The sequence below is a fragment of the Drosophila navojoa genome, chromosome 4 (assembly GCF_054131105.1).
Source record: "Drosophila navojoa isolate 15081-1374.11 chromosome 4, UAZ_NAV_1.0, whole genome shotgun sequence".
NCBI lineage: Eukaryota > Metazoa > Arthropoda > Insecta > Diptera > Drosophilidae > Drosophila > Drosophila navojoa.
The window spans coordinates 17,725,249-17,869,427 of NC_142892.1; the positions used below are offsets into that span (position 1 = coordinate 17,725,249).

At 37.1% G+C, this 144,179-nt stretch overlaps 1 protein-coding gene and 1 long non-coding RNA gene across 6 annotated transcripts; both read left to right on the plus strand.

The window, feature by feature from the left end:
• The first annotated feature begins 1,075 nt into the window (after positions 1-1,075).
• On the plus strand, positions 1,076-120,143 carry Eip75B (Ecdysone-induced protein 75B). 5 transcript variants are annotated; one of them, XM_089260338.1, is made up of 6 exons: positions 1,076-1,258; positions 2,217-4,275; positions 71,557-71,645; positions 101,025-101,169; positions 112,160-112,398; positions 116,478-120,143. In XM_089260338.1, exons 2-6 carry the CDS (start codon positions 2,763-2,765, stop codon positions 118,995-118,997), a joined length of 4,506 nt encoding a protein of 1,501 aa, XP_089116464.1. In that variant the 5' UTR covers positions 1,076-1,258; positions 2,217-2,762; the 3' UTR covers positions 118,998-120,143. The 5 variants fall into 5 exon arrangements, with proteins under 5 accessions (XP_089116464.1, XP_017956925.1, XP_017956924.1 ...); XM_018101436.3 differs by lacking the exons at positions 1,076-1,258; positions 2,217-4,275 and adding an exon at positions 27,303-27,434; XM_018101435.3 differs by lacking the exons at positions 1,076-1,258; positions 2,217-4,275 and adding an exon at positions 61,810-63,146.
• Positions 120,144-127,751: 7,608 nt separating this feature from the next.
• LOC149091460 (uncharacterized) lies at positions 127,752-129,154 on the plus strand. Its single transcript, XR_016196773.1, has 2 exons — positions 127,752-128,195; positions 128,899-129,154. It is a non-coding gene; the product is annotated as an uncharacterized LOC149091460 (long non-coding RNA).
• Positions 129,155-144,179: the final 15,025 nt, after the last annotated feature.

Below are 144,179 nucleotides of genomic sequence, written 5' to 3' on the forward strand. Positions count from 1 at the left end.
CGCAGCGGTTGCCACTTCTCACCTTGCTCTTGAACGCGTTGCCTGGACCCTCAATGTCAGTGTCAGTGCCACAGGCAGAGCCCAGTGTCATCCTATTGAATTTTCACAAATATTCACTTTTCACATATTGAACCCATATACAGACACGCCCCCAATACACAAAGCTTCAGCTGCGCCCAGCTGTTGCTGCAAACTAAAAAAAAAAAAATAGAAATATATAAATATATATAAAACATAATAATATGCTGGGCTGGGAAACAGCTGTAGTAAAATTTCTGTAAAATTCATCTAATATATCTGGCCAATAGCAATGTGTTTTAATAAGCTTTACCTGTTAAATAAATGCGTGAATTCTTCGCCAGGTGCGCAGTGCAAATGTTTAATATAAGTGCTAAGTGCAACAAGGATACGCCAAAAGGAGAAATACAATAAAAAAGAAGAAAATCAATTTTAAAATACAGCAAAATATTTTTTAATAACAAGTGACATAATCATCTCACTCTAACTTCGCCGCTCTCGCTCGCTCTCATTAAAGTGTTTGGCCTTCGGCTAGAAAGCAAAGAAAGCTCAGATAAAACTCTTTCAGAGTTCATAAAACATATATGCATATAAATATATTTTTATAAAGGTGTTTATAGGCCCATAACGAAACTACAATAAAATACAAAAAAATAAAGAAGTTCGACAACAGAAATATTTAAAAATTTAATGCTCAGGTGAAATATTACTAAACAAAAAATATATAAATTTATAAAAATAAATAATACTTATTAACAGGCAACTAACGCGTTGTGTTTCATGTGCAAAACAGCTACATATATATAAATAATAAATATATTATTAATATACACCTGTACAACATATATACATACATATATAAATATAAATATTATATTTTTGGAGAAAAATCAAGCAAAAAGTGAATGAATTTAATTAAAAAATGTTATTAAGCGCTGACTAATTGTCATAATTATAAAACACAATACTCGTATATAAATATACATATTATATAAATAACTAATAATAACAGTTTATATATACATATATACCTATATATATATATGAATATATATAGAAAACTCAACTCAAGTATTCATCAACAACAAATATCAGGACATAAATCTTTATGTTTCAATAAATGCATTCAAATATATACATATAAATAAATATATATTTAATTTTGCATTATTATTCAACAATCAACTCATCAATCAATCAAGCAAACAATCAATCAGGTCTATAAATTATTTATAAAAAAGTAAGTGTCTATGCTTAATTGGCAATTAAATGATCAAATTAATTTGTTTTTTTTTTTTTTTTTTTTTTTTATTAATTACTTAAGAGTTGTTGAGGAAGTTAACAGCATGAAATAAAAAGGAAATTAAATTAAGATTGAGCATGAATTGAATAAGGAAATATATGTACCATAAATACATATATCAATTATAGGTATATTTATACTCATTCACGGAATGAGTAGGGTATATAGGTTTTGTACCTTAATTCGCCAATATTGCAGCTAGAGTCTTAATATTATCAAGCGCTTAGGTTTTCCAGATATTTCCTGGTATAACACAAATACTCTTTTATAGTGCTTATTTTTATTAATTCCTGGAAAATAATTCTTGAATTTTTGTCATAAATTCTAGACTAGAAACTGCAAACTCAAAATAAAAAAAAAATCAATAATCAATATTTGACAGTTTAATTAGCTATTTACTTATATTTAAGTATGAATTGAATGGGCTTTAAGCAATGAGCGAGTATTATGCAGTGGGTAATGACCAACTTGATTTAAAAATTTAAATATGCTTTAATATTACTTTAAAATTAAATTATTATAAATTAATTATTTAGGTATAAAAATATGGAATAAATTAATAAAAATAACAGCTCTAATTAAATAAGTAAATATAAGTATAAATAAAAAAAATAATAATTTATACTAAAATTAACAATTAACAAAATTAATAATTAAATTAAATAATCACTTAATAAAATTAAATAAATTAAAAATATATTACATATACATATTTTTTAACTTATTTTAATATAAATATATATTTTAATATAAATATATATATATATATATATATATATATTATATTAAATATAAATTTTATTTAATTTATTTATAGATAATAATTATAAATTAAATATATTAAATATGTTTTTTCTCATATTTATTTTCCCCTTCTTCCGCCTTTTCATTGCAGCTACTTAGAATACCTACAACATACTCACATATAAACCAAGTAAATACAGCTGCTGTGGAGACATCGCGTAAACCAGAACAAGTATTATTAGTTATAAACATTGAGCATACATAACCGTACTCAATCACAACAAGGCCTCATGATATTTCAATAAAACAACCATATACATTATAAATATATATATATAGATATATATTTATATATATATATATACATCTCGATCTGGGCAGGTTTAAGGACAACGCTAGAGAAGTAAGCAACAATATTCTAGGAACTACGAAAAACAACTTTGCAACTTGAAGGCTGAAAAAAACATTTTGATAATCCCCAAAAAAATAAAAACAAACACACACAAAAATATATATGCAACAAGTGTAAAGAAGAAGAGACTGATTTTTACAAGAAGCACACGATAAGGAAGCTGAAGAGCAGCGAGTTTATTAACTAGAGGCAGATTTAGAGGCAACAACGCAAAGTGATTCAGGATCAAATCCAATAAGCAGACAGAAATACATATACAAATATATATAACTTAGATTTGCCAACATGCTGAAGAAACTAAAGTGCATGGAGGCCGCAGCAGCAGCTGCTGCCGCTGCCGCCGCTGCCAGCAGCAATGGCAAGCACATCAAGACGGAGCCCATCGATTTCGAGCTGCTGCAGCTGGAGGAGCAGGAGCGACGCCAAACGGAGCCAAGCAGCAGCAGCAGCAGTAGTCACAGCAGTAACAACAGCAACAGTAGCAGCAGCAACAGCAACGGCAGCAGCAGCAACAATGTTACGCCCCAACGCTATACGCACGTGCAGGTGCAGACGGTGCCGCCCCGCCAGCCCACCGGCCTGACCACGCCCGGCGGCACACAGAAGGTGATACTGACGCCGCGCGTCGAGTACGTGCAACAGCAGCGCGCCACCAGCAGCAACAGCAACAGCAGCAAGCACATCTATGCAGAGACAGCAACGGCAACGGCAACGGCAACTGGTGCACCGCAGATCATAATAACGCGCACGCTGCCTGCCACACAGTCGCACGGGCATCTGTCGAGGCGCCACTCCGCCAGCCCCTCCGCCGCGCACTATCAACAGCCGCAGCAGCAGCAGCAGCAGCAGCAACGTTTACCTGCCTCACCTCCTCCGCTGCATCATCAGCTAGAGGAGCAACAGCAGCAGCAGCAGCAGCAACAGTTGCAGCACCACCAGCAGCAGCAACAGTTGCAGCTGCATCAGCGCTCCTCTGCCGTGCGCGTCATACGCGACGGTCGCCTCTATGATGAATCTCTGTCGCCCGGCAGCGCTTGCAACGTTGTGGCACGCCGCCTCTCCGTGTCGCCGCCGCCGTTGCATCATCATTCGCGTTCCGCGCCCGTCTCGCCCGTCATCAATCGGCGTGCGGCCTATGCTGAGCCGCCGACGCACGTGCAATACCAGCAGCAGCAGCGCCAGCAGACGCCGCCAGCCACGCCTCCGCCACCACCGCCGCTGCCGCCTCCTGCGCCGCAGCAGCTCTTCGTTAATGCTGCGCCGCCCACAGCGGCCGCTCGCAAATTCGTGGTCAGCACAAGCTCACGGCATGTCAATGTTATTGCTGCCAACCACTATCAGCAGCAACAACAACAACAGCAACATCAGCAGCACCAGCAGCAGCAGCAACATCATGTCATTGCCAATGTCAGCTCCAGCAGCGCCTCGCCCGGTTCCGCCTCCGCCTCCTCCTCCACCTGCCCAGCAACGTCCTCGTCCGCGCACATATTTCGCACGCCCATCGTCTCCAGCAGCAGCAGCAGCAACAGCAACAGCAGCAACAATCTCTGTCAACAACAGTTGCCGACGCACCATCTGCACAGCAACAGCAACAACAACAACAACAGCAATAACAACAACAACAACAACAGCTCGGCTATGCGACCACCTCCGCCACCGCCGCCGCCCAAGCTAAAGCATGCCTCAAGCCTGGGCAGCAGCAGCAACAGCCACAATCACAACAACAACAACAACGGCAGCAGCAACAACAACAACAACAGCAATGGCGAAGAGCCGTCCAGCTCGATTCCTGATCTAGGTAAGTGAAGCGATTTGCCCATATAGGATATACCCTTAGAAAACTATAACAAATATATATAGATATATGTATATATAATATATATACATATGTATATCTAATGTAACTGTAACCCGTTGACCCTGGACACAGCTTGTCACACAATCTAGACATGTATGTACATGCACGCAATTTAGTCAATAGCGCGACACTGAAAACTTTGCTACAAAGTTTGACAAAATATTTTGCAGTTTTTAAAAAATTGTATAAATATTTTATAAAAATTCCAACCAAATATTACAAATTTTTTTAAAAATATTTATAAACCTTTTACAAATTTTTAAAAATATTTAGAGACAAAATATTTTAAATAAAGGTTAGACCATACTTCAAATTTTTCTGTGAATATATTAAATTATTATACTATTATTACATCATTAATATTAATATTTTATTATAATATCATTATTGAAATTTTTTATAAAAATGTTTATGAATCACTATTTATCATTATTCAAACATTTTTTTTAAATATTTGTCCAGAAAATTCTCAAAATGAAGTCTAGAAAATTTTCAACTTGTTCTTTGGCCATAAATGTAAATTAATTGGACCTATATAAATATAGCATAAATATTCAAATATATAATATAAAAACTTAAATATTATAAAATGTTATAATAAAGTTTGTATATACATATATCATTTATATAATATAAATATTCTATAATATATTACAACAAATATAAATATTTATATTAAATATATTAAATATATATTTATATTAAATATATTAAATATATAAATATAAATATTTATATTTATATAAATATTATAAACTTATATATTATAGTAAACTATAATAGAATATGATCTAATGGTATTTTTTTTTAATATATATATATATTTTAACTTAAATCTTTTTAGTTATATATAAACAACTTTTTTCCTACACTATTTTATTTATTATTATTATTATTAATTTAATTTATTTTTTATTTTTATTTATTTATTTATTTATTTTTTTTTATGTCTAGATCTTATTGAATAGCATTTTATATATCATATATAACAGTCCTTAAGTTTCTTCTATAACTTAAGAATACACTGTTCTTCTCTATTGACCATTTACTATTTCTTGTCAACAAATTTAGCTGAAAAGATTTATTAATTACGCAACCAAAATATCAAAGAAAATTATTATAAAAAAATGTATGCAATTAATTGTATGTTTCACGCAAAGATAACTAAATAGGAATTACCCTGGATATTTTAAAAATTCATATCAGAATGAAGCAAACAATTGTATGGATCTATCTATTCACACGTCTAAAAATAGATCCCATTTCAAGTATAAACTGAAATCTCATATCAAATTTAAATAATAATCTTAACTTGACATTAAGCAAACACACCTTATAAAGGCACAGTCACGTTTCGGTATATCATGTAGCACAGTGTAAAGCCATGTGTAAACCTATAATTGTGTATTATGTTCGATGGCCGAGTGAATCGACAGTTTATGAAGCTGTTTAACAGTTAACTTAGTCAAGTCAAGTAGCTTTCACAGACACATGAACATATATAGATACAAATATAGATATATAGATATATCAGTTTACAGGCTTACAGCTCTAACAGCTACATTTACAGTTATAAAAGGTCAGCGCACATATGACAAAATCGAATATAGTGGTATATATAAATCTATAGAGAACAAAGCGGAAATGTGCTTATATAACCATTGATTGATGCCTTAGCAATTGAAACAGATTCTCTGAAGTTCCGGAACAAACAAAAATATTTATTTATTTATGCATTGCACAATTCGTTCAGAGTATTAAAAAAAGGCGTCAAATTAATGCTTGATACGCATTACATCACGCTTTATAGGCATATGTATGTATATACATATTTATTTATGTATTTATATATATATGTATATTCTCATATTTATAATTTTTTACTAGATATTTTTAATTTTTTTTTTATTTATTTATTTTATTTATTTTATTTTATTTTATTTTATTTTTTTTTTGCTGAACTACGCCTCGCATTTGATTTGCAATTTAATTATCAATTTAAAATTGAAATTGTTTGCGAGCCACGCCTAACTCACCCATACGCCCGCCCTCTGTTCCAACTCGCTTTTCGTTCCAATTTTGACATGTGTTTGTGTATTTGTATGCGTGTGTGCTTTTTTTTTTGTCAAGGCTGCGAAATTTTGTCTCTGCTGTGTTTGTTAATTTTGTATATATACGATAATTCTTTTGCGTGTCTGTTTTTTTTTTCTTATTTTTGTTTTGTTCTCTTTTCGTTTTTATATACATATACTTTGTATTTGGTTATTGTTGTTGTTGTTGTTTTGACGACGGCTTTTACCTTGAACTTCAACTGGAATAAACTTGACGCGCTCAGCTCAGCTCTCTGAATTCAGAATTCCTACAGCACCTATAAATAGCTGAAAAGTGGTTGACTGGGTAATACCCTAAATATTGAAACGAATGGGAATGGGAGTGGGAATATCCCACATACATTCCCTTTCTCTCGCTTTCTTTCTCTCTAGTTACAAGATATGTAAAAGATATATATGAAAGCAAAAATATATAAGTGAATAAATAAAATTTTCATTTATTTGTATATTGTTGCTCCATAAAATTCTGCTCTTCGTTCTATTTTTTTGACGTTCAAGCTAAACCGAATTAGGTCTTTCAATTCCGCATATGAATTTAATGCAAGCATTATCGAATTAAAGATTTATTTTAAGTTTATTATAGTAGCAATTTTACTAAAACTTTCTAATATATTTCATGAAAATATAACTCTTTTGCTTTTAGTATAAAATATATTAATACATTTATATAATAAATTAGCTTATCTCAGAAAACTAAACAAAATATTACGTATACACACTTAAAGATATGGGTATACTCTATAAAAATAATAAACAATACATTCTCTTATGATTTCTCAAATATGTATGCTTGTATTTTAGAGTAAATTAAATACATTTAATATATAAGAGATCATTTCCGTCCAATTAAAATGTGTTTTTATGTAGTATATTATAAATGAAATAATAAATTAAAATATTTGCCAAAATAATATGAATTATTAAGCATATTAATTTTAATTTGTTTAAATTAATTTTTAAAATTTTATTAAAATGCTTTTGAAATTATTAATTAATTGTGAACTATTAATTTTAATTTTTAAGAATAATAATAGAAAATTTATTAAAATTGAATATATAAACCAATATGTAAATTAAATATTACAATTTTATGAAATATTAAAATATTAAATATTAAAATTTTATGTAAATTATCTAATTTAAATTTTTAAATAAGGAAATGCAATTTATTCAATTAATTTTTTATATATATATAAAAGTATGCTTAGAAATATTATTTATTAAATTTGACTTTATTTAGATTTTGTTTTCTATTTTTTTTTTTAATATACCTTTTAATATTTTTTAATATTTAATATTGATATATAAAATATGTAAAACTCAAACTAAAATCAATTTCCCAATTTATTAAGCTGTCAAAAGAATTTAATTGGAGTTTTAGCAACTGAATTGCATTTCCCATTCATTTGGCTGTGATTAATTTGTATGGCGAGGGCTATACTATTTGCTGTATTTCCTTTATCTTCTTCTTTTTGTGCGTTTGATGATTCGGCAGTTACCCTGGAAACCTGTTTCACGGCAAAGGTGCCGGAGACCCAGTTAAAAGTGACAGTTGTGGACGACGGCTCGAACGGCAATCTAATGCTATACATGCATAAATTTATATACACATACATACATACATAAAAACATACATATGTATATGTATATATATGGGTACCTATGGCCGGCCAGTCGTGCAACTGATTTGATATTTATTTATTTTATTTAATTTCATTTCTCGCTTTCTTATTTATTTATTTTATTTTTTTATATACTGTCGCCTGGCTAATAAATAAACAAGTCTGGCATTTGTTGCCGCTTATTAAAAGTTAAGTAAATAAAAGTCAAGGCCAACTGGGGTGCTGCTGGCTGCCGTTCGAGTCAAGATAGAGATTTATGTATGTGGCTCTTAAATGGGTCGATGGCTGTGAAGGTGTTGGTCAAAAAGACCAGGCTGCCTCTATGTGTGCGTGTGTGTGTGTGTCTGTTACCTGCTGCCTGCCATAGCTGAAATCCCTCAATTCCATCGAAACGCAGCACAATTTCAATGTCAATGTCACGCACACGCTGCGCCTCGCACTGAGAGATAGATCTCAAGCGTTGCTCGCCTATCAGCTGTCCCACTCTCACTCTCACACTCGGCGCGCGCTTGTGTGTGTGTGAGTGTGAGTGTGTTAATTCGATTGAAAGCCTCTCTCTCCCTCCCGCTCTCACTCTCACGCTTTCTTTCGCTCTGCTGGTGTGTGTGTGCGTGTGCCAATCAGAAGCATTTTGTTTTCACTATTGTTATGCGAACGACGCCTCTGTCCACGCAGACGCATTCGTGGAAAAGCTTTAATGCACTCAATCAAAACAATGAAATATGAATGAATTAATAATATTGATATCTCAACACCTTTTACGGCACAGTTGCTTATACTGGAAACGTATGCGTAATAGCCAATGTTCTAATAAATATTTATCAATTTCATATGAGATATACATATGTATGTACATATATATTTATTATTATGTACATACATATATACTTCTGATAAAAATCAAGTGCGTGAAAGCTTTTATTTATAATGTTAATCTAATAATTATCAAGTTTAAATATTTGTAAGTAATATTGCTTGGGCTCTAATATGTTGAGCTCTAAAAATATAGGAAAAATCATTTTGAAAAGGAGCCTGATCGATAACATTAAATTAACTCGATCTACAGATATCTACACAAAATGGAGGCTTTTATAGGCTCTGAGATAGACTCGTTCATATGAGGTCTGCCTAGGCTTCTTCCAATCTTCCCAATATCTCATTTTCAGTTAATCAGTTTAATTTAAAAATTGGCAGGCATATACTTATCTTTTCCACTTATATTTATATCACTAAAAGTATACTTCACTCAATGTAAATCACAATAACTCTTAAGAAACTAATTAATCAAAAATATTATTTAAATTTGATAATTAGCAAATATCTTATATAATAATCTATAATTATATTCATATATGATATGCATAATCTTTTTAAATAACAATTATTCATGAATATTATATGACATGCAGCATATATAATGTAGTTAATATAAATACATATATACTTGATAAGCACACCTACATATACCTTTTACCTTGTTGAACCGCAAATGATTGGAATTTGATTAGGCATTTGCAAATAATTAAATGAGACCGCATCTTTATACAGGTGTTTGCTAATTGTTTGCTCATGCTCTGCACAGTGGCAAAATAATAAAAAATATACTTTAACTGAAAATCTGTTGCTTAGAGAGAGAAAGAGAGTGGAGGAGAGATTCAGCCTATTGCGTTCTAATCAACTTTCATTCGAGCCGTTAGCAACAATTTAACTGAATTTTCCGGCTTTGACGACCTTGTTAATGTACAAACCAATATATTAGCAATTGTATAACAGTAACAGTATAACACTTATAGATCGAGGCGTAATTTGCATTTATCAAGTAGTAATTGATTATGACCTATAATATTATGAAACTTAGCTGGTAATCACAAGACCTTGGCGTTATGCAAGTCCTCCTATATATAATCATACAAATATACATATGTATTTATATATGTGTATACAATTCGTCATTCGAATAAAACGTTTAACGTTTAAACGTTGCTTGGGATCGTATGACAATTGAAGTTTAATTTGCACAAAAAACATTCTCATTTCACTTTTGTCTTAAGTAAGATACTTAATCTAATTACAAATTAAAAAAAAAAAATAAATAAATAAAAAAAAAAAAAAAACAATTATAGCACATACCTCGAGTTATTGTCAAGAAACAGTTAGCTAAACGCTAAAAAGGTGTGCAAGGTGTATCTAGCGGATAAACAGACCAGATTAAAAATCAACAATAACAACAACAACAAAATATAATAAGAAGCAAACCTGTTTAGAATTATATAATGTGCTTTGTATAAATATGCGAATTACAAGTGGGAGCGCAATACAAAACGCAACAACAATAACAAACACAACAGTAATAAAAGAACAGCAATAGCAATAGCAACAAAAACAAAGCGAAGCACAAGGTCACTTCGACGTCGTCTGACGCGGCAAAGCGGCATTAGAAGCGGAAGAGAAATAGCAACAAATAATAATACGAGTAATAATAAAAGCAAAAGGCGGGCAACAACACAACACAGCACAAAAATGTGACACACTGAAAGCGAATGGAAAGAGGATAGCGGAGAGCGGTGAGCGGTGAGAGCAGAGAGTATCGGCGAACAGAGCTAAGCGACAGACAACAGGCAGAGCAGGCAGCAAGCAGCAAGCAGCAGCGGCATCGGCAGAGAGCTTGGCGGGAGAGCGAGAGGGACATAAGATAGATTTATCTTTGCTGTTGTGCACCGTTTGGCAGCGGTGTGAGCGAGAGCGGGCAATGCCCACACACATTAGACAACAAGTGCAAGGCGTAACGTAACGTAACGTAAAAATCTAGCACACTTCCTGCAAGGTTGCGTATGCGAGTGCGGGTGCGGGGCGGGGCTGGTCGGTTGCAGCTGAGAAACTGTGACAATTAGCGAAAATCGAATTTGATGACAATTACAGTTACATGATACAGTTACAATGTGACGTGTTGAACTTGAGAGTCAGTTTAACTGGTCCCCCTCTGCCTACCCCTCTATCTCTCTCTCTCTCTATCCCTCTCTGTGCGTTAGCTGCCGCACATTTTGTAAGTTTGCAATTACCGAGGCTGAGTAACGGGACCTAGCGACTAGGCCATTCGAGCGCTGATTACGTGGCGAGGTCTTTTGTAATCCCAGGCGCTGTCTACACAATATGTATTTATATTTGATTTTATGATTTGAATAACGGCCATTATATTACAACCAGACACTAGGAATAAAACCCACATAAGGTTTTTTATATTTTTATTTTTTTTAGATTCATTTATGTATATTTTTTATACTTTTGGTTCGGTTTGGTTCGACAGCTTCGTTTGAAGGTCGACTCTGAGTCATTGGGTAAAAGTCTAAAATTTCTCAACCTCATCTGAGTCATCTGAGTTTTGAGCGATAGCCCCCAAATGGTCACGCAGTGCTCTATGTAAGACACATTTGTTATAAATCTGAGCAGAGTGAGACAGACACATAGATTTTTGTCGATAACCAAGAAGGCCAAAGTATGACAGTATTGAGGAAATATCATTTGAGTACTTGAGTATACGTATTTAATTACGTACAGCAGATGATCTTGAGTGTGCACTTCATCTATTATTTATAATATAATAGTATATTGAAATAACCACAATATTGGTTCTGCCTTGAGGTGTCTAATTCTAGCTGTTATATATTATTATTGTTATATTGTCTATGACACGCCACCCAAGTCGATTTTGTATAACACATTTAGGTCATGAACCGGAAATGTGTTAATTACGCAGAGAGTAAGCGAGGCTCGAAAGTCAAATTGCATGCTGAGTGAGAGTGAGAGCGTAAGCAAAGAGCAGAGGCAGGACAGAGGCAGAAGCAGCGGCAAAGACAGAGGTAGAGGCTCGACAGAGGCTGAAGCAGCAGTAGAGCAATGGCAAAAGCAGAGGCAGAGGCAGAAGCAGACACAGGAGCAGTGACTGCGACAGCGGCAGAGAGTGCATAAATAAAGCTGGAATCAAGTCAAATAATTAAACCAGCCAGCAGAGCAGAACAAGCGAGCAGAAAGGGCGAATAATTTTTTTTTTTTGTGTAAATTGTATATGAAGTGTAAGACCAGCAAAAAAGAAGAGTAAAAGAAAACGAAATCAACGCGCAGAGAATGACCAGACAAAGGTCTGAAATCGAAAGAAATAAAAAAGAAAAATGATAAAAACAAAAACAAATCAAGTAAAATCTGTGCAGACGATGACGAAGACGTCGACGGCGGCGTTGAACTGCGCAGCGAAGACCTTGAACTTTGGAAAAACAGCATGCAGAGCAGTCAAAGCAAGCTGAAGAAGAAGAAGAAGAAGAAGAAGAGCAAAAGAGGGAGCACAGACGAAGCTGTAGATAACATGCACAAGCAGTGAGCATAAAATCAAATTGAAGAAGCGCTGAATCAAGCCGCGACGGCACATGCACAATGTAGGGCAAGCAAGCAGGCAAAAAGGCAGAGCAGCGAAGAAGAGGCAAAAGAGGAAGAAGAGCATGCAGTGCAAAAGAGCGGGCATGTCTATGTCTGCTTATTAGCTGGATCAGCGCAAAACAGAACTGGTTAAACGAGCGTGCGCGCGTGAGTGAGCAGGATGGAGAGAGAGAGAGAGAGAGAGAGACTATGAAAAGGGCAGTCGAGTGCAGTGGCCAGAGCGAGAGGGAACGACAGCGTGCTGGGCTGCAAGTGCCATTGACCCACAAGCAAAAGTTGTTGGCTTCTGCTGCTGCTGCTGCAGAGGGATCCGACTGGAACGGCAGCACGAAATGGAAGGAAGGACTAGGGCGTTGGGCTGGGCCATTTTACAAATGCAAACAATAAAGCAACGCAAAGACCTTGATATTGTCAACGACTTGGCGGCTGAAGTTTATAAATACAAATCAGCGCGCAGTCTGGCTCTGCCCGCCGGCAAGTACAGGTATAGGGAGTGAGAGAGAGAGAGAGAGGCTAGGGCGCTATTTATATCACGCTATTTTTGTGCAGCTCCACGAGGATTTTTCGCGCCTAAAAAACCGACTCGACGCAGCTTACGCTTGCGTCCTTGACTTAGGTCAATAACATGGCCGTAACTAACATTTGAGATCTGTTTGAAGCCAACAGGAATAGATGTACATATATGTATACCTGTATATGTTCATATATATACATATATTGGGGCAGCACATTAACCTACTGTATCCCTACGCTTAAGCCCCAACTAGCTGTGCTCGTATTTATGTGCAGCCATTGGAAAAATGTCAAGTGCCATGGCCCTGACCTGACCTCCAATTCACACTGGCCAAATGCAACAATAACAACGATTGGGTGTCGCCCCTCCTCGGATTTTCATTGCCAGCACATTCACGTTCAATGTCAGGTTCATGCACGTCAACTGAAATGCAAATGTTGTTCGGTTGCGATGGGTGAGAGGGCGGGGGGCCGTGAGCAGGAAACGGGGGCCAAATATGTACTTTAGTTTAAGGTCATAGGTACTATAAACCCATAAACTAGGAAGTAATGGCAATGTGGGTAATCCCCAGAGAAAGAGAGAGAGAGAGAGAGAGAGAGAGAGAATGAGAGTCCAGTTCAGATCTAACCGACACTTTATAGACTCTGTTTCCTGTTTTCATTTTAAATTTATACATAAAATATATATTTTTATTTACTTGGTGTGGGAAAATAGGGAAAGCAAGAGTTGCTTTTCCCTTGGTGCTTAGTTTAGTAAATTTGGATGTAATACACTCTAACTTCTCTTAACCCACTTAGCTCTCACTTTGATGTAACTGAGATGCTCCACTTATCAATTAAAATCTATTCAACATGTATATTACGAGTTGAAAACTTTTCCAAGGGATCCTAGTGGGAGCTGAAAATTTTACAGTTTGCTTAATCAAATTACGCAGCAATAGAGCAAGTTTTTCGCAAGCCAGAACCGCAAAGGAGAGAGAGAGAGAGAGAGAGGGGGATAGACTGGGAGACAGAGAGTTCAATGGAGCAACGAGGGAACGTAACTCTGATGATGCGATATGAGCAAAAGACCTTCTGCACTTGACAAGTTCTTGTTCAGGGCCAATGGTTGGGAATGCGGATGCGGCAACAGTCGTTCAAGTGACATTGGATAACAAGGACAACAACAATGTGAATTCCGAGTAAATTGTGCAATCAGGAATAACCAAGTCCAAGTGCGAGGACAATGACTGAAAGGAGTTGAGAGCGTCGCCTGCGTCAACAATGTGCAACTAAAATGGCAAACCGGGCGTATACGTAATATTGCAAGATATACATACATACATACATACATATATAGATACATATCAATATATAATAGATACTTATATAATGAACAGACGTTGGCCGTCAATAGCGCCTGCAGGAAAATCGATTTCGGTTTTGGCTTTTCTCTAGTTTCTTCTCTAGTTCGACTAACCCAATTCAAAGCGCTGTTCGCTACATTTCACTTTCTCTCCCACAAATCGTGAGCTATTTTTAACAAAATAGAAACAAAACAAAAAGAAAATATATGTATGTATGTATGTATGTATGTGTATATTGCCCCGGCAGCAGGGTCATCATCGCTGCTCTGCCTGAATGATGAAATTTCTTTGACAATTATAATTGGTTTGGCTTGGTTTGGCTTGGGCCGGCCAACAACGGGCCAGTTTGGCTCACTTCCGCGCAATGGGCACACTTGGCTGGCTGCCCACTGTGCTGCCGGCTGACGTCGTTGCAGCGGCCCCCCGTCCCCCCGTTCCCAGCGCCCCGTCAATGTCTGCCCCCAGAAAATTTACGTTCGCATTGGCCGCATTGACCTCACCCGCATTACTTTTGCACAGTTGGGCGACATTGAAAATGTATTTTTATACAAATACATACATACATATGTACATACATACATACGTGTGTATGGGGCAGGAGGCGCGATGATCGCTCGACTCGATTCGCATATTTATTGCTTGACCACGAGACCGCCTCGACTGCTTCCGCATTATAAGTTTTGTATACGGAGAGATTGATGAGCAGGTGCTCAGGAGGTGTGGGTGAATGAGTGCCAAGGGTAGCTGTTAATAGAGCAACAGATGATTATCTCCAAGTATAATTAGAAATATGACAAGGGTATTTGATATGTGTGGCATAGATTAGGCTAATCTTTATATAGGGCATCTTTAGATTGTTCATTTTCTACTACGAATTCTTTCACTTATTTCCGTTTGACTTTTATTATTGTTACTGAACATCGAAATACAATAATATTTGGCTGTTCTTTGTGGCCAATGCCAAAATTTTTGTTTAATCTATTTTTAAATTATTGGAAAAGAGATTAAGTATAACCAAAATTGGAGATCATATATTGGGGTTGACCAATACAAAATATAAAAGCGTATCATTTGTAGTAAACTATTAATAGAAAATTTATTTAAGATTTTAAAAAAATATCAAATTTTGCCTTTATAAAAAAAAAAAATAATAATAATAAAAGAAATAAATAAATATATTTGTATATGTATATTATAAAAAAAAATGTTCTTAAGCATTTCTATTTAAAAAAAAATACAACATTTATTTCTATGAAATTATTATTATAAAAATATAAAATAAAATAAAATAAATAATGTATGTATTTTAATATCATTTTATATTTATATTTTAATTTTATAACAATAAAGAAGTGAAATAAACTATTTTCTTATTTATTTTTTAATATTATATACATATTCTTTTTTTATTTTTAAATATAAAAATTAAATTAATAATGTATGTATGTAAATTAATAATGTATGTATTTCAATATTATTTTATATTTATATTTTAATTTTAAAACAGTAAATGTAGTATATTATTTTAAACAGATATGACAAAGAAGTGAAATAAACTATCTTATTTATTTTTTAATATTATATAAATATTCATTTTTTATTTTTAAATATAAAAATTAAATTAAATTCATTAATCATTTAACGGATTTATGTAGTTTAAGATGTTAAATTAGAATATATAAAAAACAAAATATTTAAGAACAAGTTTAATATATTAAATATTAAAATTTAAGAAATTTAATAAAACTTAATAAGATTGTTCCAAATATGTTATGTAGCTATATATATATTTTATTAAATGACAATCTCTATGAAATTGTTTATTGGACTTCATCCAATCCGAATTGTAGATTTAATTTAACAATTTATTCATATTTAATACACTTAACTAAGCCTACGACCTAATAGTAGATCCATTAACGTAAGCAATAGGCTTCTAAGACATTTCCGCTCAGTACATAATTCCTCAAGTAATGTTAATCGATGCTATTTATAGATCCACTCTATTTTAAGTTTTTAGCCGAAAGATAAACATGGAAATCTAAATTTGTTCATAATATATTGTGTTCATCAACATTTAGTGGTCTTTAGTCGCACTATTAGTTATATATCTACTATATTTCTATATATGCTATAAGATTAAAATTGCCAATGTCAAGGCCTTCTAAACAATCTTGCAATGAAATTATAATACTTTTCGACCAGGGTATAATAAAGGCAGTTTATGGAAGGCATTGGGCATGGGTCTTGTGTAAGCCAAATGGAAATAGCACCTATATGCACACACACAAACGCACCTATATAAACATATGTATATATGTATGTATATTAGTCTGTTCTCAGTACAAAAATGTGTGTCACTCACTGCTTGGCAAACAACTACATGTAGAGCAAACGACCGATAGAAAGAGATGCAAGTAGAGAGGCTTTCTCGCACACACACACACACTCTCTCTCTCTCTCGCTCTCACTCTTTCATTTATTCGCTTGCGCGTTCGAGCAAGCGAAAAGTAAAATGAAAATAAATTGTGATGGTCAAGGTCGTTGGCGTGCGCTTTGCGTAATAAAAAAAAAATACAACACTACGACGACAACAACAACAACAACAACTGTAAAATGTACAAACAAAATAGATAAATAGACTTAAGAAGATGAAGGCAAAGGCTAAGGCAAATGGCATAGTCATAGCAAGAGAACAGAACAGACTTAACTATTTGAAAATACTTTCTCGTCTCAGCTGGATGGTTAGACTCCTATTTAGTATTTAGCGCTCTCTCTCGCTCTCTTTCTCTCTCTCTCTCTCTCTATTTATATATAGCTGTAAATAAGAAATTAAACGGCAGTTAAGAAAATTTACTGCTAGATTCGAAGATTGTTGTTAGCTTTGTATGGAGGCAACTTCTTTTATATGTCAGGCTTTTGCCTTTGGGTGAGATAGATTTTTGTATTAACTGGAACTTTTTCATTTCTTTTGAGACAGTTCATAAAAAAATATTTTATGTTTATTCGCAAATATTTATAGTTATGTATGTACATTTTTTTTATTCGTAAACAAAATGATAAAATATGTAAAAACTTTACATTTAGCTCAACAAAATTAAAATAAGTAAGCTAAGATATAAAGCTGAATTCTGTAGGAGCTCCTTAAATTTGCAATACTTTTTATTTGTTGAGAATATTCCAAATACATTTGGGTTTGATAATGCTTATCAATAGAATCAAATGAATATTGAAGAAGAATGAATATTGAAGAAGTTTTTTTTAAGTTTTGTTAAAAAGACTATTTTATTATTATTATAATTTGGTTTTTTTTTTTTTTGCTTTATTTTTATTTTTGATTATTTTATTGACTTAATTCTTGTTTAATATTTCAATTTATTGTGAATAGTTTTACTAAAAAAAGTTACTTTAATTTTAACCTTTCGGCTTAAATAAAAATAATTAAAATAATTCTAATAAATAAAAAATAAATAAATTCGACTTAAATAAAAATAATTAAAATAATTCTAATAATATCTGGTAGATTTTTAAAATTTATGTTCGGAATCTTTTGTATCCCTTAACTTTGAGAACCTTTTGATGTCATCAAATTATGATTATTATTATATATTTTTAACTATAACCTTAAAAAAAATCAATGGAAAATTTAAGAAAGTATATTTTCCCTAAATTTATAAACAGTCAACTTCTCATATCTAACTGCTGGTACTTTGAGATACTCCTTGATTTATCGTGAGATACTTTTAGCTACTTTACCATGCAACATGTTTCTGCGTAGATTTCTTTCCATTTTATCCCATGCTCCAGCTGCAGTTAACTAATCACATTTTCAATCAAATTAGAGTAGAAACCTATCCAGCTCTAATTAAGTTGCAATTAGTTGGCCTAAGAGGCAGCACATGTGCTTGCAACATGCGGCCAGGGACAGTGGCAGTTGCTCGTTTTTCACAGCCGCCCCAAAGCTCTGTATTAACGACATTTTTCGTCCAACTAAGCTGAAAACTTGTGCTAAATGTCGCTCAAACCTAATTACGTTGCAATTAGGTTCAATTGGTGGCAACTGTGTCTGCGTGGCAGCAATTAGTTAGCAGCTTGCAGCGTGCCACACGAGAGCGCGAAGGGCGACCTTACAGCACAGGACACGCGTGCAACGGCTTCACGAAGGTTACCAACGATCAAGGGCAGCTCAATGCCACAGTCGAGAGTCGGATCCTTGTGGGGCACCATTCGGTATGTTGCATGCTGTTGTGGCTGGGTGGCTTGGGTGGTTACTGTGATTGTCAAGGCCTCTCAGCAAAGCTTTTGTTTTTTTACTGCTTTTTTTTTTGCGTTGTTCCAACAGCTGTTTGGCTGCTCTCAGCTGACTTTTGGCTGCAACTGTTGCGCTATTGCAACAACTTGTGGCGTGTCTAATATTTGTTCACTCTCTCTCTCTCTCTCTCTCTCTCTCTCTCTGATTCTCTCTTTAAGCTGCCTAGAGTTGCCTACAGTTCAGAATGCAGCAAAGCTCATCAGTTGCAGTTGCATCGCAAAGCTTTGGCCTGTTCTCTAACGACTTAAGCTTTGCCTTGATAGTTTGTGATGCAACCCAGTTAGGTGCGCCGAAGAAAGCTTTCGCACCTCCACAAAGCTTTTCGACTGCAGCTTTATTCTAGCGAATTTCAAATGCATTTTTTACTTAAATGGCTGCAATTACCGCAGTTGGCTGCAGTTGGGGCTGAGCTTTTTGAAAGCTTTTATTTGAGTGACGTTGGCTGGGAAATTAAGTATGGATTTCTATAACAATATTTTAAAATGTAAAGTCGGTTGAAAAATAATAGACATTTCATTTTAGTGAACTATATTTCGAATTATAATTAATAAATATTTATTGTTATTATTTTTGCCATTTATTATTTTTCCTATTTATCTATTTTTGTATTTTTATAAATTTTATATTATTTTTATTACATAAATTTATTATTATTAATTCGATTTTTTCACCTAATTAAAACTATTATTATTATTATTTTTCGCTTTACCAATTTTTTCACTTAATTTAAACTATTTTTTTATTTCATTAATTTATTATTACTATTGTTATTTCTTTTTTTCTTAATTAATATTTTTTTATTTGATTAATTTATTATTATTATTGTATTTCTTTTAACAAATTCTTCACTTAATTTCAATTATTATGAATTTTTTATTTTATTAATTTATTATTATTATTTTTTAAAAACAATTTTTGAACTTAATTTAAACTAAAAAATATTATTTATTTTATTAATTTATTATTATTATTGTTATTTTATTTTTTTTTACCAATTTTTCCACTTAATTTATACCATTATTATTTTGTATTTTATTATATTAATATTATTATTAATACTTATTTTTTAAACAATTTAAAAAAAGTTATTATTTTATTTTATTTTATTTTTTTTAATTTTTACCAATTTTTTCACTTAACTTAAACTATTTATTACTATTTTTCCACTTCTTTTGGCATTGTTTTTATTCACTTTCACGCTTTTACATAGACATTGGACATTTTACGTAGACATTATTGGAATTTTACGAGTTTAACCCAACCATAATTTAATTCTGCGGTTAGCTGGAATGCGAAATATTAGCAAAGTTTTTCACTAATGTTTCTTTAGTGTTATTATTGTTTTTTTTTAGATATTTTATGCTGTCATATTTCACTTGTATTACCTTTAGTAAATGTTGACCAAGAGATAGTCTAAGCAGCTTAGACAAAGCCGAAATTAAATTGCCAGGGTTTGGGAATTTAGGGGTTGTTAATGGAGTGAGTCCTATAATACCCATACGCCCACACAGTCAGCACACAGAAATATGTATAGAACTGTATATACATATATACATATATACATTTCGCTCTCACACGTATTAGCACTTTGTCAAGTCTTTTTTTCTGTCGACTTTAGCTCTCCTCTTTCAGTTTGCCAGCCACTGCATGCCCTGTAATGGAAGAGCATCAAGAAGGGGTAGTCTAAGTGAGAATTGAAGCCGCTTTTGTTTTTCCTTTTGTTTCTCTCTCTCTCTCTCTCTCTCTCTCTGCATCTGCGGTGGCTTAGCCTTACAGGGTATCTCTGATGCCATCAGCAGCGTTTTCTAACCTTGTGGCGTGTGTCGAATTTCGCTCGTTGGCATTTCGTTATTGGCTTATATACATTTTGATTGCTTGGCCTTGACTTTCAGTAACCTCTCGGTTAATTCTAGTGTTATTAATGAAAAGCGCTCAGAATTCGCGGAATTCGTGCTCTCAGCGCTCTCAGCGCTCGGCCGGCGAGCTACGACGCGTCTCTTTCTTTGGCTTTTATCAAGTAATTGAATTTGTCAGTTATATTGATAAAAACAGAGAAAAGAAATGAAATGGAAAGGAAAAAGAATGATGGCAGAGGCAAAGGCAAAAGCATTCTCAGCATACTTCGGCTATTTACGGTCTCCTTCAGCAATCAGCGCCAACTTTTAAGATGCTTAATTATGATAAATGAATGTAACTGAACCGTACGGAAGCCTACCTCAAAAGTACATAAACAAACACACACACACACACACGCACAGCTGTGTGTTTGTCACTTTGCATATTTCGTTGGAAACTTGCCACGCATAAAAGTTTGACAAAAATCCGCCACCGAGCTGTTACATTTCTCTGCGACGCAGAACTCAAATTCATGGTCAATGTGTCAAACACCCCCCAAACACAGCCCCAACAGGGGCCCCAACCACCCAGGCAGCCTCCCAGCCCAGGCTCGAGCTCAATGCACGCACTGTTGTGCTAGGCCTAAACGACAGCCTACCTTGCTCTCCTCGCTCTCGCTCTCACTCTCACTCTCCCTCACTCCCGCTCTTTGCATTTTCCTGCCTGTTTTTCCGAGCTAAAAATAACGTTACATACAGACATACCAGGTCTCCTGTTTCTGCCTACCCAAATTTGTCTTGCGTTGACTCTGTCGCCCCTAATATTCTCACTTGTTTGCCCTCTCTGTCGCTCCCGCTCTGGCTCTCACTTCCCCTTCCTTTGTAGCTCGGCCCCTTTCGGCCCATCGATTTGTTGGCATTTTGTTGGCGTTGTTTATTCTTTTTCTCTTTTTGTATATTTTTATTACAGCCAAAGCCCATTTTTTATTATGGGTTTGAACTTGGCCTAGAGAAGCAATTAATAGAGAGACATTAAGCTGAAACACAACACCTTTTCTTCTTCGTTTTTTGTGGCCAACTATTCACACTTGTTGGTTTTTGTGTTGAGCTAGAAATTCACTGAAGTATATGTATATTGATACATATATGTATATGAATATGTAATGGAAACAAATACATGTACATACATTTACAGCTATGTATACATTTATATTTATATATAATTATATGTATAATATATATAAATATATGTATAATTATATATAAATATACATATATGTATAGCTGTGTTTATTAAAAAAGAATCCGAATATTTTGCAAACAATTTGAAGACTAAAACATTTTTTTTTATGAATTTTTTCGTATTTTTTGTAGAAAAAATATAAAAAATTTTAGTTTTTATATATATAAAATATAAAAATTTTTAATTTTTGTATTTTTGTAAGCAATTTTTTATTTGTTATTGAATTTTAGTCACGTATAAGCAAAGAAGGTGGATATCCCATCTCTATAATAATAATATATAATTTATACCTTTGTATGCTTTATTATATTAATTATCAATTTTTTTTTATATTAATTATTCTTATTTATTTATTATTATTATTATTTTTTTATTATTTTTATCAATTATTGTAATTATTAATATAATTATTATGTAATTATTAATATATAATATTAATATTTATTTTATAAATAAGTTTAATACAAAAATAAATATAAAAGAATCATAATTAGTTTTATTAAAATTAAGTTTAATCAAAGCTTTTAGAAATAGGTATTATTATGTTAACTGTTTTCTGCAGTTTATGTATAGCTAACACATTATTCCTTTTATGCCTAAATATACATACATATATATGTATATACGTACATACATACATTATTAAAATAACACATACACGTGCACACATTATTGGTATTTATAAATGTTTTGTTTATGCCTCTCGCATCGTCAATAATGCGTCGTATTAGCAAACAAAACACATACAACCAAAAACACATTCAATTCATAGCGAAATTCATAATAAATACGGCAATAAATAAGTGGAAGCGTGAAAGAGAGTGAGAGTGTTAAAGAGAGTGAAAGAGTGGGAGAGGAAGGGAGCGCGAGAGGTCAGGCAGGCATACGGTATGTATGGGTTATAGAGGACTTCCTTCAAAGCTTTTCCGCATAATTTTGTTATTTCCTCTACCCAGCACACACACGCACATAATAAAGAGCCAACTGTCGCACAATGTGCACGCGCCTCAATAGCAGCAACAACAATAAAGAAAAACTGCTGATTAAATATACACCTAATGCCACCACGGCTGTTTCTCTATATACAACACTTACATACATATGTATGTATATACACGCATATATATGCATGAGCCTAACAGCAGCCGAAAACTCTGCCGAGCCGAACGGAAACGAAGGCGCGCACTCGGGCGGCGGCAAATAAATAGGTGAACGACCGTCGATAATGTGCGACCTTCAAAATAATCTGGGCCAAGTGGAATATCATCATCATTGTTGTTGTTGTTGTTGTCGCTCTCTCTCTCGCTTTCTGCGTGTGCGTGTGTGAGTGTGTGTGCGTAGCACTTTTTTGTTATGTTTGCCTGCCTGCCTGCCTGCCTGCTCTCTGTTCATCCTATGAGGCGCTCGCTCTGGCACCAAACTCTCCTCACACAGTGCCTCTCGCTCGCTCGCAAGCGCCTGGAGCGAAGCTTTTGCGTTTCCTTTTGGCTGTGCGACTGGCATACATTTGATATAGCTTCATTTTGTTGTTTTTATTTTTATTAAGCGAAGATTGTTATAGGAGATGCCACATATTTGCTATACATTATTGATTTCGAAGAGTTGAGCTGAGTTTTATTACTATTTGTTTATTTAGCAAATTTTATTTGAAGTTGAAAAAAGAATTATGTATATTCATTTAACATATTTTTGACAACAGCTTAATTTTAGTTAAATAACAATATAATAAAAAAGGCTAAATTAAATTATTATTTATTTATTTATCAAATATGATTTTAATTAAGAATAAAATATATGTATGTATATATAATGTTTATAAATTCTGTAAATTTGTGTAGTTGATTTATCTTGAATGTATGATATGGTTTTGCATTAAGTTAATAAATAAATCAAAATGACATCAAATTAATAAATAGATCAAAATGTCATCAAATTTTATTTGTTTATTCTTTACATTCAATTATATTTTCCAAAAATTAAATAAGCATATGCATTTATAAATATATGTATGTGTATAAAATTTTTTATAATTTAAAAATTAAATACGCATTTACACTTAAATATACTAATTATGTATATAGCTCTTACAAAAATGTATGCTATATTATTTATACAATTTATATAATTTTAATAAACTTAAAACATAAAAAAAATATATATAATATTTTATAATATTATATATATAATATACATATATTTGTATATATAAAAAGCCCAATCAAATTTAATAAACAATTAGTAATCAACTAGAAAGTACCATAAAGGTCACTGGAATTACGCACTAATTGTATATCAAGATCTATCAATTTCATAGTCCGCAATCACAGCTAAAGCTTAAAGCTCTCTATATCTCTATCTCTCTCTCTCTGTGCAGCTTTTAGGCTGCCTTTTCGTAGCTTTTTCGAATGCCATTTAGATTGGCCTTAGACAGAGTCATTGCACTTCATTCAGGACAATGACAGCGGCAGCTCGCGATTGCACAGGCAGTTGGGCACGCCCACACACACCCACAAATACTTGCACACCCACACAATCTGAACAATATAACTATATTATGGAGAGCAAGCGCCAAAGTACTTGACGGGAATTTGAATTTTATTGCCGTATTTAATTAAAGATCCACACTTTATTTTATTTTTTTTTTTTTTTTATGTGCTCCTAATGCTGTCAGCCATTAATGGACGCCTTCTATGCCATTTGCATGGCTGACAGCGCAGCTGTTGTTGTTGTATAGGCCACAAGCCTGACAAACTCTTGTGGCTGGTGTCCTTGCCCGATTTTCCGAGTTCAACAGACAGCAGAAGGTCACAAAATGTGGCGCTTGGCTTGACGACGTCAAAGGCAAAGCATGTTGTGACCTGTACAAATAAATAGATACGAAATGTGAAATTAGGTAGCTTAGAGAGCAGATTGATGGAGATATGAAATAAGTAATATAAAATAAGATGGCAATTCTAATAAATGTCAATCAGTTAAATTTAATATTGGACTTATTTTTAATTTGGGTTTCTTTCTCTTTTTTAAATATTGAACTTTTTTTGCCTATTCTATGAACAGTTTAGTTAGAATTCTTCTGTATGAATTCGTTGAATATAAATTAGTGCTTACTGAAATAATAGGAGTTTTCCTTATCTTCCCTCCCTTGCATTCAGCTCTAAAAAAAAAACAAATATCATAGTATCAGAATATTATAAGGACTCAAGAGAATTAGGCCTAAACGATTATAATATAAATATTATAAATACTATATAATTCCGAAAAAATATTTATAATAGTTTACATGTTTTTTTCAAATACAGTATAAGATCTATATATACATATGTATCTATATCTATAATATTTAGAACTTTAACTATACTATTTGCATCTTCGCTTACAATAATACTTCAATCAAGTTAGATCTACTGAGCTTAGAACCTAGAGTTAGGTCTGTTCAGCTATTTAAGTCTGGACAGGTCAGCCCAAAGTCTCTCTCAACCACTAGACTCATAAGCCAGCCAACATTCCATTCCATAAGTGACCTTTCAATCGCACAGGGTATTCAGCACATTCTCTTGACTATTTGCTCCAGTGCTCGAAATGTGTTCTAGAGTGCTCTGCGCATTGAGTGGAGCAGAGTTTGGGGCTTGACGCCAATGCAGCTGCCGTTTAACACGCTTAATGGACCAGCAAAGCGAACAATCGAACAACATAAACAACGACGACCCACTCCAACCCACAAGCAAAGCACAACACAATCACAATCACAATCATAAGCCAACGACAGCGAACAAAGCGCCAGCCCATGGTATAAATGCAACTCGACTGACCCTGAACTCGGACGACGACACAGAAACTGAGAGGGAAAAAAAAACAAACTTGCCACCGTTGCAGGCGCTGGCAATTTGTATAAAGAGCGAGCTGCAGAGCGAGGCAGCAAGTGGGGCAGGCAGTGGGTGGGTGGCACTTGGGTCTGGTTATGTCTGTGTAAGAGTTGCAGGAGCATATAAAAAGTTCAAATACGTTCGCTGACATTTTTGCTGCAGCTCTCAATGTCGCGCTGTTAGTCGCGTTAGTTGAAAACTGAGGATTGGGCCGCTTGAATATGTAGCTCAAGGATTATTTTGTGATCACACACACACACACATACACATTTTCAAAATCTAACATGGATACAAACACAGACATTGGCTTCAATAACTTTCTCACGTCCGAATATAAGCTGGCTCTGCTATGTGTGGTTCGTTGCTCGTCACGCGGCCTTGAATGCTTCTGCTGTCATTGACATTTTTACAGTTCATTTAACTTTCGGCAGGATAATATGTTGCCTGTCGCATCGAAACAAATTCTTTGAATAGTGGTTAAACATGGAATACTGACATATATACATAAAACCAAAAACTTAATATATCGATCAAATTAATTAATTAACTCTTCTAATTTAAAATTACATTGTCAATACTGATATGCATAAATATGTCTTTTAAATTTACGCGCCTAGATACAGCTAAAGCTCATTAACAGCTCTCAAGTGAAGCTTTTATAGCACACGCTCTCAAACATTTCCATTTGAGTATAACATTGCGAGTAAACGGAATTGTTTGTCTTAACAGTGCTAAAGCATCTGCCAACATGCCCAATTGAGTATAACAGCTCCAGCGATCAAACATGCCTTAGCCAGCTGTTCTGCTATGCAGCAGCCGTTGCAACGGCAGATAACAGCAGAAGATTCAATTACAAGCGTAAAATTCCATTTATTCCGTTAAAAATAAAACTATATAAATTGCATGTATCTTCTCAAATAATTTCTATTTATATTTTACAATAAATTGTCCAGAAACAAATTATTCCCCTCATATTGCTTTATCAAAACAAAGTATCAATACAGTCTCGCTGTTAATAACATAACAGCAACTGTAAAAGCTTTTGGGTGCCGCCAGCTGTGTGTTGGGCTGTTAGTGTTGGGTAAAAGATTCATTGACAGTGTGTTTGTGTTGTTGTTCCGGTGCTTGGCGCTCAAAAACCTTTTCGGCAATATTTTTGCGAAAAATCTTATGAATGTTGTATGCAATAACAATAGCTTAAATCAATCCAAGTGTCATAAATAAATCATAAACAAATTTGTGAGAGAGAATTAAAGTCCTAAATGTATAATTTATTTTCCAGTTAGAAGTGCTTAAAATAATCATGTGTAAACTAATTGTTGCATTTACTAGATGAAAATGCATAAAGACTTGTCCAAAAATAAAACCCGTAAAAAATTGTCATTTCCAAGCGAATGTGCCAGTGCAATTGTTGCTAATTTGTGATATTTCTAAAGAAAATTAAAACATATTTTAATAGATTAAATCATTTGCCAATCTGACGGGTATCTAGAGACTAAACATAGTTAGCTAGCGTATACAATTTTACAAATAATCTGAAAACAAGAAACTGAAAAGGTGCCATAAGAAATTGCTAAACAAATCAAGTGATAATAGGACTTTGCTTAATAGTTGTAATTAATTAAGAAAACATTTAAAGTTTAAAGCACACAAATACACAAATTATAATTAAGACTACTCGCCGCTCAAAGAATATCAAATTCAACACAAATCAACTATAAACTTTTACCTAAAACCAAAAATGACTGTGGGAAGTCGCGAAGATCTGTTCGCTCAGGCCAAACATATCGATGATACGGAACGTTTAATTGGTCGAGTCTTGGCTGGTGAGTGAGTTGGCTAGAATTAACAAATTAGATCAACTAATTATGCATATATATGTATATTCTATATATTTGCTTTGCTCAATTTGCTCAATTTGCTTGCTCAAAAATGGGAAATACTTTCGCTTTCTATGGCGTATTTTGTGCGCTGCCTCTGCGGTCATTGAACTCATTAACCTAAATTTTCATCGTGCAAATCAACAGCATTGAAACGCGTCATATAGCGATAGCAGGCAAAAATGGTTTCGCTCTTTAAATACCCTTTAAATGTGCGCGAAAGGGTTGTTTAGCTGTAGGCTAAGATCTTTGAAATGAGATAACTATCACTCCCTCTCTCATCTCTTCCTTTTGTTCTATGAATTTAAACTAAATCCTTTTAAACATATCAGCCTCTTTCTCTACTTTCTACTTCCCTTTCCTCTCCTCTCATTCACTCTTAGCTCTCAACGTGTGCCACGCTGACGTATACTTAATATTAATTAAGCAAATGTTAATCATACGCCGCATATGCCAATTATAATATACATATACATATATTTATATAAGCTAAGCAAATATCTGAAAAGAACGGCAAATGAGCAGGAGAATGCGTAACAAACAAGTGAGGGTGAACACGGAGGGGCGAGGGGCGCGAGTGACAAGTCGGCAAATCTAAACGACGAAACAGCCGAGGCGCACAACATGCCGAAGCTAATGCACGAAAGTAAAAGCAACAAGAGCAACAACAACAACAACAACAACGACGACGAGAACTACAACGATATGAGCTTTGTTATTGTAAAATCTAGGCCATGGACTTGTGCGGTCGTTGAACTTGGCAAACGCCGTTGACTGCCGTCTCTCTATAGAAATATAGATAGAAATAGAAATGGGTGCTGGGCCAAGGAGAGGGGACGAGGGGGGTTGCATGGGAGCAGTGATAGGGGCATGCGTAAAGCCGGTCGACGTAATAATTTCGCTTTCAATTTGATGGTCAACAATTCAATTCAAGCTGCGAGCTGCCCAATTAACAGGCCCTCTCTTGGTTGGCCATCACAAAAAATATTGCTCATACGCCCCCTCGCTCTGTGTCTGTGGCAGCAGCGGCAGTTCTGGCCACGCTCCATGCTCGGTTCAGCATATTTCATGCATCTGTGGCACAGACACAAAAACAAAAAAAAAAACACGTGGCACAAATGCGCTCAGCATCAAGTATTTAGGGCATTTGGTGTCATTCTTGTGGCATTCATATAGATTTTATTTACGATTTTTCCAAGTCGTTTTTCATGATATTTTTATTCGTTTTTTTTCTGTCGAAATTGTGGTCGTTGTGTGCCTTATTTTTATTTTTTTAGCGCTGTGATAAAGTACTTCACGACTGTGTGTGCGAATTTCTATACATACATATATTAGATAATGGCTAGGGCATGCAAACATACAGAGCGTGGCATTTGATAAACTTTAATTGCACTACAACTGTTATTCGAAGAAGAAGCAGAGGGAAATGTTTTTTAAAAAACAGAAATACCTAAAAATTGACTGAAAGGGTGCTTTGAGCTATATGAGTTGAGAAACACAAATTCGAATTCAAATTCGAAATAATTTATTTTTTCTTTTAATTTTTCGCACATTCTACATTGTATCCAATTTTTATATTTTTTTGTTTATATTTTTGTTTATATTTTTTATTCTGTTATTTGTGCAAAAGTGTATATTTAATTATTATAGTATTTTAGATATTATTGTAAACTCTATATTATTATATTTAAATAATTTATTATTATTATTATTATTATTAATATATTTTCTTTTAAATATATAAAAAAAATATTTTAAAAAAATTGTACTACTCAAAATATATTAATATATATTATATATTAATATATATTTTATTTTTATATATATATTTTATATATATATATATATATTATATATTCATATTTATTTCTGTCGTTTATTTCTATATTATTTTAATTAAATATTAGGTTTATATTATTTATTGCCGTAAATGTATATCTTTAAAATTAAATAAATCGGATAGTAAATGTTAAATATTTAGCACATTATATATACTATAATAAAACATGTTTTTACATCTTTTGTATTTTTAATATTAAATCCTTTTTTAGTTAAAATCGGAATTCATCTTATGAAAATTTTCGTTAAACTAATTCCTATATGAACCAAACAAAAGTTGTACTCAAGCGAATTACGTTTCTAACAATATTTCAGAAGAAGTTATTTATTCTTGAGAATATTTTAGAAGAAACTATTTACTTTGAGCCTAGATAAGATAACCGAGCAAAATAGCTGCAAAAGCTTAGATCATTTGATGTCCACTTGAAAATGTGGCCAAATGGTTTCTGTCTAATCAGCTAATATGAGCGGTTCAGAGTCAAGTCACCTCATGTTTTCCCAATGCTTTTCCTTTACTCAGAAACTTTTGCACATTTGTTTTCACCTTCGACGCAACAAAACAGTTGAGCTCTCTATACTCACACTCCCACTGCCAATCCTACTCTCTCTCTCTCTCACTCTCTTTCTCTCTCTCTCTCTCTCTTATCATTCGCTATGGCGACTATCTAAAGCTCTCTCGTTTTGGGGTTCTATGCGCCGTGGCTTTGGCCTTGGAATTCGCTTGTGCCTTTGCCTCGTTCATTGACCCGAAGGCTGGTTCTGTGTTATTTTGCGCTGATATCTGTGTCCAAGTATGCGTGTGCCTCTCTCTGTGTGTGTGCGTGTGATTGTGTGTATTTCTATTATCACCATAGTCGATGTACGTCGCGATATGAAATCCCCCATGCTATAACAGGCAGGCAGGCAAGTAGGCAAACAGTCCGGCCGTCCGTCCGCCCGTCTCATGACCTAATAAGATTTGCCTGCTGTGCGACTGTCTAAGGCGGAAGGGGGGCAGGGCTCGCGCTATCAATTGTGGCAGCCGCAATAGATTTCCATACATATGTACGTGTACCTAGAGTACCTATGTATGTGTGTGCGTGTGTGTGTGTCTATGCACAAACAACTAATTGCTTTTATTTGTCGTTAATAAATCGACAACAAATTAATGCAGACGTATTACACATACGCAGCGTGCGCCATAAAGTGGGCAATCGAAGCGCATATTAGGCATACGCAACGCTGGGCAGAGAATGTGGGAAGGGGAAGAAAATGAGCTAAATATGAGAGTCAAATAAACGAGCTAAACTTTTCGGGTTGGATTAGGTCTTTAAACGGCCTCTAAATATGAGTGGGAGATAATAGGTTGCTTAGCTGAGCAACTGTGGGTTAAGTTGTTTAAGGGAGCCATTAATATTAATTATTATTGGGTTGAGAGCTTTAAAAGAGACATCAATATTAATTTTAAAAAAAAAGAAAACATAGACTAAAAACTGGAAATTAGAAAAAGTAAAATGTGTATGAATAAATAGAAAGTTTAATTTATATACAAAAATATGTATATACATTCTACAACTTTCAGCTAAAAAATATTCCTTTATATAAAGACAGCATAGAATATAGATGATTCATAAAAATCTCTTTAGATCGAAGCATATTTATCAGATTTCATATTAACTATTATTTAAAAATTATTAAAAATATTTATTGTATGCCAATGCATATTAATTACTTATATTATTTTTAAAAAAATTTAATATTAATATTATACAATAATACATGATTTATTTTTACATTAAATATGTATATAATTCAGTAAAGTATTTCCTATAAGCAAAATCATCAAAAGTCATCATCATTTATAAATCCATTGCCTACCAAATATATTTCCCATACAAAAACAAACTTATTGTTAAACAATTTCCCAATTTTTCCAATAAAAATCCCACATAATTATATAAATAAATGCATAACAATTATCAACTTAGACTAACTCTTCATTCACTTCTATTTCCTTTCAGGTGAGTTATTCAAATCTGTTTGCTACACACGCATATATACACACACAGACACGTTAGCGTCCAGCACTGTGCTAACCATTCGAACGTAAGTAAAGACAATTTGAATTGAAATGCATTTTGAGATGAGAGTCGAATGTCATTAGAGGTTTTTCACCTGTGCTCGGCTGGCAACCTTGTCAAGCAGCAAAAACTAAGTCAAATAACTCATAAGAATAAATGTCGACTGATTAATGCACTCGTCTATTTGTGTGCATGTCCATGTTGCAGCGTTGCAGCGGCCTACACATAATTTTTTGCGACAAAAACTAAACCGAGAGTTGAATGCTCGCGCAGCATTGTAAAGCAATAGCCTCGATCTAAATTTACACACAGATACGCAGCCACACACACACACACACATGCACACACTAGTGGCAGCTGCGTCTGTGTGCTTGTGTCTGTGTTGAACTTGCACTTAATTTGTATTCTCGACTGTGACACACGCACACACACACACACACTTTAGTTGCAGCCATTGAGAGCCAGCACTCGGCATTTGAGTTAAGCTTTTTGAAAGCTCTTTTTCTCGTTTTTGCCTTGCACGTTTTTTATGCTCGCCAACGGCGAACGGAAATGCTTGCGAGCAGCCACAGCAGCTGCTATTCAGCCAAAAGACTATCTGAATGATTAATAGTTAAGAAAGGCAACATAGATCATGCGTTTACATGGCATACTCTGGTTCAATTTGCTGTGAGCTTTAGCTTGTCTTATACATATGTAGAATTTCTCGATCGAGTAGAAAAATATGTTAGCTCTCAAATGACAAAAGCGTGAATTCTTATAGAAAATTCTTCAATTACTACAGAATTTGCAATTTTTTTTCAATAATAAATAAATATTTTAACAGATTGTTTAATAATTAAAAAAAACAAATTATTTATAATATGAAATATAAAATATATAAATTATTGAACCAAAAAAAAAAAAAAAAAAAAAATAATAATAATAATAATAATAACAATAATAAATATTACAAAAATAGAACGCAATTATAAATTTATAATATATTATTAGATTTTAAATTTTTACAAAATAATTTAAATAAAATAAATAAATAAATAATAAAAAAAATTACAATTAGAACATATATACATATTTATTTTTAATATCATATATGTATAATATTAATTTAATGTTATTGTCAATATTTTAAATATTTTATTTTTTATGTTTTATTTCTCTTTTTAGTCTCCTAAATTTTTATAAAATATTTTAATATATAAAAACACCTTTAAGAAAGGCTTAACCGGTTAAAAATTTTTGTATTTAATTATTTATACATTATTTATATTGCTCTCAGCTAAATCTAGAAAAATAATATGGATTATAAGATTTTACTTAGTTAATATTTGCAGTAGCTCAAAACAAACACTTAAGAAATAATACAGCTATTCATAGCTAAACCTTAAACAACTCTTGATTATTATGCTCACGGGTTGATACAAGCAATTACACTTTGCCAATATACATATACTATATATTTGTATATGCATATGTATACATACCTATATGTATAATCGCTGTTCAGGCCAATATCGCATAAGTGAATCAAAAGTTTTTAGAGGTTACTGCAAAGCGGGTCAATTCAGTTCATTCGCCCGCCTGCGCTGAGCGCCATATTGTAAACTGCACGTGACCTCGTTGCATGCAACATACAGGCCTGTTTCTAGTTGCTGTTGCTGTTGCTGTCGCCGCTGTCAAATGTATTTGCCTTCTCTCTGTGCATGTGCTTGTATGTGTGTGTGTGAGTGCGCTTTATGCACATTTTGTAGCCAGAGAGCAAATTGAAGTCGACAAACGTTCATGAACTCAATTCGGGTTTTCCTTCAAACGTATGCAATGACGTCAAAGTGCAACTGTAAATTTTTGCTCTCGCAAAGCTTGCCAACTATTATGGTTTAGCATAAGGCATTCAAAAAGCTGCCAACACAATTATCCACAGTTCCTTATTTTCAATAAAAAATAGAGCAAAAATGCATAAGAAGGCAATTAACTAGAATTTAATTATTTATTAATTTTTTACTTATTGTATTTTTGTTTCTATTCTATTATTATTTTACAAATAAATTTCAGTCAAATTCTAATCATTTAAATGTAGTAAAAATTCATTGCATACTTTTAAGCTGCATAGAAATGTTGTGTGCAAAGGGCGCCAAGTTAATGTAAGCTAAAGCGCCATCTATGGTGAGCAGATGCAAATATGCTGCTGCTGCCTACAGATTTTCAGCTACGCTTCCATTGAAAGAAAAAATAATTAGTTTTGTAGAGTGTTGTTAGTAATTTCACAAATTATCAATCCTACTAGTAAAATTTATTATACATATTTATATTTAGACATACTTGCATATTTGTGGAAGTACATGTCATCCATTCTGCTGTGCGCTTGGCAGTTAACAGCGCCCTCTTGCGGCAGTAAGCAGCAAACAGTATGCCAGTTGCGAAATTTGTTATTAGCTTCACATTTCGGCCGCTTGAAGCGCCACATTATATGCATGCTATGTTAAGCAAGACAATATTGTAACAATTTTTTAAATGCGAATTGAATTTAAATATTTATAATAACATGTGCGTGTATGTGAAGTACAAAGTATGATATATATTCATATTTTTTTAACAGCTGAATTACATATTAAAAGAATTAAATAAAATATATTTAAATGTATTATATCTCTTATATATGTATGTATCTTGAAATTATGTACATACATATATTAAATAATGTAAAATATACATACATATGTGCATATATATAAAATATTTTTGCGTATAATATTTAATATATTAAATAAAATATATAACATATAATATTTTGTGATTTCCTATAGAGAATTTTCATTACCTAAGGTCGAGTTAACACTAATTCTATTGAAAACCTTTTTTGTCTATTCAAATATGCTACACGAGCTGAGTCAACAATAAGGCTAATGCGCAGTACTCACAGAATCCGGCCCTTTCGCCCCGCCCACATCGTGCATGCCGCCCTCAACAAGCTCAACTGCTGCTGGCATCTGCAAGTCAAAATTGTGCCCTAAGTTTCTGATCGAAATAATTAAAGCGAACAAGTTTATGCGCATTACAAATTTAGTTAGCCCTTCTTCTTCAATCCACTCTCTCCAGTTCGCCCTGCATTCGCTCTCTCAGAGACTTCCTCCCTCCGTCTCTCGCTCTTTCTCTCTCTCTCTCTCTCCCTTGTTGTCTCTTCCTGCGCTCTGTTCTTTGACTTTGGTAGCTTTTCTCCTCTGACTGCTTTCAAGGTTGTTCGGACATTGACATTTTCATTATTTTTTTGGGCAAAAAAAAAGGCGAAAAAAAAAACAGTTTGCTTTTTGTTGGGTTCTTTTTTTTTGTGCGTATGTGTGCGTTTCTCCATCTTTACTCTTTGATTTTGTATGGTTTTGTGTTTTGTTTTGTTTTGCTTTTTTTCTCTCTCTGTCGTTTGCTGTTTCTGTTTCCTTTATAATGCCCGCATAAAATTTAACTAAAAGATGTTAAGCGACAGGGCGCTGAAGAGTTGTTTTATTGCCTCGACTCAGCTCGATTCGGTTTGAATCGAATCGAATGGACTCGCCTCGGCTGGCCTTTCATTTCTCTTTCTTTGGCCGCACGACACCCAAAAATGGCGGCAAACGTGCCGCGTGCCACGTAATCAACACACCCCCCTCCCCCACTAGCTCCTCATCAACCTCACCCATCCACCCACCACAGCAATCAAACTAGACGCAAAATTAGAAATCAAAATGTGGCTCACGTATCCGCGCCCTTGGCTTTGAAAGAGCTTCAGCTTAAGCTTTGGCTTTGTTTTACTGTATTCTTCCCTGCCGAAGTTCAAGTTCATTTAAAAGTATTTTAAATTCCAACTCTGCTCTGCATATCATTTGAAATGGGGCCTGTTTGCCGCCTTGAGGCGCTTGTAATCGAGACGTGCGTATGCCCGGCACGGCAAATACATATGTATACAGACACACACATACACATGTATGTATGTATATACAGATATGCCTAGTTATGAGACGTTGTTGAGCCTAGTATATTCCGCCTGGCAACTGAGCCGTGACTTGGCCAAAAGTTACTTGAACTCTAGTCTAATAACTGCGAGCAATTGCTTTCTGACTTGCCAAATATTAGTGAATAGCGCAAAAAGACCTAGACCAAAAGAGGGCGAAAGAGATGAAGCTACGACTGCAAAATACCCTGTGAAAATATCTCAATACTAAATACCTAGATAGAATTACAGGAATTTAAGGACTCCATAATAAATATTTCATATGAAAGTCAAGTTATGATAACCTTTGAAATTATTAAAATAAATAAATTAACAAAAAAAGCAACAGAATATTCATGTAAAGAGCTGTGAAATACATTAGAAAACAGGAAATTAATTTGTATTTTATTAATTATATAAAAATATATATACATATTTATATATTAAAATTAGAAGTGAGAGAACTAAGAAAATCTATCTAAACAAAGTGTGAGAGAGAGAGAGAGAGATGAAAGAGTTTATGTATTTAAGTAAGCCTCAATATTAATTGTTTCTAATAAATTTAAGCCCTTATATGAAGCAGCAGATGATGCTGAATATCCTGTAAGAAAGTCTTGATAGGGTTAATAAATAATATTTCATTTATAATATATTTTAAAATATTTAATGCATAATATCATATATACTCCTCCCCATTTAAACTCCTCTTTCAAACTACCCAACATATTCATTCATCACAGGTCATTTAAGCACATCAACAAAATAAAACCCGAGCTCCAAAGTTCTCAGTAACGTTGTTAATAGGCTTTTTTTAAGCATTAGAACTTCAGATCTGCAATTTCAACTGAACTCAAGTCAAGCTGTTCATATGACATCACCTGGCATTAGCATTAGAATTAGCTCGGCCTACAACAATTTAATTGTTAATAACATTAATCATGTGCCCCTTTGAGAGCCAACAATTGCCTTCACTGCCATTAGCATAATAGCAACTATTAAACAATCAGTACTTAACGAACCCATGAGCCTCTATTTATAATCATGAGTTATAAGTTCTCTATATGAATAGTAGATATACATATAACAGATATCCTGAAATAATATTGTAAAATATATTAATTTATTCTATATCTATCTATATATAATTGTATATATGTATGTATTTTAGTAATTTGCCTATTTTTGGCTATAAAATATCTCTTTGTAAGATTTCCGTATTCCTTCTTCTAACTAAATAAATAATTTTAATAAAATAAATAATTTTATAATACTATATAAGTTTGATATCTACATATGTCCTACTATATTTCCTTAAATAAAATCAATATAATATTTCAAGCCTCAGTCAAAGTACAATCAACCTGATCATATCGTATACCTCAAGACAGAACTTGAATTCGAAATTAAAAAGAATATTGCCTCTACCTTTTAGCCCATTCCATTGCCGAAACCCTTCCTCATTATCTCACGCCCTTTCCAGCTTGTTTCCCCTTGCCGCTCAAGAAACGAATCACATGTTAAATACAGAAAGAGACCCAAATCTTGGTGCCCATTAACCCATTTTTATTGACCAAAATGAGCAGAGACGCGAAGAGCTGGTCAAAAGCAGGCCATGGCCACAAGAGCAACAGCACATGATGTTACATAAGCGTCTAGTCGAAGCAGAAAGAAAGCCAGCACAAAAGAAAGCAATGCACAAAAGAAAGTAGCCAAGTGAGTGCGAGAAAGAGAGAGATGGATGGAGAGAAAGACAGTGAGTGAGCGATGGCGAGTGCGAGGCACTCAAACAGAACTGACTTTTGATTTCAGAATCAACAAGAGAGAAGAAGAAATTAAATAAACTGAAAATTCAGTTCTTATTGTAAGGTGGAAAATATTTATAGGGGAATATAGAAGAAATTAAACGGAGAATTCAGTGGCAAATATGGGAAATATATACTACATATAAAAAGATATACACATAAAAAGAGTTTCCCATTTCCAGATTTTCTATATTTATATGAAATTGCTCATTTAAATATATTTTCGATTTTATAGATTAAAATATCTATACTTAAATATGTCTTAGACTTCATAGATATATTTATAATATATTAATATATCTATACTTAAATATGTCTTAGACTTTATGGATTTATATATATAAAGAATTTCTTATTTCGTCATGTTTCCGATTTTCTAGATAAATATATCTATATGAAAATTCCCATTCAAATTATAATATAATGTGTATAAATAATCTGTTTTGGCTTTATAGATTAATATATTTATAAATATATTCCCATTTCGACATGTTTCAGATTGTATAGATTAACTTTTGTTTCCTATTATATATTAAAGAGTTTTTTTTTTATAGTGCGTAATCTGAGAATCTTTGACCATATGTACTTTGGCACTATCTAATGAAATATATAAATTGTGAGCAACGCAGTTAATTAATATGGCCGACCTTCATTGCGTGCTTTGAACCATGTTTTTTTTTTTTTATTTTGGCCATTGTTTTGATGGCTCACCAAAAACAGAAAAAAATACAGATTGTATGCTGAACAAGTTCTACAACAGTTTCGCTTAGAATGGTTAACAAAAATTTTGGTTTTTATTATTATTAGTTTTATTTTTGATTAATGAAAGTCAAATAATGAACCGGTTTTCCCTTAAGCATAAGATCATCAAATATAAACAGGAAAACCGGGCAGCAGACAGCAGCTCAGCTCTCAAATGCCACAAAGGAAAACTCCCCCAATAAGACGCACACACGCACACACACACATACGCACATACACACACATTTGGTTTATTATTTCACACCCGCAACAGCAAACATATCCAACAAATTCTAACCTAAACTCATTTAAATGTATTTCTGTTCAAGTTTATTTTGTTTTGCTATTATTGTCTCTGTTATGTTTTTTTTTTTTTTTTTTTGTTACTTTTGCGTTTCGGTTTGGCCCCCCGACCGAGCGACCGAGAGACCAAGCGACTCATAGACTCATAAAAGCAGCTCAGCTCATTTTGAATTCGTTCTAGTTTCATTAAAATGTAGCCGCAGCGCGAGAGCGAGTGAGAGAGCTAGAGAGCGGGAGAGCCAAAGCGAGAGCGAAAGGCAGAGCCAGAATATGGGAGAGTGTGTGTGAAGGAGAGCGCGAGCAGTTCTTGTAGCTCGCTGATGTGCCTTAAGCTGTGTGTGTGTGTTCGTGTATTTCTGTATGTGTGTGTGCGTGTGTGTTTGTATTGCCCGGCTGTTTTGGTTCGCTGCGTGTGCGTCGACGCCGTCGTCTGTCGTCGTTTCCATTGTGCGTGTGCGTAGCAAGTTTACTGACCTTGAACTTCGAAATAATTGTTGTTGTTGTTGTTGTTGTTGTTATTGTTGCTGTTATTGTTGTCGCTGTTGTTGTTGTGTGTACCCGAAAATGCGAGCAGCGCACATAAATTTTGAAATAGACGAAACAGCCAAACAGACGAAATTGTGTATATAGAATAAACATTTGTACATGGTTTATTTTTATACCCTGTACAAAGTAAAGTTATGCAAATGTATGTAGCTGCCAGAGGAAGACCATAAATATGTGTATACATATATTTGAGCTGTAAATTATCCTTCAAAGAGACTGTAGATGATATCGAAAACTAGTTGAACTATAGTTTAAAGATATATAGAAAATATACGGTACTGGTGTTTATTTGAGTTTAAACTCTGCTCTTCATAGTATCTAATTCTTCATATTAGTAGTGATATTTCTCTGTGTTTACAGGGCAACTGTTAGTCACGTTTACATCATCCATATAAAATTGTATTTTCAGCTAGCTTATTATCCATATAAAATTGTATATTAAACAGTTTCTATCATAATAAACTTTTATTATACATTTAATTTCCAAAATGTCTGAACTTTGCCTTATAGAATATGATTTTATATTAGTATTATTGTTGCATATAGGTCAGCATGTAAAATAGTTTATACTATAATAATTTTATGCTAAAAATATTTGCTACAGGGTATCTATTTACCGATAACTTCTGCAAAAGGGATATCTATTTACCGATAACTTCTGCAAAATATATTCATCCCTTGGTACATACATATTAAAAAATATAATATACTATATTTATTTATATATATTTAAGATTTTTTAAACTTTGTATAATAATAAAATATCATAGCTGCCTGTACTTATATTATGCATACATAAATATGATGTTATAAATACATTCATATGTTTGTAATATTACATTATTTTGTATATTCAAGTATATAACATGAGTTTCTTAATATTATATATATAGTATATATTATATTATATATATTATATATATATCACTATATTAAAAATTAAAGTATATTAAAAGAGTTTCATAATATACTTTGCACTCAAGTACAGGGTATCCATTCGTCACTTTATCATCATAATTTCTGTCATTACCAAATACCAATTGTACGCACATATTTATCTAAATTTGTTTTGGATTCAGTTTGGTTCGGCTCAACCGCAAACAGCGCTCATTATGAGGTGATCTAAGTGAAGAGTTGAAGTATCTCTGATGGATTTACTCATAGAGCCTATGTAGCTCCCGCTGCGCCGTCCGTCGCCTGTCGCCTGTCAGCGGAGTTCAACGTAGTTTGCTATGCGAAACGGCAACCTTCGAGTAGATAAAGATATTTGACTATTATAGAGTGTCATACTTGGGTTAAAACTTGTTTGACGTTCAGTTCACGTGCGCCTCAATGATAAGATAAACCGAAGCGTAGTTGAGTCGAATTCACCTGGTGCTACCTGGCTATGAACTCTGCGAAGGGCTTTTTGCGCGTTTGACAAACATGAAGCGAGGTCGCCAACGACAATTTATTGAGATTATTATTATATACTTATATATTATATATAAGCATGTATGTGTGTGTGCATATATGGCTATGTGATCGATCTATGTAAGCCAATAAAAAAGTAATAATGTGAGGCACACCTTTGCCTTACCTGACTTCCTCTGAGTGTGTCCCTTGGCTCACTCCGTAGAACAGGTACCACAATAGAAGAGCAGGGCTATAAACGCAACTTGACGGCTGACAGTTCATTCATCAAGCGACCCTTTCTCCAGGCCAACCGACACACATGAGAATCTAACCATAACCTAACACACAATCCAATCGGAATCCAAATGGAACGGTATACGCTCTAGGCCCCGAAGGCACACAAAACGGTGTACCTGTTCAGCAAGAACAACAAGAAGAAGAAGACTAAAGAATGTATCTTCCATAAAATATTGAGCGAGCAGTCCAAATGGGTTTTCTCTTACATAATGAGCATTGGCTTATATCATAATGATCTAAGTTATGTATACATATATATGATTATGATATCACATATATATTTATGATATCAGCAACTGAATGTTTACATAGTACCTAATGCTACCTATTTGTAAGACGCATTAGATGTAATAAAATTAAATTTAAGCATTGCTAATTTATTTCTGTTTATTTCTTTAGCATAACAATTTTTCCAGTTACAAACACTTCCGTATAGCAGGGTTGAGTAATCATCCCATGCATACCAAGGTATATGTTATGTTCTCAACCATAAATACTATGGAAAACTTACAGGGTTACGTTAATGAAAATTTACTGCTTAATGTTTCGTTACACGTTCGGAATCAGTTCGTAGTTCTCAGTTCTCAGTTCTCAATTTATTGAGTTACCATTTTATTGCTTTGTATTGATTCTATATGACACAGAGGAACTATATGGGATAGTAAAAAACGTTCTATTGGTTTCCTTATATAGTAAATATTTATTTATTAAGCCAAACTTGGATGAGTTTTACTATATATTGATTTATTTGATATTATCTTATATGTTATATTAGCTGAAATATTTATAGATTTGGTCAAAACTAAATTAATTACTTGAGTTTAACTCGATAACCATGGGAACTCTTTAATAATCGGACCGGAACAAGCTGAAAATTGTGTCTAGAATAATTCAAACTTTCATATTCATACCATACCATCATATCATTTATAACAATATATTCGTATATGTATTTTTTGACTATTATGAACTTGATCAGTTATTCGGAAGTTCATTAACAATGTATATCATTTACGCACTCATGAGCGGTACGTATTATTCAATTATTGTTCAGTCGTTCATGCAAGCTAGCCAAATAGCTGAATAGAACATATTGTACGTGAACAGCTCAATAGTTCTATAAATCAAATCGAACAATTGAACTAACCATGACCGACTGAACTGTATTATAGCTCACTGAATCACTAATCAAGTTCAAGAGTTCATTGAAGGGAACCAGTCAGAAGAACTTGTCGTGGAAGCATATGAGAAGTGTTGAACGTACATTTATCATATGTATTTATAAGAGTCTGAGTCAAGCACTCCTCCCTAAACTACCCCAACTATTCGCAATCTATATTATTTATTTTAATCATCTATATTATTAAGTATAATAGCATTCTAATATATTTCAAGTTTAGCACTTGAAATAAACAACTACTGAGGAACAGTTTTTTTTCTTTTTTGGTTTTTGGCTCTGTTGTTTTTTTGCCAAAGTGCCAAAGAGCTCGTGCTGACAGAGAGTCGGACAGACCGACTGAGGGCAGCCAAACGACAAAGTGTCATTCACATTGCGCCATGAAAAACAACCGTTTAAAAAGTGCCAAAAAGAAAATGGCGATCGCCGTCGAATGTGAAACAACAAAATGAGAAAAATAAATGAAAAGAAAAGAAAAAGTCTTGCCAAAAAAACGAAAAAAAATAGCAAACCGAAAGCCCAGTCAAAAGGGAATCCATGATGAAATAGCAAAATACAAATACAAAGAACAGAGTAAATGGAATCAACAACATGAGCAGAATAATGAGGAGGACAGCCAGCAGGCAGTTGGTGCGGAGGGGGGTAGGTGGGGAAGGTCGGTTCAGCTCCATTCGCAGAGTCGACGCCACGAATCTAGGTTATTACGCCGAAAATAATTAAATATACAATGCCCGAAGGTGGGACAATGCAAGAACTGGCAAATATACTTAGCCATAAGTGTGGCCGCCTCTTGTTGCCACGCCTCTTTGCCGTTCTCTCTGCTCTCTTCTATGGCCAAAATGTGGCAAAGAGTTGCGCATACGACTCACGCGTGTCTCAAGTTCATTGCCAAAAGCACACACACACACACACACGCACACACACATGGAAACACACACAATATGTTTATAAGCCATTAACAGCAGAGAGCTGAGTTTGTTAAGTCAGTGTTCGACAAGGAAATACCCTAGGATTTGCTAATTGTTAATTATGTACCTAGTATTTTGGTATTTTTTTGATAGACCTATAAATTAAAGTAAGGAGTACCTACTACATGTTTTAACTAAGGTAGCAATATATATATATTAGTATAGGGTATGTACTACTTGCTTCACTCAATAAACTTAATCAATTTTTGTCTTGAATAATGAAATATTCTTCATTCACTCTCTCCCTTTAATATTCCTCATTTTCCATTTAGCTCTAATCTCTTACCTATAGGGTATCTCTTAGTTCACCTTCCTTGCTTCTGTTTTATGAATACCCATTGTCTGGTTTTTGGTTTTCGCTTTTTTGGCAGTTTATTTGTTCTTGTTCTTGGCTTGGCTTGGCTTGGTTCGGCTTGACTTCTTTTGCTTCATGGCATGTAATTTGGCTCTGGTTGCTTTTGGCCAAGAAGAACTTTTTTAACTGGAATGTTCTGAACCTGTTTTTGACGCAAATATTGTGGTCCGCATTTGACTGACTGACCGAGAGTTAAGCAGATTGTTGATTATGCAAAAAGACAGAAAAAAGGAAAAGAAGAAATTATGTAAAAGACTTAAAAGACTTTTGCTTTAATGTAATATGTATACATAAATATAATAAATTTGAATTGATCTTGAAAACTTCAAAAAACAAGAGAGTAGAGTAAATTTTGCAAATTCTATAAAAAATGTTTCATAAGATAGAACATAAAAAAAATAAAATAAATAAATATATTAATATATTATAGTATGATATAATGTAATACGTATAATATAATAAAATATCATATAATAATTAGACAAACAAATTTAAATTATTATCAGTAAATTAAAAAAAAAAATCACAGATAAATTATTTATGAATTCAAATATAAACGCAATAAAATATAACAAAAATGCAGAATAAAAAAAAAAAATAATATAATAATATGATAATAATTAAAAAAATAAAATAATTTTAAACAAAACTTAAGCTATGCAAAATATGCATTGCATTAATATATAAATAATATATAAATTTATACAAATGAAATAGAAATTTAATGCATATTTTGGTTAATATAAAAACAAACAAAATAAGAATAACTTAGTTAAGAGGAAGAAGAAGTACTTAAGATCAATATCAAAGGCCAAGAAGAAGCCACAGCCCCAGCAAATAAATTCACATGCAATCCACTCTGCTCCCCTTCTCCGTCTCCATCTCAGCATATCACGCTTGCGAGCCTTCTCTCTCACACACACACACACACACCATGCTCAACTGTATTTGCAGCCTCGTCGCGATCATTGCACTTTACATCGCACTCGCCGTCTCTGCTGCATGTTGCAAATTGTTTGCAATATGAAACAAAAAAGTGGAGAAAAAAGAAATGAAAGAAAAACAAACTGAAAAACAAGTTTCCGATTGTGCAGCATGTACCGAAGCGAACTCGAGTCGTGTCGAGCCGAAGTCGCAGCGAGCCGTGGATCGTGCAGCGTCTGTTGCAAGTTGCATGGCTGCGCTCTGGTCGGTCAATGGTTCTCTGGTTCATTGCCATCGCGCTGGGGGTAACTAACCCAGCAACGAGCGACTCAGCCAACCAGCCAGCCAGCCAGCCTCTGAGTCAAGATCGGAGGAAATACCAAAACCGACTTTTGCAGCGGCATTCGTTGCTGGTTTGGCTCGTTTTTAACTGAAGCAAGGACGTCGGCAAAGGTGTGCATGTGTGTGTGTGTGTGTGCCATTCACTAGCCAATTGTGTGCCCATGTGCGTGTGTGTGCAAAAGCCCGCAAATAGATGGAGATAAATACTTCATAGTTGGCTTTGTACGTTTGGTTCATTGACTTACAAATGGCTGAAATGTGCTGTGGGCTTATCGCATGGACGATTGATGAGCAATAAATGGAGCACTAGGAACATCGAACTATAAAACGATCAAGGCTTAGATATATTAATGAGAGAGTTACGTTTATATATATAATACTATTTATGTATTTACATCTGTAGATATACAGACTAATGTAAATCTGGCTTATAAGCCTTAACACGTATTCCTCAAATATTTATATGTACATATATTGGAAAACATAACCACAATGAGTCAATACATATATGTATAAACCCCATAAGCATCATTACACTTCTTTAATTAAACAATTTGATCAGTGCTAATCAGTTTTTTGCTCTTATTAAAAACTGATGACGCTTTAAGCACTTAAATCCCTTTTATATCTCTTAATGCAGCCCGTGCACATGACTCAATGAGCATATTCGTAAAACATTTCGAAATAAATTCGACAATCGACGAATTTCATCAGCAACCTCAACAACAACAAGAACAACGACGACAACAACTGTCAGGGAATCAGAGCAGATTTCAATTTTCGACTGCAATTCGAGGGCATTTCAATACACGAAGTGTTCTGGTTCGCATCGCGTCACGATTGTATAATCGTGTCATTATACAAAAGCATATATGTATATATTTATCTGCAGCAGTATGCGACTAAAGTAGCTCATTTAATGCATTCGTCAGCGTTTCACACACTCGAAAGGAAAAAGAAAAAAAAAACAAAACAAGAACAGCAAAAAGAAGCAAAAACAAATGCAAAAACAATTACAACAAACAATCACTGACAAATGCAATTTCACAAACACAAACAAGAAGAGTCAGAGGCAATTGACCGCTTGGCAAATACAAATCCTGATGACATTCACCCCGTTACGAGCATCGAGCAAACAAAAAGCAACGACAACGATGACCAACAACAACAACAGTAATAATAATAATAATAACAGCGGCAGCTTGAGAAACATGTGCAAAAGCGCAAAAGAGAGCTTTGCCGTTGAAAAAAAAAGCAAACAAATCAGCAACAACAACGACAGCACGCAGTGCAATGAGCACAAAACAAAAATGCAATTAACAGTGGCGTAACAGAAGGGGGCAGCTTCACATGCCTACAGCAGAAGTCCTGCTCAGTTGGGCCACTGCGCTGAGCTTAAGCAACGGCTTGTTTTGCTCTCTTTCTTGCACTCTCTCACTCTCTGGACTCAGCTCGGCTCATGCTTGCTGTTTCAACACTTTTTCTGTTGTTGTTGTTGTTATTGTTGAGTTGACTTCAAGTAATCGTCGTCGTTTCTGTTGTTGTTGTTGTTAATAAACTTGAAACTGCGCTGCTTAAATGCTTTCCGCAATGTTTTGCCACCAAAAATAAAGAGGCAGCGCAAAGAAAAAAGAAAACAAAATTAACTGAAGATTCTGTTGAACTTGTTGCGTCGCTCGTCGGTTCTTGTTGTTGTTGCTGAAAGGAAGCGATATTTTTGGCAGTTATCAATTCAAACTTGAGCTCTTTGTGTTTGTGCAAAGTACACACACACACACACATGTATGTATGTTAGGCATACTTATTTGGTATGTGTGCCGTCGTCGTCTGGCCTGATTGCTGTTTCCTCTTCTTCGTCTTCTGGGGATACGCAGCTTTTGGGCCACACGCGCCTTTAATTGGCCCAAACATGCTGATAACATCGACAATGGCAATTGCATCTGCTCTGCAAGCTGTTTGCAAACTAAATTAATGGCAGTTTTATAATATTGTATATCTCTAACATAAATCATAAAATATATGTACGTATATATATATGTATTTATGTTTATATACATATATTAAGTCTCTGCACATATTTTCGCTCTGGCAAGCTTTTAAGCTACTTAAGCTAAATACCGTTAATTGACACTGGCTAAAAATTTTGCAGTCTAAATTGTTTTGTTTACGCCAGAACTCATCAGCCAAGCTAACAAAAAATAGAATAAGAAAACAAAATAAAATAAAAGAAGCTAACAAAACATAACTTTCCTATAGCAAAACAAGAACAACAACAACAACAACCACAGCAACACTGCGCATTACATAAGATCCAAAGCCGAAACGCAGGTCAGACCAAGCCGCTCCCCGCCCCCTTCCAACTCCATTGCCTCTGCTCGTGTAGCTTTCTTCCGCTCGAAAGGTAGTGAAAGAAGAACAAGCAACAGAAGTCAGCTCACGGAGGGGGAAAAAAAAGTAGAAAGTCATTAAATAAGCAAACGTCGCAAAAAGAAAACAAGTAAAAAGAACCAAAAAAAAAAAAAAAAAAAACAAAACCGAAAGAGAAAAAAATCAAAAGTTGTAAACAAATATGAGCGTAAAAGAAAATGAAAATTCAGCCGCTACTATTACATCAGTAGATGGTACGTCCAGCAGACTATGACTCCCTGCCTCTCGCTCTTTCTCTCGCTCTTTCGCTCCGTCTGACTGATCGCCCGTACCGTACATTCGTGTAGAATGTTTTCGACCGCGTTGAACTTGTCCCAAATAAACAAAATTCCACCGGCCAAAGTCAGTTAGGTAATCTTGTTGTTTCTCCTGTTGTTATTGTTATTGTTATTGTTGTTATTATTATTGTTGTTGCTTCTTTCTTTATTATTACTCTCTAGCCGCCATTTTCCGTGTTATTCTTAGTTATTATCGCGCTGAATCGAAATGCGTATACCCTTTGCCGAGAATATATTGGGTATTTATTTAGATATTTATAATCACTCTGTCTAGGTTTGAGTTTCGATCTAGATCTTCACTTTAAGGGACATATTCATATGACGATATAGATTGAAAGATCATTCGGATATATTGGAAAAATATTTCAGCAAAGTATGCTAAGCTTAAACTTACTAAAGCATAGTTCTAGAAGTAGGACAGAGCTATCAACCCAGTCTTTATACAACTGTTATTTAAGCAGTTTTCGTACTGATTTATGATCATATCCTTAACTTAAGACGAACCTGTAATTTGCCTTAAGATATTACAGAGATAAACATGGATACGAAAATAAAGAAAATATGATAATAATAATATAAAATTTAATTATAATATCCATTATACATACATATATATTTCTTTCCACATGTATATTTCATATATAACTAAAAGCGTATTCAGTTTTCGGTTTGTCTAGCTTAACTTCTCTTTATTTTTGTTCAGCTACAAACTTTCAAAAGGTGTTTGGGTTTATTTTTTATTTTTATTTTTTTTTTCACTTATTTTTTCGCGGAAATTTTGTGTCTAAGCTGTTCTTCTTGGATCTGATTGAGTCATACGCTGGGACAATTTCGAGCAGTCAAGTTCATGATCTGAATACTTATATGTCAATTATTGCTCCAACTGCAATTTATTTGTGTTTTGACCAGAGGAGAGTAATATAAATGTAGTATCTCTGAATATAATATCTAGCAATGAGTCAGGAAAATAGAAACAGAAATGTAAGGAACTCTGGCTTCTATCAGAGTAGAACATATGTAAATCCTTTTTCCAATATTGAAAATAAACATATATATATATATAGATCCAAAACATTATGTACTATATTCTTTTTCTCCCATCCCATTCCATAAAAGTTCACTTAGTAAACCTATACAAAGCGACGTCTGTGTCATATTTAAAGAGCTGCATCTATGTATAAAAGGGATCTATAATGCTCTTTCTCTATGGATATATGTACTTTCTATTGATATGAATACATTTTTCTCACCAAAAAATATTATATTAGTATATATATATCAATAAAATCCTATATAGAAAACTACTTTTTGATATACCCATCATATTATTGGCAAATATCCATAAATTCTAATGCATTTTCAATTTCCCATCGAGTAACTTTATTTTCTCACATCTCAGTCCCCTTCCCTTAACCCCTTAGCCGACTTTCACTGCCACCCACGGCATTTACATTGACCTCCAAAAAAAAAGCCAAAAAAAAAGCACACAACATGGCCAACTATCCAATCAGATTCGAATTGGCTTGACTTGACTTGACTTTCCAGTCGTTGCACTCGCTCTATAAAGTTAATAAACTATAAATTACACTGCACAAATGCCGAAAAAAAACTTTCACAATCAACGGCAGCGACAACAACGAAAACAACAACAGCGATGATTGTGCGACTCGCTGTTGTTGGCAGTTGCTGCGCCAATTTTCACCCGAGCTGGCTTTGTGTGCAACACGTGGAAATTCCCAATTCCCGAGCCCGATGAAGAAAATCAACGATTTGGCAACGATTCGCGAACAATTTCACTTTGCCTGGGTTAAAGTCCTGCCGTCTGGGTGTCAGTCAACTTTCATAGTTGTTGTTGTTGTTGCTGCTATTGCAGTTGTTGTTGTTGTTGTTAGTCTCACTAGCATAGTTGCCCAGCGAACAACACTCGAATGCTCCACTGAATGCAACGGCGTTCGCAAAGTGCAGCGACCTGCATGCAACACACACACACACACACACACACAGAGAAAGAGAGAGACATATTGCATACTGAATCATGAACAGCCTCTTGCCTGCCCTCCCCTCCAGCATTTGTGGCGGCAGTCAGCTGTTGCTGCCACAACTCTCTGCATACCAGTTTCAGCTATTTTGCATGCCTTGCCCCTCCTGACGCTGCCTGCCACATGTGGTAGAAAGTGGCGTTGCATCGATCCGACCGACCCACCAACTGTCTCTGCCTCTGACTCCGTTCGTTTGCCTCAGCCGAGGTAGTAATGACCTCTTTGCTTGAGGTGCTTGACTTATGCATCGGCGATCGCCTGACTCTTGTCGCATTTCGATTGAAAGTGCATGCCACACGGAGATCCGCTCGCCTCGCCTGTCTCTCGCTGCGCTTGGCTAACCTGGCGAATATTCTAAAGGATGCCCTAATGACTCTTAATTGCCTTAATGGCCTTAATGGTAATGACCAATAAATTGATCAGAATTTAGCTCAGATTTTGCAGAGCTGCTAGAAATTTATAGACCAAGGCTGGATTTACTTACAAAGATCATGATGATCATAATAATGAAAGAAACTGATTACTCAATGACAATTTCATTTGACTCTCGTCTTCTAGATCTTTCTTCAATTTTACTAGGCTAACTTTTGGCTTTCTACTGAGATGTTCTAAAGAAGGATATTTGCATACAGTGCTGGAATTTTCTTGAAGCTATTATACACAATTGCATTTAGGAATTGGCAGGCACAGCTTAACTTAAGAAGATTTTTGTTAAGCTTCTTTGAGATTGTTATAAATGAGAAAGGGACTATATTGTATAATGGATATACAGAGGTATATTGTATAATGGATATATAGAGGTATTCCTCGAACTTTCCTTTAGGATTCATGATCAAATGATTGTGCAATAAAGAACTTGACCGTTTCTTAAGAACTCTAGAACCCTATCAAATGATAATGCAATTTAAGTGCTTTGAGAGTTTTTATTTAGTCAGAATTCCGACTTGATACAGATTTGACTTCTATGATAGGCTATTAAGAAGTATTGCTGGAATTTCTCTTAAGAATTACTGATATAATCATAATACAATTTATGGGTTTATAATATTCCTATAAAGACGAATTTTCAGCTAAATTAAGTTAGAGTTTCAATATAGGCCTTAAAAAGTTCGAGCTTCTGGAAGTTTCTTTGAAAAAAAAATTATTCAATAATAATTTTATAAAATTTAGCTTGTTTAACATTAAAATATAAGTTGAATAGATAAATAAGTCTTTCTCACTTTTAGCTTGACGACAATTCATATAGAATATTAATAATAGGCCTATGTATCATGAGCTCATTAGCCATCTAAGATCAGATGAGAACTTAGCAACGATCTGTTATCTCTATAGCCTGAAGACTCCTTTACTTAATCACACAAGCGCTTCCTGTTTCCAAACAAAATATAAATACATAGATACATATATAAATATCTGCATATATATGTAGATATTTAATGATCTCACGTCATCGGCTCACACACAAAAGCCGCCCTCAAAATTCGAATCGGCCTAGAGGCGGCGATCAACGAGTTTAGTCTCAACACCTGTAGATCTAAAGCTCAACCCCCTCTCAGACACACATCCCCTCACAGCCCCCAGCGTCATCACATTCGCTCACCCTGCACCCCTCTTTGGACGCAGCTCTCCTTCAGCCGTTTGGCATTTTGGTCTACACGTTCTTTGGCCGCGTACGCGTACATTAAACCCGGGCCTCACTTCCTACTGAGGAGGAGGGCACTACGTGGCGCTACGTTTTAGCTCGCATTCATAAATTATGGCAAACATTAAGCAACAACAACAACAGCAACAAAATTATGCTAAGCGCGTACAAAGTTTGCTGTTGCTGCGGCTGTTGTCTTTCAAACAGGTTTCAAATTCCTGGCCAGTTGGTCGCGACTTAGCTCACCTGAGCTGCGCTTAAAGCGAGGGCCATAGAACAAAGGCACAGACACAGCCAAAGCCGCTGCCGCAGTCAGAGCCAAAGCCAGCGAACCAATAAAAAACATTTCGGGTCTCTGTCGTCTTTGAGTCCCGGACTCCCAATGCCCGATGCCCGATGCCCGACGCCCGACGCCCGAGATCGAGCCCAAGTTTTTGGCTTACTAATTATTATGCTAAGCTTGATATGAGCAGCGAGAAAGGGTTCATGCGAATACACGAGCAAGCTGAATGCAGGGGTAGGTGGGGGCAACACAGGGAGAAGAGTCTCCAATTGGAGCTGCGACTGTTGAGGCTTTTGTTCTGTCGTCTCTTCTCTCTCGCTCACTCGCTCGCTTGGTCGCGCGTTCGCTCGCTTAATGGCGGTTAATGGAGGTCATTCACTTTCGCACGAATTGTAATTTTTGTGCTTTAAGTCAACTCAAGTTGGCAACTCAGCGCGTTTGGCCCAGCTCTTAATCTTATTATGTTGCACAAAGAAGAAAAACTAAAGCATATTTACAGCTGTGTTCATTAAAATAGTAGTGCGAATACTCACGGACTGAAAAATCTTGGAGATAAATTCAATAACAATAATTCAAAGACGATTTCAAGCAAAGCTACGGAAAAACTCTTTGTCTCTTAAAAAAAAGTATTGGCCAATAAAAATTATAAAAAACTATTTAACTATAGTTTACAGATTTTATTTGTATGCTATTTTTATGAACGCAACTGTATATATATTTATGTGTAAGACTGTGGCACGGCATTTTGTTGCCCCCTTCTTTATGACTTTCGCACTCTTATTATGCTCGAGATATCAATCCAGCCAGCCCCAGCTGCACGCAATGTGCTCAGAGTTGGGCGAAAGTAAGCAGAACGGCATCAGAGCATCTCAGATTTAGCATAAGCATCAACATCTCAATATTTCAATATTAAAGTGCAATAACTGAATTTAATGCTAGTCAAATTGCAAATAAAACAAACTGAAATAAATTCAATTACTATAGCGAGATGAGCATATACAAAATAAAAATTAAAAAAAAAAATAAAGCAAAGGCAAAAGCAACTTTAAGTTACATTAAAGTAAATATATAAATATATAAATAAAATGTTAAATCAAAATTACGAAAAAAAATAAATAAAAAATAAAATTAAAATTCACAAAAAATAAATAAACAACTAAAAACTAAAATTAAAATTACAAAAAAAAAAAATAAATAAATAAAAAATAAAATTTAAATTAAAAAAAAAAATTAAAAAAAAGAAAAATTAAAATTTACAAAAAAAAAATAAAAAACAAAAAGTAAAATTAAAATTAAAAGATAAATAAAATTAAAAATAAAATATAAAAATATTAAAAATAAAATAAAAAGTAAAATTAAAATTAACAAAAAAATAAATAAAAAACAAAAAGTAAAATTAAAATTAAAAAATAAATTAAATTACAAATAAAATATAAAAATAATAAAAAGTCAAATAAAAATCAAGACTATAAAAAAGTTAGAACAAATAAAATGTGAAATATAAATCAAATAAAAGGTAAACAAATACAAATTGCAAACACGCTAAAATATAAAATCGAAAATTTTAAAATTATATATATAACAAAAAAATAAATTTCAAACAAATTTTCAAACAACTTCAATTAAAAATTAATAATTTAAATAAAAAATAAATTTAAATAAACAATAAAATGTAAGTAAACAAAAATAAATATATATAAATAAATAATTTAAATTTATCAAATGAAAAAAAAAATACATAATTTTAAATTAAAATAAAAAGTAAATAAATTATAAACAAAAACACAAAATTAAAAATTTTCAAATATGTTTGTTGTCAATTAATTAGTTAAGCTTCCGCTTTGTTTAGAGTTCTTTTCGCACATCGCATCACAAATCAAAGCAGCCATTAGCGAGCAGTAAAGTCAGCATCAGCCAGCGGAGCATCAGCGGCCGCAGCAGCATCATTCGACTTGGCCAATCAACTACCGTTTGAATCTATTAAAAACATAGACTAAACTATAATTTAGACACATGTCTGGCCCAGAGCTGGGTTGTGTTTGGCCTGGCGAAGTGCAGCCTAAGCAAGTGCAAATTAACAATTAAGTTGGCCCAGCTGCTGCTCCTCGGAGTGGAGTGGATGTCTTTCAGCAGCGGGCTGTCCCAGGCACGGCCTCTGACTTGCCACTGCGCTTGCGGCATGGCGTAATCATAGCAAAGCACGTGCGGCAATTTCCAATTTCTACTACTGCTGCGCTGCTGCTGCTGCTGCTGCTGCTGTTGCTGTTGGCCAAGTGCATTCAACTTGGCCAACTGTGCACATGCGTGGCCGTTCGACCAACTGACAAGTCAATAAACTCATTGCTCGCTCCTTCTCCCTCTCTCTCTCTCTCTATCTCCCTCTCTCCTGGCTTATCAGGCAAACTAAGCACGATCTACGATCATTGGCACCAAATGCCTGCCAACTGGCAGAACCAACGTCGACTGCAACAGCAAACTGCAAATAACCCTCAATAACAGTTACAAAACTGTATGCAGTCGTTAAGAGAAGCAGCAGCAGCAGCAGCAGCACCGTCAGCGTCAATGTACGCAACTAGGCCTAGGCCCAACTAACACATAGAGCTGCGAAAGAATGTGCAAGAAGAAAATTTCACAACCACAGAAACACACACACACACACATAGATAGAGAGAGAGAGAGAGGGAGCAAAGGTGGGTTGGTGGGGAGATGCGGCGAATTGAAGTGGAATAAAGTTGTGGCCGTTGTCGTCGGCGCATTGAGTGCATTGCACTGCGAAAGGGTTAAAGACCCTCACTGATCAGCGGCGCACTGTGAAAATGTGTGCGAAGAAATGTGAGTGGAAAAATCCAAAGTCTCTGCTGCTGTTGCGCATACAAAAACAAATCTGTGGCAGCGGAAAAGCAAAAGTGCAGCAGCCCCCCCATTAGAAACGACGACAGGCCGAACCTACATCAACAAATGCACACTTGCACGCTCACACTCACACACACACACACTCAGTTGAACACGCGAGCACACGAGCATGCACAAACGAAGAGACAGTCCATAGAGCGTCAAGCGAGAGCGAGAGCGAGAGCGGGAGAGTGCATAGAGCTTTCGTTGAGTTACTGTTGCTGTCGTGTGGTTGCTGTTGTTGTTGCTGCTACGATTGCAGTGGCTTTGAACTTCACACAGTTTACAGCACTTTGCGCTCACTCGCTCGCTCTTACGTTCGTTCGCTTTGCTTGCTCGCTCAGTCGCAGTGGCTTACACTCAACGTATGCTTTCTCTCTCGCTCATCCGTTGATAATTGTGGATGATTGCTTTGCTTTCGTTGTTGTTGTTGTTGTTGGTTTTGTATACATTTTTTTTTCAATGTCGAGTTCGCTTTTCAAAACGGGGCATGTGCAAGAGATGCTATTGGGATAGATCATTGAACGTTCAATGAGACGCGCTATATATAAGTGTATGTGTGTGTGTGTGTGTGTGTGCTTGTGCATGTGCGTGGGTCTCTGTGCCACACTCAAGTGGAGGCGTCTGCTGCACTTTTGATTAATTTTCACTGCGGCCCGGGGCCAAAGCAAGCATTTTCCACTGATAAGCAGCTATTGTACATACATATTAAATTGTGCTGCGCTTCCTGCCCTTGCATGTCCACTGATAATAACAATAGAACGAGCAACAACAACAACAACAGCAGAGGATTACGCCTGCATCTTTCTTCTTTCTCTTTTGATAAACGATCAACGCGTCTTCCTCTTATAATTATAGATACTTAAGGAGTTTTTCATTTAGACAACAGAAAAACGAGTTCAAGTACTACAGAAGTTCTACTGCAAGATGCAAGAACAGCAGAGAAAGAAAGGCAGAGAAAGAACGTGTGAGAGAACGAGAGAGATTAGCAGCAAATAGAACACGCTAGAAATTCAAGCGACTTTCGCTGTAGAAGTCTTCTATGGCAGCCAGAAAATTTCATGGCTGCTTCAAGGAAAAGTCGAGAATGTTTAGTGGAGATAGTTGAGCTGAAAGATTCATTTTTATTGAATTTCCTTTAAACATTATAAAATTCTATCTAAATAAAAAATTCACTTCCATGCACTTTCAGGGTCATAGCTCAAAAAAAAAAGTACTCATTGAACCTTTGTTTGCTTTGGCATTTAGCAAAACAGCACAAAAAGTAAAAAATTTATAAAAATGTATAAAAAGAACCCCAACATATGCGCGAATTTCACCGACCTTGGCTAATAAAGCTTTTCAACGTTTGTATTTCCTAAACACACAAATTGAATAAGACGGATAAGAATATAATATACATAGCTGTATCTCTTTCTCGCTCGATCAGCCTCTCTCTTTCACTCCCAGACATTGTGTAATACAACAATTTCGATTTGCACGCGCTTCTTTTTTATTATTATTAGATAGTGTTAAGGGTGGACCTTGAAAACTCTTATCGAATTTTCACCTTTTGCGCGAAAACTACAAAAACGAATCATTGATAAGGCATTTAAGCGAACGTAACACGATTAAACGACCAAGAGATGCACTCACCGCAAAGAAGACTATCTCTAAATGTTGGGTGATATGATTATGTAATATTATTATATTTATGGATGTTTAGATTGTTATAATTGTTTCAATAATACGCATATATTGCTCTCCATATACTTGTCTATTGTAAATTTGTAAATTTGTTCAGAATGGCTTGATCAAAAACCAGTTCTTTTGAATAGTTCATTAAAATCCATTCTATTCAATGGTCATCAATAATAAACCAGTAAAAAACGATTTGTTTTAAATAGTTTATTAAAACTAAATCTATTAAATGCTGAACTAGTTCTTAAATTCAGTTAATGAACCATTAATGCAGTGCATGTAGAGATTCTCAAAAACTAGTTCTATTGAAAAGTTCTGTAAACTGAACTAATTCTTTTAAAAATGAACTTTATTAAAAATGAACTAGTGAAGTTGTTGGCCGGTTCAGTAAATGAATTACTTTTATGACTCGAATTGGAGTGATGATAGTTTACAGCTAGCTCTATTGACGTAAACTACTGAATTAATTCAGAAATATACATAATGATTGCATTCAATCATGAACGATGTTCAGTTGAACAAGTTCGTCCATGAACTGATCTGGTATAAAAATAAACAATATAGTATTTACCGCTTTCAAAAGAACCAATTGAATTTACTTATGAAATAGAACAAAATTTGACAACTCTGATATTAGAAGGTCTACCATAGCCGGCTGCAGACAGCTCATGAGCAACGACTATAGTTTCCGACGATTTTCGGCTATATTTATCGGAGTGACGCGCTCACTTTTTGTTTTATTTTTGCTTGTGGGGAAAATAGATAAGCGAACCATCAGGAATTTGTGCTGCTGACCTTCATTTTTCGCTGCTGTCAGCTGATAACAGCGATAACCGATAAGAATATAAATATATACATATATGTTTATATATATAGAGTGTGTCTGAGTGTGCGTGTGAGTGAATGTTTATTATTATTTAAGTTTTTTTTTTTTGTAGTTACGCCAATTGTCATTACGACATTATTTACAATATGCGGGCATGTATAGAAATAAGCCTATTAGCACTCGGTTTATATGTAGCGTATTACATCTTTATAGATAACATTGCGTAAACAACGTTATCTATGTAGAAATTATAATAGCTTAGAGATATATTGTATATGGGAAAAGCTATATAGCAGCTGCTCCTTCGATCAATTGTTGCCATTCCCAATTGCTCATATCTTTTAGCCTTGAAAATCCATTTGTTTTTTCCAAAAACTCGAGCTCTACCGCTCTCCCTCTCTCGCTCCCGCCTGCATGACATCATGAGTTCTCTGGACAGCCAAAAAAATTATGCGTAATCACCAACCCTGCAAAAATAAAAATATAAAAAAAAAAATACACACACTTAGCATCAAAATCTGGCAACATAAAAAAAAGCCACGCAAAAAACTAAATTGCTCGAGTACATTCGAAAATGCTGGAAGCTGAGTGAATTCTAGATGCTCTTAGGAAAATATGTTCAATTAATGGAGAATTATGTATATCAGAATAAAAATGTTGAATAAAAAAATAAAAATTTCGGAAAATAAAAGACAGAAATAATTTATTTCAATTATTATTATTATTTCAATTTATTTAAAATATAATATAATAAATATAAGTGAAATATTTTATTTTTGTATATTTAGTTAACAGCTGAATTTATTTTATATAATTTATTTTTAATGAAATGATAAAGAGCAATAATAATTTAATTTATTTAAATCGAATGTGATTTACTATATTTAAATGTGAATAAAAAAATAAATAATATGCTGTATTTATTATAAATAAAAATTTGCATAATTTAGAAATTTTCTAAACTGTTTTCAAATTTTTAATTTTTAATATTTTAATTTTATGTAAGCAACTGAAGCTATTTTTATTGCTCCTGTTTCTCTCTCGCTCTATCTTTCCTCCTCTTAAAAAGACTTTCACATATATCAAGCCCGCAATCTAAGCTTTTGTGTTAGGGTATTTACGAAACGAAGCGAGATTAAAAAAAAACTATAAGAAATACACACACACATTTTTTTATGCGTATACCGCAAAATTGTGTTGGCCTTCAAATTGACCGAGTTCATGAACACCAACAAACGTGGCAGAGACACACAGACAGACAGACAGACGATCAGACAGAGCGAGAGGGAGAGGGAGAGGGAGAGGGTGAGGGAGAGAGAACAAAACGTAGGGGCAGTCAGAGGAACCACGCACCTCCCCATTGTGCGTTAATTATATAGTGAGAGCGAACAATACAGATATTTATATAGATATACAAATACATATATACATCATATATGTGTGTATGTGCGGTTCTATATGAAGATAAAACAAATAAGCCAACATAGAGCAGATGGCTGATATATTCTAGAGGCTAAAGCCTCTGCCCTCTGCCCGCCCCACGTTCACATAATTCGAATCGTTTTGGCAAGTTCAAAAGTTGCGCAATCGCAGCAGCAAAAACAACAATAACAACAACAACAACAGCAACAACTACAGAACTGGTTTTTCAGTTCTAAAACTCAAAACGAAATTACTTGCCCAAATTGTTAACAAGTTATCAAGGAAGTTTATTTTGTCTCTTAATCACACAGTTTTTGCACAAAATAAAATATAATAAAATAAATAATAATAAAACAACAACAACTACCAAGGAAAAAGTCATCAAGAGTCGTTCAACTTTATGAAGAGCGCGGCCAACGCGTGTCACAGAGCAGCAAGAGAATCTGATGTGACAGTGAAACAGAAAGAGAGAGAGAGAGAGAGAGAGAGAGTGAGAGAAGTGTGAGAGAACGGAAGGTCGCTCTGATTAAGCCTCAAAATGTATGATATATAAAGTAAACGCTGACTGACTGACTGGCCTAACCGATTAACAACTCGGGGGCGACATAATTCGCAAACTCATGATCGTTCTACGAACTTTATACACAATACCTACCTACCTACATACATACATACATAAGTGATACATATGGATGTATACATCTGTATACCTTGAAGATCTTGGAATGAAGTTCATCCATGATCATTCTATGGCTGCATATTATGGGTTCATGCGGTATATGAAGCCCAATAAATAATTGACCGAATAGTTTAATGGACTTGCAATACTTGAAAATAATTAAATTGAAAGATAAATTGCAGTATATATTACTTAAATATATGTAAATACAATATATCACAAAATATTTCGTACATAATATTTACATATTTTATTCATACCTTTCTAACTTTTCAATATGTGATCTTTATCCCTTACAATATTTTTCAACTTTACACTATATAATTTATATATAAACAATTTATTTCAATATTACAAATTTTACATTTATTAACTTTACACCATCTACCCTATATATAAAGAATTTTTTTAATACTAAATATTATTAACATATATGGTCAATTAATACAATATTATTAAGAATTTTGAATTAAAACTAAATATAAATTGATAAATTAGATCCTTACTCCTGATCTCCATCAATTATTAAAGGAAAGCCTTATTTAGTTTTCATTTATTTATTTATTTATTATTTATTTTTTATTTATTTAATTTTTTTTATTATTAAAATCATCAATTAATATTTAATATTCAGAATCAAAACTTTTTTCTTAAATAATGACATTTCACTTTTTATCTTGAACAACACCTTGAATTTTAAAGCTGTTCTATAATTAACTATACAGTTCCCTGTGCGAACAAGTTCAGTAAAATTTTGATTATGATAAGCTATAAAAAAAGTTGAAAGCTAAAGTTTTTAGCTCGAATTAGTTCTATTAGAATTGTTATATCTTTCATTATAAAAAGTAAGCTTTGCTTAAATTTTAATTATATTTTAGTCATATAAATCTTATATAATAATATAACAGTATGAGGCTATTGAGATATAATATCTATATAATATATATATATTTAATATAAAGCTGAAATCCTTAACCTTAACAGCTCAGAGAAAAGTCAAGTTAATAGGCGCAAATTATTTAAATCTACAATGGATTTCTATTATTAAGTGACTTGACTTATATTAATCGCATTCACTCCCTTACTGCTTCACTCTCTCTCTCTCTTTCTCGCTCTTTGTTACGCTGGCCCTGTTTCAATTATCGGTCAACTACTTGCTCGGCGTTAAAGTCCATTGTTGGCAGTCCTTTCGATAGGCGCTCAAGATCAAGTTGATGCTGCACCACACTGATAACCAAATTTATTGTTGTTGCACATTAAGGCAAAGTCGAAAACCAAGTCGAACTCGAAGTCGAAGTCGAAGTGGAGGCCTATGCGGCATATCCATTCGAAGCCAATGACATTTGGTTGGGGTGCATTCGCCTCGGCGATCGTCGTCCGATCATGGCGAATGCATTGTTCATGACGCAGCCAAAATGTTGTTGTTTTTGTTGCTGTTTGTGATCATGACGTTGCGAATCGTTGGCATCACTTGTAAACTCCGCTCAAATTGGCGCTTGTAAAAAATACAAAAAAAATATATTTATATGTATAAAAAGAGAAAAAGTGATTTAAATAATGCATGTTGAGACGCGAGCGATCATGAAACGGCTGTGAACTCTTGAGAGCCATCGACATCGGCTCGACATCGAGTCAGCTCAGCTACCCGATTTTCTGTTGAACTTGACCTCCACTTGAACTGCTGCATGCAGCCAGGGCTGCCAGATCGATCAGAATGCATGCAGTGCTCTGTTGTCCATCTTACTCTTTCTCTCTCTCTCTCTCTCTCTCTCTCTCTCTCTGATCTCCACTTTCGTTTTGTCTGCTCATTTATTTTTAAACGAACTTGTTATTATTATTGAAATTGCATTAATAAGGAAGTTAAATGTTTATTTTCGTACAGTCTGGAATTGTAAGAGAATTTGTTTTTTTTTTTCTTGCTCAACTCTGTTTGTTGACTTTACGCTGTGGCATACTTATGTGCATGTGTGTGAATCAGGGATTATCGAATGACAATTTTCATTAAGAGTATCTTGTCTATAAGTATATATCCGATTTATGAACAGATCAGATTTTCAATACACAATAAACAATTGGCATAGTCAATGAATCTCTGTGGTTGACACACCCACAGTTCTCTGGAATTTTCGTGTTGTTTTGAAAAACATTTCCCCGATAAATAACACTGAAATATGCTGAAAATATCTGGGGGAAAATAACTTGCAGCAAGTTATTTTTGTCGGAAAACCGAAAAGTCGAGCGCCCACGCAAACGTTGGGGAGACGAGAGCGAACGAGTGGGAGAGTGAGACTGCGAGCCTTAACCTTGGCTAGAGACGTAGACAGAGCATAAAGAAGAAGAAGCACAGCAGCCTAGCCGGCCACACGTGGCACTCGATTCCGTTGACAACAGGAAATGAATCTCACATTGACCTAGGCAGAAGGCGGCTCAACGGGTTGTCTTATATATAGTATGTATGCATATGTAAATATTTATTTACATTTCATTTAATTGAAAATCATTTATGAATTCGCTCAACTCGAAATGTCAACGGCATCGTGTCAATGACTCGGGCGCCTGCATTGTATTGTGATATAATTTTAATTATACACGCAACAAGTGGTAATTAAATAAATTGCATTCGAAATACAAAATTTTCGAAAAAAAGCGAAGAAAAAAAAAATTCCGAAAGAAAACAGCATTTCACTGAGCGCATGAACTTGGCTAAGTTTTATTGAACTTGTTGAGCGAACGCATGGAGCGCCATGAACTAGCTTATATGTTCATGCATGATAATAATAGTGATGATGATGATGATGATGATGATGATCATGATATTGATGTTAATGATTAAAATGCCTGGCAATGGGAATCATCATTGCTAAAAGAGTACATTAACCGCTGTGCGGCGTTTACCTTGGGCCGGCTATCGGTTTTATTGGCGACATGTGTTTCACTCGACACGGCAACGAACGAGAGAGAGAGAGAGAGAGAGAGAGAGAGAGAGAGCGAGAGGGAGAGAGTAACAGCAACCGCCTGTTGCCAGGGTAGTTAAAAGGGCTACCAAGCTGACAAATTGGGCGCTGCTGGGGTGGCTAACTAGAGAGTGAGTGTTTCTATGTGTGTGTGTGTGTGTGTGTGTGTGTGAGTGTCTAAGCAACACCCTCAAGTGCGCTACGTAAGCGAACAGCAGTTAGATCTCGCTCTCACTCTTGCTCTCTCTCTTCCAGCACACACACACACTCACTCACACACACACATACTCAGCGCGCTCGCTCTTGTTGATGTTTTGTTTTCTTATGCTCGCCCCGCCGACACATGTTACATTACATACATATATTTCAAGAGCACGTGAGCGAGTGGCGCTCTCTCACAGGCCACACGCTCTCTCACGCTCTGCCGACGGCGACGGCAACGACGGCTGGCCGAAAAAATTAAACAAGATCCAATGCGAGTGTTGATTTTCCTTTCATTCAACGTTGAAACATCGCAGCGAACGGATCGTCGTTAGCTCCGTCGTCGTCGTCGTCGTCGCTGTCGTTCGCTATAAAATTCGCTGTCGTTAACGTTTTTTTACGTGTACTTCGCGTTGCGCACATCGGTTAAGTTGGCAAAAAATTTGAAAAAAAATACATGTATATGAAAAATATAATAAAATAATAATTTTAAAAAATTTGATAAAATATTTTGGAAAAATATTTAAATATCCTTCTGAAAGTGACAAATCCAAGTGTTTCTCCTGTGAAGAAATTGCTGCATGCAAATGCAATATTCAATTGTGGCAATCGCCCGCAATAATACAATAACAAGTGCACCAACAACAATGCCTGTTTAGGCCAGATTGAGATAATCCATTTGATTTGAATACCAAGTGCAGTGTCGTCCATCGATCCCGTTCACACGTCCACACGCAAAATGCTCATGTCCGCGGACAGCTCCGATTGTCAGCCGAGCAGCAGCGCCATGGAAGCGTCTGAGTCAAAGACAACCTCGGTGATCTGCCTGGGCCAGCCCAGCAGCACCACCGCCAGCAATTCCCAGCTGCTCATGGCTGGCCGATCCCATTTGGAGAATGCGCTCAAGCTGCCGCCCAACACAAGCGTCTCCACCTACTACCAACACAGCAAACTAATTGTGGGCCAACAGGCGCCACAAACGCAAACCCAAACCCAATCCCAGTCACAGTCTCAGTCGCAGTCGCCGTCGCAGCAGCAGCAGCAGCAGCAGCAGCCGCAGCCGCAGCAGCCAAGCGGCAGCGCCGTCTTCTTCAAGACGGAATACCATCATCAGCACCAGGTCGCACCTGTCACAGAAATGGATACTGTGCCGCCCACAGGTGTGGCACTGGCCAGCAAAATGCCGCACAGCAATGTCATCTATGTGAACAAGTCCAGCTCCAGTGTGGTGGTCAGCACCACCGAGGCGCCACAGCTGTTGCCCCACCAGCAACCGCAGCAGCAGCAGCAGTCGCCCTTCGAGCCGTCGCCCCATCATGCCCATCATCATATGGCCGCCATGTATCATCATCAGGCGACAGAGGGCGCCAACGTGCATGGCTATCCAAATGCTGGACATCATCATAGTCAACAGCAACAGCAACAGCAACATCTTCATCATCATCATCAACAACATCATCATCATCAGCTAACGGTCGCTGTGCCCGCCGCTCAGCCCAATAATGGCCAAATTGTGGTCATGCCCGCCGATTCGCGTCCACAGACGCCGGAATATATCAAATCCTACCCAGTTATGGATACAACTGTCGCCAGTTCGGTCAAGGGTGAACCAGAGCTGAATATTGGTGAGTTCTTTGGGGAAGGAAAAACTGTAAATATAAGGATAGTGTGGAAGAGGGAGAGAGGGAGCGAGAGAAAGAGCTGAACTAGCCTGGGAAAACTGAAGAAATTCAGTTGGAAGTGCAGAAAGATCTATAAAATTATATATAAAATATATATCAATGAGTAATATAATAAAATAATAATATATATATAAATTAATATTTTGTATAATAATTTTTTAAGATCTAGGAATAAAACTTTAAAGGCTCCTTTATATATGAAATATATAAAAAAAAAATATATCAATGAGTAATATAATATAATAATAATGTTTGTATATATAAATTAATATTTTGTATAATCAATTTTTAAGATCTAGGAATAAAACTTTATAAGCTCCTTTGGCTTATCGTCCAATTCCAATGCTCATATCGAGTGCTCACTGTATTAATGTCTAGGCTAGTCGCAGCATTGACCGCCTGTTTCCGCCTCAAGAACCTTGGACTTTAAATTAATATTGCAATAGGCCTAAGTCTGAGCTGAGTCTAAAACAAAACCAAAATGCTCGCAGTTGGCAACAGATCGAAACGGAAGCTTATATACGTATGTATATATATAGATATATATAATTGGCTTTTCGGGGTGTTAAGGCTAAGGTTTTAATGAGTGTATTGACTTTTTGACGTCATGTTAATTGGTTAGCCAAAGTAACGCTTCCGAATCGTTCAGTCAGTCGTTCACTCAGTCAACAAGGTCGTTCCGCATACAATGCGAGAAGTGCGAGGCGCGAGTCCAGCTCGAAGTTCGACCGGGTTCAATTAACTCGTATGCATGTACTACGTGTGTATTGAGTTGTAAAAATAACTGTATCTCAATGTCAGGAAGAGAGTTAATGCACTGACTGCCAGTCACCCTGCTTGGGTTATCTAAAGCAACAACTTATAAATCACTGCGCTGCAGTCGCGCAGACTCAGCTCGAGTTCAGAGCGATGAGTCAAGGTAAAACCCCCTATTAATGACGTTATAAGTATGGGCAGCAGACGAGCTATACGCACCGACAGTGTTTATTGCGCTGAAGCTGCAATAAATCCAGCTCCAGACTCCAGATGTAGTATAGCTGAGCTTGCAACGCTTAACATTGATTCTGATTTAGTTTTATAGTCAAATTTAAATGTGGATTGAAATGTCAACGAAATATTCATCATAAATTGACAAAATTAACAAATTAAATAATTAACAAATTTTAAAATTATCAAACTAAAAAATAAAAAATATATATAAATATGTATTATTATATTCAATTTGATTTGCACATTTATTGAGCATTTTTAACATGTTATGTTATTTTGTGTAATTATTAAATTTTTTTTTATATTTAAATTTTGTCAATTAGTTATAATTAAAAAAAAAATTTTTTATTGGTTTTGATATTTATTTTTCATTTTGAATGTATTTTAATGATAATATTCTTCACATTTATATTCTTGAATTTTATTCATTTATTTTTTTTTTTTCTTTTCAAAATAATAAATTTCATTATTTTTATTTTTTAGTTATAAATTTTTGAATATAGTTTTTTTTTTTATTTATTTTTTTTTTTACTTTTTTTATAGTTATATAGTTTCTTATTTTATTTATTTATTTTTTATTTGTAAGTGTTTTTGTTTGTACTTAGTTATTGTTCACGTTCCCTTGCCATACGTATTACCACTAGTAGCTAATTTTTTATTTAAGATATTTTAAATGCATCATTAGATATTACTGTTGGCGACATTATTTATCTTATTAGCATTATAAAATACAGTGGCTAAATCCCGAAAAAAATATTTACATTAAAACCTAAATACCTCATTTAATATACTAATTACAATATTATATACCTAATTGATATTCAAACAAAAATAAAATCAAACAGATCTAGCTAGAAATTCAAGTTTTATTAGCCAAGCCAAACTCAGTTGAATTTGGATTAATTTAATAAGATAATATACTATAAATTTCATCAAATAATAATTATATTATCATATATGCTGAGCATTAAAGGCTTCGACTAGATTACTGATGTAATCTTAGCAGACAAGCTTAGAGTACTCTTAATAATAATGATATTTAATTATTTGCCTATGCATTTCAAGTATATGCCTATAGCAGCTCTCATCTCTATGTCTACTCCCATATATCTCCCATTTTTACATTTCGCCTGCAATTTTCACTGGCCTCAGCTCGCTCCATTAACTTTTCTTTACATTTCTTAACAGTTGTTGTTGTTGTTGTTGCTGTTGAAAAATGCAGCTCAATAACTTTAGCTCGAGTCCAATCTAATCTGAATGGCCCGTCGCATATTTATTTGCACGCCCTGTCCCGAGGAAAGTGAAATTTGTGTCTATGGCCAAAGCCAAAGCCAAATGATGTTTATATGTCGTCGTATTATGCGTTTGCATTTTTGTTTTCTTTTTTGTTTATTTGCATCTATTATTTAAAAAACAAGCAGGCAAAAAAAAAAAAAAAACAAAAACACAAAACCAAAATACGTTTATTTATTTGCGTCTGTTGGCGTTGCATTTCTCCAAACAAAAACAAAAAACTGGGCGACTGGGCGAATGCATTTGATATGCCAAGCCAAGTTCATTGCTACCCCGATATGCATGTGTGTGTGCAGTTGGCATTTGTAAATGCATCCGTTAGCCAAGTTTTTAATTTCAATTGCGAAAACGAAAGTGAAAAGCAAAGCAAAGCAAAGCAAAGCGAGCCGAAACGAAGCGCAGCGAATGCAACTGCAGAAATTCACTTTTAGTTTTCACTGCGCATGCGCAGTCAATTTATGGCCAAAACGCAGCAGCACTTGAACGCACTTGAGGCGCCTACCCACAAGCCCCTTCCCCCCCCCCCCCCTCTCTCTCTCTCTCTCTGTGCCTCTCTCTCTTTTGCTTTTGGCCTCTCTTGTTGCGGTTGCACTTAATTTAAATTCGCTGTCAAATTGTCTTTGACATTTTCGACGACTCCAAACTACTCCGGCCACGACACCGACTCGTCCGTCCGGTTGCCGCGCTGCGCTGATCGTATCCCTAGCCACAGTGAGCTCTGGCTTTGTTGAAATGTCGGTGAAAGTCAATGCAAGCTCAAGCGGCGCCTCGCCTCGCCTCGCCTCGCTACAATTGTGCAGAAAGAAAAGTTATTTGCTTTGCAGTTTTTCGTTTCTTTCTTCATTTTGGTTGTTTTTCTTTATTTTATTTTTATTCGCTTTTCGTAGGCGGCGTTTGAACTTTTGCTTGGAAAGTTTTTCTGCGTCGTGTTTATTTTTATTGGCACAATTATTTGTGCATTTTAGAAATTTATTGAAACGGTCAAAGACCCAACGGAGCCCCGGACAATTCTCTATGCAGAGAAAGAGAGAGGGAGAGGCAGCAAGTAAAAGTGAAAACTATTTAATTGAAAGTAAAACCCTTTTTTATTTTTTTGCAATTATTTTCAAATGTGTGTGTGTGTGTGTGTGTGTGTGTGTGTGTGTGTGTGAGTGTGTGTGTGTGTGTGTTGCAACTTTATGCGAATTTATTGTGGGCTATACTTTTACCTGCAGATTTAAGACGAAGTAAATTAGGCAAAGCAATGTTTGCAGTTGGCCATTGAGATCATTATGATCCTCATAGACATAATTCATTAAACGGCTTATGATCATTAGCATAATAGGGCAATCAGATGTCTGAGCTATTTGATTGCTTTAACTTATTGACTAATATATCATTTAAAATTTGTCATTATCTATGTTTAATTATTTATTTTATTATTTTTAGATAATTTTCTATATTATTATTATATTATTATTATATATATTATTATTATATTATGTTCTATATTATTATTATTATCATATTTAGATCACTTCTATGTCTAATGATGATCATTCCTTTAATCTACGTTCATTTTCTATGCAAACAAGAATTACCATTCCCATATATGAATATCAATATACAACAATCCCATGATGAGCAGTTCTATTATATTAATCCATATTTCTATTAACTTATATTATTTTATTCCCATTTATTTATTTCGAATTCTTCTTCAGAATCTTGGTTTTCAATCAAAAACCTATATTGATCTATGATTGGCAGTATAACGATCTATTTTAGAATTATTTCTTATGATTCTAGATTATTGTAGTCTAGATTAGTATTAAGTCAGAGAGAATAATGCTTAGGTAAAAAAAAAGATCTACAGACTTTATTACTTAAGTTCATTTCGCAGCTCTCTCCCTCTCTCTCTCTCTCTCTCTCTCTCTCTCTCTCTCTTCTCTCTCTCTCTCTCTCCTCTCTCTCCTCTCTCTCTCTCTCTCTCTCTCTCTCTCTCTCTCTCTCTCTCTCACTCTCCCTCTAGCGATCAAGCATTTTCCATTCACTTTTATTGCAATCACACAAATAATATTCATCATGCTCCCATGCGCATCTCTCTCGCAATCTCTTGATGACTACTCGTGTAGTCACTGAGGGCCGTCAATTTTGATATGTCAAGCATTCCATTCCTTATTTGCATCACACAATAATATCAGTAGCACAGTATCTAGCTCTCTCAATCCATCTCATTTGATTATAATTCAGCAGTGAGGCAGTCATTTGAGAGTGCATTACTTAAAACGAATCTTATTTAGACAGCGCAGAGAGACTGTTCACCCTTTTGAGCGGAGTCAACGCAGCGAGAACCCCCAGAATATTTGAATTCCTAAAGTGATTCACAGCTCTCCCTTTTGCTCTCTCTCTCTCTCGCTCATTCATTCACTGCTACTGCTGCATTTTAATAACTCATACTAAGTATGTTCCCACGCCCCAGCACAGCCAAGCTCGATCGTCAACCTTAACAGCTGCTCCAGAAAGTGCAAGGCACCTAAAAAAAAAAAAAAATCAGTGAAGTCAAGTCAAGTCAATGCACGCATTTTGTATGAATCGCGCGGTCGTTCGCCGATCATTAATTTGAATTAAATTAATGCAGTGCGAATGGCATTATTGCATAATCGCAGCGCATCGCTGGCACGTTTACGCTTTGCTCACATGTTTCCCCAAAAAAAAAAAATAAATAAATAAATAAAATAATAATACAAATAATAATTCAATGAACCAGCCCGAGATGGGCGGCCGTGCACGCCCATTTTACAAGGCGCCGCATTCAAAATATGCGTGACCTCAGCTGCGTTTTTTGAACCCAACAACTGCCTAAATATTTTGTCGAAAATTCAATTTTATTGCACGATACGTTGAACTTGCGTCTGTTTCTTAAAAAAAAAAAAACTAAATAAATAAATAAATAAAATAAACCTGTACGAACATTTCCGCATTGGCGCTGCGAGCACAGAGAGCGAACGAACGAACGAAGGAAGCAAGTGAGAATTAAACCGAGCGCGAGAACAGCTTGCATACGACTCTCGCGCGCTCACTCGCTCTCTAGGCTGCACGCGCTAAACTTTTATTTATTGATTTAGATTGGTGCGAGCGGGAGAGCACGAGAGATACGAAGCGACGACGAACGAAAAATTTCAATGTCAAATTTTAATTTAGTTGCGTTTTTTGACTCAGAACATTACCAATATGGCAGGCGCACCTCTCGCTCTCGCTCGCTCTCTTCTGTCTACACACACACATGGGAGCGCGCGCGAGTGTGTGTGTGTGTGTTCTTTTCTATTATAGCTCTGTGTGTGAGTGCGTGTTTGTGTGTATTTCATATCAAGCGAGCCGAAAATTTTGGTTGAGCTGTCGGAATTAATTTGTTTGTATGCCTCACTACATAGACAACTATTATGCAAAAGTGTGCGCGTGTGTGTGTGTGTGCGTGAGTATTGGGGGCTGCCATTTGTTTGTTTGTTGTTCTTTTGGCGTATTTCTCTAGCTGATAGTGCTGCTCGCTCCGCACACCGGCCCCGCTCCCTTGCTGTGTTCGTGTGAAGTGAATGAAACTTTCAAGGTCGCCTCTTTGTGTGTTTGTGTGCGTGTGCAGTGTGCGTATTAGATAATAGTCATGAATTCTTCTGCCATATCGGCTATAGATTCTCATATCTATTATACAACCAAACAATGTCCTTGGGCTAAAGATTTGCGTATCTATCTAACAATCTATATATCTATGTATGTATGTATGTATGTATGTATGTCGTATCTTTCACTCGAAAATGCGCGGTGAACTGGTTAATCAGCTTCTATTTCATGTTAAACTTAATTGTTATTAATAATAAAAAACATATGTATCTAATTTAACAATTTTCCTATATGTATAAAAACTGGATTAGTAGTTTCTTAAACCAGGAAGCATTTTTGCGTTATAGCCATATCTAAATTTACCCTATATATTTATGACTGTGTGAGTGTACATCCGCCAAATTTGTTCTTATCAGCTTGGCTTTTAAAAAAACAACATAGGTTTTTTCTACAAATTTCTATTTTTTAATTGCGAATTTAAGCTAATTTTAATACACAATATATTAAATATGTTAAGAAAAAGCTAGGAATCCTCTACTTATGCATGTGTAATTCATATATTATATATAATTAATCTATCTAAAAAAACTTTTCTTATAGAGTACCTTATAGTCAGGTTTCTTATTTTCTTATATATAATTTCCATGTGGCACATATTTAAAAATATATGTACATATATAACGGAATGTGGGCGCAGTAAGAATAACACCTACGCCTTGCCTCTCCCCTACGTATTGTCTGTCTGTCTGATTGCCCCTACATACCCAGAGATACACTTAAGGGATTCTGTACGACTGACGTCATGAGAGAATGTTATATTGGCTTAAGTACACACACACATACATATATATTGTTTTGGAAACTTGCTTTGTAATCCATTCACGAGCGTGTTCCTATAAACAAAGCAACAAGGTCAGCGATGTCGCACTCCCCACCCCACGCGACACTCGCTTATATCATCTAAAACAATTCAATTTGTTAATCGACTACACGTGTAAAGTGTAATATTAAAAATAGAAAGAGCAAGAGATAGAGACAGAAGAGGAAGACTAAGCAGAGCTGGCGCTTATCAATAGATAGGCAAAAAAATTAAAGGGCAATGCGTCACATCACATGTGTATGTACATATGTATGTGTGTGTGTGTGTAAATATTGATAAGAAATCTGCATGCATTTATCTATTTAATACCACAGCATTATGAGCTTGATCAATGCATTTGAATTTTTAGTTTGAATTAAAGAGAACTACAAATTTCACACGCACACTCGCAATGAGAGTGAAAGAGAGAGGGAGAGATGCATAGGCAGCGACAGACGCAACGGCAGCGACAGTGGCAGAGCAAGATTTGTTGTTGCTGCAGCAAAAGTGCAACGATCTGCAGTGCAAAATGTCAGTGAACTTGCCGAGACAACAACAACAATAGCAACAACAACAACTACCAAATGCAGACATCGAAGCGTGTCTGGCACACAGAGACGACAACAACAAATGCAACAGCAACAGCGCCTCTTTCATGATCATGATCACATAGTAGATAATGACGTTTGCGCTTGCTAACGATGAGCACCATATGTATGTATGTGTGCATGGGCAGCATATTTGAGCATGCATGCAAGCCGATGGCAGTTTGCAATTGTTTTTGTGCACGAGTGTAGACAATGCGTGTAGCGCCGGCTCGCTCTAGCACGCAAGCTCTATGCCAGTGGGCAATGGCAAATGAGCGAGCAGAGCAAGCAAACAAGCAGAAGAAGAGCAAAGAGCGTAGCAAAGCAAAGCAGAGCGTATGACTTTCTTGTGTATGAAAACCAGTTTTGGTTTTGTGTGTGTGTGTGTGTGTGTGTGTGTGCGCTGCTGAAGAAAGTCTTTCGGCTGTGTTGTTGTCGCTCTGGCTCTCTTGTTTCGTTATCTTGGCGCAAGATTCTTGTTCTGCTTTGTTTACTTTCTTCGCTCGCCTGCTTTCTTTGGCCGCTTGCGGTGAAAGTTACGTAACACTTGCTGCCTGCAATTGTCTTCACGTGTTATACACTCCCCTTGCTCTCTCGCTCCCGCTCTCTCGCTCGCTTGTGCTGCTTGGCCAGAACAAGCTCAAGTTCAACCAGTTGCCCATTCTGTTTTGCTGCTTTCTTCGTTGACATTGGCATTGGCCAGGCGAATGAGCGAGCGAGCGAGCGAGCGGCTCTTCGTGTGCAAAGAAAGTATTACGTCTGTATTTACTTTCTTCGGCATTGGCCTCTGCTGTCGCGGAGAGTAAAAGTTTAACTGAGATGTGCTCAATAGCAAGATTTACTGAGATTATCTTAAGAGTTAAAATCGAAATGAATGCATGAATGAATGAATATTATAATGTGCATAAACATTAGATTATTTTTTACTTAAATTTCTATACATTTCAAATCAATTTTATATCCATTTAAATTGCATTTTCATTGATTTTCATATTAATCGATTTTCTCCTTGGTTCTCCCTTTGCAGAATTCGATGGCACCACTGTGCTGTGTCGCGTCTGCGGAGATAAGGCCAGCGGCTTTCACTATGGCGTGCATTCCTGCGAGGGCTGCAAGGTAAGTTCGACTCCCACTATGTGCACTCGCGTATAGAACTAAGTATTTGAGGGGGTGTCTGCTGTGGCAGCAACCACCGGGACACCGTCTGCGCTGACATTGAACTCAGTTGACCTCGCTGGCAAGGGTAAAGGGCCCGTGCAGTCGGAGGGTTGTTGCTGTGCAGGAACAGGAACAACTTCATCCATAGATTGGCAATTGCGTGGCAGACATGAAAACCTGCGCTGCTCCTGTTTGTCCTTGCATAAATTGCGTCGCAATAAAATAAATCACAAGTATCCTGAACCCTGCAAACACCACCACCAACGAGCAGCAACAAGATGTGGCAGCAGCAGCCGCCGCCGTAGCCAAGCACCACCGTGTTTAGCCCTTTTGTCTGTGACATTGAAAATTGCCGCAAGTTCATTCGCCCGCCGCTGCCCAAGCCCGATGCAGATCGTGCTCCCCTCTACCTCTCTCCGTCTCCCTCTCCCTCTCCCTCTCCCGTTCTGTCTCTTCCTCCCTCCCACTGCAGTGGACCCGAGCTTAATCAGTCGCTCGCTCTTGCAGTTGCTCTCTACGTCTCGCTCCCTCTCTCTCTCTCCCGCTTACTCTTCAACCTTGGCAAAGTAGTTTGCCCTATTCCCTTATATTCGCCGCGCTGCCGCCAAAGTCGGGAATAATGTCTCAATGACGTCCTTGAATTAGGTTAACAGCCAGTTTCCAGTTCCAGTTTGCTCTCTCTCGCTCTCGCTCTCGCTCTCTCGGTCTGCGATCCTTTGTCGTCGTCGTTGTTGTTGTTGTTGTTGTAGTTATTTTATTTGTTTAGCATTGGTTTCTTTCTTGCGGGCTGCCGAGACGTCTGCGCGTCTGAAATTTCAAACTTTCCAAGACTTTGGCCCGCTGCTTTTGCGAATATTCTTTTACGCTTTTTTCTGCGCTCGCCTTTTCTTATTTTTTTTTTGCGTTTATATTTTGTTTTTTATATAATTTTGGCAAGTTCATTGACTTTGCTCTTGACCAATCGTCGTCCAGTCTTGAGCTTTGGGTTTCTTGAAACGTTTTTTTTTTCTTTTTGGTGTGGACTGGTGAGTTTTTTTGTATTATATACATACACATATACATAATATATACATATGTATGTATTTTTGCGCCTATATAGCTCGCTCTCTTTATGTATAATGATATTAAGTAGCTCGCGTCACTTTTATCAATGCTCCAGTCACACACATGCGCTAATTTAAATACACACATGCGCACACATGCACACATTGGTATGTATGTATGTTTTGCTCGTCTGGCAGGTAGGCCTATTAACAAGCAGCTCGTACGCGCTTTTTTGAAGTTCAAGGTTAAGCTGAAGGCACAGGGTCCCAGCAGCAGCAACGCTCTAGCTGCCTCGAAAACCTGTCCTGCCCTTCTTTGCACACGCACGAACGTTCTCTCTCTCTCTTTCTCGCTCTCTCGCACTCGCTTTAGATAGTCTCTAGAAGTAGGAAGCAAGTTTTAGAGGTTTTTTGCCATTTTCGTATTGCTCATACGACGCGTTAAACGCTGTCATCATTATTGCTGCTGCTGTTGTTGTTGTTGTTGTTGTTGTTGTTGTTGCTGATGTTCGTCATGTAGCTGATACTTCCGCCCAGGCCAGATCAGACTTGCTTGGCTTTGCTTGAGCACCTGGTCAGAACCAGCCTTCAATGTGTCTATTGACCTCTATTTTATTTTGTATAAATACACATACATACATATATACATACATAGATATGTATATACATACCTACATATGTACATGTGTCATATTCGAACTGGAACTTCATACTATTCATTTATGAACACATTTTGCCAGTTTGGGATAATTTTGGCTGTAGCTTAGCAAACCCCGTTCTATTTCGATTTCGAATTCGAATTTCGTATCATTACTATATGCAATTTAAAGCCCACACTCTGTTAGGTCAATTTCCTTGCTTACGTATTCTAATTCATTTTCTATTTTCATAAGATTCTCATATACTCACTGATTGGAGTTTTGTATAATTGCCTTCAACCTTCAACTTTCCAATGCTGGAAATATTCCAGCTCTCCGTCTACCTAGCTCAGCATGCCTAGGCTATTCTCCTATAAGCCTGTTTTTTTCGTCCCTCCCTACGCACGCCCTTCCGCATCTAGGTATCGCTTGACTATTTACCATATTCTCTGTTCACTTGGCAACACCATTCTTCAACACTTTTCCACTGTGCCTAATGACCCAATTTGTGTGGTGTGTCGTCCAGTCCGTGTTATGGGAATGGCTTCTTCGCGCCGTCTTCCATAATTCCTCCAAATTTAAGCATAAAAACAAAACGTAGAAAAAATAAGCAAACGGAGGCACAAAAATAAATTAAAACCGACATACAGACACACATACACACATATGTATGTGTGTTCATAAATAGGTAAACATGTTTGTGTGTATTTGTTGACGTTGGCGTTTTTGAGTGTGATTTCTGTTATGGCTTGCGTCCCACTGTCCTGCTGTCTCTGCCTCCCTCTCTCCCTCTCTTGTTGGTCAGTGTGAATGGTTTGCTTTCTTTGCTCCACTCGGCTACTCTTCGGCTATTATACAACATGTTTTTGTTCTTTCATATTATTTAGCATATTTATTTATTGTACATTTGTTGTTATTCTTTTCTTTTCCACACACACACACACGTGCATACATTTGTTGTTGCGTTTTTTGCTGAGCTTCTTTTTAGTTGCGTTGCTGTTGATGTATTTTATGCTTCGTGTAGTTCTCGTGTGTGCAGTTGTTGTGAGTGTGCGAGCGAGCGAGCTAGCGAGTAAGTAAGTGAGTGTGTGTATGCTTGTGCGTGTGCGAGCAGAGCTGACTATGAGCGTGTGTGTGGTTGTGTAAATGTGAATGAACTCGTTCAATGTCAGCTACGACGGCGAAGCAGCGTACGCAGCATGGGCCACAAGAAAGCGGCAGCAGCAGAGGCAGAGTCAACAACAACAGTAGCAGAGAGCATAAGCCGTGAGAGGCCTCAATGTGCTGCGCTCATACTCTCTCTCTCTCCTGCCTGCAAATGCAGCGGCAATTGCGCTCGCTCTCTGAAATAGTTTAGTTGCTTGTATTTTCGACGTGGAGTTTTCGTAAATTGTTTTTGATCACTTATGCATGATAGTATGTGTGTGTGTGTGTACATATACATATATAGAGGTGTTAAATGATTAACATTTCGTTGAGTTCCTATTCTTATCTGCCTGTTATACTCTAGGCTTTCAATACTGCTATTCTGACTGAGTCATCTCTCTCTGGTAAAAGTTCCATTTAAAAATTGTTCATTACATTCCTAACCTGCATCAATAATGACGTTGCATCAATAGAGCAAGAGAGAGAGAGAGAGAGAGAGAGGCAGAGGGAGAGACAAACACATTGATAATACACTTGATAATCATTTCGAGCATAGAGTGGAAAAATTTGTGTGTGTGCAGTGTGCGGAGGGTTGTCCGAAAATAAATAGAAAATACAGTAAAATAAATATAGAAAGAACACACACAGAGAATCCGAATCGACAAAAACAAATAGAAATAAAAAAAAACAATTTCTGAGCTGAAATAATACAAATATAGATCAGCTATTAGATATCAGTTAATCAACTTAGCTCTTATTTAATTGATGTCATCTTGGCATTTCCTTCCCAGCTGCCATTTCACTTGCCTGCAATCAGACTCTCTTCTATTCGAATTGGAAACTGTGCTGAAAAGAAATCAAAAACGGGAATAGGGCGAAGAGAGCGCACACGCTGAATGCAGCAAATGAGCGGCGCAGAGAGTGAGAGAGAGAGAGAGTGCACATCTGTGCGTGTGTTAGTGTTGTGCTAGGACCCAAATAGAGCGGCAGACACAAATACACACACACACAAGCACACTCTGATATATACATGCATATGCAATCAGAGGTTAATGCTCTGACATGCACTTGAACGACTGACTGCAGTTCCTGCTCTGCGTGCGAGTGTGTGTGGGGGTGTTAAACAACCTCTGTTATATGTACACAAAGATACGTATGCTTATGTTGGTGTAGAATGTTCTAGAAATGCTGCAGTATTTGGGCTTTTGATATTGTCGTTTAATTTTATGGGTTGCATTTTTCTCTGCTGTTTATTTTATTAATTTAATCTCATATTTATTTTATATATTTTATTATGATAAATATTTTTCTAAATTATTTTTGTGTTATTTAATTTATATATATGTACATATATTTTTTTATATATTTATGAAATACTGTTTCATTCGTTCATCACGTTTTACACGTGCTCGCTCTCTCACACACACACACAAAAACACACATAGTCGCCTTTTGCATTTTGCCTACAAATAGTTCAATGCACTTTGCAATTTAGGTCAACAACCTTTGTCTATTTGGGTTAAGCATCAAAAATGCGAAAAAAATCTCTAATAAAAAATAATATAATCTCAAATATTGATTAATTTTTTATAATTAAATAAAAATGAAATACAAACAATTATGTATATATAAACAAACATTTTTAAAGTTTATCTCGCATGCGAGCCCACTTCTGTTAAGTGTGGAGCAGCGCTGTTAATTTCTGTTACGCCACCTAGCGGCCGCTTGCTGCAAACGGCGCAAAAGTATGCTACAAAAACAGTTAACAGCTACTTGCTATAGCAAACAGCTTTTGAGCGTGCGCTGAGCTGCGGAGACCTATTAAAACAATTCTGATTACCGTATTTGAGAAATGTTAACATATTGTTTTTCAATAATTAAAAATTGGGAAAAACATTTAAATAATTTTACACTTTTATATATAATTAGTTTATTCATTCAAAATAATTTAAGGCCCAAAAGATTCTTTTGCAGTGCTTCAAAGTTTGAACAAAATAGCAAAATAAATTTTTTTTTTCCTGTTAAATGTTTTTTATTAAAGATCATTTTGAACTTGCATTAATGTTAGAACTTACTGTTAATTTTTTAAATAATGATGAACACTTTTAAAATTTGAACATATTTAAAATTTAAAATGATTTATTTGGAAGAGTTAATTAAAAATTATTTATGGCAATTTTTAATTGATTTTATGTATAGGTTTTCCATACAACATTATTGTTGTTTGAATTGTTGCTATTCCAAGGCCAAATCACGCTCACACAGAAACACAAACACACACACACACAAAGCAGTAGATGAACTCTTATATTAAATTATATATATCTCTATTCAATAAGCAATTATTGTTGCTATGAAGAAACAATAACAAAATTATAATTTGCCATGAAAAAAAATAGCATTAAATTAATATATGGGCAAACGCCCACCAGCAGCAGCAGCAAAGCTTATCTAACAATTTGATGTATGTATGTATGTGTGTGTGTGTGTGTGGCAAAGAGAACGTGCAGCTGCAACAGAGCTACAACAACAACAACAACAGCATTGAGTACTACGAGCTACGTAACTGGGGCGAGGGCATAGTGCAATGAACTGACTGCCTGGCCTGGCCTAGCTGGCTGGCTGCAGCGGCAGCGGCAGCAGTTGCAGTTGCAAGTTTATATGCTGCATGCCACACACAAACACACGTGCAGCAAAACTACGAGTGATAGTAAAACGTACACTACATACATTCGTATGTGTGTGTGTGAGTTCTGCAAATATTAAACAACCCAGAGAGAGAGAGAGAGAGAGGGAGAGAGTAAAGAGTTGGGCTCGCTTTGGGGTCTGGGGTTTGTTTTGTTGGGGGTGGCAGCAGCCGAAGCCAGAGCCACTTTTGCTGACCCAGTTAAGTGTCATTCGCCGCTGCCTGCTGCTGCTGCTTCTGCTGCTGCTGCTGCACGTGGCTTTGCTTTCATTCGAGGTTACTTACCCCTTTTCAGCTGGCGATTGTGGGGCTTGGGGGTTGTTTGCCTTGTGGCTTAGCCTGTTCGCTTTTTGGTGCTGTGGGTGTTTGTTTTTGCTGGCTATAAATTCAAGTATTTTCGGCTGCCGCTTGTTGACTTTATTGCTAATTAAATGCGCTGTTTGCTCTCTGCTGCTACAGGGCTATAAAAATAAAAACAACATAGAATATAATAAAAAAAAACAAAAACCCAACAAGTTAGCCAATTTCCAATTAGAATCTAATCAGCAAGGCTTGGCAGAGTGTTGCGGGCACAGTTCATTGCCGCGCAACATGTGTCAAATGCCAAATGGCATATAAATTTGTTAACTGCCGTTAGCAACATGTTGCACACGGCCTGCACTAATTATACATGCTGCAAATATTTAACAGAGCTCTGATTTTGCGTGCATTTTGCCAAAGTTCACTTCACATGCTTCCAGCTTAACATTAACATTAACATTAACAGTTTTAAACGCTGCTGTTATTGGTTTGCTGTGTTGCTAGAGCTGGACATGTTGCCAAGCGCTTGACACTTTTTTTTACTGCTTGTCATTATATTGTTGCTGTTGTTTTCCCACATTGCTTTCTCTTTCTCTGCTGCAACTTATTGCATTGCACATTTGGCGCGCAACATTCTAGAAAATACTCAACAAGAATAACAGCAACATTCTGCAATAGCAACAGCAACAACAACAACAAAAGCAGCTGTGAAACGTCAACGAACTCGCGCCAGCTTCGCTGCAAAATAGTTGAACGCAGTTGACGTCGCCGTTGACGTCGCTGTTGAGCAATGAAAGTACCGCAACAAAACTGCAAAAAACCATAGACACACATACACACGCACGCCTGTATACATGTATTTATGTATATGCTGGAATAGAGGCAGCCAAAGTGCATTGACTTTGCTTTGCTTTCTTCGCTGCGACTGCGATGGCGACGGCGACTGCGACAGCGACAGCGACTGCGGCTGGGACTACTACTGATGTTGCAGTTGCTGTTGTTGTTGTTGTTGTATGTTGCTTGTTGCGGCTTGAGTTGAATGCACTCTGCATGCAAATGGCTCTTCGCATTGTAAGAAATGTTGCACAGAAGCAACTGGTTGCACTCACACACACACACACGCACATCTATAGATATTGTTGCATTTGTTGTGGTTGTTGCAGCTCGTAATTGCCTGATGTCATAAGTCAAAATGTTGTGTGGCATTTGTTGACAGTTTTATGCGTTTTGCCAGCTGTTAAAAGCAACAACAACAACAACAACTGCAACAACAACAACAACTGCAGCGACAGCACCAACAAGAACAACAACAACAACAACTATCAACTTGGCCAGCCTTATAATTAAAAGCTAGAAAACGTTTAATGCATTATTTATGATCATGTCTCGCGTAGGCTGTGGGCGTGGCATTGGCCATTAAAAAGCGTGCGAATGCCAAAAACGCTTCAAGCTGCCCACAAAGCTGTAAACTTATTTATTTATAGATATGTAAAGTGCTTTTCAAATTAAAAAAAAAAGAAATAAACTAAATTGCACAAAATACCAAAACTAGCATAAAAACATAACTAAATATATAATTTGCAGAAGTAAGCAATTAAAAAACAAAAATAGCTAACATACTTAAAAAATTACCTAAAAAATAGTTAAAATATGAAAAGTACATTCTGCCAATAAAAAAAATATATAAATAAATAAATAAAATAAATAAATAAAAAAAATAAATAAATAAAAAATAATAATAATGGTAATAATAATAATATATTTTTTTAAGCATAATATAAATAAATATAAAATATATCTAAAGAGTAAACAGTGGAAGAAATGAAGCATATAATGTAATATATTTATTTTTATTTAATATTTTATTTTTATAAAAACAAAATTTTATATATTATATAAAATAAATATTTTAAATTAAACAAATTGATAATGACAAAATAACTAATTTATTTTAATCGTTTTATGATTATTAATAAAAAAATATAAATTAATTTAATAGATAAAATTAATATAATATTTATATAATATTTAATACTTTCTTCAATTTATTTGACACACATTAATATATATGTATATTGAGAAAATTGCACAATTATTTTGTATGGCATTTTCCAAGCATTTTCTTCATACGTACGTAATTCCCGCTGTGATTTCATCCTTTACCCCCAGGGCTGGGGTTCAACGCACTCAGCAGCAGGCTTCTCTTTGCTTAACAGAAAACAATTGCCACTGCTAAAAGCCACGCCCCCTACCCTACTGTGCGCCAAGCCGTGCTCCCTAGCTAACTAATTGATTTATGGGGCTTTGGCTGCACATTTGACGCGCGATAGGCAACACGAAATGTGCCCAAGAGGCACAACTAACAGGCGCAAAAAACAACGAGCAACAACAACAACAACTAGCAACAAACAAACGAAACAACTAACAGCCAACAACAACAACAATGACCAATAAAAACTATAGCTAACAAAGCACGCGAGTCGAATGGGAATGGGAATGGGAAATGTTTCGCTTCGCCTTGCTTTGGATTGTCTTAGGCAGCCCAACGAAAAAGAAAAACACGTAAGAAAGTTGCAGTCGAGTGCTACCGACTGCTGAATACTCATTCATGACATAAAGGATGCCAGAATAGCCACGCCCCCAATTGATAAATCAATAGAGCATATTTAACTGTGGAAAATAGTAACTTTTCACACTCGCCACCGCCCCAATGGGTATATATACACCAGATCATGTTGATTTTTGGCTCTCTGTCCGATTATATATTCCAAATTTAAGATCTCTAGGTTGCTGTTATATCGTATAATGTATAGCCCGATTTGCCACGCCCCTAATGGGCGTATCGGGAAAATCTAGACACTTTATAAACCCGATTATATGTTTAAAATTCCAAGTCTCAAGGCATACAAAGCTAATATACTCATTTTGAATTTCGTGAATGAGCATGAAAAAGGAAAAATCTGAGGAAAATTTATTGTTGCTGCTCGCAAGTGGCCAACGGGCGTTTAACTGATTTTGTTTTTGAGATTTTCCTGCTGCTCTGTTGCTGTTTTTGTTGTTGTTTCGCTTTGTTGCTCCGGCACTAACCTAAGACAATGAATGCGCGCCCGAGGCAGGGCAATCACCAAGGTGGGCATGGGTGATCGAGGTGGGCTGGCCAGGTGTTTGGGGCTCTAAATAGGCCCGCTGCTGCTGCTGCTGTTGACTAACGGCAATGTTCACATGAGGCGGGGGCAAATCGGTAGCCGCAACAGAAGTGGCTGACTTGTGTAGCCTTTGCTTTGGGCCAGGTTAACTGCGCGCTGGCCAAGGAGCAGAGCACAAGTCAGTGCAGTTAACTGGGCCTAAGCGACTCGCTGTGCTGTGCTGCGGTTTAGCTTGCAGCGGCTTTGCACTAATTGGGCTATTATATAAATAATATAATAATATTTTATTTATAGATTCATAATAATAAATATGCTATAAAAAATATATAATATATATATAAATTTAATATAACTTTTTTTATTTATATAAAATAAAAGTCATAAGTAATACAAAAATATACATATGTATATTAAAAAAAACATAATAATAAATAGTTTAAAATACATTTTTAATTTTAATTTTTTTTTTTATTTCACCCGTGCTATTTTCTTGTTTTTTTTTTTTAATGAAAAATAAGACAATTATTATTATTTTATGATATAATATTAATTTTATTTATATTTTGAAAATGTGTCATTATTTTTTATTATTTTTATTATTTTTTATTACTTTTATTAATAATTAATATTTTGGTTATTTATTATTATTTTGATTATTTATTAATTTATTATTTATTTATTTTTAATTTATTAATATTTTTACTATTTAATTTTTATTTATTATTTGTTTATTTGTTAGTATTATTATTATTATTATTTTATATATATATATATTTAAATGATGTTATATATTTATTAATTTTTCTTTTATATATTTATATATTTATTTTGTTTGCTTTTTCCGCCATCAACTTTTCGTTTCACCCTCGCTTTAAAATTTGTGCGTAAATTGCGTGACTCCACTCCAAAACTTTATATCTGTTGCCACTCCCTCTCTCGCTCTCTCTCGCTCTCTCTCTCACTCTTGCTGCCTGGCTTTTGGCTGCCACAAATCTTGACGTTTTGTTGAATGCCGCATGTTGCATGATAATTATGCAAGCGGCAAAAGTCAAATGCAGCGCTTAGCGGCGAAGCCTAACTAACTGCTGCTGGGCTCCCACTGCCACTGCCACGCCCCCAACTGCCAGCCGTGGCTGTCTCTCTTGGTTACAGTCCATTTATGGCCGGGGCATGGCAAACGGCACTAACTCATTTCCGTCACAAATTCTATGAATGCGTTCACACACACACACACACATGCACTTACACATGCACTTACACCCGCTGCCAAAAGTTTCGGGCCTGCAAATTTTTTTATGCCTAGTTTTATGGTAATTAATGTGGGCCAGCCGCACTTCATATGCGTGTTTGTGTGTGTGTGTGTGTGTACGCTGCGTATGAGTAATATGTGCTTGCCATGCCCAATGCCCATTTGCCCATTGGCCCATTAGGCTGCAGTGGTTGTACATGCTACTTCGCATCGCTCGCTCGTGACATAAAGGCTGCGAAATGTTGCATAAATTAGAGGCATGCCCCGAAAGGGCGACGTGGCAGCCGTTTGCAATGCTGCCGTTGCGAATGCAATTACCGTTAACAGTGCGTATGAGCAATTCGGTCAATAAACTGAAATGCATTTGCCCAAAGCCAAATTCCAACAGGGCAAAAGCAAAAATTCCTTAAAAATTTGAATCTTGAATTGCTGTACTTTTAAGTATTTAATGCTCAAAATTAATATGAAAACAAATTATTTATTATTTATTTTAAATGTTTGTTTTTTTCCTGAGATATAAAAAAATTTTAATTTGTATTTAAATTTATTTTATTTAAATTTATTATTATTTTTATTTATTTAGTTTTTAATAATAATAATAATAATAATAATTAAAAAAAATATATTTAAATTTTTATTTATGTAATTTTTAATAATAACAATTGTACTATTATAATTGTATTATTTATTTTATATGTTTGTTTTTTTCTTAAATTTAAAAATATATATATTTAAATTTTTATTTATTTATTTTTTAATGATAACAATTGTTATAACAAAAATATAAAAATGGAAACAAATACAAATAATTAATTAAAATTTTACTATTAAGAAATACTTACATACTTAAAACAACTTTGATTAAATATTTTAAATATTTGAATAGTACTAAAAAAAACAATTACAAATAAATACTACCCAAAATATAAATTTAAACACAAAAATGTTTAATTTAAAAAGATATAAAAATATATGTAGATAAAAAATTAGCACATTTAATTAAAAAAATAATAATATACATACATATATATTTAGAAACAAATATATACATATATTTATAAATATTTCTTGACCATGACAGACATATTTATTCTTATATACACTTAGCTATATTTTAATATCTCTCCAATTGCATTTTAAATTGCCGTCTTAGCCAGTCTCCACGTCTTCTTCGTCTTCATCTCAGGTGGCGCCCAATGGCGACCTCTTGATTGGCGCTTTGCCCCCATTGTGTTCGCTTTGGCGCTTTGGCATTTGTTTGTTTGTTATGGCTTTGCTTTGGCCATTCAGCTGTCGCAGACCCTTTTGGGTTTGCCTTAATGACGTCGCTGTTGCAGTTGCATTTGTTGTTGTTGTTGCAGCAGTTGTTGCTGTTGTCATAAGCTCAATCGAAGGCAACATGGGCAAACGCGGCCTGACAGCAACATTTTTGGCAGCCGAAATGTCAAAGCAGTAGCTGCTGATCTATCTCTCTCTCTCTCTCTCTCTCTCTCTCTCTCTCTCTCTCTCTCTCTCTTTGTCTCTATTGAATGTGTGTGAAAATTAAGCCGCATATAATTTATGTTGACTCTGTATGAAAAAAATCGAATGTAACTCAATTTTGCAAATAGATTTTGACTAGCTGCTAGTTTCGCATGTTGCATGTTGCATGCTGCTGTTGTTGTTGCTGCTGCTGCTGCTGCTGCTGCTGCTGCCTGTTTAACTCGTTCGGCAGCCTTCAGAAACTGCACGTACGTACGCTGTTAACCAGTATAATCACCTTGTTGTGGCATATAGTTCTCTAGACTCCGCTCTCTTGGACTAGACCAAAAAACGTGACTCGATGGAGGCCCAAGTCAAGTAGATGGAATTGCATTTAATGGGCGCAACAACAACAACAGCAACAACAACAACAACAAATACCGATTCTCTGCTCAGGCATTAGAGTTGTTCAAGTTGTTCGAGTTGTTGTTGTTGTTGAGACCGCAGCCTTTACAATTCAAATTTACAATTCGCAATTGATTTTTTTTCTTCTATTTTCCTATTTGTTTTCTATTTTTTTTTTTTTTTTTATGTGGGCGCCTTTGTTGCAAATCTCTGTTACGTTGCTATTTGAATTTTAGCTGGCACCAATCCATAGACAAATCATTGGTTATTTTCCCAATGCGTAGCTAGCAACAGCAGCAACAACTGGGTGACAGATGCAACATGTCATTCAACTCCAATTCGATTGAAGGTACAATTCAGCTGAGCTTAACAAAAAGAATTCGGAATGAATAGAAATAGTAAAAGTTTCTTGGAAAGAACTCTTATGAATAGAAGCTAGTGTTGTAAAATGTTGCAAAGGAAACGGTTTTTATTATATAAAAGGCATTATATGTCGCTAAAAAAAATTAAATAAAATATATAAAAATTTATTAAATAAAATATATAAAAATATATTAAATAAAAAAAATAATAATAATAAAATAAAAATAAAAAAATAAAAATAAAATAAAATGAGAATAAAAATACAAATAAAATAAAAGTAAAATACAATTAAAAATAAAATAAAAAAAAATTTAAATAAAAATAAAATACAAAAACCACCAGTTATAAAAAAAAAAAAAAAAAAAAAAAACTATAAACAAAATCGGGAAAACATTTATTGACATCTCAGCATTAGCAACACTAGCAAGTCCAATAAGAATTTTGCAAGCTGAGAACTAGTTCCATTTTCGTATTTAGCAGCGCAGACAAACACCAAAAATAAAAATAAAAATAAAAAATGAAAAAAAATGAACAAAATGCTTAACCCATTTGCAACACCAAAAATAGGCGCGTAATTTGTCGCTTTTTTTCTGAAAAGAAAAGGAAAAAAATGGAAAAAGAGGAAAACTCGATTTCCACTGTCTGTATTAAACTCAATTTTCATATGTTCGCATTTTTTGTGTATTTTTTTTTTTTCTATGTCTCTTCACCAAAAACTGTTCTAATAATACGACAGGCGACGCTTTTCAAATGCCTTAAATTTTCGTGTTTCCGTCAGAACTGTCAAGCGACAGAAAATGGGGAGAAAAAAAGTAAAAAACTGAAAAAAAGTATCGAAAAAAATCACACAAGAATGGGAAAGAAAATGGCAAGCAAAAGAAAAAAAAAAATGGAAACTAAAACTCAAACTAAAAATTCGAACGGACAGCGAGCTGTCCGGCAATTCGGCTGAGAGGCCCGAGCTATTTTTAATTGCTTTTAATTAACAGAACCTACAAAATGCAACGTGACAAGCATAATTTCGCCCATTTTCCTTGCACATTTTCCTTTCTATTTTGTAATTAATGCAATTATTTCGACACTCTTCGAAGAGCGTTGCCAAAAGGCAGCAAAGACGCGATTATGAAAGGAGAGAGAATGAGAGAGAGAGAGCGAGAGAGTAGCTAAGTGGGTGTTTGTATATGTGCAAGTGCGTTTGTGTGTGTGTGAGGGAGAGCGAACGTTAATTTGTGGAGTCATGCGAAGATTTGTAGCTCATTGTTTGGACATTGGCTTAGCGAAAAAGCAAGGGAAAGGGGGAAGGGGGAACATCGAAGTGAAACGAAACGAAACAAAACGAAACGAAGCGAACGCGCAGCGCAAAGTAAAAGGCAGCCACAAATCGTGCCAAAAGATAGGTCGCCAAATAGACAGCAGGACAGCAGCGCCTGAGTGAAGTGGAGAGAGAGCGAGAGGGTCAGATTAATGCAAAATATGCCGCTACGCCACAAGTGCAATGAACTTAGCGACTGGGCGAACGACCAAGTCAAGCCAGTTCTAGTTGAGGCAGTCGCGCAGTCCAGCAAGAGAGAGCGAGAGAGCGAACTAAGAACGAAGAATTGAGCACTAAGCAAAGACTGAAACGACGCATATGCATGTCCATGTGTGCGTGTGTTTGTGTGTGTGCATGCAAATCAAAGCGTTGCGTTGCGTATGAGCCGCAGCGCTGATTAGACTCTAGATTTACAGCTAATCTATATTTCAGAATTGTAATAACTTGATGGCAGCGCGGCCTCTATGCATAACATATACAAAAATATATTGTAGGTAGTCTTGAGCTGCAGCGATTGCTCTCCCCGCTCTCCCCTTCCTCCTCTTCTGCTCTTCGCAGCCATTAGCCGACTGCATCGGGCTGCCTTCGTTAAATGACGATTGCCAGTCGCGTTAGGTTGCTCGTGCGACAGCTCGGGCTGTTCGCGCTCGTTCGGTCGTCTCTGGGTTATTGAACTCAACGAGCTGGCTTCGAATTGGGTTAGCGTAGGTTAGGTTAGCTTTGGGTTAGGTTAGGTTAGTTACTTGCGGCTCGACTAGACCTGACTTCTGTTGCTGCTGCTGCTGCTGCTGCTGCTGACGCCTGCTGCGTTTGCTGTCTCCCTCTCCCCCGCTCTTTCTCTTTAGCTTTTGTGTGTGTGTTCTCGTTTGTGAAATGCGATAAGCTCTCAAAACAAACGACGATGACGACGGCGACTGCAGCGACTCGGCGCTGCCCAACTTGGGGAAGAGGAAGAGTGCTGTGTTTTGATTCGCTTTAATTGCTTGGGCCTGGCCCCAAAAACGGTTCGGGTATGGGAATAAAAATGGCTGCAACAAGAAAATGGATTGTTGCACAGGCGGAAGCACCAACAGCAACAGCAACAACAACAACAACAACGGCAGCAGGTGCAAGTCAAGTGTCGCAACTGAAGTTATTTGAAGTGATTTGAAGGCTCCCAGTTATGATTTGATGGGCCTCGTTAGGCTCGCTGATGTCTCTATCTGATAGCCGAGTTGAGTTGCATTGCGTTGAGTGTGACAAGATTCGAATTCGATTTGTAGGGTTTGATTGGCTCGCCGAGTGCACTCACCTATATCTGTGGCACTGCTATATATCAGCTACAAGAATCTGTCGACTAAGCTATGTGGGTTAAATGCGCCTTGTAGAAGTCTGTTGAAAGGAGAAATGGGAAGAACTCGAGAACTCTATGGTATTTGATGTTTATTGGAGGTTTTACATGGGAAGTTACTAGGGCTTGTGAAGGGATTTTATTGGGGTTTTCTGGGTTATACAAAGGCACATTTTATGAGTTTTGCTTTATAGTGCTGGATTTTATTTTTTACCTATTTCAATTTGGAAACAATACATAAACATATTTAAATTTTTATTTTTATTTATTTATTAAATTAAATATTAATTTTTTATTAATTTAGATTAATATTTATTTTATTTATTCAATGAATTAAATTCTTATTTAATAATTAAATTAAATGAATTAAATTTTTTTAAATTAGTTTAAACTTTTTAAATAATTTCCTAAAGCTAAAATTAATTTTTTAATTATTTTATTTTAAATTAAATTTAATCATATTTTCTCTCATATATAAATTTTATATATGTAGAAGTTGAATAACAGTTGGACTCGATTTTATTTTTCTAGGCAATTTATTTAATTTAAATAAATATATTTTTGGTAATTTTATATATAAAAAAAAATATTTTTGTTAGCATTTTACTTGATTTACTTCGCTCTTAGTATTTTAACTTTCAAAAATTCTTATAAAATATATTTTTAAGTTCTTCATGAACTGCACTCAATTCTCTTATTCCGAGGCATTTTTATGATATTCCACTGATTCCTGCTCGTAGTATAATTGTTCGCATTACTATTTAAAGCACAAGTTTGCATCTGCAAGTCTTGAGATATCAGCCATATGGTGCTATATGGCGTATGCATTATATTTATAATCATACAGAATTATAAATAGACTGTTTACGAGCGAATATGTTGCACTAAAATAAGTTTAGCTCTAAAGTGGGCAAGAGAACTACTTTAGTTAATCTAAATAGCCTCAAGCTCCTTTCCCCAACTATTTAATCTCAACTGCCTTTGATACACACATTTGACTTGAACTAATTAGTTTCTATTTATTCATTTCGTTACAGGTATGTCTGGCTTTTAATAACTATTTATATACATAGTTACATATATATATATATATGTATGTATGTATATGTAGAGGGTCTCATTCAATTCTGAGTAAGTTATTACATTAGAATGCGTTACGCTGCCGTGGGCCGTGGGCCCAACCCGAAACCCTTGCCCCAGCAGCAGCGCTGCCCAATTACCAGGCAAACAAATAGCCAGGCAAGCGAGTGTGAAAGAGAGGGCGAGCGGCGGGTGGGCGGTTGAACGTACAGAGACGATTAGTGCGAAGCGACGGCAGCGTTGCCAAGTGCCTCACACACACGCACACACATACACATGCAGGCAGAGGCATACGCATACGCATACTTACATGACATGACACTCGAGTGTGGCATAGTTGTTGCAGTCACTGTTCTTGTTGCTGTTGCTGTTGTTGTTGCTATGGCGCTGCTGCTGCTGCTGCAATTGCGTAGCTGCACTCAGCAGCGCTCGAGGTTATTGAACGGCAGCGACCTCACTTTGCATGAGCCACAGCAACAACTGCAACAACAACAGCAGCAACAACAACTGCAACAACAACAACTGCAATGCTATGCAATTTTCTCGCTGCTCTTGTCGAGCAAAATGTGATTTTCAAATTAATAAAATAAATTATTATTAGACATCGACTGCTGCTGCCGCTGCTGCTGCTGCTGCTGCTGCGACGGCGCTGTCAACATTTTGATAAAGACTCGCAAGTTTATAAACATTTGCGGATTGTGCAACACTGCCGCTCGATGCGTGTGTGCATTAGGGTGGACGGGCGTGCGGGGCTGTGGGGCTGTGGGGCAGCTACATGCAAATGAAATCAAATTAAAATAAATAAAAATAAAGTTATATAAAAAGACACTAAACACACTTAACACACTTTTGCGGCCGCAAGGCGATCATGCAACAAGAGCTCAAGCTGAATCTATTGAACAGGCAGCCAAAATTTTAGAGAGGCACGAGACGAGGCGAGAGGTGGCAGAGGCAAGGAGACATAACTAGTTGATGCAATATAACTGGACAGAAATAGAGGTATCCAAAATATAGAAGAAATAGAAACTGTGAAAAACTGAGACTTACGATTGTGATTAGATTTATCATCATAATATTTGAATACTATAAGCTCAACATTGTTTAGAATGTTGTAGAAGTCGGTAAATAAAAGTTTTGATAAGTGTGAGAGAGTAGGAGAGACAGCCCCGCTTACTTTGTCTATCTCTCTCACTTGTTTAGACAGTTCTAGACATTCGTAAACAGGAATTCAGGAAGTGAACGATAGAGGGAGGGCCAGGAAGAGAATATATAAATATAGAGAGAGTGTCTTTGTGCGAAAAAGAGAGAGATGAAATAGAGTAAGTGAAATAGATTGAAAGACAGTAAGGAACTCTGAGGCTATATGTGGGGAGAAACAATTAATTATGGAATACATATATATGAGAAAAGGAAAATTAGAAGATCTCTAAAAGATAGCTCAATATCCCATCAAATCAAAGTAAAGTCCAAAGCTTACGCCTTTTGCTAGAACTTCGCTTGAGCAGAACTGCAATCACGCTTAGCTATTCTTGGTATTAGTCATTACGGTCACGCCCCCTAACGCCTGACAGCCTCTGCAAGTTTTGGTATTCGTTGAATTGGCATTTTTCCTTACGGTCCGCTTGATGACTCAATATTGAAAATAATTTGCCGCCAGTTTTGTCATAAATAAAGTAAAAAGCGAGCGCCATAATGCAACAAAAATGCGAGTGCAACTGCAACTGCAACTGCTGCTGCTGCAGCAACTGTTGCATAATTGAACAAACTGCAAACGCAGCTGCAGCCCCATTTAGTGCAAATGGCTGTCGCCGTCGTCGTCGTCGCCGTCTGTGGGTCGCCCACTTACCCAAGGAGTGAGATCTCATGCGTTTCGGCAGTGGCAGTCGAGCCGACTCGACAAATCAAATTTAACAAAAATAAAAACAACAACAATATACATATGTAGCAAATTAAATAAATTGAAAGAGTTTGTCATTGCGTCTTGCTGGCACTTGAGATACCCTAGCTTACAGTGAATCAAAGGCTGATAGAGGAACTTCTTAATATAATTATATTCTAACAACTTCAAAGTATGTGAAAACTTCAAATTTTTGTTCTTAAAAAATAAAAGAAAAAATTATAAAAAAAATATTAAAAAAATAAACAAATAAACAAAATAAAAGAATAATAATTATAGTATAGTTGAAATCGAAATAATTTATTGTTGATTAACTATAAATATTATAAAACAGAAACAACTATAAGAAAATAATAAATAAAATTAAAAATTTATTTAATTAAAAAAAGTAATATCATTTATTATTATTTTTTTAATTTAAAGTCCTAATATTAACTTTTTTATTTTATTAATATTATTTATTATTATTATTTTATTTAATATTGGAAAGGTAATAGATTAAAGTTTTATAATTAATTTATTTTGTATTTATTTATATATTTTGTATATTTTTAATATCATTAAATAAAATATTTTTGTAATTATTTTCCTATTTTTATAATTTTTATAAGCAATAAAATGATTTAGGTGTTTTTTTTCAATTTGGAATATAGAAGTATTATCTTACCTTAGCCTTAGCTAGAAATACATAGTTAAAGAGCAAAGATATAGTTAAATGTATTTAGCTGCTCTATCAGTCCACATATGCCGTTAGTTATCAAATCCATTTACTAACACTGAGTGAAGCCACAGTTATTTACAGGGTATCTATAATGAACGCCCATATATGGAGACATTGCCCGCTGGCACGTGAGCCGCCGCCTCAAAGGCGAACGGTGGAGGGCGTCATGGCCGGCGCGGGGCGTGGCTAAAATGATTTGCTGTGTGAGTCATTAAAAGCAGCGACGACGAAACGCCAACAATTTATATGACAGTTCTTGTTCTCTCTCTCCGTCTCTTTTAGTTTTTTAGTTTTTGTTGTTTCATTTATTTTGAGTCTTATATCAGCCGGGGCGTCATTAAGAGTTCCAACTGACCAAAAATGGAAAAGCCAACAACAACAACAAACGATTCGAATTGCATTAATGGTGGGTGAGCAGAGCCATCGAAATCGGGGTTCGAATCCGGGCCGCAAAAGTTCACTGCACTCGCTGCCTTCATCACCTGCTCTCTCGCTCGCTCACTCTATGACTCTCTCTCTCTCGCTCTCTCTCTCTCACTGTGTGTGTGTGTTGGCTTGTCAAATGGCAACGACCTGCGCAGAACTGCAGTTAGATTTTGTTGGTAGTTGGCTGGATTTGCACGCAAAAGACCTTGCCTCTGTCTTCTGCATGTTGTTGTTGTTGTTGTTGCTGTTGTTGTAGTATAAGCCAACATTTGCAGCATTTTTCGTCTCTGGTGGAAACAAGTTTCTCTGTGTTTGCCCCAACTGTTTTTAATAGCATTTGCGTCAAGCCGTGACGCCAATGGCCCAACATGGATTAGATTCTGTTTCAACTAAACACACACACACACACACACACACACTCACACACACATATGTGTGTGTGTATCTGTTTATTTGGACAACCGTGCCCAAATAACAATCAGCACATAATGGCTCATAATTGTGCTCCAACAACAAATAACAAACAGGCGCCAGTTGTCAGGTTTTTGTTTAACGTTCTGCGGTAGGGGTATTCCCACTAGCCAAACTGATTTGCCTGGCCGAGTGCTATTAAATGGATAAAGTAACGTAGGACTGGGGGCTCAAATGTGTGCTGGAGTAGCTGGAGTGGCTTAAAAGCTAGATATAGCCAGAATCAGTCTAGTATTTAGCTAGACGAGTTGCTGAAAATCGGCTAGAGAAAAGCTAACCCTGCTAGGAAAGGCTAGCTAAAGAGCTAAGCAAGTGGCTTGCAGAATACTAACTAATATTTAGCTGTAGAAATTATTCTTGGGTCTACCTAAACAGCTAGAGGAGCAGTAGAGAAAAGGCAAGCTTAAAACTAAAGTTAAAGCTAGGTAAAGGCTTGAAAATAGCCAGAAAAAAGTTAACATGAAAGTTAAAGTTAAACTAGAAAAGGCTGGCTAAAGAGTTAAGCATATGGCTTCAAAATAGCCAAAATTGTAGAGTCAATCTAATATTTAGCTATAGAACAAATTCTTAACTGAAACAGCTAGATGAGTGGCTAAAAACGGCTAGAGAAAAGCTTCACTTTAAGCTTTGAAATATATAGCTATGGAATAAATTCTTAGTATTAAATAAATAGTTAGATAGGTAGACACAATAAATCTGCCAAAGAGAAGCTTCTCTTTAAGCTCTGGAATATATTCTAATATCTAGCCAAAGAACTAGAAAAATAGCTTAAAACCAGCCAGCCTATCTATTAGGCATAGCAATAAAATTAGCTAGCCTCGGTTCTAGCTATAGCATATCCTCTAAAATCATGGTAAAAAACTTGAAGAGCGACTTTTAAGCAGCTAGACTTTAGCTTTAGTTTATAGCTATCGAATATGTCATCCCGCTAAAGTAGCCCAAAAATAGCTAGAAGCTGAATTTGCTTAATTTTCATCAACTTTTGTTATTGTTAGAGTATCTGCAGTACCATTTGCAGCTTACATTACATTACGCTTGGCGGTTTTAGCTGGTTCTTGTTTTGTTTTGTTGCTTTGGGCCCACTGAGGTCGGCACAGTACAGACACAACTATTGAAATAAGATAATCGCAAAATAATTGCGTAGAGTTCGATGAACTTGCACGGGCAGCTAAACCGAAAACGAAAAGTAAGAAAATAATAATAATAATAATAAATAGATAAATAAAATATAAACAAAAAGAAAAAGTACAAAAAACTAGCACAAATTACGCACAGTCGATGGAGAGCAAGTAGATAAAAATATGAATATATATATATATATATTATATACCGATATATCAGAGCAGACACGTATGCATACACATGTATATAGATGGCTAGAAATAAGTGGAGCACACATGGCGCATGAAATGTGATTGAAATGTGGTTAGCTAGGCAGAAGGCAGTCGCTTGGCCCCGCCTGGGGGTCAGGCTCTTAATTATGAGTCGCTATATAATTGAGCAGGCGGCACGGTGAAAAACCACAACTGAAATTATCTAGCCAAAGCACCAACCCAACCCAACCCGCCATGGCCGCCTCCTGCCCGATTGCAAATTGCATTTCGCTTCGTTTATCCTTCAACTTTGTCGAGCTGCGGTCATTGCTCCAGCTGCGCAGAGCACAGCGTCACATGACCAGGCAGCCGCAGCAGCAGCCAGTCAGCAATTTTTAAGGTTAATGCTGCTGCTGCAGCGCCACCTAGCGGCTGTCCAAACACTTTCGTTCCACACACACTCACACAAGCACAATTGAGCGTAACCCCTAAAACGTTTGCTGGCGTTCCATGCCCAATGTTTAGCATAGACCTCTCGCTCTCTCCTCCTACGCCGCCGTCTCCTGCTCGCCGCTCGCCTGCCGCCTCTTTCGGCGCTCGCTCATCCGGCCGCAGCAAAAGTTCAACGCACGCTATGTGGGTCAAAGCAATGTCTGTGCAACCCACCCCTGTGCAAACGCAACCCCCCACGCACACACACACACACACACACACACACACACACACACACACACACACACACACCCATACACAGCTCGTTGGAAGCAACAGCAGCAAAAGTGAAATGCTTGGCTGAGGCAGTGAGTGGGCAGTGGGCGGTGGGCGGTGGGCGGAGGTTGGCGGGTGGCGGGTGGCACTTTCTGCTTCATTGTTTGACAGGGCACACAGGTGTCTTCCATTTGCGACGCGAGCGCGAGCGCGCGCGCCAATTTTGAGCAGCCCGACTAAAAAGAAAATTCCGAACGATCCAACCCCTAGCGCCCCAGCCCCTCCGCTGTCTCACCACTGCCAGCAACTGGCTGACAATTTTGCTGCTCGGCATGCTTTGAGTTCATTGGACTGGTTAAAGGACAATTTCATTTGATTGGAGCACTCAAGGCTCGAGCAGGCACTCAAAGTGTAAAGTTGTTGGAGCTCATCAGAGCTGAGCTTACTTAACATAGATTTGAAAAGGCTAGTAGACATATGTACATATATGTATGTACATATATCTAAAAAATATATTTAAATAAACTAATTTTAAAATATATAAATAAAATAAATAAATAAAATAAATATATACATACATATGCACATATAAATATACCTGTCTAGTTACCTTTATCCACTCCCTCACAACAGCTATGCTCACACACTCACACACACACACATAGTCGCACACACATTTGGCCAATTAAATGCATTGCATTTCCTTCCTGAGGTCATTTCCTCTGCCCACTACAAATCGCACAGCCTAACTGGAGCTTTCTAACTGTGAATGCTCAGCACTCGCCTCGCCCGTTTGCCCGCTTGCCCGCTTACCCGTTCGCCCGTTGCTCGCTTGCTCGAATGTTCTATGCCTAGGCGCGCACACAGCTCGTTTCGTTTCACCCCGTTCCACTGCTTATGCAAAAACAAAAATCAAATGTTCTTTGGAGCAAGCACTGTTTGCTGCGCGCCAAGTCAGCAGCGGCAGCAGAGTGAAAGAGAGACCACGACAGAGAGAGTAAGTGAGTGTGTGAGCGCGCGCTCTCTCTCGCTCTCTGGTTCTGTTGCTCTCTGCTTTTGTTGCTGTTGCTTTTGCTGTCTCTGACTGTGATTCAGCCTGTGCTGCTTCTTTAAGGTTATTGCGGTGCAATGTCCTCAATCGTTGGTCTCCTTGGCTCTTGCTGTAGTTGTTGTTGCTGTTGTTGCTTTGGCTGTGGTGTATTTTGGGCGCTCAGATGCTGTCCCTGGCAGGATAATTTGTCTCTTCTCTCCATTTGTTTCTTCTTATTCGTTTTTGGTTGCCCTTCGCAGCGCTTGGCTGGTGAGAAATGTGAAAGGTATTTCCGCTCGGCCCAAACAGAGTTCAATATGTTTTATTGTTTTTCTTTTATTTATGCTTCAGCATTATGCTTAAAAAATTTGTCATTTTCGTTTCGTGGAATCTCGCTGATAAGTCCAGTAATTATTGCCAAAGTTCATCGAACAAATCAAAGCTTTTGGCTCTGGCTAAAGTAAATAAGTTATAAATTATTGCCCTCAATTACTAATATATTGATTAACTATTGAGCACGGGTAGGTGATTAATATCAAATCGGTTGATTTCACATTGCCTTTCCATAATGGCATTTCCTGTGCCAACCCTCAACCCTCAAGCCCCAAGCTGCAGCCCCAACCCCAACCCCAACCCCAACCCTTAGTCCAACCGCAACAACTACTCGAATGCAGGCGACCATGAGGCAACGAGTTGAACGAACTCAGCGTCAGCGCAGCGCAGCACAACACAACACAACGCAGCCAGCGCAGCGACTGCAAAAGTGACGTCAATAGGCGCGAGGCCAAAGGGAAACACTTTGTGGGTGGGTGGGGCAGTCATGTGGCTACCCCTTCCGCTCTCGTTTCTGCCTGGCTGGCTGGCTGGCTGGCTGCCTAGCTGCTTGCGTTGCGTACGTGCGGTTGACCTCGTGTTCCTTTTTACTACGACTACGAGTGATGAAGCGTTGTGGGAGCGGAGGAGGAGGAGGGCGAGAGCGAGTGCCTCTCACTGCTAACGAAGAATATCCTTGCGAGGTATGCGCGCACAGGGCATTGAACTTTGACCCAAAAATGCGCCAGCAGCAGGCGCTGCTCGACTCGACTCGACTCGTAATTTGAACATCATTTATTTATTGTACATAGTATATTTTCGTCAACTAATTGCTGGCCTAATGACTCGGCCGGGTCCCAGCAATGGGCCATGAAATATGAGCCAAAGGTAAGCAATGGCTTTACCAATTACCAATTCCAAATTCTAGCCAAGCCGCAGAACCTGACGAACCTCGTCGACTGAACAGTAAAGCGCCATAAAGTTCCGGATAGGATGGGCAGATGGGGCAGTTAGGCACGTGCTAATTGCTTACGCATGGGACGAGCCCAAAAGAGAATTCGAAAAAAGACAGTTATAATTGAGTGAAGCTTAGGAGAGCGTGCAATCAAAGCTTGGCGAGGGTGTGCTACGCTGAATGAGTGACAGAGACAGAAAGAGATTAGAAATTTATGTATTATGAATATGGAATGAATAGGGAATGAACAGCAACTGGTCCTGAAGCTTAAGAGAGAGAGAGAAGAAATGAATATGAAATCAATTTAAAATGAAATGAGTATGGAATGAATGTGAAATGAACAACAGCAGATCCTGTTGGCATATGAAGATCGTTTAGAAATTCCAATGCTCTTGAGCTAACTAAATTCTCTGTGTTTATTCTATTGATGTCAAGATCCGATCTGACAGTAGCCCGTAAAGTGAGCTTCAAGTAGCAGCCCATATTGGATGCGGGTCAAGTGGTCAGTTGTGGCCCACTGATCGATCGTGCACAGCCAGCAACGGAACGGCAACAGGTAGTCTATAGATATAGGGAACTATTCATTCATGACTTTTCGATGTACATTTAAAAAGAGCTGCGACTGATCGCGAGCCAAAAAAACAAACAAAACAATTAAACAAATAGTGAATTATAATGCTTGCCATATTGCCTATGGTTTGGACAATGACGATGTCGAATCATCATCATCATGCTAAAGGGGGAAAACGCTTCACTGCTTAAGCGCTCATTGCCTAACATACACGAAAACATACACACTCACACACATACACACATACACTGGTAGCTAGACGAATATGTGTGTGTGTGTGTAACGTGAAATGCTCTCACTTTCCTTTGAAACTTGTTATTCGCATTGCAGCTGCCAGCAGAGTTCATTCACATTTGGCAGCCAGACCAAGAGAGCAAAAGCGAGAGAGCGCCGCATTGCAAGCTCGTCGTGCAGGTGATAGACCAACACACAAACTCTCACACACACACACGTAGTGAGAGCGGGAACGAGAGAGCGGCTGAAACGGGCACAGCTGTTCCCGAAAGTTCTTCGGTTCTTCGCTGCGTGCAAAACGTAAGCCCGACTCTGCTCTGCTCGCAGTTCATTTGCGGGGGCCGTGAGGCATTGAAATGAGTGCAAATTGTCGCTGCTGAGTGCAATGAACTCGCGCTCACAGCTCGAGCGAGGCTTGAGCTATGTTTTGGCTTTTCTTTTTGCTTAATTGCTTTGAATTTATTGTTGTTAATTATATAATGCTGCGACTACGGACTACGGACTGCAGCTTGAGCATGTATCGCCAAATGCTAGCTGATGCAATTTTCCGGGCCTATCCCAAACCGCTCGAATATGCTGCATTGCCAAAGATTTCCTTGAACGCATTTCAGCCATAGAGTCGCCGTATTGAAATGGCCGTTGCCCCAGCCCCTGCTGGCCCGCCCCTTTGAGGCCAGGCCCACAAACATGCCGTCGTCCGCCTGAGGTTTCTGTGTCGTTGACCGACCGCCAGCTCAAATGAACTCCAAACCAAAAAGTTAAAGCAATGGCTTGCAAACTGCAGCAGAAGTAGCAGTAGCTGCAGCAGCGACGACCATCGACAACAACAAATTTGCATGCGAATGCACTGAGCGAGCGAAACGCTGAGCAATTGAGAGCAGCAATGCACGAACGAAGAGTCGATTTGTTCGTCTGCTCGCTCACTCGGTCGGTCGGTCGGTCGCTCGTTAGCTCGTGTGGCCATTCGGCTATTCGGTCGCTCGCTCATTCGTTCAGCGCTGAGCAGCTCCACATTTGGAGGTATTTGACCGAAAAGTGGGTCACGACAATGGCGGGGTTCGTTGAACTGAACTGCCAGTCAGCCAACCTCTGCTGACGTCGTCGTATTATGTTGACGTCGTCGTCGACGTCGCGGCGTTCGGGGCTTTTTGGTTACGTAGCCTTCCAGCATGTGTCGTTGCTATTGTGTGTGTGTTGTCTCTTACGTTTTCTGTGGCCTCAAAAAAGAAATGAAATAAATAACAAAAAAACACATAAGAAAGAAAGAAAGAAAGAGCGCACCGCCAAAATATTATTTAATATTATTAATAACGAGGCGTTAAATTTAGTAGTTCGTGAAATGAGTTGAGTGCATTTCGGGACTGAGCTGGAGTGTTAAGTAATCAAGTATTCTCTCTGCCCATAATTGGGGCAACACTTTTTAGTGCGTTTGTCACTAAAGCCATATGATTAATAGCTACGAGTTGGGCAATTATAATCCCCCCTACACTGATACACACACACACACACACACACACACACACACACACACTTGACAGTTTCTGGAAACTTCCCTAGAATACTTTTTTTTTTATAAATCTACCAACCCGAAAATAGTTTGAGAGCCGTTCCAGATCTTCGATCCTCTTATGCCTGTCATATTGGTTGATAGCGCTGTTCCCGCCCCCATATCAATATGCCCCGCCCACTCGATATCAATTAATCTTATTTGTCACTCATGTTTCAAAATAAGCACACACACGCGCACACGAAACAAATGTTCTAAGCTTATATGCATGTGTGTTTGTGTTTGTGTGTTGGCATTGTTGTTGCTGCTGTTATCAAACAAAGCTGATCAGTCAGGTGGCAGTAGCAGAAGCTACCTACAAAATCTGCGTCGCGTAGGTGTTCCAAGAATTGTTTACAATACAAAAAACAAGCAACATAAAGCGCCCCCACCAACAGCAACAGCAACAGCAACAGCAGCAACAGCAGCAGCGCCAGTGGCGTCTATTGTTAGCTGCTCGCGTCGACGTCGACGTTGGAGTGAATGTCCTCAGTTAGTGCACAAAAACAAAAACAATATGTGGCGCGAGGTTGGCAGCAGCAGCAGCAGCGGCAGCGCAGCTAGTAAACGAGAGAGCAAACGAGCCGAGAGCATGAGCTGACGATTTGTCGTTTGCCGAAGTTGGAGCCGAAGCACAGCGAACAGGCATGAGTTGTTGGCGTTGCTGGCGCTGCTTTCATTCGCAAATTGCTCGTCGTTAGCAGCGGTTGTGCAGAGCATGAAAAGCGCGCGAAAGAGAATAAACTAAATAGAAAGATGAAAATAAACTGAAAACTAAATAAAACGGCAAAATAAGAGCAACTAGAACAACGTTACAAATAGTTTTAATAATCATATATCAATCATATAGTATCATTATTATTTTTATTGGTGCCAGTGCTGTGAAACCGAATACAAAGAGATCAAGCCAGAGAGAGCGAGAGAAAGCAAAAGAGAAAGAGAGAGGGAGAGAGAGATCATCAAGACTTCCGAAAAGCGCAATCAAAAGTTTTTGGCGCTCAAATCGTTGGTGTAGTGAATGAAAATTGAGTTTCAAATTGAAATCAAAGCAAAACGCGAAAGCAAACGCAATGTTCCTTATTTGCAAATTGTAGAGCAAAATCAACAGCAGTCTAGATCGAAGGAGAGAGCTAGAGAGCAAGAGAGAGAAGTTCAAGTGTCATTGTGGTACCAAAAAGTTTAAAGTTTAATACAAAATGGTTTGTGCAATGGAGCAACAGCAGCAGCAGCAACAGCATCAGCAGCAGCAACTGCAACAGCAGCTGCAACAGTTGCCACAACAGCAGCAGCAACACGGCACAACAATTGTGCTGCTGACAGCCGGCAACAACAATGTGCACATTGTCAGTGCACCGCAGCAACATCAACCGCAGCAGCAGCAGCAGCAGCAACAGCAGCAACAAATCAAAAGCCAGCTGAAGCAGCAACACTCGGCGCTGGTCAAGCTGCTGGAATCAGGGCCGCTGAGCAAGCAACAACAACAGCAGCAGCAGCCGCAGCCTAGGCAAATTGTTTACCTGCAACAACAGCAACAACAACTGCAACAGCAACGCAAAAGACTGAAAAACGAAGAGCAAATACAACAACAACAACAACAGCAACAACAAACACCTGCAACACTAGTAAAGACAACCACCAACCAGACAACAGCAACCACAACAAATAGTATTAGTCAGCAGCAGCAGCAAATTGTATTGCTGCTACAACAGCCAGCTGCAACAGCAACAGCAACAGCCACTGTAACAGCAGCAACACCAAAGCCATGCGCCGATCTCAGCGCCAAAAATGACAGCGAATCGGGCATCGATGAGGACTGTGCGAACAGCGACGATGAATTGCCGCCCAAGGCCAATGTTGTCAATAGTCCAACGGCAACAGTTGCTGCCGCCGACTATGAGCAATATCAATGTCCGTGGAAGAAAATACGCTATGCGCGGGAACTGAAGCAGCGTGAATTGGAGCAAACCACACTGGCTGCAGCAACAACAGCAGCAGCTGCAACAGCAACATCAGCAGCAGCAGCATCAGCAACAAAACCCACCAGCAACAAGCTCAATCAACTGCATTGTGATAGTCCTTTCTCCGCGCAAACACACAAAGAAATCGCCAATTTGTTGATGCAACAAACTCATCAGCAGCAGCAACAACAGCAGCAGCAACAACATCAGCAGCAACAGCAACAGCAATTGATGCAGCAGCAACAGCGACGTGACAGCTCCGACAGCAATTGCTCGCTGCTGAGCAACTCGAGCACGCAGTCGCTGACAAATGGCATTGGCAATTGTTGCACATGCAACAGCAGCAGTGACGAGGAGCTGCAGCAGCAACACAAGCAGCTGATCGAGGATATGGATGCCCAGGACTCGGGCTGTGACGATGAGCTGTGCGAACAGCATCATCAGCGCCTGGAGGCGTCGCAGCTCAACTATTTGTGTCAAAAGTTTGACGAGAAGCTGGACACAGCTTTAAGCAACAGCAGCAGCAGCAACAACAACAACAACAGCAACACAGCTGCCGCCAAAGCGACGACAGCAATTGAGGACGACAGCAATGCTGATGTAGGTGGCAAATGAGTCTAATTAGATATAGATTTTAGTTAGAATAGACGATGATACGGAATTTAGAATAATATATTAACTTTTAGTGACCTGATTTCTATTTTTATTGATATGAACAGCTAGCATGAAAAATTTTATTATATATCTCTATATATAAAATATATTTATCTGTAAATAATATTAAAATATGTACCATCACCATTTAAAACTGATTTAATATATATTTTCACTTGAAATTTAAAATATATTTTAAAATATAGTTTTTATTCGATTTTTTTCTTATAAATATACTCATATAATCATAAATTTCATATCATAAAACTTTAAATCTTTTTCTAAATTTCGATTATTAAATTTACAATTTATTTAAAATTATTTTTTACTTATGTCTTATAAATCATTAATGTATGTATTCCTTCAATTTATTTAATTCCAGGGCTTCTTCCGTCGCTCGATACAGCAAAAGATCCAATATCGCCCATGCACCAAGAATCAGCAGTGCAGCATTTTGCGTATCAATCGCAATCGCTGTCAATATTGTCGCCTGAAAAAATGCATTGCCGTTGGCATGAGCCGTGATGGTGAGTACACAAGCTTTTACACTCCTCTAGTCCTAAATCACTTACACACACAGACACACACACGAACACACACTCAATACTCACTGCAGAGAGTCAAGCTCAAATACAATAAAAATAGAAAAAGAAAAACAAAAACAAAATACAGCAGCAGCAACAACAATCATTAGGCTAAAAACCGAACACATAACGAAACTTAACGAACGACAGCCGACGACTATCATTGAGTTCATTGACCAGCCATGAACGAAATTTCAGCTGGTTGGCTGGCTGGGTGTGTGTGCATGAGTGAATGAGTGTGTGAATGTATGTATGCATGTATGTATGTATGTGTATTGCAACATTTGTATAGCGCGCGCGATTTCACGGCAAAGTAAAAGTTGTTAGCTGCCTGCCCTGAAAAAAGCAACAAAACACACTCACACACACTCGCATACAAAGGCAAACTACATTTATGTAAATTTTGTTTAAACAAATTTCCAACACCCGCATGATAAATGGGAGCAGCGGCAACAGCAACTGTGCGCCATTTCGAAATTATGTTAAAAGTTGAATGAACGCACTTAACCTAAATTCATAAAGGCAAGCGAGGCCATGCCTACGCATGCCTCTCTCTCTCGCTCTCTCTTCCTCTTTTCTATCGCTCGCTCCCCCATTCTCTCCAGCAGGCAATCTGAATCTTTCTCTTGCACTCTTTCACAATTCCTCATGCTGTTACGCTTGCAAGCATTTGCTTTTTATTAAATTTTGTAATAATTTGTTTAAATTGAGAGCAAGCCCGGAAAAATTGTACAGGAAATGCTGCGACGTTCATATCGATTATGAAAGCATATATAAAAAAAAAACAACAACAGAAAACAAAATAAAATACAAAACGAGCGAAGCAAAAACAACAACTTACACGAGCGCGCAACGTTCATTGACTTTTGGGCTCTTCTTCCTCTTCTTTCTATCATGGCGGCCATGTTGCTGTCGAAAACGAAAGTGGTTCATGCTGCTGCATGCGCGCCTGTTGGATAGACAGAGAAAGAGATAGCGAGAGAGCTGTTAAGTCTTCGCTGCGGCTGTTTTGTAGGCAGCACGCAGTCGCAGCCTGTGCTTAATAATAATGTTGTAGTAGCTGTTGTTGTTGTAATGCTACTTGAACATGTGTATGCTGTAATTGATGGATTACAGTTTGTTTTCTTTTCGTTTCTTCTTCATTTTTTTTTTTGTGATGGGACGCGTGCTGGGTAAATGAAATAAACGAAAGTTACATAACGTTAGATAAACGAGTAAATTAGCAATAAAATATGTATGCATATTAACAAATTAATCACTGTCTCGCCAAGGCATTGGCTAAATTACTATTTAGAAATTGGCAAATCCTTGAACTAGTTCTACACAGCACTAATGCCAAAAATCCCAATAAAAAACGAAAAAACTACTAAAACTAAAATACGACCGCCATCAAAATAAACAGCAGCGAACTCAAACTCGGCAACAGCAAACGAACAAAAACAAAAATTCGAATTGTTTATAATAAAAATGACCGTGTGCTATTTAAGCGCAGTCGCCGCTGACGTTGGCGTTGGCGTTGCTGTCGACAGCGCTGCCCTCGCTTGCCTTATCTTTCAAGGAAAATTAAATTTGTACACTGACACACACTTACACACACATGGGGGCTGTTGTCGAAATATTTACAGTTACTTTTGTTAAACCACCAAACTGACCTAGAAATTGGTCATATTATGTTGATTATGTATGAATATTTCTGGAATCTCCATTATGCCGCCGAGTGCATAATATGCAAGACTTTCACTTGGTCGTTTGACCGTTTCGAAACACTTTCTTTTGCGGCTTTCATAATTTCTTTTTCGTGTGTAGTAATATTATTAGGCGCCATTTTGTTTATGTTTGCCTATTGCAAAGATACGAAAATAAACGCAAGACGCGCCGTCAAAATGAAAACGAAACCGAAATTTAGCGCACACACACACATACACACACACATACAAACCCAAACACAGACACAGACAGACACTCTCCCGTGGATAGAGCGCCCCTCAAAAAAATACACACAGAAAAAAAGCAACAAACAACAAACACGAACCAGGCGAAAGCCTCAGCCCGCGAGCGCCCTCTCTTACTCTCGCTCTCTCTCGCTCCCCCACAAAAACATTCAGCCTCGACAGCAGCGCTCAGTTCATTGACCGACGAAACTGGGTCACCTAAAGCAGCGACGCAGCAGCAGCAGCAGCAGCAACAGTGAAGGTGCCTGAGTGTGTGTGTGCGTACGTGTTTGTGTGCAAGTACGATTGATAGTAAACATGCTTTTTTCACTCATTTTATGCGTTCATTTTGCATTTGCTTTATTTATTTTTTTGTGAATTGTTTAAATTTGTAGTTGTCGCGGAACAGGCATAGACATGTATTTATTTGCAGCTTTTTGCATTTTATTTTTTTTTTTAACACTTTATTTTATTAGTTTTCATGTGGCGTTCAATTAAAATGAACTCAAATCAGCGCGAGGCTAATCGAATTGAAAGGCTCAAGATTCAGCATATGTAAGAGCGAGCGCAGCTACGATACAGTTATGATTATGCTGAATGCTCTCTTGAACTAGAATGTGTTAGAGTGGAATATCTATACATACATACATATGCATATGACCAACGGCATGTGTATGTGTGTGTGTATGGCTGTCAATTAGCTTTGTAGTTGCGCACACATGAACAAAAAAAATATAAGAAAAATAAACTTATCAGACAATTGTCAATTATCGAAGTCACAACTTTATTTATTTTAGATTTTTGTTGTTGTTTTTTATAGTTACATATGAGCGAATGCATGTGTGTCTGTGTGTGTGAGCGCATGTACAAGCAGTGACGTTTTTGTTGTTGTCGCAATCATTATATTTTGAGGCTACACACATGGACACACACAGACACACACACACATACAGACACAGCTTGCATGTAGATTTCGCCTTGCCGTCATCGTTGCTGCTGCGGCGAGTGTTTTGAACTTTATTCAGGTCAATTACAAATACATTAAAATGCCAGTGCTACACACACACATACACACACACACACACACGCAGACGAGGTGTTGACTAAAATAATATTGGAGGCTACCACACGAAATGAACAATATGACAATAAAAATGTCTTGCCCCAGGGGGCGAATTGCGAATGGATTGAATTGAAGTTTCATATCATTGAGCTGGCTGTGAGCTGTAGGATTGTTTCGTAGCATTGAGCTGGCACTGTAGGCGTTAATGCTGGGCGTGGGTCAAAGCTTCAAGTACAACTAGCTCATGATGATAATGAGGTCGTTGATAATGTCGTTTGGTGACTGCAACCAATACAAATACAAATACAAATAAATACATGTGGGCGAGCCTCGTGAGCTCAATGCAATGCTAAATGCATTGTAACGTGAATTAGCTGTGGGGGCTTCTAAGGTGTGTGGCTGAGTGGAAGGTTAGCCAAACGTTGCGCTATTGAAAAGTTAATGCATAACAGATCGAGCACTTGGCTTATTATACAATTGAGTTTACTTTTTTGTCTCTTGTCATCAGTGAAATCATTTTTTTTGTACGCGTGACACGCATCATCAACAGCACAAAAACAAAACTGAGCTGCGACAAGTTTGCTATCCCCATCTCTCTCTCTCTCTCTCTGTCTCTGCTTCACTCTGCCAGTGTTACATAAAGCTGTGCGCGCTTCACCTGCCTTACAAATTTGTGTTGTATTTGTTGTTTGGCTTAACGGTGAAATTGCAAAGGAAAGAGCGCAAAACAAAGCCGTCAAAAGCAGCGACAGCCCGAACGAAACGTAACAAACTTGTTTTACACCAGCCAGCGCTGGCGTCGACGGCGGCAGCGACGTTGGCGTCGCCTACTACGCAAGTTGAACCTTCAAAAGGTTCATTTACCTCGCGCACAAACGTACAAACGAACGTCAAACACGAACAGCAGCCACAAACACGAACACACACACACACACACAGCAAGCGACGGGCAGCAGAAAAATGTACTTTCGCTTTTTCAATGCCTCGACGTCGACGTCAAACTAGTTTCAAGCTTCAAGTGGAGCCGAGCCGAGCCGAGCCACAGCCAACATTGCTGCAATGGCTGTGACGCCGGCGTCGCTGCCGTTTTGGGGCACAGTTAAACGACCGACACATGGCGCGAGTTCAACGACTCTTGTAAAATTTCTCGAAGGTTTCGCATTGCAACATCAGCGTCGCAACTTGTTCGACTGCAGCAGCAGCGCAGCAACAGCAGCATTTGCATAGGCTCAGCTGGCAGTCGCTCTCTTGGTCGCTTGCTCTCTCGCTCTCAATTTTACGCTCTCTCATGTGCTGGTGTGTGTGCGCGCGCTGAATGCTGTTCATTGCACTCGGCCTCATTTTGAGTGCGCGCTGCGCTTTTTTTTTTCATGCTGCAATTTTTGTTTTTGCAGCGACTGAGCGAACGAGTGCGAATGCGTCTGTGTGAGTGAGCGAGCGAGCGAGCGAGCAGGCATTTGTCGCCTTTGTTGGCGCGAGTGCAGCGACTTTTATTTGGGTCAGGCACGGTCATTCGCCTCAGTCGCAGCGCAGCGCAGCACAGCACAGCACAGCTGAGGCGCTCGCATTGCATTTGCAATTGCAATTGCGATTGGCAGTTGCCTTGGCGCGCATTTTATTTGAAAATAATTATGAATGCGAAAACAAAACTGAAATTCCCTTGATGCGTGCGCAAATAAAGGATTTACTACTACAACCCCCACCCTCTCAATATTGATGCCAAGCACACATTGCGTAGCCGACGCGTTGTACGAAAAATCACTTCTTTTGTTTGACTTTTTTGAATGTATGTAAATATGTCAATATGTGTGTGTGTGTGTGTGTTGAGCGCATGTCATTTATTTATGTGCCTGACCTTTTTTTTATAATTATTATTTGTAATATGGCACAGGGTCTCCCCCATTGAACGCGATTTGTTATTGAGCGTTGCCTTCGCTGTCTGCTTTAGTGACCTCCTCGCAGCATCTGTGCAGTTGCCTGACCCACAAAATTAACTAAAAACATGTATTTATATATATGTGTGTTCATGTGTGTATGCATGTAAATCTTTCACCGATCTTTGCTTTCTTTGTCGCTGGAAGTTTCAGGAAAGCCAAAAAAATTTATTTTGTCTTCATTTTGTTGTTGCTCGTTTTTGTGCCATCTCTTTCGCTCTTTCACTTTTTTACTTTTTGGGCTCATTTTGTAAACAACTTACGCAACAACAACAACAACAACTGTGTCGCTTATTTGATATTTACGTAAAGCCGTGAATCACCCAAAACTAGCCAGAAAGTAGGCCTCCTGCTCCATGTCTCCATGTCTCCATGCCGCATGCCACACATGCTTCTCGACTCTTCGCCTCTGGTGCATTGAACTTTACGCTTTGCCTCATAAAAGCGAATCAAAAGCAAACATAAACAACGTTGCTTTTGTTGTTGCTTCTCCTCAACTCTTCAACTTTGGCTTGGCAATTAGCGCCGCGGCGTAAAACGGGAAGTGGCTGCTGATCACAATGGTAATAACAATGGTAATCACAATGATAATGACAATGCTAACAATTGCTATTCAATTTTTCATTAGAGAAAGCACCCGCATAGCGATGGGCAGCGCAGTAGGAAGGGGGAGGGGCAGGGGGGACTGTCGCGCTTGAAATTGAGGTTGAAGCCAAACTCTCGAGTCTTTTGGAGCAAGTGAAAGTGAATTTTAGGTTGCGTTCGCTGCAAAGCTGTTAATTGGCTTTTAATTGTCGAATATATACATATGGATATATATGTATATGTATGTATATAAATATACATATATAATGCTGTGAACAATTATGGAACTGTAAACTGCTTTTGTTGATTATGAAGATTTTAAAACTGTCCATAAAATATAAAAATAAATACATTTCTTTGTTTATTAAATTTAAAAAAATTATGTATTAAAAAAAAAATTTATAAATATTTCAAATATTAAAAAAAAAAAAAAAAAATTTATTATAAAAATATATATGTAATAAAAAATATATTTCATAAATTTTTTATAAAAATAAAATAAAACTAGAAAAAAAAAATTCATAAAAATTGAAATCAAATTAAATTGTATTTAATTTTTATAGAAAACCTACTTTTCTAATATATCAAAATTTACAAATTGCATTTGAAACAATTTTAAATAAAAATATTTATGTATTCAAAATTGAAGCGCATTGAAAAACATTTATATTAATTTCCTTATTTTTATAAACTTATATACCAATTTTTAAATATCTTATTGCACATAACTATATCTATATTTTATATCTCGTTTATACTTATTCGATTCCCAGCATATTGCTGGCATATTCCAGTTTGCTTTCTTGTGTCTCTTCTGTCGCTTGTGTCGCTTACACAATTTCAGTTCAGTTTGATAGGCCTAAACGAACAAGTTGCTCAATTTCGCTTTTGGCTGCTACAAAACACGTCGAAATTTCTACCCCGAAAAAAGTAACTTTCACTTTTACTTTCGTGGCTGGCTGAAATGAGGCAATGACGTTCAGGCAACAGCAACAGCAGCAACAACAACAAGCGACGCGTCGCTTCGATTCGCTCATATTATTAAATTTTTTCTTATATACATTTTGTTTCTTTTCTTTTGTTGTTGCCTGTTTGTGTGGCTTTCGGTTGTCGTCATTGTTTGTTTGTTTTTTTGGCCTCATTTTGTGGCTTCAGTTCAATGACCGTCGCGTCGCTCATTGTTTTTGTTGTTTAACTTATGACTCCTTCTTCCTCTTATTGTTGCTCTCATTGTTGTTGCGGCTCAAGTGGTTTATAACGTGCGAAATGCTTTGACACATTGGAAGCTGTTCGCTTCCGTCGCATTAGTTTGCATTCAATTTGAATAATCACTGACGACTCTGAGTCACTTCTCGCATTTGACCTCAATAAAACAAAGATTTGATTTGTTTCAAATTTAAATTAGTTCAGCGAACGAACAACTTGCGCGGCTACGTGACTCAATGTTTTGTTGCTGCTGTGCATCTCGCTCGCTCCCACACACACGCAACCCTCACAAGCAGAGCTGAGGGCTTCCAGACGGGGCCAGTCATAAATATAAAACAAGTGTTTAATGACCAAAAATAATGCATTTTTAACGTCTCGTCAAGCGAATGAGGAGAGCATAAAAAAAATGCATCACAAAGCTGCATCCACTAGGCGTATGCGTGATCCCGCTTGCATGGCGCCAAACTAGTATTTATTGCACAAAAGCTCTCTGCAAAGCTTTGCGCTCTCTTAACTTGCTGGCAAACTCAACACGGTGTGTTGAAAAGCTCTCGGCGTGCATTTAAGAGCATGCGCCATAAGAGAGACACACACAAAGAGAGAGAGAGAGAGAGAGAGGGAGCAAAAGTTTAGCCGCGCTCTTTACTATGCTTGGGTTTGTTATTTGTTTTTTGTTTTTGGCGCCACGAGCATTGAACTTTCGTTGTCGTTAGATATTGAGATAAAGATAAAGCGCTGCTCGCCGGAGCTTGCTTGTGGCAGAGGCAGAGCTTATCAACGCCCGAAGCTTATCAGTGGTTGAACTTGCCACCAACTGCGACTTAAATTAATTAAAATGCTAAAATTGTGAAATGAAACGATGACAAATGAAAATAAGTAGATTTATTATTATTATTATTGTTGTCATGTTTTGTTTTTCTTATTGAATATTAAATATAAATTAGCTGGGGTATATTCTAAATTTCATTATTGCCATGTAAATTCGCTTCTATGACTAATTTGCTTATCACCTATTGACGCTTGCCGTAGTTATTTAGCTGTTGTTGTTGCTGTCTCTGTTGTTTCTTTTCTGGTTTGTTGGCCCCTGCCAATTGCTCACTCCGTGAGCTTTGCTCGCTCTTGCGTATGTTCGCTCTCTGAGTTGTGCTCGCGTTCGCTCTCGCTCTCTTTGCTGCTGTTGGCCGTTGGCTCTGCTGTCGCGACGGTGGCGGCTTTTTTGTCAGTTGCCTTTGCCGTTTCTGTTTCTGTTGTGGCTCGACTCAGTCTCGGTCTCAGTCTCGCAGCTACCTTTGGGTATATTCGTAACGTGCTTTGCTTTTTACAGTTAGTCGCGTTCGAGACCTTGTCGAGTTTTGTCATGTTAGCGAAATATTTCAATAAAACTACACTCAATCAACATTTCAAGTGTGTTTGTGTTTGACAATTGCAACAAAATCAATTGAAATATATATTTACATAAATATATATACAACTAAATATAAATATAAATATAAATATATTTAACTCGTCTGTTAATGTGAAGAAAAGTCGACCTGTCTCAAATCTCAGAACCCGAAACGCATTTTTGGATTACGCGGTAAAACATAAAAACCAAAATCTAAATCAAAATAAAAATACAATTAAAATAAAAACAAAAAGTTATACCCAAAAATTGCTGCAGAGTTAAGCAAAAGATAAATTCCAAAAATTATTATTACAAAAAGTTTAAAAAGCAAAGAAAGTTCCTGCAAAAATACAAAAAAAAAAAAATTTAATTTAAATATATGTTTAAAAAAGAATTAGTGCAAATATTTAAAGAAAATTTTACAAAACCGAGAAAACAGAAATATTTTTGCAATTACCTGTGGAGTACCTGAAATAGAAAAGAAACGTAAAGTAAAAGTAAAGTTCAACAACAAATTTGTTGTCCCAAAAAGCAAAAGAAAAGGGAAAATACTTAACCAAAAATTGTGCGTGCCAAAAGAAAGCAAAAGGAAATTTTAATGAATATTCCAAGTAGAAATTAAATGCGCCCCAGTGTGCAGCCAAACAGAGAATCTCATATCTCTCAGTGAGAATAACCAAAACAAATCAAAAAGCAAAATCCCAAACATAACTCTCACACACACAAACTCACACACACTCGCACAACAATGGGCGAAGAACTTCCTATATTAAAAGGCATACTCAAAGGCAACGTGAACTATCACAATGCGCGTAAGTTGAGCCAACTCTAATACTTTGACAGAGATTCACATGAACACACACACATACTCATACTGCTCACACTCGAAAAATATCAACTTGAAATCATTTCGCCGCAACATGACACAAATTCGCTTTCAATTTCCAATCAAAGCTTTTACTTCGAAATGCAGATTTGAGCAGCAACGGAATGCATGCCTAAACCAGCAGAAGAAGAAAGAGAAAAAAGCGTTTGACTTTGATTTGCTTTTTCGTTTTGTTTACATTTTGTTTGTTTTGTGTTTCATATGCTGCTGCTTCTGCTGTCAAACAACAACTAACTCTTTAAGCGCCATTGAAGTGTTGACCTCGTTTTTAAACGCACACAATAATGACTGTTGTTGTTGCTTTGGGTTTGTGCGGCCGCGGAAGAGCTTTAAACTTGAAATGAAACTTTAGCGACGCAGCGACGCAGTCGTCGCTGCCCACTTGTGCGACTTTTGCTATTTTCTAAAAAGCAACAACGAAAGCTGCTGCTGCTGCTGCTGCTGCTGTTGCTGTTGTTGCTATTGCCTCTCTTCATGTTTGACCAACTTTGCAGCGTCGAAAGTTGGCGCAGGCTTTGCTGCTGCGCTGTCGCCGTCGTGTTTGTTGCTATTGGCGCAGGCGTGCGCGCTGCTTACTGTTCGCTCGCTCTAATTTCTACGCGCAGCCGCAGCTGCGTTCATTTTCCATTTCGTTTGACCTGAATTTCGCTGCCTGCCAACTGGGTCATTCAGTCAGTCAAGCGATTTCTCGGCTGCTGGAAAAAGTAGTGAAAAATCTGCCAAGCACCCAGTTTGGATTTTGTTTGTTGTTGCTTTTGATGTTTCTGTTGCTGTTGCTATTTCACTTTTGTTACTGATTTTGTTTAGTGTGCCAGTTATTTGTGGCAATTGAGTGAAATTGTAGAAATTGCATTGACATTGAAAAGTTGGCCAGGCATTTATTTTACCAGAAATGAATAGCAAATGGCTAAAAATGACAGGCCTAAATGTGTTTGCTAATCAGCACAAAGCATTCAATTAGTTTGATTAATGATTAGCTTTAAGGCGAATTGCTGACTTTCCAGTAAGAGCGAAGATGAGAGAGTGCGGGAGAGTGAGAGAACACAAAAATGGAGCAGCAGTTGCAAGCTTAATTTGCACAAGTCCAGGAGAGTGCAGGATAGAGTGGGATGGAGGGAGTGTCGCAGTTTTACAGTGGAGGCCATAAAATTAGGCCTGCTTTTGCTAGGGTAATGAAGTAGAGTGCAGGAGAGAGTGAGATAAAAGTCAGTGCAGCAGATATACAGTAAAGGCAAGGCAGCAGTTTTACAGTGCAGGTCTAAAAATTGAGCTTGCTATGAACTACTTTCCTCTTTCAAATCCAATGCATATTTTTGTATAGCTCACACATGCGACTCTTTACCGAGCTGCATTCAAGCCCCCCTCTTTGGTAACACACTTCACTCAATTAGCGCCTACAAACTTGTGACAACGTCGCTTTGGCCCAGTCTTTGGCCTAAGGCCTGATCCGTTGATCTGTGAAACGTGACCAGAAACGTGTTTGCCGTCTTGCTCTGGCCTGGTGAAATGTGAAAGTTCACCCACATACAAATTCGTTAGTGCAAATTAAAATCCACAAACAAACAAAAATACAAAAAACATTTATAAAAAAAAAAACACAAAAAAGAGAAAGTGTAGCAAGCGTGAAGAACGAGTACAACAGCAACAGAGCAAAAAAAAAAAGAAGAGTTGAACGACAGCTGAGAGCAGGCAATGACCCAGTTCGAAGGGCTGTCCATAAATTACAGCTGTGCCTGTACAGTGAGCACACGCACACACCAACAAGAACTTCCTGCGTGACAAACGGCGGCAACAGCTGCGCCTTGCACCTGCTCACTGAAGTGTGAGACGGACAGACAACAAAATAAGCACATACACATACATACATATATAAATATATACATACATAAATGCTCATCTGAATATATTGTTAATTTTGCAACTCTTCTTCTGTCTACTTTGCAGCTGTTCGCTTTGGTCGCGTGCCGAAGCGCGAAAAGGCGCGTATTTTGGCCGCCATGCAGCAGAGCACACAGAATCGCGGTCAACAGCGTGCGCTGGCCACCGAGCTGGATGATCAGCCACGCCTACTCGCCGCCGTGCTGCGCGCCCACCTGGAGACGTGCGAATTCACCAAGGAGAAGGTCTCGGCGATGCGACAGCGCGCCAGAGACTGCCCCTCCTACTCCATGCCCACCCTGCTGGTAAGTGAAAGCAGAAAAGCTACAACAAAAATCAAAGCAATCCTAAATCTAAGATGCAGTAGTCCAATTGGCATCCAATTGGCATTTAGTTGAGCTCTTGAGGGTTTTTTTGTATTTTTTTTTTGACGTAGGCGAATGTCAAAGCACATTTCCGGGCACATTTTTTATTGGCATGCACAGATCAGCAGCAACAACAACAACAACAACCAGAACAACAATAATGATAATACTATAAACAATAACAACAAACTAGCAGCTCGAGCGTTACTCATACGCCAAGGTGAACCAGTTTGCATGATTCTAAACCAGGAAATCAAAAGCATCGCACGTAGCCGCGTCTGTCGCACTATAAGACCTCCGGCTGGGCCAAAGAGAGGAAGAGATACAGATACAGATACAGATACAGATACAGATAGAGAGAGAGAACGAATGAGAGAGCAAGAGCGAGAACGCGCATAGCCATAGATCGGGGCATTGAAGCGTCGCCGCGCGCTTTGGGGTCAAGTTCTTAAAAACCAATTTTTTGTTGTCTTTCTTGACTTTGGCCAAAAGCCGTCAATGTCAGAGTGACTGACAGACGACTGACAAACAGAATGATAAATGGGTTGTAAATGCTGTCAACGTCTCAACTTGAATTTTGTAGGTAAAAAAAAAACTATTTACAACTGACGTCATTGCACATAGATAGAAGATATGCGCAGACAGCAATGGGTGCGCATAAAAATAGCTCAAGTTTCCATAAGGATAATAAACATATAGAAAAATATACAAAACTAACATTTCCAATATGCCACTCTGAGCGGTCTTATTGGACTTATCAGAACTGAACGATAAGGAAACCAACAACAACGAAACGAAACCCACATTAAGCCAGGCGGGAAACGTGTTCCGACAATATATATACATATATAAAAAATACATTTCCAAAGCTCAAGGTCAGCCGTAGCGTCATTATTAATGGAACAGAATAGCACAAACACAGACACACACACATACACACATGCATAAATACACAGGCGTTGGCACAAAGTGAGAACGAACAAGAGGGCGAACATAAAAGGGGCGAAAGTATTTAGACACATGTGGCGGCTGTTTAAATAAAGGCGAATTAAGCATTCAAAAATAATCAAAGGAGAACAGTGCGTCGTCTGCTGCTTGCTTTCTATTTCTCTCCTCTTTCTTCCTTTCCTTTCTTTTTTTCGCCCGATAATCAGACAGTTGCGTTAATGAGTTAGCGATAAGAGAGCGGGCGAGCGATAGTAAACAAAGTATTTCCATTGTCAAAGTCAAGTGCAAGGCTCTGGCAGCAACAACAAAAGCAAAAGCATTGTAAAAGCTTTTTACAAATGCAAAGGGAACAACACAAATGTGATCAGTTGTGTGTGAGAGTGAGAGAGTAAGTGAGCACGAGAGAGCGAGTGACGCTGCCAAAAGAATAATTTGCACATGTCTGCAGCGTAGAATAAACACACACACACACACATACATGCACACGGTTAGAATGCTCGCATGCGAGTCGCGAGACGACCTTGTGGCGAGTTATTTTTTAACCTTGGATGAATGAAATGGTTGTGCATGTGTGTGTGTGTAGCGTTTTTTCTTCTTCTTCTTTTAGCGCATGTATGTTGGTATGTCGTTGATACGGGAATTATATATAGAACTACTTGCGTATGTTTGTATATGAGTAAGCAATAATACTTACATAATAATATATAAAAATTATACAAATATGCACAGAACTAGGCATTAGTCAGGGCAGGGGCGTAGTGGAAGGGGGCACTCGTGCACACTCGTAAATGTAAATGTAAATGTCATCAGTATGAGGAAGCGAATGCAAAAGCTAGACCAGAAACAAAAGTCACAGCAACAACAACAACAACACTAACGGCACTTTTACGACAAGCGCCGTCAAAGAGAGAACGCAAAACGAATGCCAGCAACAATTACAGCAAAAGGCATTATTAGCAATTTGTAATGTGCGAGCGAGAGTGAGTGAGTGAGCGGTGAGGCGGCGCGAGTGGAAGTGAGATGGCAACCGAAACGACGCAGTTCATTTAAATACAGTCAGGTGGTTTATTATTATTATTATTATTTTGAAATGCTTATAAGGAAGCGCCAGACGTGAAATTCTATTGAGACAAGGCGGAAGCAAGTGCAAGGTGTAAGGGCCTATACAATGTATACATACATACATACATATATCAGCTATAGTGCAATTTGTATGCTGTTGATTAAACTTGAGATTCTATCAACTGCAAGAATTCGAGGAATTATTTTGGCAGCCAAAAAATTAAATTGAAGGTCTTGTGATACGCATGACGGGCATTCTAACAAAAAGGGGGGCAAGTCATAAGAAAAGCAGAAATATTCACATATGTACATATGTATATATATACATATATACATACATATATATAGGCAAGGCTATTATACATTTTGCAAAACTATTTCCGCTTTTGCGCAAATATACAGAAAAATATACAATTTTTATAAAATGATACGACAACGAATCCCCATGCCGAAGGCGACGTCAAAGTTGACGTCGACATCGACGACAGCGTCAGCGTGCCGGCTAAAAGGTGCAGAAAATAGAGAAGAAATTTCGTATCGTTGTTGTTGTGCCGGTTAGCCGGCATACTGTTGTTGCTTTTGCTTGCACTTGACGAAGGCCAGTGGAAGACAGTGAGGTTGTGGGAGAGAGAGAGAGAGAGAGAGAGAGAGGTCGTCTGTCTGTGCGTGCGTATGTATGCATGTGTGGGAGAAGAGGAAAAAAAGACTCAAACTATGGATGGGCCGGCATTTTGAGAGGCGGCAAAAATGTTCAAGGTTAATCAGAAGACTTCGACGTGTAGTAGTAGTATATACATACATATAAGCATGCACAATGAAATGAAACATAATTTATAAATTAAGAATCAAGAGCAACAAAAGGCTATTAGCAAGGGGTTGGGTGGGCTTTGTGCTTGGCACGTTCGCGTTTGTCTGGCGCGTGCATGTAATTCAAAACCCGGAAAGCCAAATGGCAAAACAACATGAACCAGGGTTTGCAATAGACAAAACAACGGCATCAGTGATATATATATAAGCCCTCCCCTCACTCACACAAACACACAAATGGCAATCTAAACCCCCAACCGGCACACGCGCAGGGTAAAAAAAAAAAAACAACGATAACAACTAACCGGAACCTTGAACTCTGGTTCGTCGACCTTGGTGCTAATGTCAGCGACAGGCGACGAAAGCACAAAGCAACAGAGAGAAAAAAACTACGAATAGAACTGTCATAGTAAGCAAGCTAGAGAGAGAGAGAGACAGATAGTGGGAGAGCGCAAAAAAAACTGCCCCTAGAAACTAAAAACTAAGCAGCGGCAGCAGCAGCAGCAGCAGCAGCAGCAGCGCGCGCTGACGTCGACAGAGCTTTTGTAATGGAAAAGCTTCCAGAGCGTGTACGTATGAGGAAATGTGCCGTTTGACGACAGTTGACTCAGTATTAGCTGGAAGGGGTCGGGTGAGTGAGTGAGTGTGTATGTGTGTGTGTGTGTGTGTGAGTTGGAGGCGTGCGGAAGTACTAATAGTTATGATTATTGATTACAGCGGGTGGAAGGGAGACGGCATATAGCAGATGGGCAGAGGTGAGCTCTGGTGGCGAGGCGGTTCGGTGACCTTCGCGTGAATAGCGCTCATATAGAATGCCGATGACGTTGTTGTGGGAAATGCAACAGTTTGCCACATGCTTGGGGCAATTAAGTGGCAGCAGGTGTGGCAAGCTCTACAACAGTAAACACTAGCGAAATGTGCACGTAAATAGTTATTAACCCATTCCAATTTGAATAATAATAAATGTCGAATGCAAAACAAATTACATTTGTAGGAAATTTATGCAAGATTTGCAATGTAAGCAAAGCCAATCAGAAATCAAACAATATCCAATTGGAATGTTAACACATTATCATGGGAATAGATCAATCAACTTATAATCTTCCATTTGGAATGCCCAGCAATTAGTAAAGCAATATAAAATACATCATTTATATTCAATATACTCTAACTGTAAATCATTTTCTTTACTTTCCTTGCAGGCTTGCCCACTGAATCCCGCGCCTGAACTGCAATCCGAGCAGGAGTTCTCACAGCGTTTCGCGCACGTCATACGCGGCGTCATCGACTTTGCGGGCATGATTCCCGGCTTCCAGCTGCTCACCCAGGACGACAAATTCACGCTGCTGAAGGCGGGTCTGTTCGATGCGCTGTTCGTGCGTCTCATTTGCATGTTCGACTCGTCGATCAACTCGATCATTTGCCTCAATGGCCAGGTGATGCGTCGCGATGCCATCCAGAATGGAGCGAACGCTCGCTTCCTGGTGGACTCCACATTCAACTTTGCGGAGCGCATGAACTCGATGAATTTGACAGATGCCGAGATCGGACTCTTCTGCGCCATCGTTCTGATCACACCGGATCGCCCGGGTCTGCGCAATCTGGAGCTCATCGAGAAGATGTACAGCCGCCTGAAGGGCTGCCTGCAGTGCATCGTCAGCCAGAATCGGCCCGATCAGCCCGACTTTCTGGCCAAGCTGCTCGACACCATGCCCGATCTGCGCACCCTCAGCACCCTGCACACCGAGAAGCTGGTCGTCTTTCGCACCGAGCACAAGGAGCTGCTGCGTCAGCAGATGTGGAGCATGGAAGAGGGAGACGGAGCGAGCAAGAGCCCGGCCGGCAGCTGGGATGCCATGGACGTGGAGGCGGCCAAGAGCCCCTTGGGCTCGGTCTCCAGCACGGAATCAGCGGATCTGGATTACGGCACGCCCAGCAGCACGCAACTCCAGCAGCAGCAGAGCACACCAACCCAATCCTCCTCCTCAGCATCCAGCGCCTCCTCCTCCTCCTCCTCGTTGGCCAGCTCAGCACCGCTGCTGGCCGCCACACTCTCCGGCGGCTGTCCGCTGCGCAATCGCGCCAACTCCGGCTCCAGCGGCGACTCGGGCGCTGCGGACATGGACATCGTTGGCTCCCATGCGCATCTCACACAGAACGGCCTGACAATCACGCCCATTGTGCGCCACCCGCAACAGGCCCAGCAGCCACAGCAGCAGCAGCAACAGGTGAACCATCAGCAGCAGGTGAATCATCACCAGCAACAGCATCCGCAGCTGCACCATCACCTGACCTCGGGCGCCACGCGCTACCGCAAGCTGGACTCGCCCACCGACTCGGGCATCGAGTCGGGCAACGAGAAGAACGAATGCAAGGCCGTCAGCTCCGGCGGCAGCAGCTCCTGTTCGAGTCCGCGCTCCAGCGTCGACGACGCGCTCGACTGCAGCGATGCGGCGCAGGCAGTCGCAGCCGCAGCCGGCGTCGGCGTCGGCGTTGTCTCCGTGTCGCCGGTGCGCTCGCCGCAGCCGTCGAGCAGCGCCAACCTGAAGCGCCAGATTGTCGAGGATATGCCAGTGCTGAAGCGGGTGCTCCAGGCGCCGCCGCTCTACGACACCAACTCCCTGATGGACGAGGCCTACAAGCCGCACAAGAAGTTCCGCGCTCTGCGCCATCGCGAGTTCGAGTCCGCCGAGGCGGATGCCAGCAGCTCCACCAGCATGCCGGCGCACAGTCCGCGCCAGAGTCCCACGCCCACGCCCACACCGACACCCTCGCCCCACAACGGCGCCGCCGCCCACATCAGCGTGGTGCAGACGCCGCCGCCGCCAGCCGCAGCTGCAGCGAGCAGTCAGCTGCACATGCATCTGACACGCGGCACGCCCAGCCAACAGCAGCACCAGCAGCAGCAGCAGCAGCTGGGCTCATCGATGGCCAGCACGCACTCGGTTTTGGCCAAGTCTCTGATGGCCGAGCCGCGCATGACGCCGGAGCAGATGAAGCGCTCGGACATCATTCAGAACTATTTGATGCGCGAGCCGGCGACGGCGACGGCCAGCAGCACCACGGGCGGACGCAGTCCGAGCAGCCATTGCCCCTCGCCCTCCACCAGCTCCCCGCCCCCAGCTGGCCAGCAGCAGCAGCAGCAGTTGCAGCTGCAGCACCAGCAACAGCTGCGCTGGTCCACCACCAGCTGCCAGCAGCGTCAGCAGAGCGTCTCGCCGCACAGCAATGGCAGCAGCAGCAGCTCCTCGTCCAGCTCCTCATCCAGCTCCACCTCCAGCGCCAGCAGCAGCAGCAGCAGCAACGGCAGCAGCAACAGTTGTCAGTATTTCCAGTCGCCGCACTCCACCAGCAGCAGCAGCAGCAACGGCAATGCCACCACCACCTCAGCGGCAGCCACCTCCAGCTGCATTGTGAGTGCGCCGCCACGTGCCTCGCCGCTGATTGAGCTGCAGGTGGACATCGCCGATCCTGCCCAGCCGTTGAATCTGTCCAAGAAGTCGCCGACGCCGCCGCCGAGCAAGCTGCATGCGCTGGTTGCTGCCGCCAATGCGGTGCAGCGCTATCCAACACTGTCCGCCGATGTCACCGTGACGGCGGCCAGCAGTGCGGTCGTTACTGTGGCCACGCCCAGCAGCACACCGCCCACCAGCAGCAGCAACGGCAGCAGCAGCAGCGGCGGTGGCTTGGCAACCGTGCACAAAGTCATGTTGGAGGCGTAAGCAGAGAGAGACTGAAGCGCGGGGCGTGGTCGACATTTCCTTAAGGCGGCAGCAGCAGTAGCAGCAGCGACAGCCACGCCTCCTCACCAAAAAAAGGGGCGCAAGCGTAAGAAACCCAAATAGAAAGCCAGCTAAAAAGAAAATTATATTAATACAAAAAGCAAAGAAGAAAAACAAAAAGAAAAATTACAAATTTAATTAAATTATTTTAACTTTAAACAAAAATTCACAAAGCATAATTGAAAACAAAAAGCAAAAAAAAAAAAAAGAAAAAAAAAACAATGAGCGAGTGTACAAAGATTCAAAATGCATGCAATTTAAATATTTAAACTAAAAGTTATTAATTATTAAAAGAGAGAAAAGAGCAGAAGAAAGCAAAACCAGAATTTGAATGCGCAGCTGCAGCTCGAGGTATTAAATCAATATATATATATATACACACATGTATGTATATATATATTTTTAGCAGTTAAAGCTACAACAACAACAACAACAAATATGTGTATTTTCCTCGAGAGGTTTCCGCTTTTCCAATTTCATTTGTCACACATTTTGCTTTGCTAAGAAATTTTCTTTTTGTTTTTTTTTTTTTTTTTTATAAACTTTCGATTGTTTTTTTAATTTTAAGCAAAAGTAATACAAATCTGTACATAAAATTAATATTTACATTTTAATTAAACTATTATTATTATTATTATCATAATTATTCTATTATTATGTAGGCAAGCAAAGCGTTCAACTACTTTTGCTTTTTGAGAATGTTTTTTGAAAAAACTGCAGATTGAAAATTTTTATATATTTTATTTTTGTTGCCCCAACAAAATTTTGAAATGAAAAATAACAAAAAAATGGTGTGAACTTTTTTTTTGCGATCTCCGTTAACGAAAGAGAGAGAAATTCAAAAGTAAATTTAAGTTGAAATTCAGTTTTTATGAATTGCAAACAAGTATAAGATTATTGTTTTCTAATTTTAAAAGTAAATCTTAAATACAAAAACATACAAAAAAACAAATACACATGAAAAGTGGAAATACAAAAAAATGCTTAAAGAGTTTTAGCAGCAAAAACCCAACGTTAAAAGAATATTTGTTGTGTACATAGTTAAATGTTAAATTAAAATTACAATTAAAATTACAAAAAAAAAAACACGTATTTAAAATATGAAAATATATGCTTAAACAATTCAATGTTTAATTGGCGTCAAAAAAACAATTTAAAAAAAAAAACTTAGCAGCTGAATAAAAGGTAAAAACTCTGCAAAAAAAATACAAAAAAAAGATGATGATGATGAAGAAGAAAATATGATATAAATATTATTTAAAAAAACGTATAATATACACTTGCGGTAGCAAAAAACTATTACATTAATTATAATTATTATTATTATTATTATTAAAATTATGCAGTACTATTATGATTATTATAATTCTTATGATTAATTAATTACGATTTCTTGTGGTAAGCAACAACAACAACAAAAACAAAACAAAGAAAAAACAACACCGGCGCAGAAATTTTTATGTCAAATCAATAAAAGAAAATTGTTTAAAAAAATATATATAAAAAAAAAAAAAAAAACAAATCTTCAGTTCTTTTTATTTCGTTATTCTGTTTTCAGTTACAAAATGAAGCGACAGCAAATTAAATTTTTATTTCAGTTTTTCTTTTGTATAATATATATATGTATATTGAAAAAAAAAAAAAAAAAAAATTATGAAAAAAATATTAAAGAGGACAATTTTGTTTTCTAATTTCAATTGATGTTGATTGAGAAAAACGGAATACAATAAGCATAAAATTATGAAATTTAAAATACATACATATACATATACATATACATACACACATATATTATATATAAATACTATATATATAATACAAATATATTCTTTTAAAATTTATGCGTGAAGAGAGAGTGGAGAAGGAGCTGAAGACGAAGAAGAAGCAGCATTGTCAAATATTATTATGAGGAAGGTTGGAAGGAAATCCCAACAAACATTAAAATAAAATATCACACTTCAATAAAAATATATAAATATATATATATAAACATGCATACATACATACATATATGTACATAGCTGCGTGTGAAACAATTTTTTGCTTGTGTGTGTGTATGTATGTATGTGTGTCTGTAAAAGTGTCCGTAAATTTTAGCAAAAAAAAAAGAAAGAATAAAATGAAAATTGTATTAAAAAACTGAATATTTTATGTAATTAGAAACTCACACACGCACACACTCACTTAGTATAGCTGTGTGTATGTGTGTGTGTGTGCGTCTATCTTTAGGCCTAAAGATAGGAGCAGAAGCAGAAGAAGAATGCAGCGACAAACTGAAACAATGAAATTGCGACAATTAAGCGTATAATTAACAACAAATTTAAATGTTTAACATAAAATTACATAACAAATAAAGACAGCCAACATAATTGAGCTGTATTCCAACTGAACAGGCGTATATATATATACTATATACAGATTCAGTATATAAATATATATATACGTATACATATATGTACAGACAAATATACTTGCATAGTACATATATATATATATATTTTCATCAGTCACAATAGCAATTATGAATTGTGAATTGAGCCAATGACAAATTTTAAAAGACAGCAACAACAACAAGAAACACACAAATTATGGTATTTAAATAGAGCTCCAGCTGGTAACTCCACAAAAGACGAAGAAAAGAAACAAAAAAAATCCAAAAAAATTTGTATTTGTGAAATAAAATAATATTGCAGTTTGTTTTTAAATAAAAATTAAAAAACCAGAATGGAATATGTGAATAAAATATGAAAATAAGTATTTAAAATATATCAACAAAAATTACAAAAAAAAAAATATACCAAAATGTTTTATTTCATTTTTACTGGAAAAGGCAAAGTGTATCAAGATTATTTCTTTTTCAGAATGTGTCATATAGCCTCTAACATTAATGGGACTTCTTCTTCTTCTTCTTCTGGTTGGCGATAATTTTCAATGTCGTCGCCTGTATGTGCTTTTCGGAATTTTGCCCGTGACCTTGAGCGATAAGTGTCGCAAAATGAATTTGCCGAAATAATCAAAAAAGCGCGAGGCGCGCTCGAGTGAAAGAAAGAGAGAGAGAGAGAGAGAGGGGCCTAAGCGTAGAGCGGTAGTGCCTCGTGTAGATAACATTCGGTTAGATAGCGCCCAGGCCCAGCCTGGTTAGGCGGCAGGGGGGATTTGAACGCAGACATGTACATACATGTATGTCTACAAATATATATATATAGATACATATTCTAATTTTAAATAATGAGCATGATCTCTGAGAAAGAGAAGGAGAAGTGAGAGAGTCAGGAATAGGCAGATAGCTGAAAAAACACGCTTAAATCTGTTATCTTCAAAGTCAAAGTCGAAGCTGAGGCAGACAGAGATCGATGGAAGCGTAGAGTGAGATGCATGCATTGATAAGGAGGCGTACCAAATTAGCAAACTGTGCAATGTGGCGTATGAGTAATATAAGTGGCGCATGAGTAAAAATACATTTGAGAAAGGGCAATAAAATATAAAATAAAATGCATAGAAAAACTGTTCGACAACCCGATAAATGATACACGAAAGAGGACAAATCGAACGATAAATGAAATAAACGAACGATAAATGAAATAAATGCTCGATATAAATACTTTAACGATAGTTTTGTAAAGAACAAAATAAATACACTAGGCAATATGGCGTATACGTAATATCTGGAAGCATTATAGACGATGAGAAATGGTGATAATAGATAGTCATCTATCGATAAACGACAGAAAGAGCGAATTGACTGCCAAATACTATAATCCGATCGGGCGGGCGCTATCGACTGACTGAAGCATACTTATTTCATTTCAAATTTCCTGCGCTATATACATATGTATGTATATTATATTAGCTCGTCGATTCTTATATTTCTTTTATTTTTGCGTATTTCACCTTGAAATCAAACGAGCCTCAAATAAATTAATACACACAACGCGCGCAAATTCCACGACACAAATAAAAATACAAATACAGTTACAGAGCCATGCGAAACGCTTGTGTGCACGTGTGTACATATGTATGAATGTATGTATGTATGTGTGTGTGTTTGTTTGTATGTATTTCGAAGCAAGAACAAATACCGGGAACAAAAGCAACAACAGCAACAAATTTTCAAGGTTAACTGATTAGACGAAATTAGCAAAGTTCTAGCAGATGATTGAACGAGCGAGCAGGAAGCATGGGAGCAGCGCAGGCGAGCGAGCGAGCGAGCGAGTGGGGTAGAGCGAGGTGGAGCGACCGGACGATGAGAGCACGCGCTAAATAAAAGGCCCACGCAACGCGTTTGCGTACGGTGCGTGTGCGTAGCTCGGCAAGCCGAGCATGCGACCCGAACCGCAGCACATCGAAGCCGAAGTGAGGCGCCTGCCGAATGTACGCACACGCACGCCGAACTTTGCCGTGCCGCGCCCCCTTCCCAAACGCAAACACCATCCACAAAGCTCTTGAACGCGTCAGCAGCAGCAGCAGCCGCATGGCGAATTCTGCGTTCTACGATTTGACATTGAAAATAATATTGGGCTACCATAAAAGTTTGTTTTAACTAAGCCATGATAGTTCTGTATTTGGGCTTCATTTATAGTTAATCCAAATTTAAATCACTGCAGTGGCCAAAAAAAAAACACATTTCATTGAGCAATAAAAAAATGAATCAAAGGTAAATTTACAGCTCGGCCATAAGGCAGTAAACAAAATTGAGCACAAAGTACAATGAAAAGAGTAAATTGGACTATAAACAAAAACAGTTTTACGTTTTTGGAATAAGGTAAATATAATCAGACAAACATTCACACACACACACATACTCATATAGATATACAAACAAATACAAAACGAAATGCGCTTGACATTGAACTTGAACTGCAGTGCAGTCGATGACGATGACAGCGACGTCAACGTCAACGTCAACGTCTGCGTCTGCCATAGCAGAGCTGATAGCAGAATCAACGAGAGCGACAACAGCCGTTGTTATTGTTGCTGTAGCTGCTTTGCAGTCATCGTTGCTCTGGCAGCTGCTTTGATGAGCAGCTGTAAATGGTAGAAGCGCTCATGTACTCTGTAACTGTAACAACAACAGCACCAACAACACTATTCATAATTAAAGGAGTTCAAAGAGAGAGAGAGAGGGACAGACAGCAGGCAAAATTGTACAGCTAGATCTGCTGAGTGCTTGCACAGTGGCGTCCGTAATAATCATGCCGGTCAGCAACAGGAACACTCCGAATGGACATACACACATACATACAAACTTATATTTTGGGTATGCAAAATATGTATGACCACGTAGTCAAATTGATATTTTAGTTGTAGCTGCTATTCCTGGCGTATGAGTAATTATTCTTTCGTATAAATCTATTGGGAATGGTCTGACTCACTTTGAAATAAATATGTATATGTACATAAAAAACATGTGTTTATATAGAGTATGTATCTGACCTTGTCAAGGAAATTTATTTGTTTAATAACTTTTAATTATAATGAGTATTCCTTATAGTATATAGCAAAAGGGAACAACAAGTATATGGAAGATTTGGCATAAGAAGAAATCATATATTTAGCCTTATATTTATTCAGTGAAGTGTGCATATATCCTTAACCCTTTATTGGCCCCAAAGGAGAGGCTAATAAACGGCCAAGTCGTAAGTTTGATGAGCCGTAAACGCAGCCGAAGATGTGAGTTGATGGAAATGTAAGCCAAATAAGAAAGTGAAAAGCTGCTTGGGGCATGCTGAATACGAAACACACTAACTAAGCTTGGTTACGCATTATAATGACAAAGAAACTTGAAAATGATTAAGAGTATTAAAAATAAATGTTTATATTCATATTAAAGAAATATATAATTTCTCAGAATTTGTATGAATACTTATGCATTATTTATAATATATTAAATACATTGTATAAAACATTATTGTTTAGTAAAATGCTTTTATATTATGTATTTATATTTATTAATATATTTTATTTACTGCTTTATTTTTTTTTTTTGCCTATCAAATATTTATTTATAATTCAGTTTCACGCATTTATTAATTATTTTAGTTTATATTTATTTATATGCATATACTTTTATTTATGCTTTTATTGTTGGAATATAAAGATTTCATTGAATTAATAAATAGAAGAATATTAAAAAATATGTAAAAACATTTTGATATTGTTAAATATTTATATTAAATTTTTAATTTAAATTTGAAATCCTTATTTATTTTAATAACTAGTTATTTATAATAAGAAATACTACAAATTTGTATTTATATGTTATATTTGAATAAAAAAAAAAATGATTTTAATAAATATTTATAAATATTTTATTTTGTAATGATAATTTATGATTTTAATAATTAGTTGATTATTTTTGAGTATTTGTATATAAATATTTATATTTAATTCCTTTATTTTTTAAAGTAACTATTGTTAATTAAATTAAATAAAAATAATTCAAATAAAAATCGTAAAAAAATAATATTCGATTGTAACTAATTTGTCGTCTAAAAATAAATAGCCCATACACAAAGTTAGTTCACATAGAGTATTACAAACCCAATGAATGTTCGCTGAAATTTTTGCTAAGGGCGCAAATTAAATGCGCTGGGGGATGTTTGGCTGTCTGCTGGCATTGGCAGCAACCAAGGTCACAAGTGACAAGTGTTGCACGCGCCTGCGATTGACGAAATGTTGGTAGAGAGGGACGAGGGGCGTCAGGCGAGGGTGTGGGCTGTGTTATTTGTGTGGGTTTGGGGGGGTGGCTCGTGTAGCGTGGGTTAGACTGGATGCGTGTGCTCAGCGCTTGGCACTTGTCGTTTGTATTGCTCTCCTTGTTGTTGTTGTTGTTGTTGTTGCTGTAGCTGCTGTTTGCCTTTCTTTACCTTCTTCCTTTTTGCTTTTCACTTGATTACTGACACGCGCCTGCCACACACACACACACACACACACACACGAACGCACGCTTACTCCCACTGCTGGAGTCTGTTTGTTTGCTCTGAAGAGGCGCCAAAGTGATTTTTGGTTTTTAAGCAGATTTATTTAGAGAAATTTCTCGATTTGTTTGTTTTCTTTGTCAACAGCGCCGTGACGCGCACAAGCAGCCAAATATGCAAAAATCTGGCTTAGAATGCCATCAATATAAATCTGAGATAAAACTCTGTTCGATATAAATAAATAAATAGGCCAAGTCCTGCGAGTCCTCGACTCCATATAAGCTGAATATTTATTTGATGATGCTCTATGATCGGTTTCTATTAGCTGCACTCACTTGATGTCGGGCCTAAGCAAACTTTTCTGCCCAATGCCAACAAGTAGCCCAAATTTCGCAGTTCAACAAATCTCCTTCAGAAAGGTCAAAAGCGAGTCGCAGCCACAGCAGCAGCAGCAGCAGCAACAGCATCCGAGAGCCCGATGAGGGTGACGTGAACGACGCGTGTGTTGTATTGAAATGTCCTTGGCAATAACATTGGATGCCTTTAGCCTGTCCTGAGGGGTTGCTGCGGGGGAGGAGGGCGGCGGGCGTCCCATTTGTGGCGCGTGGAAAGCCACCTCAAAAGAGTCTTGGACGTGGGCGTACTTGTGCCGGGCATACTCGATTATCAAGCTCCACGTGTGCCCCCACCACACACACACACACGCACACACACACACACTTGTTAGGCTGGAGCCGGAGGCTGTTGCAAATTGGTTTCCTCTCTGCTAATTGACAGGTGAACAAAAGCTCCAAGGACTCTGGCTGAAGTGAGCCCACTAATTTTACAATTCTTTCGTAAATATAGGTGCAACAGCTCATAGCAGCCACGCCCCAACCGGGCGGGGCAAACAGCCGCCACAAATACACGCGCGCTAAGCCCGCAAGCCAATAGCCCGCAGCCACATTCTTTTCTATTTACACAATTACAATAACGAAATGTTTACCCTATTCGAACTCTCCTAGAACCAACAGTCCCCAGTCCCCAGTCTCCAGTCCCGAGTCGCCGGCCCTAAGCCCTAAGCCTACTCCCCACTCTCCAGCAGACAAAAGCCAAAGAGACGCGCAACGAAATTGCGTCGAAAATGTTTTTGGCGCACATTTCACGCAGGCATCAGGGGCAGGAAGCTTTTACCAAAATTATATTGTGTTTTATATCCCCCCACTCTCTGCCCCCAATAACTTTTGTAACTTGAACAAAGCTACAAACCAACCCCAACATGCGTGTGCAGCGTCGCCTCTTTATTTTTTTGGGTTAGCATTCAAGGTCAAAGTTGAGAACTGGCCGTAAAACAAAAGTTGACAGAGAGAGCTAATATTAAGAATTCTGGATGCGCTTCAGATACTCTTATAAGAAAATAAAAAGAAATTGTTGGGGATGATTTGAACAGTATATGACTTGTAAAAAAATATTTAATAATTTAAAGAAATGAATTTGATGTTAATTTTAGTCTTTCAATTAAAGTTTTATTTAAATGTCAAAGAAATTTATATATATTTTTTATATTTCCCCATTTGTTCCTTGTTTTTTTTTTTTTTTTTTTTTTTTTTTTTTTTTTTTTTTTTACGTTTTTTGTCGTTTTGCCTATCAATAACAAAATTCTAAAAATTGTAAGAAATTGAACAAAGACTTAATTTAAATTTATTTATTTTATTTTAAATTTCGTTTTTTTTTTTTAATATATATATTTTTATTTGGTATTTTATTTTTCTATAGTAATAATTAACGTTTTTCTTATTTCATTCTACCTTCGCATGTCTGTTAAAGTTTTTTCTGCTCTTCAAACATTTCAATAAACTCCTATCCCCCATAGAGTATCTCTTGGCAAACACACGCTCAATGCGCCGAATCTGCCCCGCCGACATGAGCATGGACAGCCCGTGGAGCCCGTGGAGTATCATCCAAGTGTATGGAAAGCAACCCCAATCATAGCATCACTTTTTCACTTCAAAATTATTATTTTTCGGCTGTCACTTGACCTAAATCAGAACGCTACTCAGCAAAAAAAAAAAACAAATGTATATCAAAGGTCGACATTTTGTTTAATTGTCTAATTAGAATCAAGAAAAGTTGACAACGAGTGGCATTTAGAGTGCTGCAGATGACGAAGGATCTACTTGAAAATTTCAATAGCTGTAGAGGATAGGGGCGTCGCATATTAGTCCTATGTATGATAAGAAAGGTAAATTATTCATTAGCTGTTTCTCCCCCAGCTTTTAATACAGCAATGTTTTACTTTAAAGATTTTGTAAAAAGGCTTTTATGTAATTTATCATCATGTGCTCATATTTTATTTAAAAATAATATTTATGAAGTTTTTTTATTTTTGTAATTTTATTTTACATTTATCTATAAATTTAAAAAAAAATATTTTTATATACTTTATTGGGCAATATTGATAAGAGTTCTTTTATTAATTATATATATTAAATATTCATATTTTTTTCTTTTTATAGTAGAGTACCTTACTCAATGTACTTTTATTTTTAGAGTATTATCATAAGGCTACTGCCAGTAGAGTTTTTCCAATTAGTACTTACAGTAATCTAGAAATATTTGATTATAGTTATCCCATTAGAGCTCTATCATAACAACACTTTCATTAGAGTACTTTCAATAGGTTATTCAATAGGTTATTCATTCATTCACCCCATTCCTTAGACTACTGTCCTTAGAGATCTTTCATTATGAACCACTTTCATAAGGCTTTTTTCTACAGTTGACTCTTCCTTCCAATGACTTTTTTTCATTAAAAACTGCTTTAAGCCTACACGCAGCATAATTTAATCATTTACCAATAAATTATGCTTGTTTTGTTGTATTAAATATTCAAGTCTCTCGAATTCTTTTTTTTTTTTTGCCACAATGTGCTCCTAGCTGTACAGCTGAAAGATGAGACTGGCAGCGCTTTTATCATGAGAGGTCTGCCGTCGAGAGCCTTGACTGATGCCATAAACCGTCTCATAAATGCGCCTTAAGCGCATCTCAAGGACTGTGGGCGTGGCTCCATGCACAGACGACAATTTGAATGTCTGGCCAAAATCATCTTGAGTTTCAATAAAGCCAGCAGATGTGGCAGCAACTGAGGCAGCCAGCGAGGCAATAGCTGGCATTGTGTCTACCCATTGTCGGCTGGGCAAATGGAGCAGAAAACTTGGCTCATAAACGCACTTTGAAGGCAATCGATTATGGCAAGTGGAAAGCTGTGTCTATATAGTTTCGTAATGCAATTGCCGATCGGCATGCAAAGTGAATCAAATTACGCATGAAATGAAATTAAAATTTTTACAAACAGAACAGAGAGCCGTACAAAACTGTATTGACTGGAGCGGAATAGAACTTACAACGTCTCGGCGGCGGAATTACGTTTCATAAATATTTATTTATGTTCTAGATATTTATGCGGAGCGAGGGCTCTGATTACGTCGAGAACAAATGCTGATGTCGATGTCGATGTCGATGTCGATATTGAAGGCGAATCAAAATGATTGTGTAGGCGTCAGATTGTTTACCACTCATTCCCGCCCCTCCCTCATCAGCATCAGCAACAGCAGCAGCCCCAGCCCCAGCAATAGCAACAGCAACAGCAACAGCACCAAGCACATGTAGTGCTCGAATTTTAAATACTGTCAAGGTTGCATTTAGTATCAAAAGCCTCGAGAGAAACAAGTGGCAACGAGCTCACCGACTCTATATAGGTTACATAATATGGAATAGATTAGTGAGCTCCATATGTATGTCAGCGTTTGTTATCGGCTTTGCTTATAAATGACATCGATACCTATGGATATTTAAGGCATTGATAGGTAATCCAGGAAAGTTTCTTATTTTGTAGGCATATTGCATGTAAAAGCATTTCTAATTTTATATTTTTTTTATAGAATTAGTGTATGCAAACATAAATAATTAATTATAGATCGATAATTATAATATTAAAAATCTTAGAAAAAGGCAAAGTGCATCGCTCATCATCATAAAGTATATATTGATAGATACACCATTTTCGATCACATATATTATTTTGATATTTATCGATTGTTGATAATAAAAATAGAAAACATTAAAAAGATTGTCTTTTCTATCTAAATATATATATTCCATAGAATCTGAACTAATACAAAATTAATTATATTATTATTATAAAAGATAAAATAAATATTTTCAGTTTATTTAGCGTGTCGATAACTCTCGTTTAATAAGTTATTGGTTAAAAATTTAAAAAGAACACAATATAAGAGAGTTACTCATCAAGTAAATTTCTGAAATTTGTATTAATAAATAAGTTAGTTCAACATTATTAATCAAACCACACAAATTATCAAGTACTTTTTGTGGCTTTACATAATTTTGATAACTATCGATAAATATGAAATTTTTTGCTTATGACCATCGTATCATTGTAGTATGAATAGTTAGTGGCATTTCGATTTAATTTTCTTTATATTATAAATTCAGTCAAGTCAATTATCTCATTAAATATGGATCTTACAATTTCTCAGCCCCAAATCACTTTCAAGAAATCAATTTCGTGGAGATTGAGACTTTAAGTACATTGTGGGCTATACAATTACATTGTTGACGCTGTTCTATTTTTTCGCCACATTTCTTCGCGTGCTATCTGAGTTTCATAGTTAATTCAAAGGACCTTGGCGCTAGCCGAGACATCGAGCCTTCTTTTATGGTATCCATGTGCGTGTCTAGGCACTGTCGCAATGGCAATGGCAATGGGAACCAACTGTTGCCATCGATAAATATCTAAGAAATGACGGCGACTGTCGACTGGGAGGCGTTCGTGTTTGCTTTGTGTTTGTGTTTGTACTCGTATTTGTGTGTGTGTTGACTCGGTGGGCGTTTCGGTAAAATAGCGGCGCCGCCTGTCTCCAGTCGCCGCCTGTCAAGGACATCGCTCGCATTACGCTCCCCAACGAAATGCGCATAAAATTGTCGGATGACGGAGGCCTCCTTTCTCGCAGTGGGACCCCGTGAGTGTGAGTGTTTGAGCGCGTTTAGCATTGCAAACTATGGCAAACATTTTGCGGTGTTCAATGTCAAGCGATCGTTTCAGGAAGTGCTGCTCAATATGCCAAACTTTAGCTGCTCGGACGGTGCATAAAATGAATAATTTTTCAATTCGGCTATCGATGGATCAGCACTTGATGTCTGATGTCTGGATATGACTGGTGAAGAGAAAGAGAGAGAGAGAAAGAGAGAGACATAGAGAGAGAGAGTCGATTCGTGGGCATGTTTAATTTGATACAGCTGGCGACAGGAAGCGGCCACGAGACTTCAGTTTAATGTATGCCCCACAAATGTCAGCCATGAAAATAGTGGCATATTATGAATATCTTTAGCATCTGCCGCTGATCGTCGAATGAATTGGGAATTAACCTTGGCGTTCGAGACTGGAAAAGTACATTAAAAGCGCTGGAGTGGACTGCCGGCGGATGGGAGACTAATGAGAAGCGCGAAGAAAGGCGCAACTCATGAAAATTTACAATTATTTTTGTTTTATTTGTATTTATTATAATTGTATTCTATAAATTTTCCCTTTTGGATTACGCCAAGTCGTTTTGTTTTCTGCTTCTCATTAAAGCCCAGCTGAGCGATAAATATTAATGGCCATAACTTATTATTATTGGCCAAGTTCTACGCATAATCCTAGTCACATTTTGAGAATGCTTCCATCCCCTTCCATCAATTGTCTATTTGTCCCATTTTATGCTGTCTTTTGTGGCCTCAATTTCAGCCTGAATTCTGCAATCAAATGTGAATGGAAAGCTCATAAGCTCTATTTTATGGGCACATAAAGCAAAGCTTTACCAAATTTAGGCCAACGCGCAGGATGTCGACAGTTTATGCGATTCGCTGGAATCGTTACTTCATAGACTCCCTGGGCTGGCTTTCATGTACACATTGTTGTACTCTCTACTCCCCTTCTATTGCTTCCTCCTTCTTCGTCTTCTTGTTTTTTAGGCATTTAACGGTGCCAAGGATGCGGCATGTTAAAGAACGTGTCACGTATACGCCGCATACGCCAGCAATTATGTATTATGAATGGTGGCTGCTCTTTTTTTTCTGTTTGGCGGGGGTTGCACACACACACACACACACACACACATGCTTCCATAGGCCCAGCCAAAGCAAGCTGAAGGTTATGTTATGATAATGCGCAACGTCAACAACAACACCAACAACACCAACAACAACGCTAGCAACCGTTGCCCGCTACGCAATTCAATCAGTTGCCTGCGAATGGCTTTTTGGGCCTATGCCATAGCAACTCCGTCCGACTTCGACTACGGGCTTATGCTTCGCACCTGTATAATGACAAGCAAATGAATACCTTTTGGCCCCGTCACTCAGCATATGCACGCCATAAACTCTTTGATCCTATATATTCCCTTCTTCTTCACATCAATCTAGCAATGCTCGTGTCTCCTTTTGTCTGCCCTCCAGCTCCCACACACACACACGTGCTCAAATTCGTTTATTTGTTCACATTTCAAGGTTCTATTTACTCTGATTAACAAATAACAACACAAATTATATATATTGGTTCGGCGCTTTCCTTAGGCTGCGTGCTTAGCGAACTGCGTCATTGGCGACGACTGAACAAATTTCGGATGACGAAGTGTTGAAGATTTTATACACTTGCGGGGATGTTTTTCTTTGTTTTTTTTTTTTTACACAGCTATATAGGTGTATATATAAAGGTGTGCTCATAATATATAATTGTAAAGTTAATAGAAAACACACAAATGATTTTTAAAATTTGATGTGAATACTCAAAGAAAAAAATAAATTAAATATTAAAATAAATAAAACAAACAACTCAATTAAAAGGCTAAAATTAAATGAATATATATAAAAAAAATTATACAAATTATGGAAAACACACAAAACGGTGTGCTGTTAATACATAAATATATATAAATAAAAGGGTATACACAAATAGAATAATTTAATGCAAATACTACAAAAAAATATATAAAAATTAAAAAAAAAAAAATAATAAAAAATAAACAAAATATAAGTGAAATAAAATTAACATCAAAATCACGTCAAACACATACATATGTATATTTCACAATTTAATGTGAGTAAAAAAAATTAATTTAAATATATATGAGTAAAATATTATTTACCTACTGTATTCTTCTATATTATTCATCAAACTTACACAAATTTCTTCTACCTTCTTCTTTCTTCTGTGTATATACTTTCTCCTGACATAATTGACCCTAGTTTCCAAAAATCCTCTAACTATAGCACAAAGCACTCATTACAATGAAAAGACAAACAATTCGACGGATCCATTTACATTGGGTCCTACGCTCTGTCCGGCTGTCTGGCTGGCTGACTTTATTGATAAACTGATATCATGTAATTAGCATTTACCGTAGGCGTTCACATTGTTTACTGCTTAGCAGTAATTGTAGCCCTAATTGCTATGACTAAGGAGCTTTCTGAAAAAAATAGTAGATTCCTGGAATACCACTGAAACATATGGATGATATTCGTAATGAGTTTCGTTTAAGCGTATTGATAAGCTCAATGCAAAACTGAAGGCGAAGCGAATTTAAATGAGTTGAAGTTATTCATGTTAGAGTACAATGAGTGAAAATTGTGTGGAAGAGTACTAATTAATAAGGAGATAAAGTTAATATAAAGAATTTGGTAAAATGAGACTAAAAAGTCAGTGAGTAGGAGAGTGTAGCATAGATACCTTTCTCCTGAGCCATGGGTTAAACTAAGGAAAAGAAAAGAAAAGAGAAAAGATAATTGAGAACAATAAGTTTGATGACAAAAAGTGAAGATTGCATAGAGTTCTAGAGTTTTCAGTGATGTAGGGTAGGTAGTTGTTAATTGAATTAGATGATCTTCACTTATAAATAAGTTTCTGCTGAATTATAAAGATTCTCTTATCAATAGCTAAGCTCTATAGATAATGACACTTCTTATTTACTAATTAAATGCTGCACCAGCCTTTATAAGTCTATGAGTAAGCTCCATTGAAATTTGCTTTGCAAACGCGTACGTTTAGTCTAATGAACATTAAAAGAAATGTTTTCACTTTTAGTTGGCAATAGTTATTACCAGCATTAAAGCACAAGCAACTGCAATAATAAATATTAACGGCAACAGCAGCAACAACAACAAACACTAAGCGTAGGAATTTGTTGCTACAACAATTACAACAAAAACAACAACACCAGCAGCAGCAAACACTCACACAAAATATGATGAGGGAGCCATCGGGCGACCCAATTTCCAAAATCACTTTCTTCGCCTTTGATACACATAGATTGGATGTATTTTCAAAATTTCTCTGCTTTGTGCTTTACAGTTCACTCAACTCCGCTGAAAGAGCATTAATATTTTTAGTTTTTCTGTGAGTCTCTAATAATTAAAATGCTCAAAATCAAATAACTGAAATGAAGTTGAGCATCGAGCGGAGAGCAAGTTAATCATTTCCATATGGGAGACAACCAAAAATATCAACAAGAAACACTTTCCACGCAACCAAAGAGAGAGAGAGAGAGGGAGAGAGAGAAAGAGAGGGAGAGAGACACAGAAACAGTTTTCGTTGACCCAGAAAACGGTCTGAAAACCCGTTTCAATCGCTGACGGGTTAAAGAAATGCAACAAAACTACAAGAAAGTAAGACTGAAAAAAACTTTAAATTTTAAATAAATGGAGTACACTTTCGCTTATGAAAACGAAAGTCAACGGACTTTTGCAACAACAACAACAACAGTAGCAACAGCGGCAAACAAAACAGTGCGACGCGTCGGTGAAATGGCGGAGAAATTTGTCAGTCTAATGGGGTGAGGTGGAGGGAGCTGAAGGAGGGGGAGGTCAACAGCAAAGTAGGCTGTGCAACGGGCCAAAGCGACATGAACACAGCCACAATGAACAAAATATGTTTTAGACTTTTAATTCGCACTGAAAATGCAAAATCAAAAGTTCAAAGCTGCGCGCGATTCCCCCCGCTGTCAAAAGACGCGCGCGTTTTAGACGCGACACTGGCGCGTTTCTACGTATGAGCGTCCGTGAGAAACGCGTCGATCGCGCGAGCACGCGACTTTTTGCAAGTGACCCAATTTCAATAAACATTGAAAATCAACTGAAATAAAATTAAAAATAAAATACAATATGAGCTGGCTGGCTGGCTGGCTGGCTGTCTGTCTGGCTGAGTGGCTAGCCGGACGACTAGCAGCGGGGCAACAATAAATTATTTGGAGGTTCCAACATTCAATCTGCCATTTTTAGTTTGGGTTTATGTAAAAAACAATAACACAACACAAATACAACAACAGCAACAACAACCAGCAATAACAACAAAAAATAATATTAATACCAACTGAAATGAACTGAACGCCTTTTGTTTCGCGCGGCGTCGAACAACCTTTAGCCAAGGCAATGTTTAAATAAATACTACAATACGATTTTCTGTATTACTTTTCATGTCAAGCACACATCACATACACACACACACACGCCCATTGCAATTTGCTAAAGGCGGTAAAAAAGGTCATAAAGATAGAAATTCTTGAAAAAAAAACACATAATTTTTGCATTGCTTCTAATCTGTGTGCAATGTACAAATCATAACGGAGCTTTTATGTAAATGTAAGTGCGTGTAATAGACTTTTTTTTATAGCGGAACTAAAGATGTGTAGATATTATGGGAACTATGATAATAGAATACTAATAAACCTTGGGTCGTCTTTTAATATGGGTGATTAAAAAATTGAAATGGATTACAAATATACAATTCCGATTAATATGAGGTCAATATGGAGTTATAGATAAAAGTTTATAGAAATATGAATCATTTCAGCATTGAAGTGCAGCTCTCTCATTGGGCAGCAGCCTTGATCGTTGTTCCCACCCATTCAGTGGTCAATAGTTCCCGAGCTATATAAAGTTCAAGTGGATTACATTCGAAACTGAGTGAATTTTTTCATAGGCTACATAGGCCAATCGGACAGGGTCGTTATCATATAGTCAGTGGACAAAGCGAAGCGACCAGAAACTGCTTTGCTGGAAGAGCACTTTGTGGGAGACATAGAGTCGGGGTACGCCCTCGTTGTAAATGTAAGATATTAGAAGTGCTATTAAGCAAGTAAATCAATATCTACATCTAAATTGATAACAATTTATATAATTCTTAATATTCGTTTCATTGTTTTGAAAATATTTAAGTAGCATTAAGTGCCAATACTAATACAATGCTAATACTACTGCTACAATTTATTTTTTACCGCATACGTTATATCTAGAGATATTCCCAATTCAAAGTTAAGAGAGTGCAGTAAATATTTTGGATTTTTGCTTAAATAAAATTTTTGAAAATTGCTCCAAAATCGAGCATAATCAGTGATAATTTTTATTTTATTTATTTTATTTTTATTTTTTTTGTTTTTGCTTAAATAAAATTGTTAAAAATTGCTGAAAAAAGGAGCATAATCAGTGATAATTTTTATTTTATTTATTTTATTTTTATTTTTTTCAGAATGCATTACAAAATTTTTACTTCTACCTAATACTCTTATACTTCTACTTAATATTTAATATTTATATATTTTTATTTGTATATATTTATACTTTTACTTAATACTGTTTTACTTCTTCTAAATGCTTTAAATTATTTCAGTTAATATATTCTATTATAAATTATTCATATTTTCTATACTTTACCCAAACATTTAGATAATTTTAAATTTTATGTAAAATCAAATATGTTTATCAATCTATGCACAATCTCTCTGCAGCTAATACCCAATCAAATGTAAATGCTTTTGTTTTAATATAAACTCGGTTATTGTTTTTGAAAAATCATGCTTGCATATTAATTAAGTGCCTCACGTGAGTTGGGCAAACCCAAAACGATGTCAATAACCCAGCGATGGCTGCGCTGCATATGTGTATGTGTGTATGTGTGCATTTGCTACACATTTGGTAAAAAATACATACATACAGATATATATAACATGTATATATATTACAGTTTGTGTATGAAAAATTTCACTTGGCTGGCTGCGTCGGCGCAGCTGCCGACAGCAGCGAAAGTGAAACTCGAAGAGGTGTTTGAACTCAACAAGTGCCCAAGCCAGACGGCGGCTGAGCGAGGCTGCAGCCAAGGTGCGGGCGCAGAGGGGGGCGTGCCGGAGTGCCACTGGTGCAGGGGCAGGTGCTGGCAGGAGGCGGCTGCGACACTGCACAGCCACGACGACAGCAACTGGCCTCGACGCTTGAGTAACTGGAGCGGAACCAAAGACCGCGTCAACAAATTGTTTGGATTTTACTTTCTTTTCCAGCGTGTTGGCCGTAGCTGCAGCTAGCGTTGGCCCAAATGTCAATGAACTAAAAATGAAAACGCATTGACGAGGCGACGTCGAAAGGAAAGCGCCGGCGTGTAACCCAATTAAACGGCAAACAGGGCCCGAAGACGAGGCTCAGCTGGACTCGGTCAAATATTGAATTGGTATTTAGTCTCTCAGTTTTATTTCTTTATTTTTTTGTTGAGCTTGGCTTTAAAGTCGTTTTTTTTTGGTATTTACTATGGGCTAGTCGCTGATTTGGCGCCAATTTATGCGCTTGGCGTGCACGACGACGACTGAAAAGCCTCGCCACTGAAATATGCCAAAAAAGGTCAGAGACAATTAGCAAGTGGCGTTTTTTTTTTTTTTTTTTTTTTTTAATTTTTTGCCGTATGCATGCGTGTGAATGCGTGTGAGAGTGTGTGTGTGTGTGTGTGGATGCAAACACCCGCACCTGCCCCTTGCGGCTGCTGACTTCATGCTGCCATGTGCTCTGTTCCAGTGCCATGAGCCAAGCTCAATGTTGTTGCGGCTGTTTAACAAGCGCGACAATAACAACAACAACCTTAGCTCAGTACGACAGTTAACACTACAACAACAATAACTATAAAACGGCAGCAGAGGAGGCCGACAACGACATATAAATAACCTCATAATTGCCGCTGAGGGTCTTTGCAATGAATTATGCGAATTAACCTCAAACATTGAAACGTTTTTCATGAACATGCAACAAAAATTTGTGTTTGTTTTGTTTTTGTTATCTTTTTTTTGCTGTTGACAAGTTTAATAAACTTTAAATTGAATCGAAAATGACATTAATGGGTGAGTGTCAAGCTAAGGATAGGTAGGAAATACGTTTAGCCAAATGCCAATTTGAAAACTAATTAAAACCACATTTTGGTTTCTCTCGCCACAGCTGCTGAGGCTCTCTGGGTTCAATGACCCGAGTCGCAGCGTTTCACAATTAAATGTGCTTTACCCCAAAGACAAGAGACGATGGGCACAGGCCAAGCCATCCCATTGCCGTTCCGTTCCAAATTGCAAGCTCGTGCCGCGCATGCGCAACCCATGCAGAGCGAGAGAGAGGAGAAAGAGAGAGAGGGGTAGAGGGGGTAAGCAGCAAACGGTTAAGCACATTTGAAATGAAATTGAAAGCAAAAGCGAAAGTGTATTTCTTTCTTGTTCGTTTTATATTTATAATATTGTTGTTGTTGTTGTGGCTGTGTTTTTTTCTTTAGTTTTTTTTTGCCTTTGTATTGCCAACAATTCTTCAAATTTCTTTTGCCATTCAATTTCGTTTGACAACGTTTTCACTTTTAACTATAATAGCTTGAAGTTTGTCTGTTGCTTCTCATTCTCTTGTCTTTTTTCTTGGCTTTGTTGTGCGCCCAGAAGTTCGTATCTTTTGGCCAACATTACATATTTTATAGCCCATTAGATAATTACAAAAGACTTCATAAAGAGAGTGAAATTCGTGGCCTGAAATTGACCCAGTTTTGGAAGCCATAGTTAAGATCTTAGTGTGAGAGAGTTTAAAAGAACAGTGAAATGCTATTATAAAATGTAGCCCAAAGCTTTTTATATTATAAAGAGGCCTGAAAGAGTTAAGCAGCGCTCGAATAGTACAATATACCTAATGTATAAATTATAATTTCTATTTTTAATTTATTATGATCTACACTAAATAATGAAAAGATATTATATATATTACTATGAGTTTCACTACACTTCACTCTCCTCAAGCTTTTAGTCTAGTGAAAGAAAGAAGATTGAAAAGAATTGGAACACTTTGAAAGTGAAACCAGAGCCGATTTTTAGCTTTGCCCATTGAGAAGAGGAACAGCACTGAGTTGAGCTGCAATTCAATTACAAACAAAAGGTTTGATTTCATGTTCACTTTGCAAATTTCTAAAATGTAAACAATTTTTAAAATACTATATTTATGTATTTATAAATAATTCTAGAACAATTTTGATTTTGTTTGCTGTCTTTTATTTATTTATTTATATGTTTATATTAAAATGTAATAAACAAAATATTTGTAAAATTTTAATTTTAATAAATAAAATAAAAAAGGGAAAATTTAATTTAAATTTTATTTTTATATTACCATACTTTATAACTTTGTGGTTGTTATTTATTCATTTATTGATTTTTGTTTTAAATATTTTATATATATATTATTTAAATTGATAAAACAAAAATATATAGTCCAACAATTATTTAGAAAAAAATATGTATATAAAATTGGATTTTTAAATATTCTAATACTCTATATCTTGTTGTTTTTTATTTATTCGTTTTAAATGTGTTTTTAATGCACATTTATTATAAATTATTTAAGCAAATTATTTAAATATGTTTTTAATGCACATTTATTATTAATTATTTAAGCAACTTATACAGGTAAAATTTATATGTAAATAAATCAAAAAAAAAAAAAATTCTTTTTAAAAAATATTTTTAAAATTTTATAATACTCTTTAACTTTCTTTAGGAAATTCAATAGCTGGGGCATATGCACACAATTTTAGAACTTCGCCCGGCATATGCTCGCTGCTATAATAATTACACATGTTTATGTCTGTATGCTTTATAATTTCTGCCGGCCAGAGTATGCAAAGCATTGCACCTTGTGTCTCGACTTTCACTGCCAACCGCTGCTGACCCAGAAACTCCAATGACACACCAACCTGGCCCAGTGAAGCGTTTAAAAAAGTTTTATGCAAGCGCATAAAAGAAGAAAAAGAAAAGAAAAAGAGGAAAAATGCAACTGCTGCTGCAGTCGGGGCGAGTCGCGGCAAGAGATCGTAGCGCAAACAGGCCTATAAAATCTGCAGACGTTGCGGAAATGAAGACGTCGACATCCTGTTTGCCCATTGTCCCGCTCCCTGCTGCCCACTGTTGCCTACTGTTGCTGTTGCCGTTGCAGCCGGCGACTTTCTTAATGGGCTCGAGCTGGCCCTCAAGGCTCCACGTTGCAGGCGGCAGACGGCAGACGGCGGCTCCCAGGGCCTGGGACTCAAGGCTCAAAGCTCGCTGGTTCAGTCGGTCAGGCGGCCACTAAATATATTTCAGATGACATTAATTTGCCAAGATGCTGCGGCTGTTAACTGTCTGTTAACTGTTTTAAAGCAGCATCGGTTTGGGGCCTTGAGCAGCAGCAGGCGAGAGACGAGACCTCATCAATTCGAATAGACAATTTGCGGCGCTTTCGTTTTTGTACACACCCCAAAATAGTTATATTCATATATATATATACATATATCTCTGCTGATCTACAACACTTTTCCCATTAAAAGCAATTTAATGTACGCTACGATAAATACAAATTTCAAAATTAAGACACAGACAAAGAGCACGAAAGTTCAACACTTTCTTTTCGGTAGTTGAAGTTCAACTCGAGCCTCGGGTAGGTGGGCATCAATTACCCTACTCAAATAACTGTAGCACGAACCGAAAACTATTTGCAGTGTGAGCGAGAGAGCTAGATGCTTGATAACTAAAAGAAAGTGAAAAATACAATAATAGCAATAACAGCAACAACAGCAACAACTCCAGCTGATAATCAAGCTGTCATATATTTCTCAAAGAAAAGAAAGTGATGCACAATTTGACAATGCATCGACATCGACTTCGACAACTTCGGCTTAGGGTGTCATTGCTCTCGATTGAGTTCAGGCGCGTTTGTTGAACCCAGCCGAAACTTGAAATGAATTTCACTCGAAACGAACCCCTTGTGCGCTTGGAGGAGCCCTCAGCGATCGGCAAAAGTGAGAGTTGAGCGCGGAGAGCCAGAGATTTGAATGTTGTTTGTTACCTATTGAGGTCAGCCGAGCTGCTGCTGGAGCTGCGCTGTGTGTCGGAGTCGGAGTTGGAGTCGTTGGGCCCTAATGATCGTTATCGAGCACACATTACATATACATATATAAATATACCTATATATTTGTGCATTTCTCTGTATTCGTCTTTTCTATTAAACTCTTTTCAGAGTATTTTGCTATTTTGGCCATGACGCATGCGCCCAGCCAACTTTCTTTGGGCGCCGCTTTCAAAGAGGTCGCTGAACGAAAGCAGATACTCAGCCTTAGCCAAAAGGCAAACAAAAATGATGTTAAAAACCAAAGCAGTGATAGGGCATATCAAATATCATTGGACAACGAGCGACAACAGCTGGGGGCAAAATTTGATTCTTTTGGGGCAGCATCTTTTGAGCTACAGAGTTCAAGGATGTGCTCTTCATCAAGTACAATGTACCGTTGGAGTTCAAATCAAGGTCAGCAAGGGGTTTATGAACCTTGTGTGACTGGACTTGGTGAGATAAAGTGCAGACAAATATATAAAAAGAACAGCTCAGAGCGAATAATCAATAATATTTATTAAGTCAAATTTAAATGCAGTGTTATTAACTAGTTAAATACATATTTAATAATAACAAACAGAAATTATAAAAAAAAAAATTGTATTGATATTATATTGATATATTAATAATAATATTTTCAAAATTAATATAATATAAAACACAACGAAATTATATTGATTATATTAAAAAAAAAAAAACAAAAACATGGTTTAAACCATTAAAAGTATGTTTTTAAAATATTTTCACATTTATTAATTTTTGTTTCAAATTTATTTATTTTTTTATTTATTTATTTTTTTTTATTTTATTGCTGCTTATCGTCTTTGACTCTATGACTTTTCTTATATTTAGCTTCGCTGTTCATGCTAAAATAAAAATGATTCCAATCAAAATATCTATAAATAAAATATTTTTTAGGTATTTAAATATCAAATGCTAGACAATTCATTTAGTATGATCAATAGAGCTGACTTAAACAATACTATATTTGAAATACATTTATACATATGCATAAGAAATACTTGTCTCGTATAGAATAGCAAATAATGCCAAAAACTATATTGAAAATAAAATGCTAAACAAATATTAGAGAAATGTATGTAAACTTATGAATATATATTAATAATATATGTATATTAAAATAAAATTCTACAAAAATAATAGAGAGCTTTTACATATATAGAATACATATAGAAGTATATTAATAATTTAGTATTATAATATTATTAGTATACTCCCCGTTGACCTTTTCCGTTTACAAGGCACAAACAATGAAATGCGATAAGCAGAGTTAAACTTGTTTACATCAATATAAAGGTAATGGGCCACAATTAGCACACACTCTCACATGGTCTTAAATATTTGTAAAGCCTATCTGCGAGGCTCAGCAACAAATGAAACTTTCAATGTCAGCCTCAAGCAGGCAGGAACCCCACGAGCCGAGCAAACGATGTGACAAATTTCCATTTCATTCAGAGGGTACCTAGAATAATCTTTGTTAAATATTTACAGAAAAGCGCTGACATCAGTTGTGGAACTGGAACTGGAACGGGAACTGGAAGTGGGAACTGCGAAGTGGCAAATGGCAATGGGCAGAGCTAGTAGTGGGGCCTGGGACCTGGGACCTGGGGCCTGGGTGCTGGCGCATAATCAATTACCACATGCCCAACGCCCCTCCAATACTACGACTATTTTAATTGCGTTAAGACCCCTGCGCTCTGGTTGGGGAACCACCTTCCACCTCTTCCACCTCCTCGCCCAGCCCGCCCTCTTGTTCCGTAACAAAGTGCTTGCGGGTCATTCACGCTGCCCGCTTGTGCCTAGTGCGAGTCTCAGCAGTTTCGAGTGCGTCATCAGCGTCGCAATTGTCTCGACTAGCGGACATTGGTCATTGGCCGAACCCACCGACCGCCGACCACCCGCTACCCGCATCAGCCCCTTCCCGCCTTCTCAGCCGACCCTAGCTATTGCTGGCATTTCGCTGAACTTGAAACGTCGTCATGCAACGAAAGCGTGAAAATTTTCGCTATTTTTCTGTTTTTTTTTTTTTGTTCTCGTAGTTCTGTTTACAATTCAGCTGTGGAACGTTCCAGGAAACATCAACGACACCAAAAATATATCTATGTATATGTATAAAAAAACCCGTTGATGTTGGCACATTTGCGACTTAGAACCGGGAACAAAGGGATATATGCAGCATATACTATAGACCGTGTTTATATAATATTGAATAATTGCTGAGACCTTGAAATTGAAACGCTGGCCAGGGAATTACAAACGAAATATTTATTTATTTCGCCTTTTGTGACAAATTATAATTCTTGCTTATGTGGCACAGCAGACGAAAGAAACACAATTTTTTGTATATACTGAAAACATGCACTGCATGTCTGGCGATTTTCCAAGAATTATGCATGAGTTTTACGGAGCTACGAGTAGATGTTATGTATCTAACTGAAGCGTGAGAAATCTTAGCTGCCGCTCCAAAGCGGGTCCCTAGATAATAATTTCATTAGAATAAGCCAAGCTCAAAAGGAAGTGGGTAACTTGTAGATTGGAGATTGAAATTCGGTTAGAAGAGTCAGAGTGATTCCTTGGAATTTTCAAACACTTGTCTGAGTAACTATCCGTACAAACTCAATGAATTCCTTTGATTGTACAACAAAATTATTTGTAACTGCGATAGTGGCATTTTTTGTCAATAAATAAATAAGTCTAAATAAATAAATGTTATTTTTTTACTATAAGTTTTTTTTTACTTATTCGTATTTTTGTTTATTTAAACAATTCATTTAAAATGTCAACATCAAATATATAAATTATCTATAATCTAATAATTAAATTAAATAAATAATTAAATTGAAACAAATTAGATTAAATAATATTTTAATATAATGCTGGACACTCTTACCATCTAATTAATAGTTTTCAAAAATATATTTAAATTTTTAAATAAATTTAGTTTTTAAAATAATAA

Bases quoted from the DNA above. Each gene is read 5' to 3' on its own strand.
- Eip75B (XM_089260338.1), top strand. From the start codon at position 2,763: ATGCTGAAGAAACTAAAGTGCATGGAGGCCGCAGCAGCAGCTGCTGCC. The intron at 71,646-101,024 runs GTAAGTTCGACT...ATTTAATTCCAG, and splicing joins ATTCCTGCGAGGGCTGCAAG to GGCTTCTTCCGTCGCTCGAT. The intron at 101,170-112,159 runs GTGAGTACACAA...TCTACTTTGCAG, and splicing joins CGTTGGCATGAGCCGTGATG to CTGTTCGCTTTGGTCGCGTG.